The sequence below is a fragment of the Saccopteryx leptura genome, chromosome 1, assembly GCF_036850995.1.
Source record: "Saccopteryx leptura isolate mSacLep1 chromosome 1, mSacLep1_pri_phased_curated, whole genome shotgun sequence".
Classification (NCBI taxonomy): Eukaryota; Metazoa; Chordata; class Mammalia; order Chiroptera; family Emballonuridae; genus Saccopteryx; species Saccopteryx leptura.
Genome location: NC_089503.1, coordinates 351,204,363 through 351,348,541, shown reverse-complemented (window position 1 = coordinate 351,348,541; position 144,179 = coordinate 351,204,363). Strand labels below are relative to the sequence as shown.

Genomic DNA, 144,179 nt, shown 5'->3' with positions numbered 1-144,179 from the left:
GCTTCAGAGATAGATGGACCTGGGTGCAAGTCTAATCCATTACTTTCTAGCTGTGGCAAGTTATTTGCTTTCCCTGCTTTCTTGTCTATGTTTTATTTATTTATTTATAAATGGTATTTATTGTTTTTTTTTAAGAGAGAGGACAGGAGAATGAAACATTAATTTGTTGCTCCACTTATTTATGCATTCACTGGCTGATTCCTGTATGTGCCCTGAGTGGAGCTCAAACCCACAACCTTCATGGATCAGGATGATGCTCTAACAACTGAGCTACCCAGCCAGGGTTATTTGGCCTCTTTCAGCTTCAGTTCCCTCATCCATAAAAAGAAGATGACAATACCTACCTCATAAGGCTACTATAAAATTAGATAAGAAAACAATCTCAAGTGCTGAGCATTTTTTTTTTTTTGCATCAAGTTAAAACACTAATTAGCAGGGAGTTCTTTGCTTTTTATTTGTTTCCTATTATATATGTAGTGTAGGGCTTTCAGAGTGAGGCGGTTTAGCAGTCAGAAAGCCTTCACTCAAATCCCTTTTGATTCTACCACAGCTAACAATGGGACGCTTGGCAAGTGATTTAACCTCTCTATGCCCCAGTTTTCATATCTATAATGTGCAGATAATAATAAATAATGTCTACCCCAGAGGGTTGTGGTGAGGATGAGACAATCAATGTAAAGTACTTAATGTGGTGCCTGGCACCTGGCAATCATTCAATAAATCTTAATTGTTGCTTGTTATTTTGGTTTTTGTTATTTGAGAACCCTCATGAACTGGAATCTTGTCATAGAATGAAGTTTCTTTACTAAGAAAATGCTACGGTGACCTTGCTTTGATCTCTGGATTTAACATTCCTGCATTTTAGTTTTGCTTATTAATTTCCCTATTAATTTTCAGAATCTTAAAGATGTCATGTTTTAAGTATTGTGATGTTAGAAATGTTCAAAACCATATTTTTAAACTAGGATTTAAAATAATCAAAGGTAGCTCAGTTGGTTAGAGCAAAGTCCCAATATGCCAAGGTTGCCGGTTCAATCCCCAGTCAGGGCACATACAAGAATCAACCAATGAATGCATAAATAAGTGGGATAACATATCGATCTCTCTCAAATCAAGCAATAAATAAAAAAAATTTAAGAAAGGATAGATAGTCGCTCCTAAGTCTAAAGTCCTGTCACATCCTGTACTTTCTAAGGTTGAATGTCCATCCTTAAAAAACTATTTTAGTTTTGTATCTTTTGAATTGTTGCTCTGTCATCACCCCTGTTTTTCTAGTGCCATCTGCTTCTGGTATACCTACTGGCAAGCTGTTTTTGCTGTGTAAAGAACTTTGCAGTTCTTATTTTTTAAAAACACCCAGCTATTTTATATGATTGATATGGAAAGAGCATGTCACACAGCCATTAATGAAAAGGGAAAACCAAGTCTCAATAAGTGGGGAACTCTACAGTAAGCTATTAGACCAACTTTCTTAATTTTAGAACACATTCACTCAAAATAAAAAAAGAACCTGAAAACCATCATGTACATAAAAACTATTGACAGTCTCCCTGTGAATTTGTATATCTGCCACCCGTGGAGCTACTGCAGAATAACTACGACTGTCTTTTTTAAGGTAGTACTATATTGTTTTCATATTTGATTTTATTAATTCCAGTTAACCTTTATCAGCCTTTGCTATTGAAGTCCGTGCTGATAAACTCCTCAAGCTGGAAGAGACTTTAGTTTTCATCTAGTGAATCCCACTAATTTTACAAATAAGGAAAACTATCAGAATGACTGAGTGATTTGCCTTGTGCTCACGTGGTTAAAGATAAAGGCTGCCCATTGTCTGGCCTCCATTTTTTGCCCATGGTGAGTAAAGCGGTAGGAACTAAAAGTGCGCATTCTAGAGCTAGACTAGCTAAGTTCAAAGCCCATCTCTGATACTTACTGGCTATGTGACTTTAGACATATTAGTTAACCTCTTTAAGACCTAGTTTCCTCATCTGTAAAATAAGGATATTACTAATTTATAGAGTTATTATGAGGATTAAATAAATTAATATATATTTTAACGTTCCTTACATTCCCTAAGAATTAACTATTATTATTTTTCTGTTTTGTTCATTATTCTATCCTCAGCATCTAAAAGAGTACTTGCACAGTAAATATTTGTTAAATAAATAAGTGAACAGATGAAGGATGAGTTATTTGTGTCTCTATCTGTCATTGACTCATTGACTCAAGCAAGGTTTTCTACATTTTTGTGGAAAGATGGTCCTCACTGTCAGACATCAACAAATTAGTTTCAGTTGCAGAAGGTAAGTGAAAACTGTAGATAGAATTACTTAAAATAATTTTTTTTGTCTACATTAGTTTATATATTATGGAGAAATAGTGGCTGAACATTCCCCAAATTGGTGGACAGAGACAATCCACTCAGTGAAACCCAAGCAAGATAATAATAATAAGACCTTTCTTAGGTACGTCATAGTCAAAATTGCTAAAAAAGAAAGATTGAGAAAAAACCCTGAAATTTCTTAGAGAAAAATAGAGGAGTATATATAGAGGAGCAGTGATTGAAATGGCTGTGGACATCTCATCCGAAACATGGAGGCAAAGGGATAGAGGAACATCTTGAAATGCTGAAAGAAAAAAATAATCAAATCTGACAACTCAGAATCCTTTATCTAGTGAAAATATCTTTTATAAATTAAGGAGATAAAATCACAATGAGTTATCACCACACACGCACTAAAATGGCTAGAATGAAAAAGTACCAACTTTTAGCAAGCAATTGGAACTCACATGGCTAGTAACAATGTAAAATACTACAGTCTCTTAGGAAAACCGTTTAGCAATTTCTTAAAAAGTTAAATATACCTCTACCATATTACCACTTCTACAAATTTACTCAAAATAAATTAAAGCATACATCCAAACAAAGACTTGGGGCCAAATGATCATAGCAGCTTTATTTGTCATTACTAAAAACGGAGGACAACCCAAATGTCCATCAGCAGGTAGCTGAATAAACAGGTGATGTTCCATCCATACAGTAGAAAAATGCTTAGCAATAAAGAGGAATGACCTATTGATACATGTAACAACATGAATGACATTCAAAATGATTGTGTTGATTGAGGAAGCCATACAAAGAAGAGTACATGCTATAATTCTTCATTGATATAAAATTCTATAAAATGTAAGTTAATCTGTAATGATAGCACATTGATGGTTGCTGGGGGCTGGGGAGGAGAGAGAAGAGGGGATCACAAAGAAGTGTGAAGAAGCTTTTGTGAGTGATGAACATATTCATTACTTTGATTGTGGTGTGATTATTTCATGGGTGTATATATATGTATATGTGAAAACATATCAAATTGTATACTTTATACAGTTGATTTATTATAGAATTATGTACCTGAAACCCATATAATTTTATTAACCAATGTCACCCCAATAAATTCAATTAAAAATTTTAAATTGTATACTTCATTTTCTAAAGAGATGTTATTTATTGATTTTGCAGAAAGAGGAAGGGGGGAAGCAAGAAGTATCAACTCATAGTGGCTTCACTTCAGTTGTGCACTGCTTGCTTGTTGCTTGTCATATGTGCCTTGACCAGGGAAGCCCAGGGTTTCTAACTGGTAACCTTGGCATTCCAGGTCGTTGCTTATCCACTGTGCCACTACAGGTCAGGCATTGTATAGCTCATTTTTAAAAATTTTTTTTGAAGGCCCTGGTCAGTTTGCTCAGTAGTAGAGTGTCGGCCCAGTGTGTGGATGTCCCAGGTTCAATTGCTGGTCAGGGCACACAGGAGAAGCACGTATCTGCTTCTCTACCCCTTCCACTCTTATTTCTCTTGTTCTCTCCCTCTCTCTCTCTCTCTCTCTTCCCCTCCTGCAGCCATGATTCAATTGGAGTGAGTTAATCCTGGGTGTTGAGGATGGTTCTGTGGCCTATGCCTCAGGTGCTAAGAATAGCTCAGTTGCTGAGCAATGGAGCAATGCCCCAGATGGGCAGAGCATTGCCCTGTAGTGGGATTGCTGGGTGGATCCTGGTCAGGGCACTAGTGGGAGTCTTTCTCTGCCTCCCCTCCTCTCAATTAATAAAAAATAAATTAATTACTTTAAAATTTTGTATTGAATTTACTGGGGTGACATTGTTTAATAAAATTATATAGTTTCAGCTGTATAATTCTATAATACATCAGCTGTATATTGTATTGTGTGTTCACTACCCCAAGTTAAGTCTCCCTCCATCACCATTTATCCCCTCTTTACCCTCTTCTGCCTCCACTATTCCTATTCCCTCTGGAAATCACAATACTGTTGTCTGTGTGTTGTTTTTATTTTTTGTGTATGTGAGTTGTTTTTAAATTGTATACTTTAAATGTATGCTGTTTATCATATAACAATAACACCTAATAAAATTAGGAAAATAGAGGAAAACAAAACGAGAAGACAAAAGCAAAATAGATACTTTTTTAGATAAAAGGAAATGAGAATTTGTTGCAGCAGGCTTGCACTATAAGAAATGCTATAGGATATTCTTCAGACTGAAGAGAAATACTATCAAATTGAATCTTAACTCTTCAGTAGGAAACAAAATGAAAATCATAAATATCTTTTTATATTTTATTTAATTTTATTTTTGTGACAGAGAGAGGGACAGATACGGACTGACAGACAGACAGGAAGAGAGGAGAAGCATCAATTCTTCATTGCAGCTCTAGTTGTTCATTGATTGCTTTCTCATATGTGCTCTGACCAGGGGGCTACAGCAGACCAAGTAACCCCTTGCTTAAACCAGCAACCTTGGGGTTTCGAACCTGGGTCCTCTGCATTCCAGTCTGACACTCTAGCACTGCGCCACTGCCTGGTCAGGCAATATATCTTTTTTTAAAAAAGATTTTATTGATTTACCTGACCAGGCGGTGGCGCAGTGGATAGAGCATTGGACTGGGATGCTGAGGACCCAGGTTCGAGACCCCAAAGTCGCCAGCTTGAGCGCAGGCTCATCTGGTTTGAGCGAAGCTCACCAGTTTGGACCCAAGGTCACTGGCTCGAGCAAGGGATTACTTGGTCTGCTGTAGCCCCATGGTCAAGGCACATATGAGAAAGCAATCAATGAACAACTAAGGTGTCGCAACAAAAAACTAATGACTGATGCGTCTCATTCCTCTCTGTTCCTATCTGTCCCTATCTATCCCTCTCTTTGACTCTGTCTCTGTAAAAAAATAAAAAATTAAAAAAAAAAAGATTTTATTGATTTTACAAAGGGGGTGGGGAATGAGAAGTAGTTGTTTCACTCTATCTGTTCATTGTTTGCTTGTCGTATGTGCTTTGACTGGGCAAGCCCAGGGTTTCAAATCAGCAATCACAGCATTCCAGGTCAGAGCTCTATCTACTATGCCACCATAGGCCAGGCACAAATATCTATATAAATATAAAATACTATTTTTTCTCCTAATTTTCTTAAAATACATAAGATTATTTGAAGCAAAAATTATAACATTGTCTTATAGGGTTCATAACATATGTGGATTGAATGCATATAACAGTTATACCTTAAAGGATATGTGTGGCCCAATAGAGTTGCAAGGCTTCTACATTGTACAAAAGGTTAATGTTAAGCCTGAGTAGATTGTGAGAAGTTAAAATTGTATATTGTAACCCCAAGAGCAAACAATAAAAATATAATGCAAAGAGATATAGCTAAAAAGCCAGTAGATAGAATGGAATTTAAAAAGAAAGTATAAATAATCCCCCAAAAAGAAGAGAAACAAAAAGCAGAAGGACGAAGAAATCAAATAGTAAAATGGTTGACCCAAACCCAGCTGTTTCAATAATTACAATAAATGTTAATGGACTAAACAGTTTAATTACAAAGCAGAGTTTGTCAGAATGGATTTTTTTTTAAAAGCAGGCTCTTACTATGTTGTCTATAAGAGACACATTTTAAATATAAAGACACTGATATGTTATTATATGAGATAAATTTGGCTACAATGAAAATGACAAGATAAACTTTTTTTTTAATTTTTACTTTATTTATTCATTTTTTAGAGAGGAGAGAGACAGAGGAGAGAGAGACAGAGAGAGAGAAGGGGGAGGAGCTGGAAGCATCAACTCCCATATGTGCCTTGACCAGGCAAGCCCAGGGTTTCGAACCGGCGACCTCAGCATTTCCAGGTCGACGCTTTATCCACTGCGCCACCACAGGTCAGGTGATAAACTTTTTTTTTAAACTTTGCCTTTCTTGGGCTCTACCTCTCAGGAATATACCTGTGCTCTTCCCTACCCCCTCCAGCCCCCCCCCCCCCCCCCAGTGCGTTACCTTTGCCGTTTTCTCTCTTAAGCTCCAAGGTACCTTCTGTTGCTTCTGTAACTTGTTTCCTGGGTCCACTCAGCCCAGCTGGCTCACTGCTACTACCTCTGTAACTTTCTACATAAACTTTCTCTTATAATTTGAAAAAAGTAATATAAATTGTACCTGCCTTGCTCACTATACTGATAAGACAGAAATAACTCTATTCTGTACAAGGTTGTAACAGTTAAAAGTAATTAAATAATTTTAATGAACCTTGCAAACACTGTGGGGTGATTTTTTTTTCTTCTTAATTTTTTTTCTTTTTTTAAAGATGAAATATAACTTTTTTTAAAGGACTTTATCAATTTTTCAGAGGAGAGAGAGAGAGAGAGAGGGAAAGAGGAATAGAGAGCGAGAGAGAGAAGGGGGAGGAGCAGGAAGCATCAACTCCCATATGTGCCTTGACCAGGCAAGCCCAGGGTTTCGAACCGGTGACCTCAGTGTTCCAGGTCGATGCTTTATCCACTGCGCCACCACAGGTCAGGCCTGATTTTTTTTTTCTTATAATAATTACTTTATATATTTATTTTACTCCAGTCATTCCATTGTTCTTTCTGAACAGGCTCATCAATATTTAATGTAAGCATTATCATTTAATAATATCCTATTTAATAATATATTTTTACTATATAGAATAATTGAAATCAGGGTTTTGGAGTCAAACATCCCTGAATTACTCTTGGCTCTGACATTTACTATGTATCCTTAGGCAAGTTTCTTTCTTTCTTTTTTTTTTTTAAATTTTATTTATTTATTTATTTATTTTTTACAGAGACAGAGAGTGAGTCAGAGAGAGGGACAGACAGGGACAGACAGACAGGAACGGAGAGAGATGAGAAGCATCAATCATTAGTTTTTCATTGCGCGTTGCAACACCTTATTTGTTCATTGATTGCTTTCTCATATGTGCCTTGACCTCGGGCCTCCAGCAGACCGAGCAACCCCTTGCTGGAGCCAGTGACATTGGGTTCAAGCTGGTGGGCTCTTGCTCAAACCAGATGAGCCCGCGCTCAAGCTGGCGACCTCAGGGTCTCGAACCTGTGTCCTCTGCATCCCAGTCCGACGCTTTATCCACTGCGCCACTGCCTGGTCAGGCCTTAGGCAAGTTTCTTAAGTTTATTTATTGAGCTTCAGTTCCTTCAATTGTAACAGAATTGTAATACTTCATGGATTAAATAAAAGAATGTAACATGAAATGCTTAGCATAGAGCCTGGCACACAGTAAAAACGCAATAAATGTTAGTTTTGATAATCACTATTATTAATGATGATAAGTGAATTCACATATCTTCTTAAAACCATATAACAATTTATGAGAAAAGGCTTGAAGTTTTATATTTCTGTTGTACTTTCAACAAATTCATAATTAACACTGTATATTATTGAAATAAGACACAGTGAAAAAAATCCACAACAACCCAAAGGAAGCAAAAAATACCCCACCATATAACAATCCTCTAAATAAGTTTCTACAAAATTAAGTTGATGTCTATCAAAGTCTTCTTGTGTTTGAAAACATTTTATTCTGACATAAAACTTTAATACTCAAATGAAGCCAATGAAAGCCAGACAGCAGAAGGAGTCTATTATTAGATTCCTAACCTGAAGCAAGAATTGTCTACAGAAACCGTCTTTAGATGTGGGCGTGTCCATCATGCAACAGAAGTGTGGGAGAACATAAAAAAGAATTGCAGCTCTGGATTGGAAACCAGGAGCCTTCAGTGTCAAAATGCCTAAGTGGAAGACAGGATCTTGTGAAAACTGGGAAAAATGCATTTTGTCTTGATTAACTGTCATAAAAGGAAGAAATCAGTGCAGGAATATTTTACTCACATAACTTTTTACAGCACCAATGGCCAGAAGGAGTTGGTAAGACAAAGGACAGGACTCCAGCGTGGCTGGCTCCGTCTCCTCCCTCAGGTGTCATCCCGTCTGCTGCCCCTCGGAGGACTCTGTCTCCCAAGCTTCCCTGTTACTCCCTCAGGTGTCATCCCGTCTGCTGCCCCTCGGAGGACTCTGTCTCCCAAGCTTCCCTGTTACTCCCTCAGGTGTCATCCCGTCTGCTGCCCCTCGGAGGACTCTGTCTCCCAAGCTTCCCTGTTACTCCCTCAGGTGTCATCCCGTCTGCTGCCCCTCGGAGGACTCTGTCTCCCAAGCTTCCCTGTTACTCCCTCAGGTGTCATCCCGTCTGCTGCCCCTCGGAGGACTCTGTCTCCCAAGCTTCCCTGTTACTCCCTCAGGAGTCATCCCATCTGCTGCCCCTTGGAGGACTCTGTCTCCCAAGCTTCCCTGTAACTTTCCACTAGAGCCCCCTCTTTCTTTCCTTCTTACCACTTACCCAACATGTAATTACTTTATTCACTTGGTTACTATTTCAGCTTTGTCTCATCTACCAAATGTAAACCACGACAGCGGAGGCTTTGTCAGACTTTGTATTTTGGTGTTTTTTTTTAACCCTGAAATCTGGTGCCTGGCACATAGTCGATGATCAATAAACATTTGTTGAATGAATGCTTGAATGAATGGAGAGGGAATCTGAGAACGCAGACCTCTTCACCTCAAGTAAATTTCCTCCACTACACATCTCCAGTGTCTTCGGTTTGAGAAGCAACTGCAAAAGCCTTCCTTTGGTATTACAAATCATTCTAAAATTTCTGTGTTTTCCAGTAGCTTTCCTAATGTGCCCTGGTCTCTCTCTCTTTTTTTAGTTTGGACTTGCACTGTATTTTCTGGTTTGGTTTTTTTGTTGTTGTTTGTTTTTCTTAGGTTTGACTGAGAGTGAGAGTTTTACTTCAGCTATGGTGGGGTAGGGAACATCCTAAGTATTGCCCTAATGTCTGCTTAACAAACAGAAAATGATATTTTCATGTGGCCTGAAAACAGAGCTGATCACACTCATAGCTGGAATTGGCTTTGAAACAAGTAGGGGGTGGTGAAGGCTGAGGGAGCTCACTGAGAACAAAGACATGTTTTATCTCCTCATCCATTCAGCCAGCCACCCATCAGTCATCCTCTCATTCAGTAATTACAGCATTTACTGCGTTCAGACCCATGCCAGCACTGTTCTAGATGGTTTGTGCATATTAATTAATTTAATCCTTACAGTTACCCTAAGAGTTGGTACTGTTATTATGCCCAGTTTATAAATGAGAAAACTGATAATCACTTTTTAAGCATTGTTGCTCAGTGTCTTTGAGAAAGAGCTGACAATCTTTCTCTGATAACTTTCCACATCACTTTTGACCCATGAAACCATAACGGAAGACTAAGCAAAACTACATATATTGTCCTAGAATTATGGGAAGTGTGGCCAAATAATACATGTTAGGATCAAGTTAGTGCTAAACGGGAGGAATGAGCAAAGTGCTGCGGAAAGGAAGAGTGGAAAGAACGTGGCACTGGAGACTCAGAGTTGAATCAGGTCTCCGTTCCTCGCGAGCTCTATGATCTTGGGCAATGTGCATAAGGATCAGCTTCTACATCTGGGAAGTAGAGTGACAGTTCCCGAATTCCCCAGATAGGGCTAAGGGCCCTCCTCTGTGCTTCTCCATCCCCTTTTGCAATGTCTTGCATGCACATGGAAAGTACGCTCCATATGACCCTCGATATGACCGTCTATCCCTTAGGTTCTAATTCTGTAGGAGCAACAATGTCCGGGAAGCTTCCTCACCACCGCTGTCGAGGGCCAGCCTGACTCCTCAGTTGGCACCTCGGTCACCTTCTCAGGGAAGCATGCCTTGACGCTCTCCTCGCATGTTTATTCTTACTGCTCCTTGACCCCCCCAAAGCTACAACAATTCCCTTTGCATACATTTTTATAACACCAAGTTTCTATATTGTTTTCTTTTATGGTACTTGTTTTTGTGTGTATGTGTACATGGGTTATAGCGAATATTTAATAATGCCTCCCCACCACAGCCACATGGGCCTGGAGAAAGCAGGGAGGGACTGGGTACACGTGGCTCACCCCCGGATTCCCTGTGCTCGGGCAAGCCTCACGGAGAATAGGGATCTTGGAAGGTGTAAGGATTTGTACTGTCACTCAAGGCTGAGAAAACACTAATTCAAGACATACAAGTTCATGGTTTGTTTAAGAAAATTAAGTAATCTTCTGTGTTTCTAGAATGGTGGTTCTCAACCTGAGGTAGTTTCATCCACCTCTCCCAGGGGCCAATTGCCAATGTCTGGAGACATTTTTTATTGACATGACTATAGGCATTGAATAGGTAGAGGCTAGGAATGCCGTGAAATACCTTTTAGTGCTCAGGATAGCCCGTACAACAAGGAATTCTGTATAATTCTAGCTCAATATGTCAATAGTGCTGAAGTTGAGAAACCCTGTTCTAGAATAAACAAAGCTGGATACACTGTTTGAAGCTTTATCATGGAAAGCCTCAAGTCCGTCTTTACAATCTCCAACACTGATTAGGACACACTTGTACTAACAGATACTTGTGGAGTGAACTTAAGACTTGAAAAACCAGTTAAATGCTAAATTCAGGTCAAATGTTTAAGAACATTTCGTTAGATACAAAATGGAGGACGAAGTACTTTTCCTCTTCACTCAGGCAGATGTAGGTTCAGTTCTCTCTGGACATACGTTATTTTTCTAAGGGCCTTCTGCTAAAAATAACCACTTTCCATTTCACAGAGGAATAGAAATGTTAAAACTTAGTTGAGTAGTTTAAGTAATGGCTTAATTCTTTGAGTTACACAGTTTAATCCTATTTGATGACTGACTGTGCAATCTCATTAAATTTCAGGAATAGATAATAGAAACAAAAGAAATTCGTGAAGAGTTGAAAACTTATGTCCACACAAATACCTGCACCCAGATATTGGTAGCAAGATGTCTGAAGAACACCTTGGTTGCTTACAAGTTTTGGTTAACCATGCTTTTTGGAGTTTAAAAAATAAGTACCAGTAATTCATCCTCTGTCAGAGGTGGATTAAGGTCGGTTGAGGCCCCGGGCACAGAAGAAAATATTGGGCCCCTTAAAAAAAAAGAGAGACAGGGAAAATAAAAATACATATTAACCATATATTTTTATTTAGTTAATTTATTGTGTTTACATAGATTCTAGTGTTAACCATATTTTTAAATAAATAAAAAATATTATGTATTATTATGTTAAAATTGCACATATGAAATCAAACTTGTTGTCATTAGAAAAAGTGTAAAGTTGGGGTTTTGCGGGGCCCTTCAGAAGTTGGGGCCCAGGGTGTGTGCCCAGTGTGCCCGCTGTTAAATCTCTGCCTGGTATGACGGTTCAGTTACTTAGAGCATCATCTGGATACACAGAGGTTGCTGGTTCGATCCTGGGCAGGGCGCGTACAGAAACAGATCAATGTTTGTCTCTCTCTCTCAAATCAATAAATATGTTAAAAAAATTAAAAATAAGTAATTCAAGTAAGAAATAGTAGAGATTATTTTTAAAATATGGTATTTTGAGCTTCTAAGGTTAAAAAAAAGTTAATACAAATAGATTTTAAAAGATATTCTGCCAAAATTCAGGAAAATTTGAGATTCTTTCAAAACAGATATTTATATCTAGAAACACCCAGTGGTGGGACTCAGCCAGTTTGCACCCATTCAGCAGAACCGATACCTAATGTTTTGTTTAATTTGGCGAACTGGTTGTTAAAGTGGCACTTGTAATCAGGGCTCTCCCTAAGATGGACGCCTGGGCAGCCGCCCAATGTGGAAATCACAAATTTATATTCCTTACTTTATTTTAATGTTCATCTGTGCAACAGAGTATTCTAAGCACCTATAGTAATGTTCATTCCGTCCATAGGTGAAAAAAATTTGCAAGTGAGGACGCCAATCAAGAAGCAATATGGAAATATTTTAAATAATGGTTTATTGTTTTTTGTCAGGTATTACCTAATATTTTTCATTAATATTTTAACACTCTTATAATCTAGTTTTGTGTACTCCTTTTATTGTTCTTATTTAAGTATTAAATGCATGAAATAATAAACTACCTTTTGGGATATTGTTTTTTTATACTTAAAATGAGCATTAGGGCAGAGAACTGGTTGTTAAATTATTTGAATCCCACCACTGGAAACACCACTTGCTTAAGCAACAGGTACCCCAAATTTCAGTAATTCTACACTAGTTTATGTGCACTTAAGTATAAAGGTTAGTATTAAGTTACATTTCCAGACTTTTAATAATGCTTAATAAATAAAAGCGAACTATAATGGTAAAATTTTACTTGCCTCTAAATTTGTAGACTACAAAAAAAAAATACAAATGGGCAAGGAGCATTATTAAAGAGTGAGAATATCCAGTAAGGGAGAGAATGCGGGGAAGTAGAAACTTATATACTTTTGGTGGGGCTGGGAATCAATGTAGTCTTCTTTTTTTTTTTAATTTATTTTAGAGAGGGAGGAAGAAAGGGAAAGAGAGAGAAAGATACAGAGACAGAGATGCAGAGAGCCAGAGAAACTTAAATCGTTGTTCCATTTATTTATGCATTTATCAGCTGAGTCTTGTATGTACTTCAACTGGGGATTGAACCCACAACCTTGTCATATAGGGACAATGCTCTAACCAAATGAGCTAATCTGACCAGGGCCAATGTAGTCTTTTTTTTTTATAGGCAATTGGACAGTCTTGCAAATTTTTAAGTAGCATATACTTTGACAAATCTTCTAGAAATTTATTTTATAGAACATACGCAAGGGCTTCATGGGGAGATAGATGCTGGTCGTATATTAAATGACAAAAACAAGGGGCAAATAAGCCAGGGCCAGGTCTCTTCATGGACAGAGTATTGTTGTCCCGTGTGAGGAGTTCACCCACGGACAGGACACATATGTAAAGAACCAATGAATGTACAAGTAAGCGGAACGACAAGTTGATATTTATTTCTCTCTCCCTTTTTTTCTCTCTCTCTCCCCCTTTGTGTGTCTCTCTCTCTCAAATCAATGGAAAGATAAAATAAAATACGTTTTAAAAAAGCAAGGTGCAGATAATAGCAATGATCTCATTTATACAATAGCTTGAATCTGAATTAAAATATCTGAAAGGGGATATCCCCAAATAACCCTAAAGTGTGTGAAGTGGTTACCTCTTCAGGACTGGAGTTTTATCAGTTTTCTACTGCTTTGTAACAAATTACCCCTAACTCAGCAACTTGAAACTAACACTATTATGTCGCAGCTTGTGCAGGTTAGAAGTCTGGCACAGTGTGCCAGGGTTCTATGCTCCGGGAATCACAGGCTGAAATCAAGTTGTTAACCAGGCTGCATTCTCATTAGAGGGCTATTGAGAAGGATCCGTTTCCAAGCTCATTCAGGTTGCTGTGATACTGTGATTTATAATAAGCAATATATATTTGATATTCCTTCCAGTTTCTAAGACTCTTGGAATTTCCTAAGTGATGAGATCAATAAAGCTGTCTTCTGTGATCTTAATAAAATAAATTTTTGAGATTACTTTCGGACCTTCACCTAAGTGGGGGAAGGGGATGGTTGCTAGTAGAACCAACCACGGAGAAGGGGAAGGGTGGGGGCTAAAGGTTACAGTAAGTTGCTAATGGTCAATGATTAATCAATCATGCCTATATAATGAAGCCCCATAATCCCCCCCCCCCCAAGTGACGGGATTCCATGAGCTACCAGGTGGGTGACCATTCTTTGGGGAAAGTGGTATGCCTGAGAAGGTGTGGAAACTTCCTTGAACTTTCCCATACTCGCCCTAGGAACCTCTTCCACCTGGCTGTTCCTGAATTATATATAACCTTTTACCATAAACTGTTTAGTAAGTAAAACATTTCCCTGAATTCTGTGAAATGCTCTAGTAAATTAAACAAACCCAAGGGTCCTTGTGGCCTTCAATCTATAGCTAGAGGGTCAGAAGCAGAGTTGACAACCTAGACTTGGCGATTGGAGTCTAAAGTGAGGGGGAGGGGAGGGGCAGTTTTGTAGGACTGCACCCTTACATAAACTGTGGAACCTGACACTATCTCTGGGTAAATAGTGTCAGAATTGAGTTGAATTGTAGGACACACAGCTACTGTCGGAGAATTGCTTGGGGCTGGGAGTCCCCCTCCACCCCTCACCCACATCAGAATCGGCAACCAGAATTGTTACTGGCAAAATCCCATTCCCTGTATAGTAGTAGTTAAGAAACCGAAGTCCCCTTGCCTTGCTGCCTGTCAGTCAGAGGCTGCTTGCTCTTAGCTACCAGGGGCTGTCCCGACTCTGCCATGTGGTCCCTTCCATCTTCAAGTGCGCCTAAACCTCTCACCCTTCAAATCTCTCACTTCCTCTTCTGTCACTATCCAGAACAAGCTCTGATTTTAGATGACTCAGGTGGTTAGGTCAAGCTTACTCAGGTAATCTCCTATGTTAAGGTTGATTGTACCATATAACATCATCCAATCATTCAATTCCATCCTAGTCACAGTCTCAGGGATTATGTAAGCATATATGCCAAGACTGCAGGTTTGATCCCAGGTCAGGGCATATACAGTAATTAACCAAAGATGCATAAATAAGTGGAGAAACAGACTTTCTCTCTCTCTCTCTCAAATTAATAAATAAAATTTTTAAAAAAATTATGCTGGTTATAGACTACAGCAGTTAACAGAGTTTTATGTTGATGCCAAGTTGGCTAACAACAGTTTTTTCTGAAGTGGTTTTAAATAGACATTGTGATAATGCAGCACGATCAGGATGTGAAACTCTGAGCAGATTTGAGGAGAGTCTAGATCAGGGGTCCCCAAACTACGGCCCGTGGGCTGCATGCGGCCCCCTGAGGCCATTTATCCGGCCCCACTGCACTTCCGGAAAGGGCACCTCTTTCATTGGTGGTCAATGAAAGGAGCACATTGACCATCTCATTAGCCAAAAGCAGGCCCATAGTTCCCATTGAAATACTGGTCAGTTTCTTGATTTAAATTTACTTGTTTTTTATTTTAAATATTGTATTTGTTCCTGTTTTGTTTTTTTACTTTAAAATAAGATATGTGCAGTGTGCATAGGGATTTATTCATAGTTTTTTTATAGTCCGGCCCTCCAACGGTCTGAGGGACAGTGAACTGGCCCCCTGTGTAAAAAGTTTGGGGACCCCTGGTCTAGATAAATGGCTGGAAGACGGACACAGTTTATCAGGAGCACTGCAGAGAGCGTGGGGAAGAACCTTGTCTGAGGGTGAAGGCTCTGGGGCCCGGTGACTGGCTGGGGGCTTGCAGAGAGCATGGGGGAAGAACCTTGTCTGAGGGTGAAGGCTCTGGGGCCCGGTGACCGGCTGGGGGCCTGCAGAGAGCGTGGGGAAGAACCTTGTCTGAGGGTGAAGGCTCTGGGACCCGGTGACTGGCTGGGGGCCTGCAGAGAGCGTGGGGAAGAACCTTGTCTGAGGGTGAAGGCTCTGGGGCCCGGTGACCGGCTGGGGGCCTGCAGAGAGCATGGGGGAGAACCTTGTCTGAAGGTGAAGGCTCTGGGGCCCGGTGACTGGCTGGGGGCCTGCAGAGAGCATGGGGGGGGGACCTTGTCTGAGGGTGAAGGCTCTGGGGCCCGGTGACCGGCTGGGGGCCTGCAGAGAGCATGGGGGGGGACCTTGTCTGAGGGTGAAGGCTCTGGGGCCCGGTGACCGGCTAGGGGCAGGGGCAGGTCTCACAGTGTTTCTGCATTCCTGTCTTCTCATCTGTAAAATAAGGGCGATGAACCCTAAGATTCATGTTTTCTCCTCAGTTTTTTTGAGGTTATTACCATGGTTTCTGACAAGTCTTCCAGTGTTGCCATCCTAAATAAACACCAGGCTGGAAGGATTATTAGCCTGATGATGTGAGGTGGATTTTATGTTGCCTTGAATTATCAGTGTATTCCCTGAACGGAAAGGTTGAGAATTTGTATTTCTAACAGGTTTCTAGGTGATGCTGATGCTGTGAGAACCACAGGTAGAGTATGTTATATAGAATGTTCAGAGAAGGCTTCTCTGATAATATGACCTATAAACAGACATCTAAGCGAACAAGCCATGTGAGGAAGAGCAAGACCATTTCAGTCAGAAAAAAGAAAGTGGGAGCCCAGAGGTAGGCACGTACTTGGAGTGTTGGAGAAATCCCAAAGGGACCAGAGTGGTGAGGAAAAGATCATATAGATTTTCATGGCTAATATAGAGTGCTTTTTACCCCAAATGAGGCAGAGAGCCAGAAAAGAATTTTGAGCAGAGGAGTGATGTGGTCTGTGTTAACAGTATTAGACAATACTGGCCAGCTGCTCAGTCAGTTGGAACGTGTCCGGAAACACCAAGGTTGTGGATTCAATCCCTGGTCAGGTCACATACAGGAAACGGCCAATGAATGCACAACTAAGGAGAACAACAAATAAATGCTTCCCTCTCTCTCTCTAAAATCAATCAATCAATTAAAAAAATTATTTTAAAAAATTACTAGGCAAATGTAAAGTGTGACTGTATTAATAATGAAGAATTTCAACACGTAATAATATTGTTTTTAAACAAATTTTAATTGATTTTAGAGAGAAAGAGAAAGAGACGGACAGTCAGAAAAGGAGAGAGATGAGAAGCATTAGCTCCTAGTTGCAGCACCTTATTTGTTCATTGATTACTTTTTCATATGTGCCTTGACCAGGGGGCACCAGCTGAGCCAGTGACCCTTTGCTCAAGCCAGTGACAAGGGGCTCAAGCCAGCGATCCTGCGGTCATGTCTATGATCCCACACTCAAGCCGGAATAGCCTGTGCTCAAGATGGTGACCTCAGGTATTCAAACCTGGGTCCTCAACATCCCAGGTCAATGCTCTATCCACTGCGCCACCACCTGGTCAGGCCTTGGTTTTCTCTCGTATGTGCCCTGACCTAGGATCGAACCCATAGTCTTGGCATAACCAACTGAGCCACCTGGCCAGGGCTTGTAATAAGATTTATACTTATTTCATCTTCTAGATAGATAAATGGATAGAAAGGAAAGCCATAAATTGGGGGACAACTACTACAGACTGAATGTGTCCCCCTAAAATTTATATAATGGAACCTAATCCCTAGTATGATGGTATGTGGAAGTGGGGCCTTTGGGAGGTGATTAGGTCATGAGGGTAGAGGGTGTGACAGGGTAGCGGCCTAACTTCTGTAAGGGCCGGTTAACAAACTCAAATGGTTTTCACATGCCCCCAACCCCCTTTCCCATGTTTTTGTAAATTTTCACTTTCCTGACTCTACTGAACACTCACTTTTTATTCCCTCATTCTCCCCTTAAAATGCCCAGTCACCTCTGTATAATTCGAAGTTGAATTCAGTTCATACTGGACTCTTCCATATTACAGTGATAAATTACTAATTAAAATCTGTCCTTAGCACTTTAAAAAGCCTCTGGCTTTGTTTATCTTTGACAAAATGTGCACAAAACATACACTAGCCATACATGTGTACTTAACTTAATTTAACCCAACTGGATATCCAGTCATGTTTTTTTTTTGTTTTGTTTTGTTTTTTTGTATTTTTCTGAAGCTGGAAACGGGGAGAGACAGTCAGACTCCCGCATGCGCCCGACTGGGATCCACCTGGCACGCCCACCAGGGGCTACGCTCTGCCCACCAGGGGGCGATGCTCTGCCCCTCGGGGGGGGGGGGGCGTCGCTCTGCCGTGACCAGAGCCACTCTAGCGCCTGGGGCAGAGGCCAAGGAGCCATCCCCAGCGCCCGGGCCATCTTTGCTCCAATGGAGCCTTGGCTGCGGGAGGGAAAGAGAGAGACAGAGAGGAAGGAGGGGGGGTGTGGAGAAGCAAATGGGTGCTTCTCCTATGTGCCCTGGCTGGGAATCGAACCCGGGTCCCCCTCACACCAGGCCGACACTCTACCGCTGAGCCAACCGGCCAGGGCTATCCAGTCATGTTTTAATGAGATTTTAAATAATGACTGTGTTGCTAGAAATCACATTATCAGCCTGACCAGGCAGTGGCGCAGTGGATAGACTGTTGACCCGGGACACTAAGGACCCAGGTTTGAAATCCTGAGGTAGCTGGCTTGAGCACAGACTCATCAGGCTTGAGTGTGGGATCATAGACATGACCCCTTGGCTGCTGGCTTGAGCCCAAAGATTGCTGGCTTAAAGCCCAACGTCACTAGCTTGAGCCAATGTTGCTGGCTTGAGCAAAGGGTTGCTGGCTCAGGTGGAGACCCCCAGTCAAGGCACGTATGCGAAAGGAATCAATGAACAACTAAAGTGACACAACCAGGAGCTGATGCTTCTCGTCTCTTTCCCTTCCTGTCTGTCCCTCTCTGTCCCTCTCTCTGTCTCTCTGTCTCTCTGTCGCGTTAGAAGAAAAAAGAAGAAGGAAAAAAATCACATTATCAGCTTTCAGGCCCCAAAGCTGAAATAAACTCTTTCTGATAAACAGTGGTGGAAAAGGAGTTCTCAGAATCCATCAGGAAGAAGGAGATACCATTCACCTTCCTCTCACCACCACTTCACTACTCCAACTTCTTACTTTATTTATTGTATGAGTTAGTATGTTTGTTTGTTTGTCTTAGTACTGATTTGTTTTGTAGTTTGTGGTTGTGAAGTTTGAGTTTGAGAGTTAAAGAGTAATTAATCACTACCTCAAGATAGAATAAAATAACCATGAAAAATGAGCTTGAAGAGGTCAAATATCTTTTCTCCTTTCTGTGCACAGGGTCAGGTACTTTCCTTGCAGAAAATAATCAAGCTTTGGCATAACTCAAAAAGAGCTTTTTAGGGGGAGTATGTGTATGTAGGGTTTATTGTGGTAAAAAATACAAAGCATAATTTTTTATTTTATTTTAACTATCCATTAGTGTACAGGGCAGTGGCATTAAATACATCCACAATGTTGGGTAGCCATCACTGCTATCTAGATTTAAAATTTTTTCATTATCCTCAACAGAAACCCCTGTATCCATTAAATAATTCCCCCTTATTCCCCTCTCACTAGGCCCTGGTTACTTTACTTTTTCTACAAGAAAGAGCATTTTTAATATCAGATTCTTAAAGTTATGTTTTCTAGCTGTTCAGGAAGGCATTTTCATTTACTTTATCATTAGAGATTAATCTGATCATATTCTTCCTTTTTAAAAATATTTATTGATTTTTGTGAAATATCAATTTATTATTCCACTTATTTCTGCATTCATTGGTTGATTTCTGTCTGTGCCCTGACCAAGGATGGGGCCCACAATCCTGGTGTTTCTGGACAACGCTCTAACCGACTGAGCCACCCTGCGAGGGCCCTGCTCATATTCTGGTCTAAGTGCTGATGATATGACTATGCATAAGATACATACTGCATTGTAGTCTGCATGCAAGTCAGTCATATACACATGTAAGCAGTCAAGTGTGCTACCAAGTGTGAAATAGTCAAAAAGGCCTGACCTGTGGTGGAGCAGTGGAGCAGGCATCAACTTGGAACGCTGAGGTCGCTGGTTCAAAACCTTGGGCTTGCCCGGTCAAGGCACATATGGGAGTTGATGCTTCTTGCTCCTCCCCTCTTCCCTTCTCTCTCTCTCTCTCTCTCTCTCTCTCTCTCTCTCTCTCTCTCTCTCCCTCTCCCTCTCCCTCTCCCTCTCCCTCTCTGTCTTTCTTCTCTAAAATAAATAAATAATTTTTTTAAAAAAAAGAAAAAGTAAGAGCTTGACTTAAAAAAAAGAAGAAATAGTCAGAAACCTGTATGTTGGTTTCTGTTCCTGTTTTCTGGCACAGAGTTCCTAAAACCCTTGTCATTTTCTATGTGATAAAAGCACTAGGGGCATTTCTGTTCTAATATCTGGCCTTTGATCCTGGTTCCTGACACAACTCCTAAATGCTTTGGAATCTCCTGGGTGATAGGAGTGTCTTATGTTCTAATGAGGTTACTGTTGGTGGGCTCCTGGGTAGCTGCAGGGCGGGAGCTGGCCACCAGAATGACTTAGCCATGATTAGAAGCTTGGAACTTTCTTTTTTAAAAAATTATTTTTATCTATTTATTTTAGAGAAGAGAGAGAGAGAGAGAGAGAGAGAGAGAGAGAGAGAGAAGGGGAGGGAGGAGCAGGAAGCATCAACTCCCATATGTGCCTTGACCAGGCAAGCCCAGGGTTTTGAACCAGCGACCTCAGTGTTCCAGGTCAGTGCTTGATCCACTGCACCACCACAGGTCAGGCAGAAGCTTGGAACTTTCAACCCCACCCTCCATCCTCTGGGAAGGACAGAGGGGCTGCAGATTGAGTTAATGATCCATCACCAATCATCATGATGAAGCCTTCATAAAAATCCAAAAGGCATGGGGCTTGAGGAGCTTCTGGGTTGCTGAACAATTGGAAAAGCTGGGAGAACGGCATTTCTGGAGAGGCCACGCAAGCTCCTCATGCCCTGCTCTTTGGCTGTCTCATCTGGCTGTTCATCTGTATCCTTTATTATATCCTTTGTAATAACCCAATAAGCATAAGTGTTTTTGCTAAGTTCTGTGAGCCGTTCTAACAAATGATCAAACCCAAGGAGAGAGTAATGGGAATCCTTCTGACTGGTTGGTCAGAAGTGACAGTCTGACTTGGTGGTAGGCACCTGCAGTCACAGGCACTCTGTAGGGTCTGATGCTAACTAACTCCAGGCAGATAGTGTCAGAACTGAATTCAGTTATAGGACACTTAGCTAGGAAAACCTGGTAAACTACACATCTGGTGTCAGATACTGTGAGAATGAAGGAAAATGGGAGCTGTCCTCAGACATCAAATAATATGGAAACAATGTGTTATAAAATATACTTTTGTTTTCCACATAATTTATTGTGAGGAATCAATGTCAAAAATATTAAGTTTTAGCCTGACCAGGCGGTGGCGCAGTGGATAGAGCATCGGACTGGGATGCAAAAGACCTGAGTTCGAGACCCTGAGGTCGCCAGCTTGAGTGCAGGCTCATCTGATTTGAGGAAAAGCCCACCAGCTTGAACCCAAGGTCGCTGGCTCCAGCAAGGGGTTACTCAGTCTGCTGAAGGCCCGCGGTCAAGGCACATATGAGAAAGCAATCAATGAACAACTAAGGTGTTACAACGCGCAATGAAAAACTAATGATTGATGCTTCTCATCTCTCTCCGTTCCTGTCTGTCTGTCCCTGTCTATCCCTCTCTCTGACTCACTCTCTGTCTCTGTAAAAAATAAATAAATAAATAAAAAATTTTAAAAAATGTTTAAAAAATATTAAGTTTTATAATTTGCTTCTATTCATATTTTTTTGACTAATCCTTCATTTTTTCTTCAAAGATGTTGCATGATATATAAAGATTTGATAATATAATGAAGACTTTTTAAACACCACAGTTAAGGACTTCAACATTCATCCACAGCTACCCATACACTCATTATAAAAATGTACCCCTGGCTGGTTGGCTCAGTGGTAGAGCATTGGCCTGGCATGTGGATGTCCCGGGTTCAATTCCCAGTCAGGGCACACAGGAGAAGCAACCATCTGCTTCTCCCCCCTCCTCCTTCCCTTCCCTCTCTATCTCACTTCCGCTCCCACAACCATGGCTCAACTGGTTGGAGCCCATCATCCCTGGGCACTGAGATGGCTCCTTGGAGCCTCCACCCCAAAAGCTAAAAATAGCTTGGTGTGAGTATGGCCCCAAATGGGCAGAGGATTGGCCTCAGACAGGGGTTGCTGGGTTGGTCCCAGTTGGGATGCATGTGGGAGCCTTTCTCTGTATCTCCCTTCCTCTCACTTACAAAAAGAAGAAAAATAAAAGAGAGAATATAGTAACCTGACCAGGTGGTGGCTCAGGGGAGAGAGCGCCGACCTGGGATGCTGAGGACCCAGGTCCTAAACTCCAAGGTCACTGGCTTGAGCAAGGGGTCACTGGCTCAGCTTAGAGCCCCCAGGTCAAGGCATATATGAAATAAGTAATCAATGAACAACTAAAGTGCCGCAACTATGGGTTGATGCTTCTCATCTCTCCCCCTTCCTGTCTCTCTGTCTTCCTCTTTCTTGCAAAAAATGAAAAAAAAAAAAAAAAGAATGTTATACTTTGGCCCTGGCTGGATAGCTCAGATGTTAAGAGTACATTTCCCATATGCCAAGGTTGCAGGTTTGATCCCCAGTCAAGGCACATACAGGAACAGATCGATGTTTCTGTTTGTCTGTCTCACTCTCTCCCTTCCTCTCTCTTTAAAATTAATCAATAATTTTTATAAAAATGGTTGCGCTTCTAATGATCTTTTTATAACCATCCTCTATAACAAGTTTTTGGAAAACATTTGTCACAATAAAATTCATCTATCTTCAAAATTTATAGGCCTTATTGTACCTCAAATTGCCCAGTGATGGGCTGCAGGCGCTTCCCTTCCTTGACAGCCATATAGAAAAAAAGCTGAGTCTTTTTTGATTCAATAAAATTCAATAGAAAATATCAAAGATGTAATAACAATAATATCTTATATTTAAGGTCATTTATGGAGCTCGGTTGAAGCTTCTCCTGTAACCTATACCAGAATTTGGCAAAACCTTTTTAAAAAGGATCAGAGAGTGAATATTTTTGGCTTCGCTGGCCATGTGGTGTCTGTTGCAAACACATACTCAACTCTGCCATTGTTGTTCCCTGGCAACTGTAGACAATATGGAAATGAATGGGTGTGGCTGTGTCTCAGTATGAGTTTATTTAAGAATACCGAAACTAGAATGTTGTATAATTTTCATGTTGTAAAATTTTATTTTTTATTTGTTTTCAATTATTTAAAAATTTCTTAGCTCTCTGGCCCAACAAATACAGCCAGATTTGGCCTGTGGGCCATTGCAGTTTCATTACCTCTGCTCTTCACAAAGTTTTTAGTTGCACTGAGGTCTTTATAGCTCATTTAGGCCCATTGAGTTTCACAATTTGTGAAACATCTCAAAATTTCTTTAGAATGTCAAGTCTCAATCATGTCTGATTAGTGAAAAGACAAATCGAAAAATAAAATCTTACTCAAGCTAACAAGTTATTATTCTTTAAGATAGGACTGCACATGGCACATTAATTAACAGCCTTCCTAATGATTCTTTTCCAACAACTCTTTTAGAAGGCACACTTCTGGTCACATATTAGGCATGATCTCATCATTTTCATCTCCAAATTCATTTGCAGTTTGCTTCAATTAATCACTTTTGAACTTTATCTTCATTAGTATTAAACTATTCCAGTACGTGAAGAGTAGTTTTGTAACAACCTCATTAAATAACTAGGGTTGCCACACCTGTGGTGGCACAGTGGATAGAGTGTCTACCTGGAATGCTGAGGTCGCCGGTTTGAAATCCTGGACTTGCCCAGTTAAGGCACATACAAGAAGCAACTACTGGCCCTGGTTGGTTGACTCAGTGGTAGAGCGTCGGCCTGGAGTACAGGAGTCCAGGGTTCGATTCCCAGCCAGGGCACACAGGAGAAGCGCCTATCTGCTTCTCCGCCCCTCCCCCTCTCCTTCCTCTCTGTCTCTCTCTTCCCCTCCCTCAGCCGAGGCTCCACTGGAGCAAAGTTGGCCCAGGTGCTGAGGGATGCTCTGTGGCCTCTGCCTCAGGCACTAGAATGGCTCTGATTGCAGCAGAGCGACGCCCCAAGATGGGCAGAGCATCACCCCAGTTGGCATGCCGGGTGGATCCTGTCAGGCTCATGCGGGAGTCTGTCTGACTGCCTCCCCGTTTCCAACTTCGGAAAAATACAAAAAAAAAAGAAGCAACTACTATGAGTTGATGCTTCCCACCCCCTCTTCTCCTTCTCTTTTTCTATCCTCTCTCTAAAAAAAAAAAGTAGCCTGACCAGGCGGTGGCACAGTGGATAGAGCATTGGACTGAGATGCAGAGAACCCAGGTTTGAGACCCCGAGGTTGCCAGCTTGAGCGCAGGCTCATCTGGTTTGAGCAAAGATCACTAGTTTGGACCCAAGGTCGCTGGCTTGAGCAAGGGGTTACTCGTTCTGCTGAAATCCTATGGTCAAGGCACATGTGAGAAAGCAATTAATGAACAACTAAGGTGGTGCAACAAAAAACTGATGATTGATGCGTCTCATCTCTCTCTGTTCCTGTTTGTCTATCTCTATCCCTCTCTCTGACTCTCTCTCTGTCTCTGTAAAATAAAATAAAAAAGTAATAATAACTAGAGTTTTTATTGTTTTCTTTCTTTCTTTTTTTTTTTTGATTGAGAGGAGGGGAGGCAGAGACAGACGCCTGCATGTGGCCCTGACTGAGATCTACTGGGCAAGCCCCCGATGGGGTGATGCTCTGCCTATCTGGGGCATTGCTCTGTTGCTCAGCAACCAAGATATTCTTAGCACCTAAGGCAGAGGCCATGAAGCCATCCTGAGTACCCAGGGACAACTAGCTCCAATTGAACTATGCCTGCAGGAGAGGAAGAGAGAGAGAGAAGCAAGGGGGGGGGGGATAAAAGGGGGAGAGGTGGAGAAGCACATGATTGCTTCTCCTGTGTGCTCTGCCCAGGAATTGAACCTGGGATATTCACACACCAGGCTCATGCTCTACCACCGAGACAACCAACTGGCCAAGGCCTGTTGTTTTTAAGATAAAACTTTACTCAATTTGTGTGGCTTATGTTGCAACTGTGAGAGTTTGGTGAGTCAGTATCACCTCGTGAGTAGCTTTCATTAAAATTCAAACTCGTTCGAAACTTAGACAATGGGAGCACAGTTAATATAGTCAATTGGAATTTATCCTGTTCAGTGCTGTGCTAGGTTCTATGAACATGCAAAGAACTACTCTGCCTTTGATGAGCTTACAGTTCAGTGGAAAAGACAAAATGAATATATAAGAAACCATAATGAATTTATTAATTAATTCACTAAGAACTCCCATTTGCTGCAAGTCACTGTTCTAATGTAGAAGAGAGAAAACTTCTTTTTCCTACTACCCACCTAGGTTCTTGGGCTGAAGTCTTGTAAATTATTATTATTATTATTATTTTTACAGAGACAGAGAGTCAGAGAGAGGGATAGATAGGGATAGACAGACAGGAATGGAGAGAGATGAGAAGCATCAATCATCAGTTTTTCTTTGCGACACCTTAGTTGTTCATTGATTGCTTTCTCATATGTGCCTTGACTGTGGGGCTACAGCAGACCAAGTAACCCCTTGCTTGAGCCAGCGACCTTGGGTTCAAGCTGGTGAGCTTTGCTCAAACCAGATGAGCCCGCGCTTAAGCTGGCGACCTTGGGGTCTCGAACCTGGGTCCTCCACATCCCAGTCCAATGCTCTATCCACTGCGCCACCACCTGGTCAGGCTGAAGTCTTGTAAATTAGATTGACAAAGTAAGATTAGCAGAATAAAAGTATACAGATTCATTTAACACAATTTTTATGTGACACAGGAACTTGATAAGGCAATGAAGATCCAAAGAAATGATTGAACCTGAATATTTTCACACTAAGTTTGATGAAGAGGAAAAGTTGTGAAAAAAAGTGATAGGATAAAAGGGTGTGAACCAAGGTTAGTAAAACGAGTGAAATTCGGCAAAGTCTGTTCACTCAGATTCTTCTCAGCATCCCTCTGTCTTTGGAGATAAAGATGTTCTTTTTCTGCAAGTATAGGAAGGTGTACTTCTCACAAGAGTCTTAGGCCCTGGCCAGTTGGCTCAGTGGTGGAGCGTCAGCCTAGCGTGCGGGAGTCCCAGGTTCGATTCCCGGCCAGGGCACACAGGAGAAGCGCCCATCTGCTTCTCCACCTCTCCCTCTCTCCTTTCTCTCTGTCTCTCTCTTCCCCTCCTGCAGCCAAGGCTCCATTGGAGCAAAGTTGGCCTGGGCGCTGAGAATGGCTCTGTGGCCTCTGCCTCAGGCACTAGAATGGCTCTGGTTGCAACAGAGCAACGCCCCAGATGGGCACAGCATCGCTCCCTGGTGGGCATGCCGTGTGGATCCCTGGTGGGCGTATGCAGGAGTCTGTCTGACTGCCTCCCCATTTCCAACTTCAGAAAAATACAAAAAAAAAAAAAAAAAAAAAAGAGGGTCTTATGCCCTACGGCAGGGAAGAAGCAGGAAGTCTAAAATTCCTTCAGTTTAAATTACTTAAAATGCCAAAGTGCCATATTTGAGGGTAAGTGTGTTCTGAGTCTTGTCACTTACAACTACGAAACAAGACAGATATTGTAACCATTTCACAGGTGAGGAAACTGAGGCTATGAGCAATTAACTTGCTCAAAGTGGCAAGTCACAGTGACTGCTTGTCTCCAAAGTAAATTCTTTTCCCCTCCACCACTCAGATTACTGAGTCCAATCTCCTCCATTAAGGAAATAAAGAGTTAACATGGGGAAAAGAACTTATTTACTTCCTAATTCAATGACCTATAATAATGGCGATTGCTAGAATCCGCATAATGAGAATAATATGTATTGACAAAAAGGCCATGCTGATGTAAGTTCATACCAGACAACCAGATATACAAAACTGTGTTTTTATGGGTCTAAATGCTGTAAGGGAAATATATTCAAACTAAAATTTAAAACATACCATCTAAATTTAATTTTAGTTTCAAAATGAAACTATAGAGCTGGAACCTATTAAGGAAGGTAGGCACATATGATTTGATACCTGTCATGTTAGCAGAGATCATTTATGTTAGTTCCCAGAAAACATGGCAGAAGATCTCTAAGGATTTGTTTTTTTGTTTGTTTGTTTGTTTGGGTTTTTTTGGAGAGACAGAGAGTCAGAGAGAGGGACAGATAGGGACAGACAGACAGAAAGGGAGAGAGATGAGAAACATCAATTCTTTGTTGCAGTTCCTTAGTTATTCATTGATTGCTTTCTCATATGTGCCTTGACCGGGGGCGGGGGGGGCGGGGGGAGAGGCTACAGCAGACTGAGTCACTCCTTGCTCGAGCCAGCGACCTTGGATTCAAGCTGGTGAGCTTTGCTCAAACCAGATGAGCCCACACTCAAGCTGGCGACCTCGGGGTCTCGAACCTGGGTCTTCCACATCTCATTCTGACGCTCTATCCACTGTGCCACCACCTGGTTAGGCTTTAAGGGTTTTTTTTTTTTTTAAGATTTTACTTATTCATTTGAGAGAAGAGACAGAGATAGAGAGAGAAGGGAGACACAAAGGGGGAGGAGCAGGAAGCATCAACTCCCATATGTGCCTTTACTAGGTAAGCCCAGAGTTTTGAACAGGAGACCTCAGCTTTCCAGGTCGACACTTTATCCACTGCGCCACCACAGGTCAGGCTCTAAGGGTTCTTTATGGAAGAATGGGAAGAAACCAGAATGTCTCCTATTTAAATGTTAAGTGTTAGCGCCTTTAATTGAGGCTCATGCTAGTCAGCAATGATAGTGTCATCTGGGTCAAGACCAGCTGCCACCAAGGTATTTAATTGGCCTGCCTAGTGTTACATGCCAAAACTCCTAGGGGTTAGAATAAAGGGTCCTGACAGCATTATCATTCCCTGAAGAGGTTTGCCAAGAGATAAAGTTAGGTTAGAAAATGATAACTTTGGTACAGAGAGAACAAGGATAAAGAGAACTCAGCCTAGGGTGGCCTGCAAAACAATGAAGTCATCAAGATTATGTTACTAGAATGTTGTGATTAATGTTCACATATAACAAAGTGCTTAAGTTATTTTTTTAAAATAAATCTTCTATTGAGTGAGAGTATATGAGAACACTTTGTATTCTCTTTGCAAATATTCTATAAATCTAAGATTATTCCAAAATACAAATTATTCCAAAATATTTAAAATAATATTTTAAAGACATCTTTTTAAAAAATTTATTTTAGTGAGGGGGGGGTGGATATTAACCTATTGCTGTATGTGTCCTGACCGGGGATCAAACCAATAACCTCTGCACTTCTGGATGAAGCTCTAACCAACCAAGCTATCTGGCCAGGGACTTTAATGACGTCTTGACTATTTCTCTCTTCCTTTGGTGGGGAGGTGGGAAGCAACTCTTTTCCCCAACAATGTTTTCTGTAAACTCCATGAAACCTACCAGCCTGTTATTCTTAGAAATAAGAATACTAGGAAATTACCCCAAGAAGTTAACCACCCTACGTGTAAACCTCAATAATGAGTATTTGTTTTCACATAGGACTGAATTTTAGTTTCAATTTGTTAGTATAATAAGTCTTTTTCTAGTTCATCTGTAAAATATAGACTTAAAAATTCCATTATTAAAAAAGAATAGAAGAAAATTCCATTATTTATGTTTATAAACTGAGGCATTATAACAATAAGGAAAGGGGAGCCGTTGAGATCTTGCTTCCTGATATGTCACTAGTTTGGCTCAAATAACCCCTTATAAATATTCTCTACAGGTTTGGACATTCTTATGTCAACCCATTCATCAATATAGCAGCCTGAGGAGTCACCAGGAAGGAGACTTGCAAAGGGAGGACACACTGTCTGTGGGACCTGAAAGAACACTCTAGACCAGTGGTAGTCAACCTGGTCCCTACCGCCCACTAGTGGGCGTTCCAGCTTTCACGGTGGGCGGTAGCGGAGCAACCAAAGTATAAATAAAAAGATTTAACTATAGTAAGTTGCTTTATAAAGATTTATTCTGCCAAACTTAGCAAAAATCTGACATAAAGTACTTGGTAAGTAATTATTATTATGTGCTTTAACTTGCTGTAACTCTGCTTTATAAATTTTATAAAGTAAAGTTACTTCCCTACTTTATAAATCACCATTCCTGTGTAACCGGTGGATGGTTAGAAAATTTTACTACTAACAGATACAAAAGTGGGCGGTAGGTATAGAAAGGTTAACTACCCCTGCTCCAGACCCTGTCGCTGTTTGTCATACAGTGGAATGTAGACCGCATTACTGTTATGGGCTTATTTGGTCATTTTAACTACCTCAACTCTGACTTCTTTGAAACTCCTTGAGATGATCCATATATTTATATAAAGCTGTCCGTGGATGGGTGCCAGCTCAGGAACAAACAAGGAGGCTGTCAAGCTGGGCTTGCTGTCCCTGACCACTCAGATTTGCTTGGATCCAACCTGCTCCTGGAGGCCAAAACTGCACAAGAGTTTGATAGTCTTTTGCCAAACAAATCTCTGTATGGTGTAATACATAATTCATTCAAAATAAAAAAAGAAAAATAAGAAAAGGGATCAAGTTATAGAAGAAACTTCTAATGTTTTATATATGTAAAGTTGAAGTATCCCTTCCCGTCTGACTTCTCTTTTGCTATCTGAACCTAAATGAAATTAAAGTTTCATCACTAAAATAAAGTCTTTACAGGGGTAGCCAGCTTTTCCAGTAAATAATTTACAGGCAGACAAACCTTTGATAAGAGGAGATTAACATTGCTTTACTGTATCCTAGGTGCTTTACAAATGTTGTCTCATTTAATCTTCACAAAAGTGCCTGACATTGTGATAGGTGCTGTGATTCCCAGTTTACCTGTGAGGAATCAATGATTCTGAGACATTAACTAACCTTTTACAGCTCTGCAGCCAGTAACAAACTGGAGGCAGGTTTTGATCCCAAATCTGACAGGTTCCAAAGCCTTTTTCCACCATCCCACAAGGTTTAGCAAGAAATGTAAAACCTCTTTCCCATTCGTCTAAAATATATTCTTTCCATAAGCAAATAAAAAAGAATAGATAAATAAATAAAATATATTCTTCCTACAATGTCTGCACTAGGGTTTCCATGTATCAGCATCATGCTGAATTAATTTGATAGGTTAGAGAATGACATATTTATGGGAACAAACTAAAGAAAAAGTTCTGGTCCTGGCCATTTGGCTCAATGGATAGAGCATCAGCCTGGCGTATGGATGTCCCAGGTTCAATTCCTGGTCAGGGCACACAAGAAAAATGACCATTTGCTTCTCTTCCCTCCCTATCCCCTTTCTCTCCCTCTTCCCCTCTGGCAGCCAGTGGCTTGACTGGTTCAAGTGTTGGCCCTGGGTGCTGAGGGTAACCCGGCTGCTTCAAGCATCGGCCCCAGATGGGGTTGCTGGGTGAATCCTGGTCGGGGTGCATGCGGGAGTCTGTCTCAGTATCTCCCCTCCTCTCACTTAAGAAAAAGAGGAAGAAGTTCTTGATTCTTCTACATTTTATTACAAGAGTATCCAAGAAGAAAGTAATTCTGAAATAAACTAGCAATGCTAAGTATGTTCCACAGAACATTAATGCAAAGGTTTTTCTTGGGGGAGAAAAAAGTATTGTTGGTGAAATAAGTGTGAGGGATTCAGCATACTACCTCCACTAAAATAATAATACTGAACGTTAATTTATTTAGTCAAGGCTCTGAAAAGTCCTGTAGTCAAAACTCTGTTGAACTGTTTCCCTTAAAAAAAATTCTTCCTTACACTTAAGTGATTGCTAGGTTGATGCTATGCAATGTTTCTCAAAGTGGTCCATGATGGATATACATTAGCATTGCCCAGGATACAGGCTAACAGTGTGTATTTTGGGTCCCTGCCCAACCTCAGATCAATTGGATACGACCACTGGTAAAGGGCTTGGAAATCTGCCTATTTAATTAGATCCCCAAGTTAAGTCTATATACATTGGAGCATGGAGAAATAGTTGGCATCTTTGAATTCTTTATTAGCGTGCTCTCCTACAGATGCTGCCAAGAGCTCTCAGAATCGATCACTTCACTTTCATGGAGCTTTGCGGTCAGCTTTGAACTTCAGGTTGTTAGGGGAAGCAAGGGTTTCCATATTAGAAATGTGAATGACAACAGTCACACAGTTTAGACATTACAGATCACTTCTATTTATTTATTTATTTATTTATATTTTTATTTATTTATTTAATTTTTTTACAGAGACAGAAAGAGAGTCAGAGAGAGAGAGAGATAGGGACAGACAGACAGGCACGAAGAGAGATGAGAAGCATCAATCATTAGTTTTTCATTGCATATTGCGACACCTTAGTTGTTCACTGATTGCCTTCTCATACGTGCCATGACCGTGGGCCTTTAGCAGACCGAGTAACCCCTTGCTCGAGCCAGCGACCTTGGTTCCAAGCTGGTGAGCTTTGCTCAAACCAGATGAGCCTGCGCTCAAGCTGGCGACCTCGGGGTCTCGAACCTGGGTCCTCCGCATCCCAGTCCAAGGCTCTATCCACTGCGCCACCACCTGGTTAGGCTACAGATCACATTTAAATGCAAATAGACACAATTTCTTTATTTTCACCTTCCATTGTTTTAGTTGGCTCCTCTGAGAACTGGATGTACGTGACCTTCCTACATAGACAGCAGGAAGCTTTCAACACTTAATGATGCTATCGGTGATAGGAATGTTTTCCATCTGTTCCTCCCCGTTCCTTTTCCTTTCTCGTTGTTTCTTTTTGTCCTCTCTACTACGAAAATGCTGGAAAGAGATATACTAGAATGTTATCAGTGGTTGTCTTTAGTTGATGGGGATGTGAATAGGTGATCGTCTCCCCTCCCCCCTTTGTATTTTCAGGTTTGCCAACGTTAGGTCGGTCAGCTCACTTAAACCAAGTGTATGAGAATGGGGAGATCTGGGGGGGACACTGAACCTCTGCTGCCTTAAAAGGAGGGAGGGGAGGGTGAGACACCAGATTGTTTCTTCACTGTTAGGTATACTTCCTGAAAATAGTTTTAAAAAAAACCCCAGCAACTGTTTTTTGAGATTTAAATTTTTTTTCTGTCCTGTTTTTCTTTTTTTTTTCTTCTTGCTGATCCTATCTCATCCCACCAACTGTGAACTCTGTGTTAGGGAAGCAGCAGATGACATTGCCGGAATGAAAGAGCCACTGTCTGGTCTTGCTCTGTAAGTACAAACCACACTGCGTTTATGTATGGCCTCTTTCTCCTGTAGGGTTGAGATTCCTCTTTATAATTCCACTGCTATTTTTAACATCCCTACAGGGTAAGGAGAAAGCCAGGCCTGACTCTTTGAGCTGGATACAAGTTTTCTAAATCTCCATTTCCCCTGGAGCAAATAATGCAGAGCTGAAGAGACCACCTACACTTTAGAAAGTGGTCTTGGATAATCATTTCTTTCATACTCTTCAAGAAGCCGGGCCCCTTAGTTATTAAAAGGCTGTAGGGAAAACAGAAAAACAAGTGCATATTAATTTGTGTTGGGGAAGGATTCCCATAGTCATTTGTACCCTCTGCAGCAACACTGCCCTTTGTCCTCGGAGCATGAATGAAGAAAGCTTCAGACAGAGGACAGCCTGCACATCCGGCAAAGAGAAAAGAAACTGTGGGCCCAGGCACTCCAGGGACTCGGTCCCCGGGCCAGTGGCCTTGATCATTTCCCTCACTACTCTAGAGACTAATTTTTCAGTCTGCTCTTGAAACCCGGCTAAAATTGCCCACTGAGCGCAGAGGGAGAAGCTCAATCAGCCCCTGGAGAAGGCACCGCTGAGCCAGCGGGGTTGCCGCGACGCTTCCTGGGTGCGTCCCGCCGTCCTTGAGCTGCTCTTGAGAGCAGAGAATCACACGCAGGAATCGGAAACCACGGCAGCTACCCTGGCTGCACCCTTCGCACGAACAGGGAAATTAAGTCTACAGCCACGTGCAGTGCTCATTTTTAGTTATATGGGGCTTATTTTAGCTATCTCAAGTCTGGGTTTTAGAAATGGGAAGACTGCATTTAAATATTTTTAACTAGTACTAATAATAGCAGGCGTCCCTTGACTCTTCAGAAAAATAGGAAAATGAATTTAGGCATTTTCACCACAATAAATGGCCATGAAGATGTATTCACATTTACTGTTGTTATCAGTACTGTTTGGGTGCTTACTCTTTATAAAGCTACTAAGCGTAGCCTTCAACCACACGTGCTCTGAGCTTTCTTTTGATTTGGGGTTACTTTTATGTTAGAGACTAACCATAGACTGGTGGCTAAGATTTTCACGAGATGCAGAGAATAAGACGTTTTAATCAGGGTTTTTTAGATTGATAGGAACATTTTAATCTGAAATGCCCAGTATACATATAAACCAAAAGCCTGACCAGGCAGTGGATAGAGCGTTGGACGGGGACACGGAGCACTCGGGTTTGAGACCCTGAGGTCATGCAGGATCATCTGGTTTCAGCAGTGCTCACCAGATTGAGCCCAAGGTCGCTGGCTGGAGCAAGGTGTCACTCAGTCTGCTGTAGCACCCGGGGCAAGGCACATATGAGAAAGCAATCAATGAGCAACTAAGGTGCCGCAACAAAGAATTGATGCTTCTCATCTCTCTCCCTTCCTGTCTGTCTGTCCCTATCTGTCCCTCTCTCTGACTCTCTCTGTCCCTGTCAGAAAAACAAAACAAAACATATAAACCAAAAGAAAATAGATTGGAAACCTAACTATGTGCTACATTTTTTTAAAATAATTTTATTTTTTTAGTGGGGTGACATCAATAAATCAGGATACATATATTCAAAGATAACAAGTCCAGGTTATCTTGTCATTCAATTATGTTGCATACCCATCACCCAAAGTCAGATTGTCCTCTGTCACCTTCTATCTTGTTTTCTTTGTGCCCCTCCCCCTCCCCCTTTCCCTCTCCTATTCCCCCCTTCCCCCGCCCCCCCCCATAACCACCACACTCTTATCAATGTCTCTTAGTTTCACCTTTACGTCCCACCTACGTATGGAATAATGCAGTTCCTGGTTTTTTCTGATTTACTTATTTCGCTTCGTATCATGTTATCAAGATCCCACCATTTTGCTGTAAATGTTCCGATGTCATCATTTCTTATGGCTGAGTAGTATTCCATAGTGTATATGTGCCACATCTTCTTTATCCAGTCATCTATTGACGGGCTTTTTGGTTGTTTCCATGTCCTGGCCACTGTGAACAATGCTGCAATAAACATGGGGCTGCATGTGTCTTTACGTATCAATGTTTCTGAGTTTTTGGGATATATACCCAGTAGAGGGATTGCTGGGTCATAAGGTAGTTCTATTTTCAGTTTTTTGAGGAACCACCATACTTTCTTCCATAATGGTTGTACTACTTTACATTCCCACCAACAGTGTATGAGGGTTCCTTTTTCTCCACAGCCTCTCCAACATTTGCTATTACCTGTCTTGCTAATAATAGCTAATCTAACAGGTGTGAGGTGGTATCTCATTGCAGTTTTGATTTGCATTTCTCTAATAGCTAAAGAAGATGAGCATCTTTTCATATATCTGTTGGCCATTTGTATTTCTTCCTGGGAGAAGTGTCTGTTCATATCCTCTTCCCATTTTTTATTGGATTGTTTGTTTGTTTGTTGTTGAGTTTTATGAGTTCTTTGTATATTTTGGATATTAGGCCCTTATCTGAGCTGTTGTTTGAAAATATCATTTCCCATTTAGTTGGCTTTCTGTTTATTTTGTTATCAGTTTCTCTTGCTGAGCAAAAACTTCTTAGTCTGATGTAGTCCCATTCATTAATTTTTGCCTTCACTTCTCTTGCCATTGGAGTCAAATTCATAAAAAGGTCTTTAAAACCCAGGTCCATGAGTTTAGTACCTATGTCTTCTTCTATGTACTTTATTGTTTCAGGTCTTATGTTTAGATCTTTGATCCATTTTGAGTTAATTTTAGTACAGGGGGACAAACTGTAGTCCAGTTTCATTCTTTTGCATGTGGCTTTCCAGTTTTCCCAGCACCATTTATTGAAGAGGCTTTCTTTTCTCCATTGTGTGTTGTTGGCCCCTTTATCAAAAATTATTTGACTATATATATGTGGTTTTATTTCTGGACTTCTATTCTGTTCCATTGGTCTGATTGTCTATTTTTCTGCCAATACCATGCTGTTTTGATTGTCGTGGCCCTATAATATAGTTTGAAGTCAGGTATTGTAATGCCCCCAGCTTCATTCTTTTTCTTTAGGATTGCTTTGGCTATTTGGGATTTTTTATAGTTCCATATAAATCTAATGATTTTTTGCTCTATTTCTTTAAAAAATGTCATTGGAAGTTTGATGGGAATTGCATTAAATTTGTATATTGCTTTGGGTAATATAGCCATCTTGATTATATTTATTCTTCCTAGCCAAGAACAAGGTATATTCTTCCATCTCATTATATCTTTTTCGATTTCCCTTAACAATGGTTTATAGTTTTCATTATATAAGTCCTTTACATTCTTTGTTATGTTTACTACTAAGTATTTTATTTTTTTTGTTGCAATCGTGAAGGGGATTATTCTTTTGAGTTCGTTCTCAATTGTTTCATTGTTGGCATATAGAAAGGCTATTGACTTCTGTATGTTAATTTTGTATCCTGCGACCTTACTGTATTGGCTTATTGTTTCTAGTAGTCTTTTTGTGGATTCTTTGGGGTTTTCGATGTATAGGATCATATCATCTGCAAAAAGTGATACCTTTACTTCTTCTTTTCCGATATGGATGCCTTTTATTTCTTTGTCTTGTCTGATTGCTCTGGCTAGAACTTCTAGTACCACATTAAATAAGAGTGGAGAGAGTGGACAACCCTGTCTTGTTCCTGATTTAAGGGGGAAAGCCTTCAGTTTAGTGCCATTTAATATGATGTTAGCTGATGGTTTATCATATATGGCCTTTATCATGTTGAGATATTTTCCTTCTATACCCATTTTGTTGAGAGTCTTAAACATAAAATTGTGTTGTATTTTATCAAAAGCCTTTTCTGCGTCTATTGATAAGATCATGTGGTTTTTGTTCTTTGTTTTGTTGATATGGTGTATTACGTTAACCGTTTTACGTATGTTGAACCATCCTTGAGATTCTGGGATGAATCCCACTTGATCATGATGTATTATTTTTTTAATATGTTGTTGTATTCGATTTGCTAGTATTTTGTTTAGTATTTTAGCATCTGTAATCATTAGAGATATTGGTCTGTAGTTTTCTTTTTTTGTGCCATCCTTGCCTGGTTTTGGTATGAGGGTTATGTTGGCCTCATAAAATGTGTTTGGAAGTATTGCTTCTTCTTCAATTTTTTGGAAGACTTTGAGTAGAATAGGAACCAAGTCTTCTTTGAATGTTTGATAAAATTCGCTGGTATAGCCGTCAGGGCCTGGACTTTTATTTTTGGGGAGGTTTTTAATGGTTTTTTTCTATTTCTTCTCTACTAATAGGTCTGTTTAGGATTTCTGCTTCTTCTTGACTCAGTCTAGGAAGGTTGTATTGTTCTAGGAATTTATCCATTTCTTCTAGGTTGTTGAATTTAGTGGCATAAAGTTTTTCATAGTATTCTACAATAATTCTTTGTATATCTACGGTGTCCGTGGTGATTTCTCCTCTTTCATTTTGGATTTTGTTTATATGAGTTCTTTCTCTTTTTTCCTTGGTAAGTCTTGCCAAGGGTTTGTCAATTTTGTTGATCTTTTCAAAGAACCAGCTCCTTGTTCTATTAGTTTTTTCTATAGTTTTTCTGTTCTCTAATTCATTTATTTCTGCTCTGATTTTTATTATCTCCTTTCTTCGGCTGGTTTTGGGTTGTCTTTGTTCTTCTTTTTCTAGTTCCTTAAGGTGGGAAGTTAAGTGGTTCACTTGGGCTCTCTCTTGTTTGTTCATATATGCCTGAAGTGATATGAACTTCCCTCTTATCACTGCTTTTGCTGCATCCCATAGATTCTGATATGTCGTATTGTCATTTTCATTAGTCTGTATATATCTTTTGATCTCTGCACTTATTTCTTCTTTGATCCATTCATTTTTTAAAAGTATGTTGTTTAGTTTCCACATTTTTGTGGGATTTTTTTCCTCTTTTTTGCAGTTGAATTCTAGTTTCAAGGCTTTATGATCAGAAAATATGCTTGGTACAACTTTGATTTTTTTTAATTTGCTGATGTTGTTTTTGTGGCTCAACATATGGTCAATTCTTGAGAATGATCCATGTACACTGGAGAAAAATGTATACTCAGTCACTTTGGGATGAAATGTCCTGTAGATGTCTATCATATCCAGGTGCTCTAGTGTTTTGTTTAAGGCCACTATGTCTTTGTTGATTCTCTGTTTGGATGACCGATTAGAGCTGTCAGCAGTGTATTGAGGTCTCCAAGTATGATTGTATTTTTGTCAGTTTTTGTTTTAAGATCAATAAGTAGCTGTCTTATATATTTTGGTGCTCCTTGGTTTGGTGCATAGATATTAAGAATTATTATGTCTTCTTGATTCAGTGTCCCCTTAGCCATTATGAAATGGCCATTTTTGTCTCTGAGTACTTTTCTTGTCTTGTAGTCAGCATTATCCAATATGAGTATTGCTACACCTGCTTTTTTTTTGGATGTTATTTGCTTGGAGTATTGTTTTCCAGCCTTTCACTTTGAATTTGTTTTTATCCTTGTTACTTAGATGAGTTTCCTGTAGGCAGCATACAGTTGGATTTTCTTTTTTAATCCATTCTGCTACTCTGTGCCTTTTTTTTTTTTTTTTTTTTTTTCCTTTTTTCTTTTTTCTGAAGCTTGGAAACAGGGAGAGACAGTCAGACAGACTCCCGCATGCGCCCGACCGGGATCCACCCAGCACGCCCACCAGGGGCGACGCTCTGCCCACCAGGGGGCGATGCTCTGCCCATCCTGGGCATTGCCATGTTGCGACCAGAGCCACTCTAGCGTCTGAGGCAGAGGCCACAGAGCCATCCCCAGCGCCCGGGCCATCTTTGCTCCAATGGAGCCTTGGCTGCGGGAGGGGAAGAGAGAGACAGAGAGGAAAGCGCGGCGGAGGGGTGGAGAAGCAAATGGGCGCTTCTCCTGTGTGCCCTGGCCCGGAATCGAACCCGGGTCCTCCGCACGCTAGGCCGACGCTCTACCTACTCTGTGCCTTTTTATTGGTGAGTTTAATCCATTTACATTTAGTGTAATTATTGACACTTGTGAGTTTCCTATTGCCATTTTATATCTTGCTTTCTGTTAGTTTTGTGTCTTGTTTGATCCTTCTCTTTCGTTTTTCTATCTGTTATTTTTATTTGGTTGTATTCCATACATCTTTCCTCTGTTGCTATCTTTTTTATCTCATGTGCTTCTGTGGTGGTTTTTTCAATGGTGGTTACCTTTGAGTAATGAAAAGGGTCCCTACCTTGTTCATTGTAGCGAACTATTTTGTGAGTACTTTTGCACTCCATCGTCCTTTGCTACTGTTAATCTCCATCTTCTCCCCCTCTTTCTTTTTGTTGTCACAGTTTAAATTTGGTTTTATTGTGTTCTTCTTGGAGCTTTTACTTGTGGCTCTGTTTTTTTTTTTTGTTCTTTGTATCTGATTGGAGAACCCCCTTTAGTAATTCCTGGAGTGGGGGTTTTCTGATGATAAATTCCCTCATCTTTTCCGTATCTGTGAATGTTTTTATTTCTCCTTCATATTTGAAGGATAGCTTTGATGGGTATAGTATTCGTGGCTGAAAGTTCCTCTCTTTCAGGACTTTAAATATTGGGGTCCACTCTCTTCTAGCTTGTAGAGTTTCTGCTGAGAAATCTGATGATAATCTAATGGGCCTTCCTTTATATGTTATATTCTTCTTTTCCCTGGCTGCCTTGAGAATTTTTTCTTTGCTGTTGGTTTGTGTCAATTTCATTATGATATGCCTTGGAGTAGGTTTGTTGGGGTTAAGAAAACTCGGAGTTCTGTTTGCTTCTTGAACTTGAGGCTTTAGTTCTTTCCACAGGCTTGGGAAGTTCTCATCTATTATTTGTTTGAGTATGTTCTCCATTCCATTTTCTCTCTCTTCTCCCTCTGATATACCTATTATTCTTATGTTATTCTTTTTGATGGAGTCAGATAATTCTTGTAGGGCTATCTCATTTTTTTTTAATTTTTGAGTCTCTTTCTTCTTCTCTCTGTTGTGCCTCAAGTTGCTTGTCTTCTATTTCACTAATCCTCTCTTCTATCTGACCTGTTCTATTAGCTAAGCTTGTTACTTCGTTTTTCAGCTCGTGAATTGAGTTTTTCATCTCTGTTTGATTTGTTTTTATAGTTTCAATTTCCTTGGACATATATTCTTTGTGTTCATTGAGTTGTTTTCTGAGCTCCCTAAATTGCCTTTCTGTGTTTTCTTGTATATCTCGTAGGATTTTTAGGATTTCTATCTTGAATTCTCTGTCATTTAGCTCCAAGGTTTCCAATATATTAAATTTTTTCTCCATAGATTTTTCCTCATCTAGCTGTGTTACCTCTCTTTCTTTTGTATCCATGATATTCGATTTTCTCTTCCTTAATGGCATCTGAGGGTGGTTTTGTTGATAGTATTAATGAGATTTAATAAAGAATAAAAAGTTAAAAAATAAAAAATCGAAAAGAGTTGTTTTTTTTTAAAAAAATTAATAATGAAATAAAGAAAAATAAAATACAATAAAAATTTTTAAAAAAGGAAATTATTCCCCCCCTCCTTTTTTCCTCTCCTCTCCTCTCCCCTCTTTCTTGAGAAAATCTTGTGGTGAACTGTGAATTATAACAAACAATGCCTGTGATGGAGGGCCTGAATTGGGGAAAAGTAATAAAGAGGCAAAAAAAAAAAGAAAAAAGAAAAAGAAAGAAAAAAGAAGGGGGTATGGACCCACAAAAAGCAAATAAGAAAAAAATTTGGGTCAAGAATAAAATTATTTGCTTCTAGGTGTTGGTTGACTAAGAGTTATGATGAGAGGAATAAGAGGAAAACAGAAAAATGGGGGGACAAATTAAAAAATTACTATTGTATTTAGTGGAACAAGAACTAGATAAAATGGAGAGCCAGGGATGGGAGCACTGCTAGTGAGTTAAAAAGGTGAAGTAAAAACCCCCCAAAATGCCACAAACATAAGTTTGAGTCCCAGATAAGATAATTTGTTTGTTATTGAGGTTTGAATGAGAGGAGATGTAAAGGAGAAAGGAAGAAACTAATATAGAGGGAGAAAAGAAGGAGAGAGAAAAAAAGAGGGAACCACTAAAAGAAGAAAAAAGAAAAAAGAGGAGAGAGAGAGAGAGAGAGAGAGAGAGAGAGTTAAGGGTTTTGGAGTGCAACCCTCATAGAGAGAAAGGAAGAGGAGAGAAAAGATAATGGGAGATGTAACACTTATGGGTAGTGTAGTTCAAGGAGAGGAGAGAGTAAGACTGGCAGAGAGTTAATCAGCCAAATTGGAGGAGGAAAAAAAATATCAAGAATGAAGATAAGAGAGACAAACGAACAAATATAATAAAATGGGATAGGTTATAAAGTCTGCAGATTATTCTTGATTTTGAGATGTTATCTTCTTGCTTTTTCTTTTCTCTCTCTCTTCCTGGTCGGTGACTCTGTACCCCGGGTTCTGCCCCTTTGGCACGCTCAGGTAGAGGTTTGCAGTTGATAAGTCTCTATGGTGATGTCATGTATTGTGCTTTAGTCTCGTTGGCAGTCGAGGCTCATTAGCATTTATAGGCTCCGACAGTGAGAGAGTCCGTGTTCCTGGAGCCTTTCTCCTAGTCTTTCCTTCCTCAATTAGTAGCCTGATAATCCAGCTATGGGGTTGCTGCTGCCTCTGCCTGGATACTAAGAGGCTCAAAGAGCTGGCAACTCCCCACTCTATTTCCACTCAGCACAGGGCTCTGGGTAAGGCTCAGTCAGTCAGAGCTGCTAGCATAATCAGGCGGGGTTTCTGCCCACTCAAAGACCTCTGGTTCTGCCACTCTGTCCGGTAACACAGGCGGGCGCCCACTTCCAGGGCGCTTGGAGGAAACTCTCGCTCACTATCTGCGCGTGCAGACCAGGATATCCGGCCAGCAGTCTCACGCTCTGAGTGAAACCCCCAATCGCATGGAAAAGTTGCAGCGTTGGAATTGGCTCTCGCTCCGTCCCCGTGCGCGGCTTTTGCAAGGCGCTGGGGCGGCCCGAGATTCCGCTTTGGCCCACACAAAGGCCCCTGACTCTGCCCCTCTGTGCGATAACACGGGTGCGCACTGCCGAGGCATTCGGAGGAATCTCTCGCTCACTATCTGCGTGCGCAGACCAGGATATGAGGCAGGCCGCGTTTCCCTCTGAGTGAATCCCCTACCAGCACGGAAAAGTTCCACCGTTGGAATTAGTTCTCGCTCCCTCCCGTGCGCGGCTTTCCCAGGGCGCTGGGGCTGCCCAGAAATTCCGCTTTCAGCCCACACAAAGGCCTCTGACTCTGCCTCTCTGTGGGGTAACACGGGCACCCACTTCCGGGGCTTAGGAAGAAATCTCTGGCCCACTAACTGCGCACCAACCAGGAGATTGGGTAAAATGGCTGCCCCGCTTGTCTTTCTTTGTTTGGGTTTGGCGCGAGTGTTAGCTTGTATTGCCCGGGTTGCCACAGGATCAGTTTTTCCTCAGCTTGGATCTCCGTGCCACAGCCTGGTTCGGCCGTGTGTGCCGCGGCCTGGATCTATTAACCCCCTTTGCCTGCCTCAGTTTCTATATTCACGGATCCCAGAGAAAGCCGCCCTGTTTAGGTTAGTGAGGAAGGCGGAGCATTTCTTACTCCCTATTTCCTTCGGGGTTTGGTTATATATTTAGCCAATTTTTCGCTTGACCATACCTTCGGGTGTATTGCGAAACATCTGGAGGCTCCAAGGATAGGTTTTCTGTTTCTGGTTGAAGATCTTGTTGAGTTTTGGGGGAGATTTATCGGTATCACTTCCTACCCCACTATTACTCTGACATCATCTCGTGCTACATTTTCATGTAAGAAAAAGTTTACCTGAGACCAGATTCTCTAATCAACAGGAGCCTGTATGCTGACTTTTTCCAATTAAGAGAACTTAAAAAAAAAAAAAAGGCCTAATGAACACTCTAGTGACTATTCTAATGAATGACTATCCACTCTTGAAATAGGTGGTGTCTGGGCACCTGAGGGCGGAGGGTGTCTGGGGCCAGCACCGTGGCTGTCTGGCTCTGCTCAGGGCTGCTGTAGCTGCAGGGGTGAAAGCCGTAACTCCTGGGCGATGGGTTACCTAATTTTTTGTTGAGTTCCCCGAACCAGCTGTTAAAATGGCACTTGTAATTGTGATTTTCTGTAAGGTGGGCTCCTGGGCAGCTGCCCAATGTGGAAATCACATATTTATAGTCCTTACTCTTTTTTAACATTCATCTATATAACAGTGTATTCTAAGCACTGGTAGTAATGTTCATTCCTTCCATAGGTGAAAAAAATTGCAAGTGAGGACACCAATCAAAAAGCAATATGGAAATATCTTAAATAACAGTTTTACTGGTTTTTGTCAGGTATTATTTAATATTTTTTTCATTAATTTTTTTTTGTTTTTTTTTTGGTATTTTTCTGAAGCTGGAAACGGGGAGAGACAGTCAGACAGACTCCCGCATGCGCCCAACCGGGATCCACCCAGCACGCCCACCAGGGGCGACGCTCTGCCCACCAGGGGGCGATGCTCTGCCCCTCAGGGGCATTGCTCTGTTGCGACCAGAGCCACTCTAGCACCTGGGGCAGAGGCCAAGGAGCCATGCCCAGCGCCCAGGCCATCTTTGCTCCAATGGAGCCTTGGCTGCAGGAGGGGAAGAGAGAGACAGAGAGGAAGGAGGGGGGGTGGAGAAGCAAATGGGCGCTTCTCCTATGTGCCCTGGCCGGGAATCGAACCCGTGTCCCCCGCACGCCAGGCCGACGCTCTACCGCTGAGCCAACCGGCCAGGGCCTCATTAATATTTTAAAACTCTTTGTTATAACAAAATTGAGTTTTGTGTACCTCTTTTATTGTTCTTATTTAAGTATTAAATGCATGAAATAATAAACTACCTTTGGTATGTTGGGTTTTTTTATACTTAAAATGGTCAGGTGTTCAATTATTTGAATCCCACCACTGTGCCTGGTTCTGATTTGGGCCATGCAGCAGGTGTTGACTTGGTTAAAGTGGCTCGAGTCTAGGGCTGCTCTTGTCTTGTTTCTCTCTGATTAGACAACTAAAAGGCAAGTTTTCCAACATCCATACTTGTACACTGACTCTCTTTTTAAGTTCTTTTCAAAATGGATACCAAACCTTTATGGCTTAGTTTTGTTAACAGATGTAATCTGGAGCCCAGTTCTTCCCAGTGTTGACTCCTGGAATTAATTAATGAAATGAACAGAAACATGTATTCCATTGATCCAGGATTGATGGTGTTATCACAGAAACCCAGGAGAAGCTCACTAGACTCTCTGAGGTAACTTTGAGGGGCTTAGGAAAAAACGTGACCTGGTTAGGCCTAAAAAATTCTGTGAGGTAGGTACTGTTGTTCCCCCATTTAAAATACCAGGGGAATAAGGCCCAAGCATTGAGGTGGTTGATTGTCTAGGTTTGCACAACAGAAAGCAGTAGTTCCAAGAGACAATGCAGGGTGTTTTTTTTGTTGTTGTATTTTTTGTCTTGTTTTTTGAGAGAGAGAGAGAGAGACAGAAAAGGAGAGAGATGAGAAGCATCAACTAGTAGTTGTGGCACCTTAGTAGTTCATTGCTTGCTTTCTCATATGTGCCTTCACTGGGGGACTCTAGCAGAGCCAGTGACCCCTTATTCAAGCCAGTGACCCCTTGCTCAAGCCAGCGACCTCGAGCTCAAGCCAGCAACCATGGGATCATGTCAAGGATTTTACGCTCAAGCTGGTGAGCCTGCGTTCAAGCTAGAGGAGCATGTGCTCAAGTCTGTTATCTTGGGGTTTCAAACCTGGGACCTCAGCATCCCAGGTCGACATTCTATCTACTGCACCACCACTGGTCATGCATGCAGGTCTTTGATTATTAGTCCTGGACTGTTTCTACCATCACGTCCAATCACTACCAAGATTTTTAACGAACAGTACATATGACAAAAATCCTTCAATTTTTTCTCCTTTTTGAATTACTTAAACTTTGAATTATTCAATCTCTTGCACTTTTTTTCTTTGTGTTTTCATACCATTCTGTTCTCAAAGAGGGGGAATATTTATCTTCTTTGTAGCCTAAGCACCCAAATGAAGTGCTTAAAGATAGTTATTTTGACTTGAACAAGAAAACTCAGTGGTCATTTTGAGTGAGAGTGTGCTTTGTCAGCAGATAGAAATGGAGAGAATCAGGTGCCCTGAGGTGAAATGAGAGAGTGAACAGTTTCCAAAATTTTTTACCTCTCTCCTTTGTCAAGAATTATTAATCACCACTACTTATTGCTATAACAGAAACCAGAAGTGTTACTTACAAATTCAAAAGCATCTCACTTCTATTCTTCAAAGTCCCCTCCCAAATCCAGTTTCTGGAATAAAAATCATCGAGGAACTCCTGTTCCTATCACCCAATTTCTAATCTTACTTTTGTTATCGAAGTGGGCATAGTTAAATTTTATCTGTGATAATTATAGTTCTGTAATTTCCTGTGCAAAGTTTAAAATATTTTACAGTAAACAGAAAGTCAGCTTTAAATAGTTAGGTGTTGAAAAATCTCAGGAAACCCTCTAATCTCATCACTTCATTACCTCAGTCCTCCTGATATTTATCTTTTGTATTTCAGAGGGAAATGTTCAACAACTAAATGTCCGTACGAATAGCTCAAGTTTTATCACTGAAGTTTATCAGGGAAGCCTCCAACTTTCTAATCATCAAACCCCAGACGTTTGACAAATGACCCTTTGTAATTGGAAAACTATCATTGCTACTTGGAAAATAACAATGTCCACAGTATTATTCATGGCTACTAGAGATTTTTAGAGGGATGATTTGAGTTTTTCTAACGGTGCAGGAACATCTAGTATCACCAGGAATCAAGCTGGGCCTGCGTGGGAACATTTCAGGGTAGCAACCCTACATATCCTACCAGAAAGTGGATAGAGAATGAGCCAGCAAAAAATGGCTCCTGTTCCCCCGCTGTGGCCTAACGATTAGACCCCAGACAAAATGAACAGGGATCTCATTCCCACTAGTATTAACTTTTTCCTTTGAGGGTCTATAAAATGCAAGAAAGGACTTGGATTCCCTCTCCTGGACCTTATAGTTTTAGGAATTTAGTATTTGTTCTCTGAAGTTTACATTATGATTATGTAAATATTAGTAAGTATTTTCTTATGCTATTTGTCTACAGATTATTGAGACAGGCTAGTAAGCCAGGACTAGTGGAATAGGGAAACTGAGACAGATAGTTAAGTGGGCAGGCAGTTTACAGCCATCTAGTCAACCATAAAATCCTATCTTCTCTTACCAAGGATATCTAGGAGTAAACAAATGGCTTACACTTTTCCTCCTAGCCAGAAAGTAAATATCAATAGTTTAAATCAGGGGTCCCCAAACTTTTTACACAGGGGGCCAGTTCACTGTCCCTCAGACCGTTGGAGGGCCGGACTATAAAAAAAACTAGGAACAAATTCCTATGCACACTGCACATATCTTATTTTAAAGTAAAAAAACAAAACAGGAACAAATCCAATATTTAAAATAAAGAACAAGTAAATTTAAATCAACAAACTGACCAATATTTCAATGGGAACTATGCTCCTCTCACTGACCACCAGTGAAAGAGGTGCCCTTCCAGAAGTGCAGTGGGGGCCGGATAAATGGCCTCAGGGGGCCACATGTGGCCCCCGGGCCGTAGTTTGGGGACCCCTGGTCCTGCCCAGATAGCTCTATTGGTTAGTGTCCTCCCAATACATGAAGATTTCCAGTTCAGTCTCTGGTCAGGGCACATGAAAGAATCAACCAATAAAAAAAAAATTGCTTTTTAAGATTAATCTAAAAATAATCATCCTACTCAGGGAGACAGATAACAAAAATCCAACTAGTGTTATTTGCCAACCACACCCAAGGACAAATGTAGTTAAGGGAATAAATCTTGTTTTGGTGCGTAAGCATAAAGATGATGAATATCATATATTGAGAATATAAGATAGAGTATTGAGATCCTTTCCTGAGACTTCCTCTGAACTGCCAGCCTTAAAAACCCCTCAAAACAAAAGACCGAATGTATCTATGCCTTTCCCTCCCCCCCTCTTTTTTCCTCTCAGGCCTGCATCTCCTAAACTCTAAGGGTCCCCTTGAGACTTGCAACCAGGGGAGCCATGCGCAGTGGCAACTCGTCCCAGGCTAACCCTCCGAACCTGTCTCCAAGGTCCACTTTTCTCTGACTTCTCAGGCAATGCAGCCTCGTGTAGGCTCTTTTTTTCCCTATAAAGTTTCTAGTGAGCCAACCAGCCCTGCCTTCAGGCCTCTCCTATTGCTTCTTCTATCTGAGGCACCTCCTTGTTTCAATGTCCCCAGCTTTAATAAATGCGTTCTCCAAATCACCTGGACTCATGCTGTGAAATCTTTCCTGCATAAAGTCAAGAACCCACACTACAGGTCAGCCCCGGCAGACCACTCCTGGCCTGGCCCCTGTCTGGTAAAGGTATGACTACAGAAGTACCAAAAAGCAGACTGAGTAAGTCCGTTTGGGATCTTAAACTTAATTCAGTTAAATCAATACTATTCATCCACCTCCCACATCCTGGCCAATTGATTGTCCAGCTTATTTTGGAATTTCACTGTTAACAAGAAATTCATTCCCTCCTGGAGAAATCCATCCCATCTTTCAAGAACCTTGATTCAGTCTTTTGGAGCCCTTTACAACAAATGTAATTATTCTTCATCATGACTATCATCTTCCTTTCCACCCTGTCAAAATACACCATTGAATTTCAGATACACAACTCGTTTCATTTTTTCTGATTGACAATGCCAGTCATAGAAGAAAATGCGGTATGTTTCATTGAATTCATGGAGGCCAATTGATCATTACTTTTTTTTCGTATATACTGCAACCCCCATCCCTTTTAATCATTATAAATCTTCTCAAGGATTAGAGTGAAATTCACTGGTGTTGATGATTATTTGAGTGTGGTAGTGGAAGGAGGGAGGGTGCTTTTTGAAAGTGAAAAAATGAGATTCTGATTTGTGAGGTGACTAGCTTGAGTAAATAGCTAAAGTAAGACCCAGAGTTGGGTTTCTGCCTCCAAAATGTGTGATAAAGAGAAGGGATGGGCCTGACTTGTGGTGGCGCAGTGGATAAAAGCGTCGACCTGGAATGCTGAGGTCGCCGGTTCGAAACCCTGGGCTTGCCCAGTCAAGGCACATATGGGAGTTGAAGCTTCCTGTTCCTCCCCCTCCTCTCTCTCCCTCCTTCTCTAAAATAAATAAATAAAATCTTAAAAAAAAAAAAAAGAGAGAGAAGGAGTGGACACACTGAGGTGCAACAGTCAAATCTAACCCACTGCCTGTTTTGGTATTGCCCTTGAGGGTTAATGGTTTTTCATTTTTTAAAGGGTAGAGGGGAAAAATCAAAAGAAGAATATAGTTTTCAAATGTGAAAATCCTATGAAATTCACATATCAGGGTCCACAAATAAAGTTTTGTTGGAGCATAGCCACACCTATTCAGTGACATGCTGTCTAGAATGCTACAATGGTAGAATCAAGTGGTTGGACAGAGAACCTAGTCCCACAAAGCCTAACACTTTACTGTCTGTCCCTTTGCAGAAAATCTGCTGACTCCTGCTACAGAGCTTTGTTGCTCAAAGTGTGGTCTGCATAGACGAGGAGCGAGCTGTATCATCTGGGAATCTGTGGGAAAGGCACGATCTCAGGCTCCATCCCAGACCTGCTGAATCCAGATCTTCATTGCAGCAACATCTCAAGTGATTTGTATGCTCATTCAGGTGTAAGAAGCATTGGTACACTCTTGAGCTGTTTTGGCTGAAGGGTTGGAGAAGGGTAAGTGTAGCAACTAGGACATTGAGTGACTTGAAGATTAGGAGAGGGGGGAAGGGACAGGTCCACAGACATCTAAAGAATGTCTGCCACTTCAGCTCACAGGCAGCCACACATTCTTGCACCCTGGCCTCAGCCTCGGGAAATTCCTACATCTAAATCTGCAGACACTAGGGAGCCATATGCAAGTTAACATAGAAAGCTACATTGCTTACTATTAATTTCGCCATGGCATTTTGAATAAAGCTGACCAATAGGAGGGTAATAAAATTAGCCAGTATCCAATTCTTCACCTCCGGCCTACATTTGCGATTTGCAGACGGGATAGGGGCTTCCTGACCAGCAGAGGCGCCCACTCTACTTGGAGTGGCCTGAAACATTGCTGTAGAGAAGCTCGAGGGATAGGAGCTCAAATATTTTGCCAAAGCATTTTTACTCATGTTAGCCTAGCTTAGCTGTGTGTAAGATGAGGTAGCCTGCAGTCCTCCTTCAACACGTACTCTGCAAGCAAATGTGCCATTTGACCACTTTTTGATTTGCTTTTTATTCCTTGGTCAGATTCAAGGACGAGTTTAATGCTCTCTAATTTGAAACCACACTGAAGTTTATAGTGTCATTCTTATTACATGCCATTAAACAGCATATTTCTATTCTCTGAGGCTATGGTCCCAATTTCCTACTAGAAGTTAAACTATGTATTTAATGACAATTTTGCATTTGCTCAATTAGTGGGAATGTGCTAGGCCCCAAAATATATAGATAATAAGACAGAACAAAAAGCTCTGAATTCAACAAGTTAACAGTCTAAAGTAAAGTCAACAACAACAACGAAAACCAAACAAGTTGATGGTCTAAAGCAGTGGTAGTCAACCTGGTCCTTACCGCCCACTAGTGGATGTTTCAGCTTTCATGGTGGGCGGTAGTGGAGCAACCAAAGTATAAATAAAAAGATAGATTTAACCATAGTAAGTTGTTTTATAAAGATTTATTCTGCCAAACTTAGCAAAAATCCAACATAAAGTACTTGGTAATTATTATTATATGCTTTAACTTGCTGTAACTCTGCTTTATAAATTTTATAAAGTAAAGTTGCTTCCCTACTTTATAAATCACCATTACTGTGGAACCGGTGGGCAGTTATAAAAAACATTTTGGACCAGCATAGAAATTATATATACATACATATATCTTTCTCAGCATTTCCAGTAAGAGTCATTTGCTCCATTTTCTGTGCTGGTCCAAAATGATGATGATGATGATGATGATGATGATGATGATAATGATTGCATATAATTTATTTTAAAAATATTGTATTTACTTCTATACATATACTTTTAACTTTTCATTATGGAAAAGTTCAAACATGCAAAAGTAGAAGAAATGGAGGAATAATTTCCCCCCCACCCCCTACTGCCCATGCACGCATCCATTGGATGCAACTGTTAGTAGCGTATGGCCAGTCTTTTTTTTTTTTTTTTTTGCATTTTTCTGTAGCTGGAAACGGGGAGAGACAGTCAGACGGACTCTCGCATGCGTCCAACCGGGATCCACCCAGCACGCCCACCATGGGGCGAAGCTCTGCCCACCAGGGGGCAATGCTCTGCCCATCCTGGGCGTCGCCATGTTGCGACCAGAGCCACTCGAGCGCCTGAGGCAGAGGCCACAGAACCATCCCCAGCGCCCGGGCTATCCTTGCTCCAATGGAGCCTTGGCTGCGGGAGGGGAAGAGAGAGACAGAGAGGAAAGCGCGGCGGAGGGGTGGAGAAGCAAATGGGCGCTTCTCCTATGTGCCCTGGCCGGGAATCGAACCTGGGTCCTCCGCATGCTAGGCCGACGCTCTACCGCTGAGCCAACCGGCTAGGGCTGGCCAGTCTTATTTCACCGTTTCCCCACTTATTTACCTCCTCGCCCACAGAAGGTTTTTATTTGTTTGTTTGTTTGTTTGTTTTACTATGGAAGTATTTTGAAGCACATGGCAGGCATTATAACATTTTGTGTGATGTTTTTGAGTGAGATTTTGAAGGTGGCCTAGGAGCTCATCACACCTAGAAGAGGATAGGAAGCCTTCAAGTGGAGGGACTGGTCTCAACACCCCCTGGAGGGCAGGGAAGTGTAAGTCATGGTCCACATGGGGTCTGGCTCAAGGGGAGAATTTTACAGGTATTTGTGAGAGATAAGGTTGAAAGGAGAGTTAAACTAGAATGTAAGCTCCATGAGGGCAAGACCATGATTGTATTTTTCATCCTTGGGACCCCCAAGTGCAGGGTGGAGAGTAGAACTCAACGGCTGTGGAAAGAATAAGTCAGTGAAGGTGGGGGTGGACCATGTGGTCTTAGAAGATTAGGTTCTTGTATTTTATACTGGAGCTATTGAATCAGTTTAATCTTTCTTTCTTTTCTTTCTTTTCTCTTTCTTTCTTTCTTTCTTTCTTTCTTTCTTTCTTTCTTTCTTTCTTTCTTTCTTTCTTTCTTTCTTTCTTTCTTTCTTTCTTTCTTTCTTTCTTTCTTTCTTTCTTGACAGAGACAGAGAGAGGCAGAGAGAGGGACAGATAGGGACAGACAGGCAGGAAGGGAGAGAGATGAGAAGCATCAGTTTTTCGTTCTGGCACCTTAGTTGTTCATTGATTGCTTTCTCATATGTGCCTTGACTGGGGGGCTACAGCAGACCGAGTGACCCCTTGCTCAAGCCAGCAACCTTGGGCTCAAGCTGGTGAGCCTTGCTCAAACCAGATGAGCCTGTGCTCAAGCTGGTGACCTTGAGATTTCAAACCTGGGTCCTTCGTGTCCCAGTCTGATTCTCTATCCACTGTGCCCCCCCCCCCCCCCGTCAGGACCTTCCTTCCTTCCTTCCTTCCTTCCTTCCTTCCTTCCTTCCTTCCTTCCTTCCTTCCTTCCTTCCTTCCTTCCTTCCTTCCTCCCTCCCTCCCTCCCTCCCTCCCTCCCTTCCTTCCTTTCTTCCTTCCTTCTTCCTTTCTTTTCCTTTCTTTTCTTTTCTCTTATCTTCTCTTCTTTTCTTTACTTCTCTTCTCTTTTCTTTTCTTTTTTAGGTAAGAGGAGGGGAGATAGTGAGACAGAGTCCTGCATGGGCCCTGACCGGGATTTACCTGGCAACCTCTGTCCAGGGCTGATGCTCGGACCAACCAAGCTATCCTTAGCACCTGGGGCTGACACTTGAACCAACTGAGGCACTGGCTGTGAGAGGGGAAGAGAGAGCGAAGGGAGAAAGGAAGGGGAAGAGAAGCAGAGGGTCACTTCTGTGTGCCCTGACTGAGGATTGAACTTGTAAGACCACACGTCAGGCCGACACTCTATCCACTGAGACAACTGCCCGCGGCTTACATCAGTTTACTTTAATGAATGGGGGAGCTAGATTGTTCATGTTTAAATGGTGTTTTTGGAAATGGACCTAAACAGAAACAAATATATTATGTCGTAAGTTCACCAAATTTCATATGGGGATTGGTCCCACAGGGCCTCAGCAACAGCCACCTGACCTAATGTCGCTCCTGCCAGCTGAGCCTGCAGGAGGAATCAGCAACCTCATCAGAACTGTTTTAAACATTTAAAATAATGGTAATTTTTTTATTTAAAAAAACTTATGTTATAGCATCAACCTCAGGATAAAATAGTAAAATAAAACAATACAATAGTTTTAAGTGCTATATAAATGTAGCACACAGCAGTATTTCCACAAGCTATTTTAACATATAAACTTTGTACTTTCTGCTTTGTATAAATTATGCTTTGCATAATTTTATCTCCTGTTACCTTGAGGGAAACAGGATAACACATCCTCCAGGCAGGCCGGCAGGGATTGCGGGACAGGGGTGCTTTCTAAGGTCTGCAGCCCCTTCTCCGTTCGCCCGGTGGAGGCTGAGCTCCCTGTGTGCAGCCTGCTTTGTGGTAATGCGAGGTCCTGTAGGAGAGCAGGGGACAAAGTGCGCGCGCAATGCTTCAGGTTGCATTCATTCGGTCGGTTGCACATTTTATCTGGAAATTGCTTAGAGGCCAGTGGCATGAGGGTGAATTGGAAGATGCGTGAATGAATGAGTGAGGGGAAGCTGAGCACAGTGGGGGAGGGGATGGGGCTAACAGCCTTTAGATTGCCAAGGATTGTGTTCTCGGGTGGAAAGTGGGATCTAGCAGTGGCTGTGAATACAGCAGTTCAGCTGGGGCAGCCCGGTTCCAAATTGCGCGTGCACCAGGATGACCACGATCTGGCTGCAGGTCTTTCTTCTGCAGCCCCTGCAGGCGCCCTCGGGACTCTCACACCTCAGGATGCACACTCAGTGGGGGGATTCAGCCCCTTCGCACTGGTTCGGCAGAACTGATACCTAAGTTTTTGTTGAGTTCTGCGAACCGGTTGTTAACATGGCGCTTGCAACCAGGGTTCTGTCTAAGGTGGGCTCCTAGGCAGGTGGGGAAACCACACAGCCGATGATGCTTGGATAAGAGCGAAGAAAATTGCAAGTAAGGATGCCAATCAAGAAGCAATATGAAAATATCTTAACAGTTTTATTGTTTTTTGTCAGTTACTTAATATTTTTTATTAATATTTATAACTCTAATAACATAATCGAGTTTTGTGTTCCTCTTTTATTGTTTTTATTTAAGTATTAAATGCATGAAATAATAAACTACTTTTCTGTACATTGTTTTTTTATACTTAAAATGGTCATTAGGGCAGAGAACCGGTTGTTAAAATTATTTAAATCCCACCACTGTACATACTCCACACATGCAGGTCAGGTGCAAACACAGATTGCTAGGCCCCAGAATTTCTGATTCTATTGGTTTGAGTGGGGCTCGATCATTTGCACTTTACGAATTTCAAAGTATGCACATTCTACTGGTCCCTGGACCACACTTTGAGAACCATTGCCTGAATATGACAACTGAGTCTTATAGATCAGACTCAGAACCGTAGCGCTTGCTAATAGTCACCCAGCATGCCCTAGGGCCAGTTCTACACACTCTCACTCCTGTCATGCCCTGCTTCCTGCCGACCCTCAAAGTCATTTCAGAAGAGGTTATTTCCCAGTCGTTTTTCTACTGTTACAAGTTTCCCAGTTAGTATCAACATCTTCTGACACATTTTTTTAAATCTCCCAATGCACTTCCCATGCGCATGTCGAGTACAATAGTTGAATAAATATGTTTTTCGATATAATAATGTCTTTATAAACTAAGAATTGCCACTACACAGACTGTAGGATAATTTGAAAGGATTCATGCTTGTAAATGGAAGATCAGGCCGTTCTCCTAGTTGGACTACCATTGGAAAGCTGGGGGTTGAAGTCTGTGGGCTCCAGTAGAATTCTAGCTGTAGTTAATCTGGCTGATGCCTCCTCATTATGGAACCTGCCCTTTTTTTTTCGGGCTTCCTGGGTGTTACTGTTTTCCTCTCCACTCACCCTAACATACACACTGGCTTACAGCTTCTGGAAAACTTGTGGAAACGGAGCAGTTTGAGAAGAGAGCAGCAGGAATCAGACAAGGCATGATGAGCAAGCAGGCTCTCTGCCAAGAAAATCCTTCATCACAGCAAAAATGACTACCTTTGCACTGAGCTTTTTCCAAACTCTGCGGGCACACAGAGCCGGGGACTGAGCAGGGCCAAGAGCCCCAGCGTGGAGGCCCAGCTCTGTTCAGTACACACAGCCCGCCGTCTCCCTGTTTAACTTAATGGGATCCTTGGTTAAGTTCTTTTTTCTTTATGTATCTATGCATTTTACTTAACCATTTCGCTGTAAATTCCCTAGTGCTTTAAGAGCAAATGATTTTACAGACAGCTTTGTTGTGTCAGTTACATTCATTTTGTTCATGCATTCAGTCTCAGCTATTTGTTCACTGAACACTGATTCAGTGTCAGGTGACATACTTGGCATTAGAACTACAAAGATGCAGAGATTGTAGTTTCAGACCAGCAGTTGCTTTCAGGGTACTCATGGAGACAGACATGGGAGCATATAATTCTAGCAAAGAGGTGAATATAACTGACAGAGCAAGGAAGTTCCCCAGAAGAGGTGACAATTGAGAATTGGGGGATGAGTAGAGATATTCTGATCTAAGCCAAAGAGATAATCCACGTAAAGGCAAGGAGATCAGAAGGAGGATGACATATTCAGCGCGGCTGCCTTGCAGGGTGTGGCAAGGGAGAGGCGGCGGTGGGACCAGAAAGGTAAGCTAGGACATCAAATAAAGCAATTGCACCTGTAACCTGATATACCAGCTTTTGTCCTGGATAACACCATTGGAATAGACTAGTTAACTATATCGTAGGGAAATTCCAGGAAGTGGGCAAACTAATTGTGGAATTTTTAGCATATTAATTTTAACCTTAATTACAATTGCCTTTGTTTATAATGAAACTGAAAATAAGTGTTCAGTTAAATATGTATTAGAAGGGATAGTATAGGTGCTCAAAAAGCTCTGTAGAATGGTGGTAGGTGGACTCGAATATCTTATTCAGTCATACTGGTTGAATATTATGACTATAATAAGAAAAAAGACAGGTATCTTATCAAAAGAGGTTTGTTCCCACACACAAAAAAACAATGTGGAGACAGGCCACGAAACTGACGTTTTTGGATTATCAATGTTAAAAGTTGTCACATGTTTCAAATTTGTATTTACAACCTTGAATATCTAGAGAAAATGTGATGTTTTAATCGAATTTGCCTTTTCTTCTGCATTTTTAGTTTGGTGTCTTAATCCATTCAAACTGCTATAATAAAACACCATAGACTGGATGGCTTATAAACAACATATGTCACAGTTCTGGAAGCTGGGAAGTCCAAGATCAAGATTCCAGCAGACTTGGTGTCTGCTGAGAACCCTCTTCCTGATTTATAGACAGCTGTCATGTTGCTGTGTCCTCACATGGCAAAGGAGCTCTCTGAGATATCTCTCTCTCTCTCTCTTTTAAAGAGAGAAAGAGACAGACAGATAAGAGAGAGATGAGAAGCATTAACTCATAGTTGCAGCACCTTAGTTGTTCATTGATTGCTTTCTCATATGTGCCTTGACCCATGGGCTCCAGCTGAGCCAGTGACCCCTTGCTGGAGCCAGAAACCTTGGGCTCAAGCCAGCGACCATGTGGTCATGTCTATGATCCTACGCTCAAGCCAGCGACTTCAGGGTTTCAAACCTGGGTTCTCAGCATCCCAGGTCGACGTTCTATCTACTGTGCCTGGTCAGGCACTGGGGTGTCTTTTATAAAGGGGCATTAATACTATTCATTGGCTATTTTCTCATGACCTGATCACTTCCCAAATAGCATTATACTGGGGACTAGATTTTAACATATGCATTTGGAGGGACACAAACATTCGGTCTTCAGCAACATGTAAATCATTTAAAAATTTTCTTCAAAAAATTAAATTTAACTGGGTGACATTGATTAGTAAGAGTACATAGGTTTCAGGTAAACATTTCTATAGCATTTGAACTGTTGATCATGTTGTGTTCGCATCACCCAAAGTCAAATCATTTTCCATCACTGTATATTTGTCCCTCTTTACTCCCCACCCCTATCCCATGTAAATCATTTTTTTTTATTTTTTAAAATTACTTTTTATTTTTTAAGTGAGAGGAGGAGAGATAGACAGATTCCTGAATGTGCCCTGACTGGGTTCACCCCTCCCCTGGCAACCCTCTGTCTGGAGCTGATGCTCACAACCTAGCTATTTTTAGTGCCTGAGGTAAAGGCTCGTTGGAGTCATCCTCAGCACCCAGGGGGATGTGTTTGAATCAATCAAGCCATGGCTGCAGGAGTGGGAGAGAGAGAGAGAGAAAGAGAGAGAAAAAAGGAAGGGGAGAGGGAGGGGTGAAAAGCCGATGGTCGCCTCTCCCGTGTACCCTGACCGGGAATCGAACCCTGGATTTCCAGACACTGGGTTGATGCTCTAATACTGAGCCAACCAGCCAGGACCTAAAATTGATTTCTAAACATGGTAAATCATTTTTAAAGCACAGTTCTTCTCTGATACATGGCTCAGAGTTTTTCATTCATATTAATTTATTTAGTTAGATTTTATGAAACATTTATTAAGCCTTACAATATGACAGGTGTGAGGCTTGATAAGGAGACAGATAGATGAAGGGCCTGATTCTTTCCCTCAAAGACCTCAAACTCTTGGGTAATGAGAAGTTATAAGGAAGTATGATAAGTAATTTAGCAGAAACCACCTCAGACTGTCACAGAGATACAAATCAATAGCATCTAACTAAATTTTGGAGGAGTGTATGAAGGTTTGGGAGATTAAAAAAAATGTATCCAAGAGATGTTGATACTTGACTTAGGATATTTAAAAAATTATCTTAAAAATTGTTGTTTTATGGAACATTTCAAATATTAAAAAGTACAGAAGGCTCTGGCTCGGTAGTTCAACTGGTTAGAGCGTCATCCCAATATGGCAAGATTGCGGGTTCAATCTCCGATCAGGGTACATACAAGAATCAAATAGTGAATGCATAAATAAGTGGAAAACCAAATAGATTTTTCTCTCTTTCTCCCTTCCTCTTTCTCTCAAGTAAACCAATTAAAAATATATTTTAAAAGTACAGAAAATAATAGGATACCCATATGACTATCATCTAGATTTAACAGATGGTAACATGGGTGCCCTATTTTTTTTCTGTACTTTCCCACGTTTGAACTGTTTCATAAAACAGAAGTTGAATCCCACACCCTGGCAAACTCTTTTGCAATTAGATGCTAAAAATGTTTTAGGGGTAACACCCCTGGTCTATAAACTCTATATCTTAGTAAAGCTTTTGGATCTGTAGTCTCATCTAGCCATCACTCCAGTCCCCTGCAGCGTGCAGGACAGGAATCTGAGGTCTCATGTTGTAATTCAGGAATCAGAGGCACAGAGCAAGTAAGGTGATAGGAGCATATAATTTTATTAAAAACACTATATGTGTCATTTCTTCTTCAGAAGCACCGTAATAAATAGGTAGTAACTTCTTGGCAGAAAAAAAAATCCACCAGAGGTATTTCTTTTCTTATAAAAGAAATCACATCATTGACCGTTTATAGCGCTTATTCCTTACAAAATGCCCCGGCAGATAGCTTGGTTGGAGCATCTCTCCCGAAGCTCAGAGGTAGCTGGTTCAATCCCTAGTCAGAGTACAGACAGGAACAGATCAATGTTGCTTTCTCTCTTTTGCTCTCTCCTTTCCTTTCTCTAAAATCAATAAAACAAACATTAGGGGGGAAAAAGAACACGAACCTCGCAAAGCTGTGAGATTAATATAATAATCCTCATTTTAGGGTCTGAGCCTCAAGGGGATCTTGTTACTTGCCAGCCGTTGTACCAACATCAAGGGGCGGTCCTGAAGCCACATTCAACCCACTATACTACATTATTTGTGGCTCTGCTTTGCCTTCCAGTCTTGGAGCCGTAAGACCTGTGCATTTTAAGTGAATAGCAAGGTCTGTTTGATTCAGAGCAGGATTGGTCACACACGGCTGCAAGAACTGCACAGTGACCTGGGCTGATCACCTATTTTATCTTACTCTTGTGGCAGCATTTTTTTTTTCAGTCCATTTTTCTTATTGTTGCTTCTCTTTAGTTTATGGCTCTATAGTTGTCAGTGCTCTCGTCTACCTTTCTGACCTTTCTTCCAAATTCCTCGCAGCAGCAGTTGGCCTGGGATACCTGATCCCAGCTCCAGCACCCTGCCAGAGGAAGCTGCCATGGCACCGTGGAAAGTGTGGCTTCCTGGGCTGCCTCCTGGCAGGGGACTCTCGCCTGTCCAGCATTGGGCCAGCCCTGGGGCCTATGGGTTCCAGGAGAGGTGATGAGGGTTGTGATGACTGCTTGCCCTGGCAGACCAGTCAGCGCTGGGGCTTGAGAGTGCAGCACCGCGGCTGCCCGAGAGGGGACTTCCGTGCCCCCAGATGATGGCTGTACCTGCACTGACCCACCTGGTGGGTGAGGCCTGTGTAAGCAGCAGCGTCTTTGGGGATCTTAATTTCCAGTTCGCTGGAGTATGGGACTCCTGGGCCACTGAAGGAATGTAAGCGGGCACGGGAGCCAACAGAATTAGCTACCAGTCTCCACGGTCACCCTGGCGGGGAAGCCTGGCCTTGGAGAAGGCGGTGGAGCTGGGCTCCAGGCTGGGCTCTGAGATTGGCCGGTTCTTGGCTACTACAGAAAACTCTGACTCAGTCTGGCTTAAATGTAAGGGAAACTGACTACTTTTCATAACCACAAGTAGGGAGCTCCAGGCCTCGTGTGTCAGTGCTTCGCAGATGTCACTAAGGACACAGGACCTTTCTGTTCCCCATTCCTGTCCTCCTCAATGTTGGTGTCATTTATTTATTTATTTATTTATTTATTTTACTTTTAAAATGGAATTTATTGGGGTGACAGTGGTTAATAAAATTATAAGGTCTCAGGGTGCCCAATTCTATAATACGTCACCTGTGTACCGTATTGTGTGTTCACACCCCAAGCCTAGCCTCCTCCCATCGCCGTTTAGCCCCCTTTACCTCCTCCTACTCCCCCACCCCACTTCCCTCTGGTAACCACCACTCAGTTAAGTGTCTGGGAGTCTTTTGTTTGTTTTTGTTTTGCTTAATCCCTGCTCCTTTCTCACCCAGCCCTGGAGGTGCCATTCTAACACCAGCCCTGTAAGGTCTCCCTCATGGTTCCAAGCCGGTCCTAAGGCTCGCAGGCGATCGGAGCCAGAGGCTTCCCTGGAAACGGTAGGCAGACCGTTTCCCGAGCGGAGACTAACTCCAGTCTGATCAGCCCAGCCCACCATTCCTGGACCTGTACTGGTGGCCACGAGAATGCCATGTCGGAGGGCTCAGCCCTGCTTTGTCCAATACAGAAACCCTCGGGCACTTGAAAAGTGTCCAGTCTGAATGAAGAGCTGTTGTAAGTGTAAACTACTCACCAGACTCCAAAAACCTCTCTCTCTCTTTTTCTCTTCTCTCTCTCTGTCTCCCTTTATACAGACAGGTAAAATATCTCTTTACCTTTTTTTTTTATGTCCATTACATGTTGAAATGATAAGAGTTTGGGGATTTTAGTTAAATAAAATTTATTATTAAAATTAATTCCCCCTTGTTTATTTTTACTTTTTTCATGTGGGTCCTAGAAAATTGAAAATTACACTTCAACTTTCTTTCCACTTCGGTGGAGTAGCACCGGCTCAGACAAATCAGGTTCTACTTCCGGAGCTGGAGGTAGGCAGGAACCTGAGTAAAATCATGGTTCTTTCAGAAGGAGAAATCTTCTCTTTCTAAAATAATCAATATGTAATTTTTCTTTACAGATATTTAACAGAGTGGATGGATGAAGGGCAAACAATGTGGGGCCATACATTCACCGAGAACTATTTATGTGAAAATGTGCTGTGCTCAGTATTGTGGGGGAGAGAAATTGCTGACGGAGTAGGGGAGATGAGATATGTAGGCATGTGAGTGGTGCTGATAATAAAGACTGTAGGATTTCAGACTTGGGAGAGAGAGTTTCTGTCTTGTGTGACAATAGAATGCCAGTTTGATCTGGGCCTTAAAGGCAGATTGGGTTTCAAAAAAAGAAGTCAGTTGGCGAGAGTTGGCCTGCAAGGCATTCTAGGTGGAGGGAAAGAAAAGCACAGGGAAAATGCTGAGGCACGAAAATGTAAACTGGAGTTTTAGTTTTAGTGGAAGCTGAGGGTTAGAGGAAAAGAAGACTGGGTCACACTGCTAAAGGCCTTACGCGGCCACCGGGGTGAATCCTAGTAGCAGCTTTATTTGGAGATGGCTATGGGAACGTTTATTAGAGAGCTATGCGCAGGAGTAAAACACATCGTTAAGTACGTTATCAGATGAGCTTAATTAAGCTAGTTCGCACATCTCCTATTTCCCTTAGGAAGCGTTCACAGTCCGGCCAGCAGAGTTTAGTGCTTGGGTGCGCGGGTCCCGGTTCTAATTCTGGGTTGCAATTCCATCTGTGCAATTTTTAGAGGTAAAATTTTGTGCAATTTTTCTTAGCCTTCCTTTGCTTTAGGCTCCCTATCTGTAAAATGGGAATGATAACACTATACTTACTTTATTAGGGTTGTTAAAGAATCAAATGAGTTAATATATGGAAAGTTCTTAGAACACACAGTATATACACATAGTATGAACTTTGATTTTGTTTAAAAAATTGTTTAAACATAGCAAGGCACCTGGAATTCTATTGCTAAAAAATGTTCTTTCTTTTTTTAAAAAATATTCTTTATTTATTTATTTTAGAGAGGAAGGGAGGAGCAGGAAGCATCAACTCATAGGTAGTTGCTTCTCATATGTGCCTCGATGGGGCAAGCCTGGGGCTTTGAACTGTGACCTCAGCATTCCAGATTGATGCTCTGTCCACTGTGCCACCTCAGGTCAGGCAAAACCTGTTATTTTAAAATCTGTAAATATGTAACTAATAACTAAATATAAAGGATAATGAACAGAGAGAATCTCTCAAGAAGAAACACCGTTGTCCGACAGTCCTGCACAGTGAGGCAAGTTCCACGTCCCATGCAACACTTACAAACTCTACTTTGCTTATGTCCACAGAAATTGTTGCAGCGTTTACAAATAAATCTCCAAGTATTTAACAAAAGCAGTGCAAATATACACTAGCTAGGTCTAAGTGTTCCTAATAAAATAGGATATTTTCAAAATATAGTGCTGAGCTGGGCTTTATCTTCTTTTTAAAATACACCCACCTGCTTTTTTCCCTTCCTCCCTCCCATTCACTGTAAGAATGAGGGGTAAAGAATGTTTTCTGAATTTAGATAATTGCTCAAAGCTCCCAAGTTGACCCAATATACTAGTATCCTGGCTTGTCCCAAACAGGTGTAATTACTAATAGCGTTCCTTTCCCTCTTAAAAGTCTTGGTTTGGATGGTAAGGTGATCTCATCTATGGGACGCCAAGAGGGGCTCGAGTGTATCAGTGTATCAGGGACTGGTGATTAGTGGATGGAGGGGTAGTGTGTTCTTGGAGGCCGGGAGAGAGATTTAGAGGGGCTACTTTTGAGTTTGGATAGCACTCTGGGCGTTTGGGCGGGCAGGAAGCTGTCCTGGGCAGGGAGCCTGGTGGCACAGACTAGAGACTGAGGGGCGCTGGCGAGGTGATGCCCCCTTACCCCCGCAGGGAACGACCTCTCCGACTTCGGTCCACTCCACTGGGCTCACACAGCTGGGCACCACTCGTAGGGCTGCGTGGGTTGCACTCGGATGCGACCCCAGGAAACGCACGGGCAGCTGGGGAAGACCAGCTGGGGTGGCCCTGGGGCCGGGGCCTGCCCTGGGGACACTGGTGGGGCCGCCAGGACATATGCAGAGCTGGCCTGCCCCGGTCAGGACGGCTTTTCATCCACGCACCGGCTACCAACGCGCCAGCCACCAAAACCAGAGTAAGCATTCTATTAATTTTCTGATCTTGGCTGCGGCTGCTGTATTCCTCGAGAGTAACTGAGTCCCGAACAAGAATGCCCAAGCTCGACACTTTCTGTAAGAGACACTGCGTTTTCCAGAAACGATTTTCTAACCACCAGGTAGGCCTCTGGCCAGCCTCTTCCCCAGTCCCGGCTTCTGCCTACAGGGTTCCTGTCCTGTGCGGTCCAAGCGGCCTGCCTCCGCCCACGGCCCGGCAGCAAAGGTTTGCCACGGCGCCTTTCGGGTGCGGCCCCCGCCGGGCTGGAGGAGGCTGCGGGTGCGGGGGAGTGGAGTTGAGGTCGCCTGGCTTCCGCAGTTTGCTTCCGCGGTGACCCTGACCTTTGGGAACGGAGCCTTGGACCTTTCCTTTTGGGTCCCATCTGTGGGTTTTACAAATTTATCATAATTATACTGTAATCTTAAGAGTTAGTTTTGCATTTTAGGTGAAAAAGCAAGAAATGAGGGTAAGAAATAGTCACTTCTGTTTCCAGCGTCCCTGCTGCCCCGAGCTGCGGACAGCGCCCCCACTCCCCTCGCGGGCGGGCGTGGACACTGCAGGGCGGTGTGGACTCCCTCCGCCGCGGGTCCCCGGCCGGCTGTGACTTTCCGGCTGAGTCACTCAATTCTTCTCTTTGTGTTTTCTCTCTGGGCGATCGCGCGGGGATAGTTGCTCTCAGAGTCATTTTCTCTCCTCAGAGAAAAATCTAGTCTTTGATGGTTTTGATTCACAAGTCAGCTAGATGTGAGTCAAACTCGTTTCCTGAGAGATATAAATATCTGCTCCACCCCACCCTGATGGGAGGGGCCCACGGTTCATGTTTCGCCACCAAATGGCTCAAATCTGGAGGATTTCTTTGGTGTCCAGGGTAAAATGATCCGCGCGCTGTGAGTGGTTTTTAGGGCAGTGAAACTGCAGGATATTCCACGCTTCTGAAGGAGGTGTGTGTGTGTGTGTGTGTGTGTGTGTGTGTGTGTGTGTGTGTGCGCGCGCGCGCGCGCGTATGTGTGTACAGGTTTTAATAACAGTTCTTTAAAAAAAATTTTAAACTATAAAATCCTTACAATGAAAATGATAGACATTATACTGGGATAAGGAAGTTGAGGAAAGGAAACTGAATGGCACCCTCCACCGGTGTCTGTTTCTTTGGCAAGTAAATATGGGTCATTTGGCATAGGCTGTGCGCTGACATGAATATCAACAAGGGCCACTTTGTAGGCCACAGAAGCCACTTTATGCCCTGGCTGAGGCGTAAGGTTTGAAGGGTCAGGAAGCTGGAGGGCGGGGCTCTCCTGCCTAGAGCTGGAGGAGGGTTGGGGAGAGGGGAGAGGCCCTGGATTTGGAGCTGACCCTGAGTTTTTGTATTTTTTTAAACAATATGTTTTCCCTGATTAAAAATCCCGCAATTTTATTTTTAAAATTTAATACAAATAAGAAATCACAAATGAGAAAATAATTTTATCACCTATTGTTCCATTATTCAGAAATAATTCCTGTTAACATTTTGGTGTATATGTTTAGTTTTTCCCCTATGCATATTTTATTTAAACAGAAATGTAATTACTATACTCAAGATAACTGAAAACATATGGCCACATAAAAACTCTGTTCATAGCAGCATTATTTATAACTACCACAAAAAAACCCCAATACAAATACATCCAAAAACAAACAAACAAATCCAAATATGTCCATTAACTGCTGAATCGGTAACCAAAAGTGGTACATCAATTCAGTGAAATACTGCTTGGCAATAAACAGAAACAAAATATGATATGTTACCATATGGATGTATTTTGAAAATGTTTTGCTAAGAGGAAGAAGCCAGACACACAGATCATATGCTATATGATTTCATTTGTATAAAATGTCCGGAATAGGAAAATCAACAGAAACAGAAAACAGATCAGTGGTGGCAGGATCTGATGGTGGCGGTCGGGAGGAGGGGGGGTGACTGCTAATGTATAGGGGTTTCTTTTTAGAGTGATGAAATGATCTGGAATTAGATATATGATAGCTGCACAATTGTGAATGTACTAAAAACTACTGAATTGTACACTTTAAAGAAGGTGGGTTTATTTTTAGTATGTGGATTATATTTAAATAAAGTTCTTAGTAAAAAACCAGAAAATGTAATCCCACTGTGCCTAGTAATATATTATGAACATTTCCCTAATATCCCCAATCACAACTCTTCTGCAACATTTTTATTTTTAATTATCTAAGTAATGCACATTCATTGTAAAAAAAATAAATAATGCAGAAGAGTAAAAATTAGGAAGTGAAATATTTCTTTCTCTGCCCAACTTCAACACCTGCGGAGTACCCACTTATAAGTTATTTTTATCCCCTATCCTTCTATTCGTAGAACCTTATGTTTAGTCTAAGTCCATGGTCTTGTTTTATTTTTAATTTTCCCCTTCCCTGCATCTCTCTTCTCATTCTTTCCCCCTGCATTGCCATTCTCTAATAAGTTTGTTATATGTTCTAATTTATGCAAGTATTTGGAAAACACCACATTTTTTTTGGTATTGGTTTTTAATTTTCAGAAGTAGTATTGTGTTCTAAGTTTTCTTTTTACTCAATACTTTTTGAGGTCTCTGCATATTCCTGAGTTACACTATAGTAAACACCACATTTAACTTATATATTTCCCCAAGGAAGGACCCTGGGCGGTGACCTGCTCTGTCACAATAAACAGTGTGGCATGTATGCTCCCTTAAGGGCTTAACAATTACTCTGTGACATACATCCAGGTGTGAGGCATTATACAGGATCAAACGGTGCATTCTTATTTAATTTAAATACAAATATCTTGCTTTCTGGAACAGATATACCAGTTTATAGTCTCTCTTCTCCCCTGTGGACAAGAAATTTCAACTCCCCACATCCTTTGCCAACTTTCTACTTTTTGCCAGCCTGATGGGTCTAAAGTAATATCTCATTATAGTTTTAGTTTGTATTTCTTTTTGTTTCTATAATTGCTAGGAGTTCGATCATCTCTTGATGTAATTGGCATCTGGCCTTTTGTTAAGTGAATTGTCTTTTCATTGTTTGCTCTTTTTTCCTTTGGATTTTCTGTCTTTTTCTTGATCTGCAAGAGCTCTGAATATTAGATATTAACCTCTTATACTGACAGAATGTTGCAATCTCCTTTAGCCTGTCATCCGTCAACTCTGGTATATTTTGCCTAACAGAAGTACTTAATTTAATATAGTGAAATCTATATATTCCCCTCCCCTACTCCTAACCTGTAAAGATATTCTCCAACATTTGTTTCCTATTCACTTTCTACTATTAGCAGAGCTTTACTATGTACACATCAATATATACATAATTTGCTTATTTGTTTTTAAAGGATAAAACAATTTGTATATTGTTAGGTAACTTTGTAATCCTCCAACAAAATATATGGATATTCTCCTCCATCTCTATCTCTCTGCTCTTTTTCTCTTTTCAAAATTTTTTCATTGATTTCAGAGAGAGAGAGAAGGAGAGAGAAAGGAAAAGGGGGGGGGGAGAGAGAAAAAGAAGCATCAAGTTGTTCTGCTTGGTTATTCCACTTAGTACTTAGTACAATAGCACTCATTGGTTGCTATTTTTTTTAGAGAGAGAAAGAGAGACAGAGATAGAGGCAGAAATAGGAAAGGAGAGAGATGAGAAGCATTAATACATCAACCCATAGTTGCATCATTTAGTTGTTCATTGATTGCTTTCTCATACATGTTTTGATTGGGGGGCTAAAGCCAAGTCAGTGACCCCTTACTCAAGCCAATGACCTTGAGCTTCAAGCCGGCGACCTTGGGCCTTAAGCCAGCGGCCTTTGTGATCATTTCAATGATCCCAAGCTGAAGCCAGTGACCCCATGATCAAGCTGGTGAGCCTGTGATCAAGCTGGATGGATCTGCACTCAAACTGGGGACCTTGGGAGTTTCCTTTTTTTAAATCTTTTATTTTATTTTATTATTAGTTTTTTAGTTTAGAGAGAGGTTAGGAAGAGAGAAAGGCAGGGGGAGGAGGAGAAAGCATCAACTCATAGTAGTTGCTTCTCATATGTGCTTTGACCTGAAAAGCACAGGGTTTCCAACTGGTGACCTCAACATCCCAGGTTGACGCTTTATCCACTGTGCCACCGTAGGCTGACCTTGAGGTTTGGAACCCGGGATCTCAGCATCCGTCAACTCTATCCGCCGATTCTCTATCCACTGTACCACCACTGGTCAGGCTCATTGGTTGCTTTTTGCGTGTGCCCTGAGCTGGATCGAACTCCTGACTTCGGCACACTGGGATGAAAAAGAGAGCCTCTCTGCTCTTTTTTTTTTTTTTTTTTTTCTGCTCTTTTTTCAACAAATTATTATTTTATTTATTTTTAGATTTTATTTATTCATTTTTATAAGAGAGAGGAGAGAGCGAGAGGAAAGACATAGAACAGGGGGAGGAGCAGGAAGCATCAACTCCCATATGTGCCTCGACCAGGCAAGCCCGGGGTTTCGAACTGGCGATGTCAGCTTTCCAGGCCAATGCCTTATCCACTGCGCCACCACAGGTCAGGCTCTGCTCTTTTTTTAATGGCTACATAGTATTCTCAACTATGAATGTACCAGAACTTGTTTATCTATTTTCTTATGGATGGAAAATTGACAATACTCCAGAAAATGTTTAGTGCTTATTCAAGTATTTTTAGGTTAGATTACCATAGGTAGAACTGCTGGTTCAATGAATATATTCATTTAATTTTGATATACTACCAAGTTCTCTCCAAAAATGTTGTAATTTTTGTGCTTATTAATAGTGTTCAAACTTGACTTTTTTTCCTACTATAATGAGGCTTATTTCTTTAATTCTTTAAAAATTAAATTTATCAGGGTAACATTGGTTAAAAGCATTATATAATTTTCAGGGTATAAGATTATAATTTGACATGTATTTATTCTTCTGTGTGCTTCCCATCTGGTCTATTAGTTGATATTTGACCCCATTTATCCTCTTTGCCCTTTCCTCAAACATGAGTTGTTTTTTTTTAATTTTTTTTTTTTGTATCCTTCTGAAGCTGGAAACCGGGAGGCAGTCAGACAGACTCCCGCATGCGCCTTACTGGGATCCACCCGGCACACCCACCAGGGGCGATGCTCTGCCCACCAGGGGGTGATGCTCTGCCCATCTAGGGCATCGCTCTGTTACAACCAGAGCCACTCTAGCGCCTGAGGCAGAGGCCACAGAGCCATCCTCAGCACCCGGGCCAACTTTGCTCCAATGGAGCCTTGGCTGCGGGAGGGGAAGAGAGAGACAGAGAGGAAGGAGAGGGGGAGGGGTGGAGAAGCAGATGGGCACTTCTCCTGTGTGCCCTGGCTGGGAATCAAACCCAGGACTCCCACACGCCAGGCCGATGCTCTACCACTGAGCCAACCGGCCAGGGCCTCAAACATGAGTTTTAATGGAGACAGCATAGCATTGGACTAAAGCAATTCTGCTCTAACATCAGAGAGACCTGGTCTGAATCTTGTCTCTGCTACTTAGTTGTGTGACTTTCTCAGTTTCCGCATCTATAAATGGTGATGCTCATACCTACATGGTAGGGTTTATGGGAAAATGAAATAAATGTTAAATGTAGAGCCTTCATACAGTACCTGGCACCAATTCTCTACTCTGGTAAATTTATAAATATTACTACTTGGCCCTGGCTGGTTGGCTTAGTGGTAGAGTGTCAGCCTGGCATGCGGATGTCCCGGGTTCAATTCCCAGTCCCATCTGCTTTTCCACCCCTCCTCCTCTCACTTCTCTCTCTCTCTTTCCCTCCTCTCCTGCAGCCATGGCTCGATTGGAGTGAGTTGGCCCCAGGGCTGAGAATGGCTCCACGGCTTCTGGCTCAGGCGCTAAAAAATGGCTCCAGTTGCAATGGAGTAAGGGCCTTAGATGGGCAGAGCATCGCTCCCTAGTGGGTTTTCCAGGAGGATTCTGGTCGGGGCACGTGCAGGAGTTTGTCTGCCTCCCCTCCTCTCACTAAATTAATATATATATATTATTACTTATATTATTATTATACTAGATGCTAATATATACATTGATTTGAAACATGTCTTTACTGTCCCCTGACCTACTTTAGTTTTTATTCAGTTGACAGTCTCATATAGTTCTGGTATAGTCCATTCCATCTTCTTCCTCTTCTTGTCAACTTTCTCAGACTTACAGAGGAAGAACAGGGCTTCGGAAGATGTAATTAAGCACACCCGTGCCTGTCTGCACCTCTGCCCAGTCTAAACCTGGAGAGACACTCACCCTTGTTCCTCACTCGCCTTCTCGGGTTCCATTTTGCTGTGTGGGTCAAAAGTAAGAGCAGAAAGGACTGAGAAGACCTCTCAGAAAGAACAGAGAAGCCAGGAGCACCTGCAATGACTCCTCAGCTAGCATTCCTGCTAACAGGGAAGATTGATTGAAAAGGGGTGATGGTGATCGGAGCCTGTCCCAGAGGCAGGCAGGAAGTGAGGAAATATGGGAGGACAGGTATAGAAAACACGGCAGGGCGAGGTTTCTAGACTTATTTTTCTCCTGTATTTTGAACTTTCACTTCCCAACAGGAGTTGAAGTTCTCCCTCCCAAATCCTTACTACCTACTCCATAATTTGAAAGGGCAGTGTTTATGGAACCACTTAGGGAATGCCAGTGGGTGTCCCTGAGGGGGTTTATTTATCAGTAACAGCATAGAGTGGGCGGGTTGGTCTCTGGCACCCCATCAAAGTGTCCTAATTGTTAAAGTTTTAAAACTGGTATGTTAGTAGAAATAATGAGTTCATTATTTTTCCCACAGAAGACACTAAGGGTGAATTTTACAATTTATGTTGGCAGAAGGTAAAAGTCTTTAGGGTGCCCTTATGCACAAGGCTTCTTGTAGGATTTGCTTTCTAAATTAGGAATTAGAATTAAGGAATGACTTTGTCCTTTAAATAACTTGATTCTGTGCTAGGGACAGATATTGTTAAGTAAGTTTTCTGTGGTGCCATGCAATAGTTTGAGCCAGTGGGCTTGTTTGGTTGGAGTTAACAGTGGGAGCCCAAGTTACTGGGTGAGTCCCTGTAATGGCAAAGACCCTCCATGAACAGTCGGAGGGCGGCTCTGTAGCGAGACTCCTCCCTGCCTGCTCAGGGGAAGTGCAGTATCAGGTGAGGTAACAATGTGACAGCGCTGCACAAAGGCTGTTATTGGTCATATTGATCATCCGCTTTTCTGTAGCTGGTGATGGTCAAAGGACATTGCTGTGACTGTCTGGGTTGCACTTCCTGCCACCGACGATGGAACAGCTTAAAGCACTCCACACCTCCGAGGTGCTTCTTTCTCTGGTGTTAAAAAAAATAAGGGTGCCCTGGCTGGTTGGCTCAGTGGTAGAGTGTCAGCCCTGTATGTGGATGTCCGGGATTCGATTCCCGGTTAGGTCACACAGGACAAGTGCCGATCTGCTTCTCCACCCTCCCCCTCGCTTCTTTCTCTCTTCTCCTCCTGTCCTGCAGCCATGGCTCAATTAGAGCGAGTTGGCCCTGGGCGCTGAGAATGGCTCCATGGCCTCTGCCTCAGGGGCTAAAAACAATGGCTCCAGTTGCAACAGAGCAATGCCCCAGATGGGCAGAGCATCGCCCCCTAGTGGGCTTGCTGGTTTGATCCCCGTCAGGGTGCATGTAGGAATCTATATCTGCCTCCCCTCCTTTCACTAAAAAAAAAAAAAAGGAGAAGACAGTATAATAGATAATGTGTAGGTAGTTCACACAATATACACACTTGAAATTTCTCTAATGGCTTTCTAATATTTCACACAAAACAGTTCTTTAACATTAAAGAGACCAGACTGTACTATCCTAATTGCTTTCAATCTCAATCAAACTATGTGGGAAGCTCAAGTTTCAGTCCGTGGAGTGAGTGTAAAATGCTTAAAATGGACTGTCTGGGGTGCTTTAAGGGAAAACTGTACAGTATGCACACTTGATCCTGACGGGCAATGACTTGGAAGTGCTGGCATATTTCAGTTGTTTCTGTCAAAAAGAGCACTTCAGGAAAAGAGTTAATACAGTATTTAGGATGGTAGGCTTCCTCTGGCCCCAAATGCAGCTTATCCTGGCAGGAAGCTGTGTCCACGTGGGGAAAGAGGCCTTTCAGCGTAGTTGTGCAATAATGGCTTCTCACTTACAAGCACAGGGCTGCCAGTGATGTGGAACTTCTAAGTTTCCTCCTGCCCAACATCAAGATAAAGTGAAAGTAAACAGGAGCTTGGAAAATTACTAGTGTTCTTCCTAGTCAAGGCACATGAAAAGGGTGGCAGAAAAGTTGTCACATCTGCTTTGTTTTCACTACTGCCTGTAGTAGCTGAGCTCCTTAGAAAGTATTTTCTATAGGATCCTCTTAGAACACAAACTTGTATTCAAAATTTCTGCTTATGGTTGCTCTCAAAGGCGTAGGCATCTGAAAAGGCCTTGTAATTCATCTTAATTCACATTTCCACTAGAAGGAGACAGTGGTGGATTCAAATAATTTAACCACCGGTTCTCTGCCCTAATGACTGTTTTAAGCATAAAAAAAACAATATCCCCAAAGGTAGTTTATTATTTCATGCATTTAATACTTAAATAAGAACAATATAATTGAATGACAAGATAACCTGGACATGTTTTCTTTGAACATATGTACCCTGATTTATTGATGTCACCCCATTAAAATTAATAAAAATTTATAAAAAAAAATAAGAATAAAAGAGGCCTGACTTGTGGTGGTGCAGTGGATAAAGCGTTGAACTGGAACGCTGAGGTTGACAGTTCAAAACCCTGCACTTGCCTGGTCAGGGTACATACAGGTGTTGATGCTTCCTGCTCTTCCCCCCTTTCTCTCTCTCTTTCTCTCTTTCTATCTCTCCTCTCTAAAATGAATAAATAAAATAAAAATTTTTTTAAAGTTAAAAAAAATAAAAAGAGGTACACAAAACTAGATTATGTTATAAGAAAGTTCTAAAATATTAATGAAAATATTAAATAATACCTGACAAAAAACAATAAAACTGGTATTTAAGGTATTTCCATATTGCTTTTCGATTGGCATCTTCACTTGCATTTTTTTTAACCTATGGATGGAATGAACATTACTGTGGACGCTTAGAATACACTGTTGCGCAGATGAACGTTAGAAAAGAGTGAAGAGTGTGATTTTGTGACTTCCACATTGGCAGCTGCCCAGGCGCCCACCTTAGAGAGAATGCTGATTACAAGTGCCATTTTTACAACTGGTTCGCAGAACTCAACAAAAAATTAGATATTGGTTCTGCTGAACAGGTGCAACAAACCAGCTAAATCCCACCATTGAAAAGAGAATTTATTCTTGAATTAAAATTAGACATTTTTTTTTACCCCACGTTTATTCATCTGAGGCAGTTACGTGCTTTTCTCGAGAGAAACTGGGCCATTTCCTACGGTGCTCTTCCTGCCTTCAGATTCAATTACTTTTATCAATATTTTTCCATTGGGGAGATTTTGTTTTGAACAGCAGTGATAAGCTGCCTTTAGGGAGGAAATTTGATTTTTATTTTTTGCTTTATAAGAGGGTTTATATGCAAACATCTCTATTTCTGGTTCTTGAAAATGAAACAAAGGCTGAAGAAAGACATGACAATGGTTAATACAAACTGCTGACTTCACCGTTTGTCTCCATTTCTTTCATAATTCTGGTTCCCCAGGTCACTTGGCGTGCTCATTCCTGTTGGATTTGACTGCTGGGGGAAAAATGACGTTTTACAGGGAAGGTTTCAAAGGCGGTAACCTCTGAAGAAAAAGGTTTGATAAATTAGAACGTAAGCTCTGTGAGGAAAGAGATTGACCCTTTTTCTCTGCTCTATCCAAGGTGCAATGAAGAAAGCCTGGCTCCTAATGAATGCACAATAAACATTTGTTGCATAACTGGGAAGAGGAGTATTTTGCCTATATAGAACTAAGCTATTCTCAGATACTTCAAAACCATTTACCAATAACTGCCACTTATAATATTTTGAGGTTAGCATTTCTTCATGCAAAAGTGTTCACAATTATTTTTTGAGAAGAAAACAATACACACACACACACACACACATACACATATATATAACATTCAATTTTTTGTCCATTTAACCAAAGGATTATTTTCTAAATATTTATCAAGCAACTGAAATATAAGACAAAGTATATATAGTTATGAGGAAGACCATGCTGAGGTAAATCAAATGGACCCTGCCTTCATGATGTTCATGATGAACCTGACAGGGAGATAGACAAGCATGTGTTCATTTTATTATTTTTATTTTTAATTTATTTTTTATTCAGTGAAAGGAGAGGAGGCAGAGAGATAGACTCCTGCATGCACCCCCACCAAGATCTGCCTAGCAAGTCCCTTATGGGGTGATGCTTTGCTCATCTGGGGCATTCTGTTGCTTGGCAATCAAGCTATTTTTAGCACCTGAGGCAGGCCATGGCACCATCCTCAGCCCTAGGGCCAACATGCTAGAACCAATCAAGCCATGGCTGTGGGAGGGAGCTAGAGGAGTGTGGAGGAGGGGTGGAGAAGCAGGTGGTTGCTTCTCCTGTGTGCCCTGACCAGGAATTGAACTTGGGACATCCACATGCCATGCTGATGCTCTACCATTGAGCCACTGGCCAGGAATAAGCATGTGTTCATTTTAAAGAGAAAACCATGGAAGAGAAAGGGTATTAGTAGCCTGACTGAGTTCCAGGGAGGCCTCTAAGGAGGGAAAGGAGTGTGTCAATTGCATCTCTGTAACCTTGTTGCCTGGCAAAGAGTAGGATACTCATATTTGTGGAATGAATGAATGAATAAGAAATGATCTCTTCCTCATAATTGAGCCTGAGTCCTTGAGTTTAAAACAGAGAAGAAAAAACCCTCAAAATAAATAAGTAATATGGTATTTCAGTGGATCAAAGAAAGAGACCACATGTAAATCAGGAAGAGTGAAAGAACTCAGGGTTATGAAGGGGGTGGGGATGGAGTGCACCCTTCCCAGACCAAGGAGTAAAATTAGTAGGAGGTCGCCGGTTCGAAACCCTGGGCTTGCCTGGTCAAGGCACATATGGGAGTTGATGCTTCCAGCTCCTCCCCCCTGTTTCTCTCTCTGTCTCTCTCTCTCCCCCTCTCTCTCCTCTATAAAATGAATAAAACAAACAAACAAACAAAACAAAAAAAATTAGTAGGAGTATGGAGGGGAAAGGAAATGGAAGGCCGGTGGGGAAGTAGCCAGATGCAGCTGCAACAGGTACGGTGGGAGATGAGGATGGAGAAGCTTGGGCCTGGCAGTGAGGCAGGCTGCTCAGGTTAGTGGGTAGGCAAAGGGGAGCCGGGGAGGTGGCCCTGGGGGTGCATCCTGATCAGGGACATGAGTATGGGGACCGGTGGAAAGGTGAGAGAGGAGGATCTGACTAAAAAGCAGGGAGACCACTTAACTTTTCTATTTGTTCCAGGTGGAAACAAACGCCACAAGAATCTTGTTTAGGATATGGCAGAGGGATTTAAAAGAATTCCAGAGATGTGAAAAACTGGAATGGAAAAGACAGGTGGTTAATTAGACACAAGTTTGGGAGAGGGAAACTAGGGAGGAGGAAGAATAAAAATGACTTCAGATCCAAGCCTAAATGACTGAGAAAACAAAACTTTCAGCTGGAAAAAGGAAAGTGGCAGGAAGAACTACTTTTACTTATTTAGTCTTTAAATTGAATTTATTGGGGTGACACTGGTTAATAAAATTATATAGGTTTCATGTGTAGAACTCTACATTTTCTGTACCCCGTACTGTGTGCTCCCCTCACCCCCCAAGTCGACTCCATCTATCACAGGAACAGTTACTTATATTGGGGATGGGGATGAGGGGGTGAAGTTAGATCTAAACAAACCGCAGGTACAAAGAAGACAGCCAGTTGGGGATGTCCGGCGGGCAGCTGAAAACCTGGTAGTGACTGTCTAGTACCTTGAGCAATAGGTTTTCCTTTTTTAAAAATGATTTATTTGAATAGAGGTTATATTGGCACATATAGAGATTATATTTGGTCAAGTGAAAATTAATTCTCCTTCCTACTGCTGGTTGACTATTTTCTTCCCGCAGAGGTAAACACTGGTTCCAGTTTCTTATGATTCTCAAGACATTTTGTAAGTATGTGTGCATATGTACACACACACACGGTTTTATGTTCCCAGAGAGTTTTGTATTTTTGTGTTTGTGTTTTAAAGGCCCTAGCCAGGTAGCTCAGTTGGTAGAGCATCATCCTGATACATGGTACAGCAAGGTTGCAGGGATTGATCCCCAGTCAGGGCACATACAAGAATCAACCAATGAATGCATGGACAGGTGGAAAAACAACTTGATCTTTCTCTTTCTCTCTCTTTCCTCTCTAAAGTCAATAAATAAAAATTTTTAAAAAGAGAGAAGACTTGTGTGTCTTTGAGACAGAAGGAGAACAAAGAGAGGGAGAGGTTAGAAAAGCACTTAAGAAGGAATTACTGGAGCAGGTATTAGAGCAGGTAAGAGGACAGAGTCAGTGGTGCGCCAGGCAGGGCGGGTCGATGGCAGTGGAGGTTTCTGAGGCTGTATCACTTAGATGGCCTGTGTCCTCTGCCTGGCATGGCAGAGATGCAGGTAGAGGCAGCTTGATGGCTTCAGGAGGCAGAAAAGATGTAAAATAACCACTGTGGACACTAGAAAATATCATAGAGCCATCAGATCTAAAAATCAATCCGTAAGGTTTATTTTGATGATTTATAAAAAAAATATCAGCATTACAACTTAAAGCTATCTACAAATTTAAAAATGTACAGAAATTATTCACATATTACATTCAATAGTTTTATTAAAGTGTCACAGGTAGTGTTGAACAATCACAACACAGCATAAACCAAGTTCTAAGTCACATAAATACCCTCAAAGCATGTTCAAATCCATTGGAAGATGGTCTGGAAGAACTAGAAAAATATGATTTTTGGAATCAGCAGAAAGATATCTGATTTTCACCTTTATGTTACAACTGCTCAGAGATATGCCCTTTACAATTCACTTAAACCTTACTTTGCAACCAGAATTTTACATTTGGACAAACAGGAGAAACTGAGAGGGTTTTTTGTTTTGTTTTTTTTAAACTTTTAGTGTAGCTCATAAAACATAGGACTTGGGATTTATATTCTGATCTAGTCGAAGGTAATTCTAATCAAGGATGATGTTATTTTTGGTTAACTGGGCCTCACACTTTACTTTCATAAAGTGCACACCAGTCAAGACTCCTGGGAGCGAAAGCGTGAGGATTATCAGAACCACAGCTGTGGATCTCAACGCTCCTGCCTCCTCAGGGCTTTATCTGCACACTCGCAGCCCGCAGGAGAAGGGCACCTTCCGAGGCTTGGTGCTGCCCCTGGTTTTGGCTGCTGCCTCTGAGAAATGCTGGGCACTGGCCCTGAAGCCAGGAAGGGAGCGGCTGTCTGGGCACGCTTCCCTCCGCCAGGTGCCGGGCCAGCAGCTCCGTGGAGACGGCCGAGTTTGAGACCTAAGGGCCAGGGATTGCTGATGACAAGAAATTTTTATGAGGAAAGTTGATAAAAACAGGTATTTACTAAGACCTGAGATTTATTAGCTAGCTTAATTAGGCAAAGGTATAGAGGAGTCCACTTCAGCTCATTCCTAAATATGGCCCTTAAAAATAAGTAGACTTCATACTGCCTGACTCAGAGCCAGGCATGTGACCCTAAAGTGTACGTTCCAGCAAACATGTTCTTAATCATTAAAAATAGCTAGTTTTACTAATCTGGCCATTAGTGACATTTCATGATTACAAGCCTTAAAAATTTAATACACATATAATTTTTTCTTGTATATAGTATGCTTACACATTAAAATATCAAAGGCACTTTTAGGTTACGTGATAAACAAAAATACATTAATAGAGAGAGGACTGTTTATTGGTTCCTTCAGCTTCTGTGTCCATGGTGATCATCAAGGGCCCAGTCTTGCACTTCACCTTTACAGAAGAGTGTGAAGAAAATGGCACCAAACACATTAATAGCTGCAGTGATCCAGAAAACAGTTTGCCATTCTCTAATAGTGTTCTGTAGAGAAAGAAACAAAATGCACATGAAAATTTCTTGTTTGTAGTCCACTTTATAAAAAAGGTTGAGCCACAGGACTGTTACAACAGTAACATTATTCATAAAAGAAACAACCCCAATGTCCATCAGCAGTGAGACTGTGATATTTTTGTTCAGCTGGAAACTATACAGCAGGGGTCGGGAACCTATGGCTCGCGAACCAGATGTGGCTCTTTTGATGGCTGCCTCTGGTTCGCAGACAAATCTTTAATAAAAAAATAATAAAGTTAAAAATATAAGACATTCTCATGTATTACAATCCATTCATTTCCTACCACTCATGTTCATGGTTGCGGGTGGCTGGAGCCAATCACAGTTGTCCTCCGGGACAACACCAAATTTTTATTGGATAATGTGTAAAGTACATGGGTTATTGTATGGCTCTCACGGAATTACATTTTAAAATATGTGGCATTCATGGCTCTCTCAGCCAAAAAGGTTCCCGACCCCTGTCTACAGCAATGAGAATGAATGAGCTACAACAAAATAGATACAGCTCACAAATAAAATGTTAAGTGAAAGAAGCCAGACACAAAAAAGTACACGCAGAGCATTTATATAAGGCTCAAAATCAGACAAAACAAATCTATGAGGTTAAAGTCAGGAGAGTGGATGCTCTTGGTGAGAAGGATACCTGGGAGCTTTGCAAGGCAGATCATGTTCTGTTTGGGATGCACTAGCTTTGTGAAAATTCATTCAGCACTCTACTTAGGATTTATATATTTTAAAAATACATGTTCTACTTAAATAAAAAGTTTACTGAAAAGAACATGTGTGGCATTTCATTGAGTCATGCGTTACTAGGCAAGTATTCTGCCTGCACATTATCTCTTAGGTGGGCAGGTCAGGGACAGATCAAGTAAGGATGAAGTAAGACGGACTTCAAGTTTGAGGCCTGGCCTAAAAGAGTCCACATGGCTCTCGAATGACACCTAAAATAAGATATGCATTGGATTTGTCAATAAAAGATCAACAAAATACAATTGTTCAATGTACAATCTACTGGTATAAAAATGTCAGGCAGTCATCTAAATTTCTGGGCCCTGTGACTAACAATCATTTTTTTGAGTTTTCAGTTTCAATCTAGCTAGAGGGCTACGTTTGCAGCATTAAACAAACAAACAAACAAACAACAACAAAAAAAACACCTCAGTAGAATTAGAATGAGAAAGAAAAAGAAAAGGCAGCAGGAAGCTGCTGTCATTTACTTAGGGGAAAAATACCATACAGAAAGGAGCACTGTGTGGTTAAATATACTTATCTGAGGTGAATGTATTTTGGTGAGAAAAAAATCTTAAATTTTACTGACTTTTTTTTTTTAAGTTACTTAATGATTTTAGAGAGAGACAGAAACATCGATCTGTTCCTGTGTGTGCCCTGACCAGGGACCAAACCTGCAACATTCACGCATGGGGACGACACTCTAACCAACCTAGCCATCTGGCCAGGGCTTACTGACTATTTACATGTGCTAATAATGTGTCACCATCCTAGAGAAGGAGTCAATCAATAATTACATCATATACCAGAAAGAAATGCATAAGACAGTGTCTTAGGACCCCTAAGCGTCTCTGTGTGACTTATATGGTAATACCTCAGTGTTATTTGGAGGCAATGAGTGACTATACCAGAGATCTCACATAGTTCTGAGTTTGCTTTTTGTTTTTGAGAGAGAGAGAGAGAAGTATCAACTTGTTTCACTTAGTTGTTCCATTCATTTGTGCACTCATTGGTTGCTTCTTGTATGTGCCCTGACTGGGGATTGAATTTGTAACCTCGGCACGTGGAAATGTGCTTTATCCACCAAAACACCCAGCCAGGGACCTAGTTAGCTTTTTAAGAAAACTTTCACTAGTTTTTAGAGAATGCTGTTTTGTTGATAATAAAACTGAACCTCAGACATTTTGAGATATAATTACTTATTTATACTCTGACTCATTCCACAAAATTTTTGAGGCAGTGTAGTAAATTTTAATTGTAAGCAATTACAATTTTAAGGCAAATGTTTTTCCTTTTTAAATATAACATCCTTTTAATCGCACTAAACAAATGCTTTAGTAACATACCCCAAATCCAGTTGAGTTCCCACTTTACAAACATTCCCGACTTTAGCTCAGGAGTCCATGTGTCCCCAGCGTAAGCAGCAGGAGCACCAGTAAGTGCGTGAATACCCGGGAGTGTGCGGACTCTCTTTTGTCGCCACAATGCTCCATGAGATAAGGGTGAGCATTTCTGATGCGTCCATATGGAGACACAGAAACTTAGAAAAAACATTTTCCCAACAAACCTTTCTATGAAGTGAGAAAACCGATTCTTGTGACTAAGGAATTAGGAATGGAGGGAACAGAGAAGAAATAGAACACTGTCCGTGGTGAGCACATATATGTCTGAAATTCGTGTATCTGGCAATAAGAAAGTTGGTAAGCATTTCCTAAAATTCTAAGAATTAGTGTTAATTTGATCACAGAGACAAAATAAGGAGAAAACTAAGTCTCTTTTAGAGGTTTAAGTCAGCTTCTTGAAGAATATATTTCACCAGTCCTTTAGATATGTTTTTTAAACAGGAGAAACTGGAGTTGGAAAGGGCCTTTGAGGTCATTTACTTTGATTTCTCACACAATGTAGGAAACATTTTCTATGCAGTCCCCCTCCCCCCCCCCCCCCCCCCCCCCCCACCGCTCTGGCCCCGCGGCCGGCAGCCACAACTCCGGTCCACCCAGTTCTCAGGGCCCAGGGCCAGTCCGCCCACAGCCTGCTCAGTGCTCCACCCACACAGACTGGTTCTTCTCTCCTGTTCCCAGAGCGGCCGCACACATCTTTTCGCAGCATTTGTCACAGAACCTTATCTGATCTTATATAATTTCTAAATGATGACTTTCTCAAGTGCAGAAACGTCATTTTTGTCTTTGAACCCTCAGTATCTGGCATATTAATAAGCACCCAAGAAATGCCTTTTGAAAACATGTTTGACTGTTCAGGCCTCACTAATTCATAAGGCAGCCCGTCCCATACTGTATCCTCATAACTTCTTACCATCTGTCTTTGTGAGGACAAGTAAGTGAGGAAACCGACCGTGGCTCCCAAGCTTCTGCTCCTCTAACCATTCTCAGTTATTGCAAATGCTCCTTACTCACTCTCACTTGATTTCCCAACATCTTAGCTTCGGGATCCAATTCTTGAATAATTACACATTACCAATTTTTATTCATTCAAATAAAAACCACAACTCATTTATCTGGTATAATATCACAACTTTTAAGTACTTGTGTAGTACTTAAAGTGACAAGATCTTTTTTTTAGCTAAAGAGAGAGAGAGACAGAGACAGGAAGAGAGAGAGATGAGAAGCATCAACTCTTAGTTGTGGCACCTTTGTTGTTCACTGATTGCTTTTCATATGTGCCTTGGCGGGGGAGGGGCCTCTATCTGGGCCAGTGACCTCTTACTTAAGCCAGCGACCTTGGGCTTCAAGCCAGCGACCATGTGGTCATGTCTATGATCCCATACTGAAGCTGGTGACCTTGGGGTTTCAAACCTGGGTCCTCAGCACCCAGGTTGATGCTCTATCCACTGTGCCACCTCCTGGTCAGGCAAAAAGATCTTTGTTTAACTTAGTTCTGTTGTTCTGTCTAAAATCCAAAGTTTGTTCTTTGAAAATACACATTCCTACCCATTAAGACAATTTACCTCTTGTTGCTATAAAGATTTGCATAAAAGAAACGTTCAGAATTTTATGCTTAATTAAAATAAACTCAACTTTGACACAGAAGTGTAGCTTCCTGTGAACTGTTTAAATCTTTTCCTTGATCTACTCACCTCAGGGGTCAGACTTTTAGCGATGACAGGCCCAATCATTCCTGGAATAGTGGCAAATGTATTTGTTATGCCCAGGAGGATACCAGCATACCTGCAGAAACATTTTCATAGAGAGTTACATTGCTACACATTTAAGTAGCTTTCTTCAATAGCTAGCTACATTGCTGCCAGGCTGTATTCTTAGGAAATTTTGCATTTAAACAAACTGCCTTACTGGAACACGAAATTACTGAAATGTTTGGTGAAAAATTTGCATTTCAATAGTCAATTAGAATTTTAATATTATATATAGACATGGTCTTTGAAACAATCCCTTTTATAGTGATATAGAAAAGTGCTGAAATACAATTTTCATACATGAGTATATCTACATAGGAAGCTTGTTATGTCTTAATTTTTTAAGTTAAAAAGAGTTCATTTCTTGATTATAAAATTTATTTCATTGTTGAAAACTTAAGAAAAAGAAAAACATTAAGAAAATAGTTATCTATAATCCTTCCATATATAAATAATCGGCATTAACATTTTGGTAAACATAATTATTTTTCCTATGTATATATTTCTAATACATTATAGAAATGAGATCATATTGAACATCTATTTTACAACTTACTTGCTCCACTTAATATATATATATCTGCTTGTAGTTAAATCATTGCACACTGCAAAAAAAAAAAAAAAAAGGCCCTGGCTGGTTGGCTCAGCGGTAGAGCGTCGGCCTAGCGTGCGGAGGACCCGGGTTCGATTCCCGGCCAGGGCACACAGGAGAAGCACCCATTTGCTTCTCCACCCCTCCGCCGCGCTTTCCTCTCTGTCTCTCTCTTCCCCTCCCGCAGCCAAGGCTCCATTGGAGCAAAGATGGCCCGGGCGCTGGGGATGGCTCCTTGGCCTCTGCCCCAGGCGCTGGAGTGGCTCTGGTCGCAATATGGCGACGCCCAGGATGGGCAGAGCATCGCCCCCTGGTGGGCAGAGCGTCGCCCCTGGTGGGCGTGCCGGGTGGATCCCGGTGGGGCGCATGCGGGAGTCTGTCTGACTGTCTCTCCCTGTTTCCAGCTTCAGAAAAATGAAAAAAAAAAAAAAAAAGCCTGACCAGGGAGTGGCGCAGTGTACAGGGTGTCAGACTGGGATACAGAGGACCCAGGTTTGAGACCCCGAGGTCGCCAGCTTGAGCGCGGGCTCATCTGGTTTGAGCAAAGCTCACCAGCTTGAGCCCAAGGTCGCTGGCTCGAGCAAGGGGTCACTTGGTCTATTGTAGCCCCCCCCCCCCCCCCCCCCCCCGGGTCAAGGCACATATGAGAAAACAATCAATGAACAACTAAGGTGCTGCAACGAAGAACTGATGCTTCTCATCTCTCTCCCTTCCTGTCTGTCTGTCCCCAACTGTCCCTCTTTCTGACTCTATCTCTGTCACACACACAAAAAAAGTTATTGCACATTGTCCCAGAAGTACACAAGTTGGGTCTACAGTTTGTGTGAATGTGAGTGTGAGTGTGTATGAGAAAAAGAGAAAGAAATGTATATATATATTTTTTAGTAAGAGACAGACAGAGAGAGAGATGAGAAGCACTAACTCATAGTTGCAGCACCTTAGTTGTTCACTGATTGCTTTCTCATATGTGCCTTGACTGGGGGGGGGGGGGGCTCCAGCTGAGCAAGTGATCCACTGCTCAAACCAGTGACCTTAGGCTCAAGCCAGCCGCCTTGGGCTTCAAGCCAGAGACCCTTGGGCTCAAGTCAGCGACCATGGCGTCATGTAAATGATCTCACACTCAAGCCAGTGACCCTGTGCTCCACCCAGTGTCCCTGTGCTCAAGCTGTATAAACCCATGCTCAAGCTGGTGACCTCAGAGTTTTGAATCTGGGTCCTCAGTATCTCAGGCCAAGGCTCTATCCATTGTGGCACTGCCTGGACAGGCAAAATGCATTTTTAATAAGCTCAGAAAAAGTTCTGATTTATTTTAAGGGTAAATCTTAGGGGCGTGGGATATTACCTATATTTACATACAAATCTTTAAAGAAAGAATTCCTGCCTGTATTTGGGAAATAATAATAATCTGTTGACTTCTTCAGTACCCAAGGAATGTATACTGACTATACAAGGCTACCTTAGTCAAGATTTTAGGTACCATCCCAAAAAGAATAAAATGCTTATACTTTTCAATAAAGAAGTCATATTAGACTGGTAATCAGAAGACATAAAGATTCCTACCTAATTCCGCCATTAGTCCCACCATGTGTGTGACCTTGGTTAGTGATAGATTATTTCCCTTATCACTGATGGGTTCATAGATGTATATACATGTATATCTGGTGGTCCCAGCTGAGCTCCCCCACATCCCACCAAACACATGAAAAGAAAAATATTAAGTGCAACATACATATGGAAATGTGTAAAAACCACAGGTGTAGAGCTTGATGAATTTTCACATAGGGAACAATCATGTTACTAGCACCTGCTCAAGAAACAGAACCTACTGGTATAACCATTTTAAAGAACATTTTAATATGGTTGAACTGCTCAGACTGTATAAATTTTAATTTGAATGATCATAATTTTGTTGGGTCACCCCTCTCCTACCCGAAAACCTGTAAGGATGGTTTAATGCTTACTGTAATCTTCTGCCTGATTAGCAATGGTCTGGCCCTGGTTCATCTGCCCAGCCTTGGTTCCTGGTACCATACAGTATACAGCTTTGGATCTAGACAGCTCTCATTCCAGCTGCTCACTCCTGGACTTATCTTTATTCCCACTATATTCACAAATCCACACTCCGTCCATCCAAACCAGCTGCTGTTCCATGAAGCTTTCTCTGACTAGTTCAGCTCATATTGAACTCTGTCTTCTCAGAATCTTTTCGTCCTTAAAGCTAGTATACTGTGTTTTAAGAGTAACCATTCTCTAATTCACGTTTGCTAACCGACTGTATAGTCTCACTGCAAACTCCTGTTTCATTTCCCTTTATTATTTCCAACAGCCAGTACAACATATACGCTCATTCGATACATGCTGACCAGAGAAGGTGCGCAGGACCCACAGCTCTGAGGCCCATGCATGGATTCATGGGGCCTTGCTGCACTGACTGCTGGGCTGTGTGCCACACAGAATGGCACCCCTCTTGGGCACTGGCTCTTAAGGGTGCCGATTCCTGATGGGTGCTTTCACACGAGTGGAATCATACAGTGTACAACCTTTTGAATTACATACTAGTTAGTTGCTGAGCATCATTACAAGTTGCTGTGTGGCTCAGTAGGTATTCCTTTACGGTTCTCTCTCTAACTGAAGACACTGGGATTGCATCCTGTAGATAGTCCTACGTTCTGGATTTTTTAGATTGTTTCTGTGAGGCACCATTTGTTATGTCCCTGTATTTCCTTCCTGTACACTGGTAGTATCTAGACTCGAGATCCTAGAGGGCTCATTAGATTTAGGTTGGACAGTTTCAGCAAGAGAAATTTAAGATAGTGGTATAGTTAAAAATTAGTTAACCAAGTAAGCGGCATTTTATTTTTTCATAAAAATCACCTACACATAGGAAATGTCCAATTAAAGCTTTTAATTTTTACAAGATAATCAGGGTTATTATAAAATTCCAGTCAAAATTGATGAAGCTTGATGTTTCTTAGTCTGAATAATCTTAATGTGGAGTAATACTATTTCTATTAGGATTTAGGATCCTCAATACCTTGGCTGCAGACTACTGATCTGAAATTCCATGGAAAAGTGCCTGCTATGGGCTGAACTGTGTCTTCCCCAAATTAATGCGGTGAAGTCCTAATCTGACTGTATTTAGAGACAGGGCTGTAGGTGGTAATTAAGGTTAAATGAGATAGAGTGGGATTCAAACACAATAGGATTGGTGGCCTTATAGGAGGAAGAGAGAGAGAGATCTTCTCTTGATGTCTGTGAGGAAGTATCGAGGGAAGGCCATGGTAAGACACAGGGAGAAAGAAGGTGACTGTCTGCAAGCCAGAAAGAGTCCTCACCAGGACCTGACCAGGGGGCGCCGCAATCTTCCCTTCCAGCGTCCAGAACTGTGAGGAAACACATTTCTGGTTTTTAAAGCCACCCAGTCTATGACATTTTGCATGGCAGCCTGAGTTGACTAATAACAGTGCGTGAACAAAAAATCCTGTTAAACCTAATTCAGTTATCTATAAACATCACAAAAAATTATCTTTATTGATTTTTAGAGAGAGGAAGGAAGAGAGAGAAAAATTGGTTTGTTGTTCCACTTATTTATGCCTTCACTGGTTGATTCTTGTATGTGTCCTGACAGGATTGAACCCGCAACCTTGGCATACTGGGATAACACTCTAACCAACTGAGCTACCTGGTCAAGGATGAACATCACAAATTTTTATGCTCAAAACTCATGCATACAAGATACAATAAGGAAACCATGTGGCACAGATCTTTCTGGCTTATGCCCTTTAGGGAGTGTATCTTAAATTACCCAAGCTTGGCAGAACCTGCCCTTTTTTTTTTTCAACCATTAACACCTTGGCAGTAGGAGGAGCCGACAGCAATGTTGCTAGGCTTTTTCAGTGACAGATATTAAGTGCAGATGAATGTTGTGAAATTCTAAATGTCAGCACCGAGAAGCTCATTCAAGTATTTATATTACCCTAGGCCAGGAAGGGCCATGAAAGATTGATGACTGCTTGGAAAAAACATGTTGTACGGACTCAGTCTGGATTCTTTGCTATTGGAGCATTAGAATTCTGTGGGATTAACAGTTAAAAATCAACCCAATTTACTTGAATCTGGGCAACAAAATTATCCATAGAAAATCCCTATTTCAGTCTATAAAAGAAAAGGCTTAGAAAATATACAGTATACCATGTGCATATTTATATGTCAATAGGACATGGTTCTAAATATTTTATAAATATATATTTTTTATTTTTATTGATTTTTAGAAAGGGAGATAATTTAGAGAGAGAGAGAGAGAGAGAGAGAGAGAGAGAGAAACATGGATTTGTCGTTCCACTCATTTGTAGATTCACTGGTTGATCCTTGTATGTGCCCTGGTGGGATTGAACCTGCACCCTTAGCATATTGGGAAGACTCTAACCAACTGAGCTATCCAGCCAGGCTGCTAGTAAGCCAACTGTGGCTCCTTAGTGATCAACATTCTCTAAGAGCTCACAAATCATCCCTTTAATATTTTACTTGGATTGATTTGTGGTCATGGCACCTGACTCAAAGTTTGCCAGAAAGTAATAGTTGTTTATTGTGTTATGTGCAAATGCATTTATTACATTATGAGCTAAGTGTTATGTATGAGTGTATTTTCTATTTAATCCTCACAACAATCTTAGAAGGTAGGTACTATGCACATTTGTTTTTCTTAAGATCTACTTTCATCTTTTTTTAATGATAGCTCCAATTTCTATTTGATAGTCCAATTTCCTTTTCTGCCTGTGTAAGAGAGCAGAGCTGGACCCTTGACAGATTCCATAGCTTCTGACAGATTTCAGATGCCTGATGAATCCTGAACTACATTCTTCATGAAATGGGGTGAGTGGCTTCCTACATTTCTTCTGGCTGGTGTTTGCTGAGGCAATTTTTATGTTCCTTATCATTTTTTTCTCATATTTATTTAGTTTTCTTTTTTTCTTTTTTTTTCTTCTCTTTTTTTTGAAGCTGGAAACAGGGAGTGACAGTCAGACAGACTCCCGCATGCGCCCGACCGGGATCCACCCGGCACGCCCACCAGGGGCGGTGCTCTGCCCCCCAGGGGGCGATGCTCTGCCCATCCTGGGCGTCGCCATATTGCGACCAGAGCCACTCTAGCGCCTGAGGCAGAGGCCACAGAGCCATGCCCAGCGCCCGGGCCATCTTTGCTCCAATGGAGCCTTGGCTGCGGGAGGGGAAGAGAGAGACAGAGAGGAAAGCGCGGCGGAGGGGTGGAGAAGCAAATGGGCGCTTCTCCTATGTGCCCTGGCCGGGAATCGAACCCGGGTCCTCCGCACGCTAGGCCGACTTATTTAGTTTTCTTTTTCTCTTTTTTTTGAAGTTGGAAACGGGGAGGCAGTCAGACAGACTCCCGCATGCGCCCGACCGGGATCCACTGGGCATGCCCACCAGGAGGCGATGCTCTGCCCATCTGGGGCATTGCTCCGTTGCAACCAGAGCTATTCTAGCGCCTGAGGCAGAGGCCATGGAGCCATCTTCAGCACCCGGGCCAACTTTGCTCCAATGGAGCTTTGGCTGCGGGAGGGGAAGAGAGAGACAGAGAGGAAGGAGAGGGGGAGGGGTGGAGAAGCAGATGGGCGCCTCTCCTGTGTGCTCTGGCCGGGAATCGAACCCGGGACTCCTGTACGCCAGGCCGATGCTCTACCACTGAGCCAAACAGCCAGGGCCTATTTACTTAGTTTTCTAATAAACTTACATTAACTGTGTCAACCAGAGTGTCTGTTCTTGGCAATGAGTTATTTCTGAGTTCTCAAATTAACTTCTATTTCTTCTACAATAACCATTTTTAGAGATCTTCCAAATAAGTAACTGAAAGGCAACTTAATGTAGCAGAAAGATCCCTGGACCATAAAGGTGGAAGACCTGATTCAAGTCTTAGGTCTGCCATTAACAAGCTGTGACTTTAGAAGTTAATGACTCCTCTGTGCCGAAGTTTCTTCATCTTCAGAAGAGAGACCTTTGTGTTCATATCTTTGTGTGTTGTGGTATGTTACTAATGACCTCCTCTCAGCATCCAATTCGATGAGGTTTGAGGGCATTGACTCCTTCACCGCTAACTTTAGGGGTGGGTGCTGACTGTCCTTAAGTCAAACGGTATCCCCTGGACCACAGGGGGTTGGTTTAGCATTGGATATGTGACTCAGTTTGGTTCAATCAAAATGAAGCCCTCTCCTAACCCCTTATTTCAGTGGTTGGGAGAGGAACAGATTATCTTTCTTGTTTGATGTGAATGTAATTCTAGTTGTTACTAGTAATCATTTCATTGTGTGATTTTACATGTAGACCCAGTCTTAGGATAAAACTAGTACCAAGTACCATAAAAGGCAGAGCAGAGAGTGGAAAAGAAATGTGTTAGGAAGTATTTAGTAGACAGCTGGCTATCAACTCTTGCCTGAAGTCTTTGGATTTTACACTGAAGTGAATCAATAGATCATGTTGTCTAGCCAGCTTGATTTAGGATTTCTATTACTTTATATAAAAGCATCTAAGAGATAACAGAGCCCAGTCTCTTTTGTGGCCAAACTCCTCAATCCCCACATCCTTTGACTGTTCATCAACTCAAAGCTTGTTAAAATCTCAAGCCTAGATCAATCCAGCAGCACATTTTCAAGCCCAATACACTTGGGCTGCTGAATGTTACAGAAAGAAATAACAATTTAGTACAATAATGAGAATGCAAAATTAATCTCCAGTTCAACAGATCCTCATCAATGCCAAAATCTCTTCTATGAATTCTTAGTGACTATTTTTCTCAGTGGCTATTTCGAACCTTTATCCTTCTCAAGTCTTTATTCTGCCTCCTTCTTTCTTAGTGACTCCTGACACAGAGAAATCAAAGACTAACAGTTAAGAGTTCTCAACCTACTGCTGCATCTGACACTGTGGATCAAGCTCGCCCTTTGGGGATCCCAATCTCTATTTATTTTTCCTTATCCTTCTGTTGCTTCTTATCAATTACCTTTGCATCAGGCTCTTGTTTCTCTTAATGGATTCCCAAGGTTCTCACCGCAATTGGATTAGTAATTTTATCCAATCCCATTGCTTCATCTACTACTCATATGTTGATGACTTTCTCTGTCCTCCAGATCTCACTCTTGAAGACTGGACAGTCTTGGTTTCCTTGACATCACATTCTTGATTTTCCTTCTATATCTCCGGTTACTCCTTTTTTAGTTTTCAGAAAGCATTTCCCCACTTTCTAATCTTTAAATGTTCGTCAAGATTTAGTCCTAGGATGGCTTGTCACTCCACCCTCTCTCCCCAGGCAATCCATGTCTTTAAACACTCTGATGTGTGGATTTAATACCTAATTTTCATTTCCAGCCAGACTGCTTTTTTGAGTTCCACTAGCACAACTACTATTTTCTAGATGTTTTCACAAAAATATAAAATTTAACATGTCTGAATTTCTTTTGTCCCAAGACTCTTCCTCCTTTAGGCACGCTGCTTCTGTAAGTGGCACACTGATCTACCCAGCTGCCCATAGAAATACCTGGAAACAATCATTCTTGGTATCTTCTTCACTCTTCAGGTCTAACAGACGTCAGGTCCCATCTGTTGTACTTACAAAATCCCTCCACTCTATCTCCACCTTCAGATTCCTATTACACCCCAGCACCTCTTATTTGGGTTATTGCCACAGTTTCCTAACTGGTTTCTTCTACTTGTACTCTTGTCCACATAAGGGTGATCTTAAAATACAGAAAATATCATTTCTTATTTGCTCTGAATACAATATAAATTGCTTACTTTTCCTGCTTACTTCCCAGTGGCTTTCTTCTCCGCATCAGCCACAAAAAGCATTTTCTTGGTTAACTGAAATATACTGCTATGGACTGAATATTTGTTTGATAGGGTCTCTAGGATGTGATAAAGGTTAAATAAGGTCATAAGGTTGAGTGCCCTAATCCAGTAGAGCTGCTGCCCTTATAAGAAGAGTAAGAGACATCAGAGTCTCTCTCTGCACACATGTTTGCATGTACACACCTACGAAAACCATGTGAGCACAAAGCAATAACGCAGACCTGCAAACCAGGAAGAGAGCTCTCACCAGAAACCAACCACGCTGGCTGGCGCCTTGATCTTGGACTTCTAGCTTCTAGAACTGTGAGAAAATAAATTTCTGTTGTTTAGGCCATGTACTCTGTGGTATTTTGTTATGGCAGTGAGCCAGGCTAAGACATGCACAATTTCTTCTTCCTCTTGTATAAATTCTTCTGTTAAGAATAACACTCCCGTTTTGCTTGGCTTACTTATTCTTTAGGCTTTAGCTTAAATATCACTTCCTCAGAGACCTGTCCTTATTCCTTAAACTGTATTATATCCCCTTATTATATTCTCTTACTATTTTTCTCTCTCAAAAGGTTGGTTTTTATTTGTGTAATTCTTTTATGTTTATCACTCTAGATTCAAAGCTCCACAGGCCAGGATAGTATCTGTTATGACCGACACTTGCCAGGCATTTGATAAATACTTGTCCAGGAATTAATTATCATAATATATTAGAATTGTTTGTTTTTTATTGTTTCTTTTCTCAGCTAGACTAATCTCCTTGCAAGGAGGAGCTAGGTTTTATCTTTTGAAGAGCCATGTAGAGTGCTAAATGTATAGCAGGTATTCTATTATGTTATAAAAACTAAATGTTTGTTGTATAAATGAGAGGACTGGACTAGACCAGGGCCTCACATTTGAATATACACAAAAGTCACCTGAGGATCTTTTAAATTTTTATTTAATGATTAATTGTTAGAGAGAGGGGAGGAGAGGGGAGAGGGAGGGAGGAGAGGGAGAGGGAGAGGGAGAGGGAGAGGGAGAGGGAGAGGGAGAGGGAGAGGGAGAGGGAGAGGGAGAAGGAGAGAGAGAGAGAGAGAGAGAGAGCGAGAGAGGGAAACATTGACTTGCTGTTCTACTTATTTACGCATTCATTAGTTGATTCTTGTATGTGCCCTAATTGGAGATCATACCCACAACCCTGATGCATGACCTGAAGATCTTAAAATGCAGATTTTAGTTCAGGAAGTCTGGGATGATGCCTGAGATTCTGCATGTCTCATGTAATACTGGTACCACTGGTTCATAGACCATACTTACTACTCATGTTTAGTAGTAAGAGACAAGATTACCTTAAATCCTTTCTAAAAACTTTATATAATTCTGTAAATCATACAACTGAACAATGTCATTTGTTAAACTTATTTCAAGTGAAATCCTTTCTAGATTCCTTTCTAGTCAGTAGCATAAAATATATATATATATATTGCAGCCTGACCGGGCAGTGGCACAGTGGATAGAGTGTCAACCTGGGATGCTGAGGACCTAGGTTTGAAACCCCAAGGTCACCAGCTTGAGCGTGGGCTCACCAGCTTGAGCAGGGAGTTGCCAGCTTGAGTGTGGGATCACAGACACAACCCCAGAGTCACTGGCTTGAGCCCAAGGTCACTGGCTTGAGCAAGAGGTCACTGGCTTGGCTAGAACACCCAGTCAAGGCACATATGAGAAAGCAATCAATGAACAACTAAGGTGCTGCAACAAAGAACTGATGCTTCTCATCTCTCCCTTCTTGTCTGTCTGTCCTCTCTCTCTCTCTTTTTTTTAAAAAAGAAAGAAAGAAAGAAATATATTTCAGTTATCTGATTATTTGCTATCTCCCTAAATCCTTTTTTGGGTAACCAGGTTTAAGCTCTAACTCATAAATCTCATATACATGTCTCAAAGTCGCTGTGCAGCAGTTTGTTCAGGGAAGTAGGCTCCTTCCTGTCCTCTCTCCACAGAAATGGCTAAGTTCTATGCCTTTACCCTTCCACTTCAAGGGGTTATTTATTATTTCAAGTTATGTTTGTATCAGATCTTTCAAATCACCACTAAACTTATAAAAGTATGTTTTTAAGTTAATTTGCTTTTCAAGTCTTCTTCTTTTCTTTCATCATTATGTTACACTCTTTCAGTTCTTAACTCACCAATATGTATACTAAATAAATATTTCCTAGCTTGTAAGGTTTACAAAATTCTTCCCTCTATTTAAATTTCCTTCTTTTTGACAAAAGTCTGTGGTGTATGGTAAATATTTTCAACATTAGACATTTAATTCTGTAGTTAAAACCAGAGAGTCCTTCATTCAACAAAGATGTACTAAGCACACCTGACAGGCACAGTAAAATAAAACGTCCATGCCTGAGCAACCCTGGGGTGTGACGGGATGATCACTTCGTTAGACTGGGTAAGAGGTCTCTTCAGAGCTTTTTGATCACAACAGACTTCACACATACAGTGTAATATATTTATTATTATCCTGATTATCAGATCCTTATGCATTTAAAAGTGTAATTCAGCCACTATACTCATATTAAAACACAAAATGTTTTCTATTTAACTGGGTCAATGTAAATTTCTAGTTTAAAAATAAAAATAATATAAACCTGTACAACAGATAAATTTGAAATTCAAAATTTAAACACTGCAAGGATTGTAACTAATGGGTTTAATAATTAAATCACACTTTCTATTCCAATTTCAGTTGTATTCTTAGTATAAATTTACATAGTATCCTGTAGAATTCATTATTATTCAGTTACTTTTTGTAGCTATTTAAATATATATACATGTAGCTGATATACAAACTCATTTAACCTATCAATTTCTCCGATTAAAAGGTATGGTTATTATTAATAATAACTAAACAATTTTCATATTTCATTTACTAGAATTAGAAAAGGATAAGATTTATTTAAAAGTAATATACATTTAAAGCTATCTTCTTTTGCTAATTTTGTGGAGAAAGGTGTCACTACAATTTACTCTAAAATGATTTATAAGTCTACACTAATAACTTTATAATTTTCTCAAGCACTGGAGGATTTTTCAAAATCCCAAGACAAGAAAGTGAAAATACCTCATAGGTGATTCCACATACAAAAGATGGAAAAGAAATTACTTGATAAGACTGCAGACTTTTGTTTCTTTCTTTTAAAAAAAAAATCTTATTAATTTAAGTGAGAGAGGAAGGGAGAGAGGCAGAGACAGGAATATCAATCTGTTCCTGTGTGTGCCCTGACCGGGGATTGAATCAGCAAACTCTGTGCTTAGAACGATGCTCCAACCAACTGAGCTATCTGGTCAGGGCGACTTTTGTGTCTATTTATAAATCTTTGACAATAGTCAATGCTTTATGTGACTTCTAAGTAGTAATTAAGATATTCTTTATTATTATTATTTTTTTTTTTGTATTTTTCTGAAGCTAGAAACCGGGAGGCAGTCAGACAGACTCCCGCATGCGCCCGACTGGGATCCACCCAGCACGCCCAACAGGGGGCGATGCTCTGCCCCTCCGGGGCGTCGCTCTGTCGCGACCAGAGCCACTCTAGCACCTGGGGCAGTGGCCAAGGAGCCATCCCCAGCGCCCAGGCCATCTTTTGCTCCAATGGAGCCTCGGCTGCGGGAGGGGAAGAGAGAGCCAGAGAGGAAGGAGAGGGGGAGGGGTGGAGAAGCAGATGGGCGCCTCTCCTGTGTGCCCTGGCCGGGAATCGAACCTGGGACTTCCGCACGCCAGGCCGATGCTCTACCACTGAGCCAACCAGCCAGGGCCAAGATATTCTTAAAAGAGGCAATATACTTAGTAATACAAGCATATCATCATTGCTGGAGTCTTGGTTTCTAAATACCATTTCTCATTAAAAGGAACCAGGTTCCTTGGAGAAATGGCTGATTCCAAGGCAGAGAAGGTACAAGATGAATCCAAAACATCTGGTTGTTCCAGCAATAAGAAAGTGCTCAAGGAAAGAAAAGGAAAAAAAAGATGGCGGATGATAACAGGTCACAGAAGCCAGCTGAAAAGTGCTCCCATTGGCCAAATATGGGATAATGTGAGCATGAAAATAAATAAGGATGCTAATGGATCATAACTCATTAATTAAGTTAGGACTCTCTAAGTCCACATTGATGACTATTGATAAACAAATGGAAAAGCGATGATCTTCCTAACAACAGAATCCCGACTGATAAATGTGGAGGCTCGGGCTGAAGTATTTTCACTCTGAAACCACCACAGTGAAACTGGTTTGGCGTGGATCACCAGCAGGCACTGAGTCGAAGGTGCTGCTGGTGAGGGGAGTTTGACAAGAAGTGGGATGTTTGTATGGTCTCAAGGCATCTCTCCAGAGATACTGTTTTAGTTGAAGGGGAGAAAAGTAACTAGTTAGAGACACCTGACAACACCTTGACTGAGTGATCAAAATTGGTATCACTAGAGTCCTCTGAATGTGATTTCCTGAGAGGGTCACACGCCAGTTATTTTGGCCAAGGATACACCACCTGAATTTAATGGTAAGATGTGAGACAAATCCTAGGCCAGTATTTAATGGTAAGATGTGAGACAAATCCTAGGCGAGTGTGGCATTCCAAGTATACAGGCTACCATGAGCAAAGGGCCAAAGGTCGGAAAGTGCGGGCAGGTGTGTGTGTACTGCGGGAAGTTGTAGAAGATAGAGAGTAGGTTAGTTCCATCAGGGCACAGAATCCCTAGAAGACGGGGTGAGGGAGAAAGGAATAAAATGATAAGGATCGGTTGGGGCCATAATGTGGAGGGTTTTGCATGTTGGCTGGGAATTCTGTATTGAAATTTAATAGAGAATATAAAAATGGATTTTATTATACATGAATAGTAAAGAAAGCTTTAAAAAATATAGTAAGATCAACAGACACACAGTTTTTCAGAAAGAGTTTCAACATGGTACAGAATATGAAAGTCTGTCTTAATTATTCCATTCCTGCAACTGCCTGAGCACTGCCGGCGGCTCGCACAGGGCGGGGGCTGCCACCACAGGGCACACGAGGCAGAGGTGGCCCTGCTCCGTCACAGCTCACAGGCCCAGAGCTTTTGCTTAGGCTACCTTTTATTTCAATTGGTTTCTTGGTCCAATGCCTAACTGTTCCAGGTTTTCTTTCTGTGATTCCCGCTATTAAGGATATAGCACTGATCATACCTTCTCAGTATGAGCAGCGACAGTTATGATGGAAACACTGTATACAGAGATGATGATAGAAATTTAAATTTAAAAACATTCTTCAATTACTGTGTAAACCGAACTTGTGTTTAAGAATTTAAAGTCACTTTTAGGGTTGTCAAACCCTAGTGACAGAAAGTGGAGTGGCGGTCGCCAGGCGCTGTGGGGGAGGGGGCGTGTTCGTGTTTCATGGTGGCGAGTTTCAGTGTGGGAAGATGGAAATGTTCTGGAGATGGACTGTGGCGATGGTTGTACAACAATGTGAATGCACGTAATGCCACAGAACTGTACACTTAAAAATGCTAAATACTATATTATAAATATTTTACCACAATTAAAAAGCAACTTAAAGTTAATCACAGCCAATCCTTATATTAGTACTCACGAAGGAGCAATATCCAGGTGGTTGATACTAAATCCAGAAGAGCAAAAGCCTCCCAGTGTTGTTGATATGGATAGGAATGCAACAGCTAAATAATAATCACAGCCTATAAATCCAGCGGCTACCACGAATACTGCAGGGCCAATCATTCCTGAAGTTAAAAGATAATAAAAAGAGAAAGAAGTCCCAATATTAATATTTGCTTGCTCTACCTTAATACACAGATTTGATATTACTGCCACCTACTGTAGAAACACTGTACTGCCTAGAAGACTCAGTTTAAATTATAATGTTTCATGAAAACACTTGAGGAAAACATATAGTCATAATGCAACTAATATAAAAGTAAAAGGAAATTCTCATTATGCAATGCCATTTATCTACATGTGATAAAGATTCAGCTAAAGTTCTACAATGTTAGAGAAAAGAGCAAGAAGAGAATGACTGAAAAAATGGTCCCAGAAAAAGGTAACAGTTGATATAGTAGTGTGATTTAAAAAAAAAACAACCCTGCAAAGAAAAGCTAAATTATAAACTCTGTTGGATAAAATTAGAAAAACACTCCATCTAGGTTTTAACAACTGAAAACAATATGCACAGTTATTACAGGCAGAGGCAGTCAAGCATAAAATACAAGTGACAAAGGAAAAGACTTAATGATTAGGCTGCCATTTTTTTCTGTGTGTACAGCAGTGCGATTCAATAACTCTCTGTGATGACAGAATTGTTGTATTTGTATATACTGCAACTGCCACTGTGACACTTATATTTAAATATCAAGTGAATTTAAATAGTGAGATATGGCAGGTCTACAGAAAGTCAAAAAAGAGAAAGGCCTTTTTTAAAAAATAAAATCTAAAGGGATTTATTTCACTTGAAGATGTGGAATAACTTCTTCAGAGTTGAAGTAAGCAACAGTGGAACAGAATAGCAACTCTCAGTGACAGCTGCCCAGACGTGTTTACAGAATTATTCCGAACAGGATAAGTCTACACAAATACCCTACATGAATTAAACATAGTTTTAATATGTAAACAAAATAATCATTTTTACTTTGCCTTACACTGTAAATACAGTAAATAAATGTAAGCCAAAACAAAACTTGATTCACTTTACTTACCTATAAGGCTAAATATCCTTCGAACAAATATAGTTGAAATTTTCCATTTTGCCCTTAAATGGTCAGCGGCTTGACCAGCCGAGATCATAAATAACCAACAGCCAAAATAAGGCACTGCTGATAAAATCCCATTCTGGGAGAAATAAGAAGATACAGGATTCATTATGGTGGGAGGAACAACCAAAATACATACACACATATCCACCACCAGTCGAAAAGAAAGGAAATCCTCAGCAGTACACTGTAATTTTTATATAGTTATAGTAAGTCAGCCTGGTTTATGGGAGGATTTTGGGATTCAGTTCAGTGCAGCCCCTCGGATCCTGTCGCAGAGGGAACCAGAGCTCACCCTGGTCCAATCTGCTCCCGGAGAGCTGGAATGTTATTCTGGGACTTGGGCTTTGGCGTCAGTGAGAGATGGTAAGTCTTCCTATTCGGGTATGGATTTGCCCCACTGAACAGTTCCTGTCTTCAATTTTCACTTATTTTAAAAATATTTCTATTATAAAATAAAACATACAGAAGACACATAAGTCCAATGTGTATGTTAGTGAATTATAGGCAAACACCACCTAGGTCAGGTGCCTGTGCACCAGCACAGGCTTTGAGCAGAGGACAAAGGCAGGGAAGTGTTTGAGACACTTGTCTTTTCCCTCTTCTTTTCTTTCTTTTTTCCCTCTTCTTTTCCTTTATGTGACCATCTAAACAAAATGAAAACACTAATAGATATGAAATAGAATTCATCATGAAATGTGTTCTTTTCTTTGTAGGAAATGACTTGACAACTTTTTAGGAAATCACAAATTCTGTAAAATGAAGAACATACTCAGAAAAAAAAAAGAGAAAATTTTCTTCTTTTCATTCTTCTTCAGCACAAACGTGGTGTCAAGACTAATGACCTAATTCTGACAGAGACAAATGTTTTCATAGCCTTAGAGAGGTGGGTACACTTGTTAGTATTTACGAACACAAAAAAGGCAGAAAGATATTTTATCAGCGATATTTAAATCTTGCAATAGTTCCACTTAAGCATCATTCATGGTGCAGACCAGAAAAATTTACTTTAAATTTAAGTATGCTTAAGAAATATTTCTTTTATCATAGTTTGTAGTTCTCTGATCTCAGATGTTATATGCTTCTAGTTCTTCTGTAACTGAAAATTTTTGTTTCTTTCTGGTATTATACTGTGGAATGTCCTCTTCAAACTTTATTCTATTTAGACTTGTGCATAGTAGGATCACATCTATCATTACTTGTCAAAGAACCCTACATATGAATAAACTGTAGCAAACAGAGAAGTGAATTTTCAGATCTTGGTCTTGTTCTCTAGTGGGATAAGGTTGATAGCAACTAGAGTTGCTGAATTTTTCGACTGAAAGCTCCAATGTTAAAAACTTCCCCAACAACCTAAAACTACTAAAATTTTCAACATTTATTCATGCCATCTTCTACCGTTATTAAGCTTTTTTTTGTGCAAAGATATGATTCCTTGTATTCATTTATTGAAAAAATTCCAAAATATTAATATCTAAAATAGGGAAATAGATATCACCCCAACTCTCACTGAGTTGTAAGAAATAAGGATGCTAGAATTGGAAAAAACTAAGAAAAAAGAAAAGAGAGGACAGCTAATGAAATTAAACTTATATGAAAAAGCAAGCTTATAACAAAAAATGAAGAACTTTCAAATTTTAATTGATGTTGAGCATCTTTACATGGGCTTATTGGCCATCTGTGTATCTTTGGAGAAATGTCTATTCAAGTCATTTACTCATTTAAAAAATGGGGTTGTCTTTTCATTATTGAGTTGTAGGAATTCTTTACATATTGTGGGTACTAGACCCTTATCAGATATATGATTTGCAAATATTTTCTCTCATTCAATGGGTTTTCATTCTTGACAGTATCCTTTGATGCACAAACATTTTTAATTTTGATAAGTACAACTTGTCTATTTTTTACGTTGGTTACCTGTGTTTTGGTGTTCTATGTGAGAAACTGTTGCCCAGTCCGAGGTCACAGGGATGTATACTTTCTAAGAGTTTTATCGTTTGAACTCTTACAGTTAGGTCTTTGATCTAACCTTCATTTTGAAAGCAAAGATACCACCAATTTTCCTTTTAAACTGTGTCTTTCTCTTTTTAGGCTTTTCCTTACTCTCTTTAAAGACAGAATCCATCAATGTAAGTAGAGATAATAGGAACTACATCAATTTGAGGAGTTCAAAGGAGCTGGCAATTCCAGGAAGGTCCTCCTTACAGCTTTACAACTGCAGCTCTCCCAGTGCCTGGATGACGCTGTAGAACACCCTCTGCACAAGAACCTAGTGCCCCCAACTCCTCTGTCAGCTGCCATCAGAGTCCAACTACCATCCTTTTTTTTCTTTTTTAGTGAAGGTGAGAGAAAGAGAGAGGGATGGACAGACAGGAAGGGAGAGAGATGAGAAGCATCAGCTCTTAGTTGCAGCACTTCAGTAGTTCATTGATTGCTTTTTCATGTGTGCCTTGACTCATATGGGCTCTAGCCGAGCCAGTGACCCCTTGCTCAAGCCAGCAACCATGGGGTCATATCTATGATCCCACGCTCAAGCTGGTGACCCTGTGCTCCAGTTGGTGAGCTTGCACTCAAGCTGGCAACCTTGGGGTTTTGAACCTGGGTCCTCAGCATCCCAGGTCAATGCTCTATGCACTGTGCCACCACCTGGTCAGGCCACTACCATCCCTCATAGAAGTGAATATTTGTGCCACTTGAAGTTGTCATCCACTATCCTGGCATGTTCCTAAGGATTAGTAGGGTTCTGTGGTTAAAGGGGTAGCAGCCAAAAGATACTTTGAATCAAGATGAACATACACTGAGAAAAGAAAGAACAACTATGAAGCAGAAAGAGAATTCTCTAAAATTTAGTATATTAGAGTACAATGGAAGATACAAAATAATTTAATTTCGCACCGATAAAAGCAAATTCTGTAACTTAAAATCTGTACTTTATATAAGAAGCATATGATTACATTCTTACCTCTTGAACATTGAATCTTAGGATCTCCTTCATATAAGTAGGCAATAATGTCAACAAAGTATAAAAACCCCAGTTATAAGAAAAGTGTGCAACGACAATAGCCCAGAGCGGCAGGGACTTTAGGATGGATATCCATGGTACCGACTTCTGCGAAGAGAGCTGAAAACACAGGCACATTCCGGGTGAGCTACAGCTGTGTACTGCTGTGTGTAGATCTGTACCTTATCAGCTAAAATTCCATCTAGAACATTATCAACCTTGATTAGTAAACTCCAGATTTTAAAACCAACTCTTTAAAAATATTAAACAATAATAAAGAGTCCATTTTCAGATTAGAAGAAAAAGAGAAATGTAATTAGAGCGATAATGTCAACCTCAAACACTCCTTATGAATGTCAGAAGTCACCTGCAGTATTAATTTCTCCATCAGTAAATTAGAGAAGTTTCATAATCAAATTCAGAGGGTGCCATAAGGGCAAATGAAAGAGACTGCAAGTCTCATTAGAATTCATATTTTACTATACAGTCTTTATTTAATTATAATGATATATATATATATATATATATATATATATATATATATATATATATATATATATAAGAATTGTGCAATAGGACTTTTTTTATGGCGCTATTTGGAGTAATAGTCTTCAAAGTAGGGTGTGAGCACCCCAGGGGTGTGCAAGATGATCCACTGGGGTGTGGAGGCATATTAGAACTTTTATTTATACTCACCTTTATTCTAAAAAAAGAAAGTAAACTCTATTAATATTTAATAAATAGGGTGGGCTTGCAGTGTGTCAGATGTAAAAGAACAATAACAAAATGGAGTTGCTATTGTCAGGAGAACAATCTAAAATGGAGCTGGGAGGCCTCAGGAAGCTGAGCTAATGCACCCCCTCCACGTGAAACAGCGGCTAACCCAAGCGGCTACATCCTGATGAAGCTCCTGGAAATGGCTCACATAACTGAACTCTCCTGTAGGAAGTGAAATCTGCACCCAGCAATAGATAGAAGACACAGTGTGCGTCGGCTGGCCAGCACCCGCCACGGCTCTTCCACAGCAACGCCACGGCCTCTTTGGGAGGCCCTCTTGTTCTGTCTTTATAAATATGGCCCCTTTCCCTCCCCTTGGAACACACTGGGTTTCTATTCAAATCTATGTCTCCAGAATTTGCAATTCCTAAAACAAAAACAAAAATCAACAAAAAACTGGCAAACAGAACAAACAAAGCTTTTATTGTCTTGCAGCGCTTGGTTAAAATTGATCGACACGGGCAATCCCACTGGTCTGTTTGCCCTCAGTGAATTGCAGCGTATTACAGTTCACACCTGTCTTTTAAAGTGGGTTTATGGATTTTCTTAACAAGTTTTAATTAAAACAAATCTCACAAAATCAACAGTGTTTTCAACGGATTCTTACAGTGTCAATAAAAGGGAATTCTAATAATGAGCACAAGTGAACAGTAAGGAAACAGCTGACACTTCCTCACGAGGTCTCTGTCAGCTGCCTCACCGAGCAAAACAGGGGCAGGCTCATCAAATACAACATATTTACACACATTGCTGCCATTAAATAAGTAACATTATTGCTAATCTTTAAGTGATAAAAAGGCATTTCCCATTAAAAATTTTATTTATGTATATACTGTTTATTTCATCTTACTCACCCTCTAAAATACCCACTTTATACTGCGCAGCAGCCACCGCACACTGTGGCCAGGGCGCATGGCCCGGGCCCACGCCCTCCTAGAGGGTTGGGGTCCCTGTCCCAGAATTGAGGTGGGAGCCCTGCAGCTCTAACATCACCCTCACCCCAAGTCCTTTAACCTGGGTGTCAGCCTCTTTTAAAAAATTCACTTACCGATTTCAGTGAGAGAGGAAGGGGAGGGAGGGGGGGGAGGAGAGAGGGAGGGAGGGAGGGAGAAAAGAGGGGAGGGAGAGAGGGAGGGAGGGAGAGAGGGAAAGAGGGAGAGAGGGAGAGAGGGAGAGAGGGAGAGAGGGAGAGAGGGAGAGAGGGAGAGAGGGAGAGAGGGAGACAGACAGAAACACTGAGCTTCTCCTATGTGCCCTGACCGGGGATCTAACTGACCACCTTTGTGCTTCCAGATGATGCTCTAACCAACTGAACTACCCAGCCAGGGTGGCTGTCAGCACTTTAAAGAGATCCCTTGAGTTCTGGCCACTAACTGCCCCCTCCCCAGCTGGGACCTTTTGTCAAGACTGTAACTACTGATATTTGTACACCCAAAGACTATTTTGTGATTTAAGGAGAATAAAATTAACTACTTTTAAAAAGTCTATTTTTACATGTTTTCTAATACATAAATACAGTAGTCCATGTAGATAACAATGAAAAAATATATAAACCCAGATTGTTAGACCCACCACCATTTTACTGATGCATGATCAAGAAAGGATCAACCCCCCCCCCCAAAAAAAAAAAAAAAAAAAAAAAAGAAAAAGAAAAGCCTGGAGACCACGGGCTGGGCCAGCAGATCATCACATTTCCTACACATGAGGCTCTGCAGTTTCTTTCCCAAAAGCTAGACAATGTTTCTGCCTTCAGGATTCACTGTTATTTCAAAAAGACAAAGAATCAGCATTAACCCTCTTGTGGAACAAGTACCTTTTCCCGGGTACTTGTTATTTGACTTGGTAGCGAGGCTTTGTGTTCTCCACTATGCATCAAAATGGAGACTTGGGAAGGGAAGGAGAGGGATCACTTATTCTATACAGCAGTGGTTCTTAATTCCAGCTGTGCTGGAATCACCTTTGGCACTCTGAAATTAGAGATGGCAGTACTCTAGGCCAGGTCTTTTGAATAAAAAACAATAACAAAACCTCTGAGTGTAGGACAATGGTATAAGACCAATTAAACCAGGTTGGAAGTGGCTATTAAGGTAGTGGCAATGTTTTTTTTTTAAAGATACTCAGGGGATTTCAATGGGTAGCAAAATTTGAGGCCTCTTGTTATAGAGATTAAATATCTGCAACCTCCCCATCCACCCTCACTGCTGAAAAAGCTCAGAGATGAGAGGAAGAATAAGACCGGTCTAGAGATTTTAGAATTCAAAGGAATTTGGAGCATAGCTCTTTTTATATGGTTTTGAAGCCCACAAAGGAAATGAATCACACTTCTGTGTTGGAAGGTGCAAGAAGCTGAAATGTATCGGATCTCAGAAAACTAAATATATTCTTAATAATGTATCCCTCTCCCGAAAGTGTGCGCTCATTCCTACAGACTCTGATGTATGTACTTGCAGGTATTGAGTCTGCTGTTTTAGAAGACTATGTGGCTCTGATAATAGCTTTTGTAGTGTTCTACCAGTATTTAGGCATAATCTTGTTTGTACAAATGAAGCAAAAATCAATCAAATTTAGCCATACCGGTATATTTTTACCACCCATAAATATCAACTGAATTTTTAATAATTTGGTAAGTTTGGAGAATCGCCCAACCAAGACCAGCTATAAGCGGTGTCGGGAGCCGATCAACAACTGCTGGCTGACAAGGTCACAGCAGGAGAAGACCCACAACTGCTGGCTGACAAGGTCACAGCAGGAGAAGACCCACAACTGCTGGCTGACAAGGTCACAGCAGAAGAAGATCAAAAACTGCTGATTGACAAAGTCACAGCAGAGAAGACCAATGGCTGCGGGTTGACGAAGTCACCCAAAGGAGAGACACAACGATAATTCCCCCTTTGACTTTTTGAATTAATCTGGCCTTATATCCCCCCTTTTCTGGGTGTGTGCTATTATTTATGGCACAGGGATAATAGTACCGTGCTTTCCCTGTAGATTCGTAGTAATTTCTTTGAAAATGAGACAGAGGATGTGAGTTCCACAGAAAAGCCTGTAAGCCCCTTGAACTGGGCTCATAGACATAAGAGGCTGGCTATGATATCCCTCGTAAAGGGTTAAGTCTGTAAGAGTAATTCCTTCTTAATCATGTTAGAAAGAATAGATTGTGACTTGTGAATGGATAGGAGGCAGTGGCTGTGCACAGAGCGCCTTTTGGCCTTCACTTAATTCAACATTTTTCCTCCCTAGCCTTTTCATGTGATAGAGTAAAGAAACATTCCTTTCTTCTTGCTTATTTGATCTGCAGATAGTGGTACACTCTGAGAAGAATAGAGTCAGAACTTAACTAGTGTTTAAATATAATAAATAATATTTGACTAGACAATAGTATCTTAGGTAAGGTATAGTAGAATGGTCCATTGAGTGGCCTAGGATGAGAGCGCAGTCGGCAAGAAAAGAATGTTTTACTAAGAGAATTGTCTTTTGACTAAAGGCAATTGCTAGGCTTTCTCAATGAGATGTTCTCATGAGATTTATATACTTTCCAAAATTCTTTGATAATGAGAGGAATGTAGGGGAATCCATAGAAATAATAACAGTTAATGTCTTCTGAAATTATGTTGCTACTAGGCTATCTTGCAAGTGCACTCTGTATATCTTTGGGTGAAAGCTACTCTTAATGTTATGTCAATTTCTTTATAGGCAAACCTTTTAGAATCTTGTGAGAAAAAGTAGGACACTGCATAAACTCAAAGCCATTTACCTAAGCAAACGGTGGTCCATTGTTAGTCCTTAATGATTTCGTCTGCTAATCTCTCTCTGCCCCTTGACTCACAACAGCAGTAAAGTTAGTTAACTATTAGTACTAATACTTTAAAAGCTTTTACCGATGTTGTTATCGCTATTCAAGTTATTCTGTACTTTGAATGACTTGCTACCTGGTTTGTAATTTATGGATATAAATTAACTGTTATCCGGAAACATGTAAACATAGTGAAACAAAAGCAATGATTAATACCATGTAATTGTAACTCAGTGTGTGTGTATAAAAAGGGAGCTATACTAGCATTTGAAAGAGATGCCTGGCAGTAAATGCTAACCAGAGAATAAAGAGAAAGAAAAGAATTCGGCTCTCTCACTCGATTTCGCCGATGCCGTCTCCTCCTGTGGGACCCCTGGATCCCCCCGGGGCTGGACCCCGGCAAAGTGGAGAGTGACATCAGCAGGACAGTCAAGTACATCCTAAACTCACGTGGCTCCATCCACAGACAAAAGTGCCTTCGTGCGAGCTGTGGGATGCAGCACCATGTGCTAAGGGACCTGGGAGGGGTCATACACCTGTGCATCGGGTCAAAGCACAGCAGACCTTGGTCCCAGATGTGAACTCTGAGGGGGGTTGTGAACCAGCTCTCGCCCCTCCTGGCCAAGGTCGGGGAGCCCTTGGAGAATAATGATTTAGTCAGCCACAGACAAATCCCGCCATATATGACATGAATGGACCTTGAGGGCATTATGCTAAGTGAAACAAATCAGACAAAAGATAAATATTGTATGATATATGTGGAATTTAAAAAAAGGAACTCATAGAAACAGAGTAGAATAGTAGTTACTAGGGGCTGAGGGGTCAAAGGGTATAAATTTCCAGTTATAAGATAAATAAGACCTGGAAACAATATACAGCATGGTGACTATAGTTAATAACACTGTATTATGTACCATACTTGAAAGTTGCTAACAGTATTCTCTCCACAAAAAGGCAATAGTAATTATGTGAAGTTTGGAAAAAATATGATATGCACATGTTACAACTTATTGTTCATTTGCAAACGACCCAGTTTACAAAAACAACAGTTTTCTCCCAATAAGAATTGTAAGATGAATTCATAGTATATATTTCCACATTATAAGTGTATATATTTCCACATTATAAGTTATGTTTCAGGGAAGAAAAATTCTTTATTTATAAAAACATTCAAGTTAAACGTGACTTTTTAAATGTTACTAGGAGAAACTATCCAAGAATCTAGCAGACACTAACAAATCCTGCAAGGTTTTAAGGTGGTGCTGTGTAATACTACTTTTACAGAGACTGAAGCGTCCTTTGTCAGCATTTCTCAGTGTGGTAACCAGCAGCCACGTGTGGCTGGCTAGGAAGACCTTGCAATTTGGCGAGAGAAGCATAGAAACATAGGAACTGAATTTTTAATTAATTTAGTTTGTTAAAATTTAATAGGTGGGCTAGTGACTATCATAACAGATGACACAGATTTAAGGTGAAACCTTAATAATATCAAAACAGCCTTTTGTGCTGTTCTAAATCTAGAAATTATTCTCTTGCAATTGTTTGAAAATATTACTTATAGCAGACTTGTCAATCAAGCACTGTCCACACACATACTCTCTATGGCTTCATCAACCCAAATGGCAAAGACATAGAGCTCCACATTACTCTAAGATGCCGCTGGTGAGGACTGAAAATACACTGGAAAGGAAATTTTTAAATTCCTAAGATCATCTTCCTGACCAACATTTTCAAAGCAAATTTTCTTTAGAGATTTTTGAAGGAACAATCAACAAGGTCTTAAATCTTGTACAGAGAATGTATTATTAAATTTGTAGCTAAATGAGTTCTCTTCCATACGAGCTGAAATGAAAAAGGTCCAACTACAAAAAATTATTTGTTGTCAAACGTGTTAATTTTCTAGAATATAGGAAGGGTAAATACTTGAGTATATTCTACATGCAAGGTCACAAAAAAATGTTTTTCCTGTCAAATGCAAGTGATAACAATTTAGTTTACAAAAAGTTGCATGCAATAGGTGTTCTTAATTTACAGCAACTAAATATACAAATCAAGGTCCCCATTTACTTCACAACATTGCCAAAATGGATACTCTTTCTTTAAGGTATAAAGGAGAATCAAAACAGTTATAAAACATTGTGTTATCAGGAATTAAGAAAAGAAAAAAACCAACACTGGATCTCTAGGAAAGAAAACCTCTCTGGGTGAACTGGTAATGTCTTTGCACAATGTATCAAAAAGACATCTTTAAAAGAGAGTAGAAGTTGATGGTCTTAAGCTAGCTTTCTGAGTTTAACTGCAGAATGCCCTGAAGATTTTATTGCTCTGTTTGTAACAATATCTAACTCAGAATTAGAACTACATGTGCTACCATGAATGTAAGATCTACTGTACTTATTGTAAGAATGAAATCACGTTTCTTCCTGTAAGTACTGACTTTTTCTTAGCTTGGTATGTGAGAAAGCATTCTAACAGGAACCCCTGCCTACCTGGCTCAGGTCTCTCCACACGGTGGTCAGTATAAGCTCTAAAATGCAACCCTCATGCTGTCACCAAGCCTATAAACAATTCATGGCATCCCAGTGCCTACAGGATAAAGTTTCCCAGGATGACCTGTGAAAGTCAAGTCAGTGAGACCCAGGAGACCCTCCATGATCTGTCTTCTGCCTACCCCCTGTATCTCCCGCTGCTCATTGCTATTTACATTCAGCTATACCTGCCTGCTGCACTTCCTGGCTGATAGCCCCTCTGCCACCTGTGCCTTTGGTCACACCATTTCCTCGGCCAGCGATGCCTGCACATCTCCCACTCCCCCAATTTGTCTGGCTAACTCCATATTTCCTTTCAAGATGGAACAGATACAGCTTTTATTAGTGAGAAAGAAAAAGGTAGCCTCAGGCTGTTGTCATCTGAGCTGGCCTGCTTCTAACAAACTAGGTCATGGCGTTTGACCACTGAACTTGAACAAAGCCACTCTATAAACATGATGGAATGAGACAAAAATAAGACCATTCTATAATTCTATCTGAGCACAGACAAAAACAAGAATGCTATAAACCACAAAAGAAGCAAATACCTCTTCTGGCTAACAACTTTAGCCCCACCTTCTAGATACAAATTAAGATAATTTTAAAAAAAGAGAAGTTGCTACTGCTCTCTGACAGCACCCAAACAGTAGTTCTTTAAATCCTCCAATCAAAGAAGTCCAAACTGTAACAAGTTCTTCTCAACTCTCTTACTGAGATGCTTTATGATGGTGCTTTCTCCCTCACTGAAACAAACCAAGAAACACAACTTTGTTGGACTCTAGGTATGTTCTCGATGGTCTCTGGACAGAGGGCACTGCACCAGAGGGCTTTCCTGTATCTCCCGGGCTGCCTGAGGCTCCCTGCCTGCTGTGTTCCCAAGGTTACTATGTGTCTGCCTTACAGCACTGCATCATGCAGTCTAGACGAGATTGAAATTCTGTTCATGCATGTCTGTCTCCCTCTGGAGATCAAACCCCCCACAAGAACGATGTTTTGTTTCTTTCTGTTACTAATTTTTAAGTCCTCAGTACCTCTCAAAGAACGTAGGGCATAATAAATTTTCATAAAATGTTTAAAGAATGAATAAAATACAACAGATGCTGTATATCTTTGGATCCAATAAAGTTGGAACTTCATGAAACATCACTGTTTTATAACATTTTCAACTACCACATCATCTGGTTTAAGAATGCAGTTTGGGGTTCTATGAAACAATCCTCCTAACTCCTCTTGCTTCTGAATATTCTACTTCCTGAAGCATATGAAAGAACAAATTAATCTTAGGTTTGGATAATGGATAGATTTAGACACACATCAAGTAGAGAAAGCTTTTAAAAAAATCTGAAACCGGCACTGGCCGTTTGGCTCAGTGGTAGAGCGCTTGCCCAGGTGTATGGAAGTCCTGGGTTCAATTTCTAGCCAGCGCACACAGGAGAAGCACCTATCTGCTTTTCCACCCTTCACCCTCTCCTTTCTCTCTCTTCCCCTCCTGTAGCCAAGGCTCCATTGGAGCAAAGTTGGCCAGGGTACTGAGGATGGCTCCATGGCCTCCGCCTCAGGCGCTAGAATGGCTCTGGTTGCAATGGAGCAATGCCCCAGATGGGCAGAGCATCGCCCCCTGGTGGGCATGCTGGGTGGATCCCCGTCAGGCGCATGCGGGAGTCTGTCTCTCACTTCAGAAAAAACCCCAAAAAAACCCTGAAACTAAAGTTTCTAAGTCCAAAAAATAAAGTACTAGAAGAAGCTAGCTGTTGGCCATCAATGCTGAGAAAATGTGTAAAACATATCAAATTTTATGTGGCAAGACCTGTTTACAAGGCATTAAATTCTATTCCTTAAGGGGAAAAAGTGGGTAATTAATTTGATTAACATTATGGAGGACACAAAGATCTCCAAGTAACTTCCCTTATTACATTGCTGATTTCTTCTAAGCTTTTGCTGACCTTTGGCAAAAACCAAGAGATGACATATTTCCTAAGTTCAGCAGTTTACAGAGACATTTGTAGCAAAATTTAAAAACTTAAAAGAAATGTAAATGAGTAGTAGTTTAAGTACTGCCTGGCTATACTATATATATATATTTGTTTTTCCCCTTTTTATTTTAAAAATTAAATTTAATGGAGTGACATTGATCAATAAGAGTACAAAGGTTTCAGGTAAACATCTCTATAGCATTTGAACTGGTGATTGTTTTGTATGCCCATCACCCAAAGTCAAATCATTTTCTGTCACTGTATTTGTCTCTCTTTACTTCCCTCCCCTGACCTCTAAATACTATATATAAAAATGGAAAACATCAAAAAAAAAATTGAAAACATCAATAATAAGAACTTAATGGGCAAGAGAAGTTTCAAATGAAATATTTTATGTTCTTAAACTAATAAAGTGATATGACATCATTAAGAATACTAAGAAAGGCCCTGGCCAGTTGGCTCAGCGGTAGAGCGTTGGCCTGGCGTGCGGAAGTCCCGGGTTCGATTCCCGGCCAGGGCACACAGGAGAAGCGCCCATCTGCTTCTCCACCCCTCCCCCTCTCCTTCTTCTCTGTCTCTCTCTTCCCCTCCCGCAGCCAAGGCTCCATTGGAGCAAAGATGGCCTGGGCGCTGGGGATGGCTCCTTGGCCTCTGCCCCAGGTGCTAGAGTGGCTCTGGTCGCAACAGAGCATCGCCCCCTGGTGGGCAGAGCATCGCCCCCTGGTGGGCATGCCGGGTGGATGCCGGTCGGGCGCATGTGGGAGTCTGTCTGACTGTCTCTCCCCGTTTCCAGCTTCAGAAAAAGAAAAAAAAAATTAAAAAAAAAAAAAGAATACTAAGAAAAGAATATATATATTTTAATTTTTCCTAATGTTTTCATATTACTTTTTTATTTCCCCCCAAAGGCAAATATGTTGTTTCCATGCCTTGAGTATTTACTATATTAAATTATGACACACTTTTATTTCTGACTTGCTATTTATTGTGTTTGATTAAGTGATAAAAATTTAGCTTTAATAAGATAAAAACTTTTTTTCTAAGATCTACTCCAGAGGGACAATTAGGAATATATTATATTATTAGATATAATAAATTGCTGTCCTCATTAAATCACACTTATTTAAAACACAGATAAAAATTACTAGTTTTCTAACATGTAACATTTAGAATGTAGCTATAAGATTCCTTTCATAAATAACACATTTTATTTTCTACTAATTAAGAAGAAAAAAATTTAAGATTCACTTCATAATCATTACTCTAGAAAAAAGATTTTCAACCAGTATGCTGTGGCACACGAGTGTGCTGCAATAATTAAAATTTTTTCCCCACTGATTTAAGCGAGGGAGAGTGGGGGGAAGGGAGAAAGAAAGAGAAGCATCAACTCATTGTTCCACTTAGTTCCATTTAGTTGTGCACTCATTGATTTCTTCTATTAAGTGCCCTGACTGTGATTTAAACCCGTGACCTTGGTGTGCTGGGTTGATGCTTTAGTCACTGAGCCACCTGGCCAGGGCCTGAAAGAATTTTTAAAACACAAAATATCTGACTATTTAGTCAGGGGCACTGACCTCTTTTCCCTTAGATTGTCAAATAAAAAAATGACAACAGTCAACATGACAATAGCTGTCTGGTGTGAATGAATCAAAATGATAACAGGCTGCGGTTCAGTGACTCAGTTGGTTAGAATGTCGACCAGATACACCAAGGTGTGGGCTGGGTCCCGGGTCAGGGCATATATAAGAATCAATGAATGAATGAATAAATAAGTGGAACAATAAATCAATGTTTCACTCTCTCAAGTTAATTTTAAAAAAAGATATGATACCCATTTTTTTGTCATATCAGTAAAAAATGTATTTTTTGGTCTGCTGAAGAATTTTAATAATTAGTTTATGTGTGTCATGAGATGAAAAAGGTTGAAAATTGCTGCTCTTAAGTAATTTTTTCATAGATTTAATCTAGAGGCAATTGGAATTTTTCAGACTAAACAAATCAATACTTTGTACATTTATTTCATTTGCCTGCTCCACTTTACTTACAGCATGCACAATAAAAAATACCTATTAAAAATTGGTATCTTGGACTTCTGGTCAAGATGGCAATACAGTAAAAAAAAAAAATTGGGCCCTGGCCGGTTGGCTCAGTAGTAGAGCGTCGGCCTGGCGTGCAGGAGTCCCAGGTTCGATTCCCGGCCAGGGCACACAGGAGAGGCACCCATCTGCTTCTCCACGCCTCCCCCTCTCCTTCCTCTCTGTCTCTCTCTTCCCCTCCTGCAGCCGAGGCTCCACTGGAGCAAAGTTTGCCCAGGCGCTGAGGATGGCTCTGTGGCCTCTGCCTCAGGCGCTAGAATGGCTCTGATTGTGGCAGAGCGACGCCCCAGATGGGCAGAGCATCGCCCCCTGGTGGGCATGCCGGGTGGATCCCAGTTGGGTGCATGTGGGAGTCTGTCTGACTGCCTCCCCGTTTCCAGCTTCGGAAAAAAAAAAAAATTGGTATCTTAATGCTGAAGAAAACAAAGTTTATAAAAATATACCATAGTCCATACCTGATTTTTTAATGATGAAAGAATGTATTCCCTTTCCTGGTGGGAGATTGTCTTGTGAGTTTCCGGTGTATCACTAACTAACCAGATCCATAAAACAAACCAAATGATTCCAACTATACCTTGAAATAGAAAAACAGTATTTAAATAAAATTAGAATGCGTCAACAGCAATTTTTACATATCTTGAAAAAATTATGTAATTATAAACTCTATGTAAATTTGGTTTCCATTTAGTTTTCATTTCTAGTTCCTCTCAAAATTCTTTAATGGGATAATTACTTTCTGTATTATTTCCTATAAATTTTGAAGAGAATAATTTTTGACCATATAACTCTGCCTATCAGAGTATACCAGACAAATCTTTTATTTTTTTATTTTATTTATTTTATTTATTTATTTTTTTATTCTGAAGCTGGAAACGGGGAGAGACAGTCAGACAGACTCCCGCATGTGCCTGACCGGGATCCACCCGGCACGCCCACCAGGGGCGATGCTCTGCCCACCAGGGGGCGATGCTCTGCCCCTCTGGGGGGTCGCTCTGCCGCGACCAGAGCCACTCTAGCGCCTGGGGCAGAGGCCAAGGAGCCATCCCCAGCGCCCGGGCCATCTTTGCTCCAATGGAGCCTTGGCTGCGGAGGGGAAGAGAGAGACAGAGAGGAAGGAGGGGGGGATGGGGGGTGGAGAAGCAAATGGGCGCTTCTCCTATGTGCCCTGGCCGGGAATCGAACCCGGGTCCCCCGCACACCAGGCCGATGCTCTACCGCTGAGCCAACCGGCCAGGGCCAAATCTTTTATTTTTATGTACTTATTTAGTTTTTTGCAAAAGTTTATTTGGAAAGTCAGAGGTGTAAGAAGTGATCCAGTTGGGCTTTGTGGGCTCAGGAAACAAGTTACAGAGGGAAAATAAGGGTCCTCGGGGCTTAGGAAAAGGAAGGGCAGACAGGACACACCCGGGGGAGGAGGAGGGGAAGACACTGGGGCTCCAGAGAGCCGCCCTGGGAGAGAAAAGGGTGGGGACAGGTGCAGGCACGCTCGAGGCGCAGAACACACCAACAGATCTTTTAAAATATAAATTTCCACAATCTATTATTTCCACAGTTATATTACTATTGATTTTTTTTGTTTGGATTGCAGACAGATTTCCTGCATAAAATGCCTTTGTGGCAATCTAATTTATTTAAAATGTATAAGATTATGCTAATGAGATTAAGAAATAAAAGGTCCTGGGACAAGATTAAAACTACCAAGTGAAAGTATCTATGTACTTTGCTTGAGAAGGAATTTGTCAAAATATACATTTCTATAATATCCAGCATAGCAATTTTTGATAGTAAGTATAAGTATTTAAGTGCTGGATTTAACAGCAGTTTCTACTGAGAAGCAGTCCAAAAGTAGTATTAGGTCAAAACTCATGTAGATCATTTTAACCATATTAACTTCTTATCAGTGTTTTAGAGCTTTGTGGTTTAGGAGATGATTACTTTGGTGAGTTAATATATATTTTTAACCAATTATGAGACTACTATTACATTTTGGATTTGTTATATTATAATTTAGGTTAAACTTTTGAATCAACTTACCAAAAAAATAGAAGACATAAGTCCAATTCATGTAGAAGCAAATTATTCCAGAAAGAGGAAGAGAAATTACTGTCCCAAGTTGTGCTCCTAGAACAACAAAGACTTTGTAAACTTTGGAGAAAGATAACCAAGAGGGGACATGTCTACTGCTTAAAGAAGATGGGTAACTTGATAATGGAGAAGAGATAGAATGATTCAGATTCTACAAGAGCTGAATTAGTCACATGTAAATACAACAATCCATTTTCTTAAGGAATCATTTACTAGAAAACCCATAATGTGTAAACTATATATGTTACTATGTAGTTCCACTAGTTAAAACTATGTAGTAGTTATTGATGAGTTAAAAGGCTCCAATCAATATAAGACCTATTATAATATGAGCTAGTAGATGCCACATTAGAAATCCAGGTATCTGGGGTTCAAAGATGGACAAACGTGACCCAGATAACACACCTGACGAAATAAGAATGAAGCTTTTAATATTTGCCCAAAATATACTAGAAATTGGTTCAGATAAATAATAAAATTCATTTTAACCACCAAACACAAGACATCATAGTGTGGTGGAAGCTAAAATAATCAGCTATTATTTCTTGGCTCAAGTTTTGGTCTTTATTATTACATGCTAGAAAGTGGTAAGTGTCACAGAGCAGTATGAAAATTCAAATATGGGACAGATTAGCTCTTTCAGAGGTCAGGGAAAGATGTAAGCAGCAGCAATGGACTTTGAAAAGGTATGTAAGATCTGGTCCTATAGAAACAAGGTAAGAAAGAAGATACAGAGGGAGCTGTAACAGGAGGAGTAAAGGAATGGAAGGAGGAAAGCAGAGAGTGGGTTTGGGAACTTCATCTGGGTGAAGGAACAGAATAGGATATTAGGGCTGGAAAAACAAGTCGAATAGTTACTGAATATCTACTCCATGCCAGGCTCTATGTGCCAGAGTACAGGCTAGTTGAAATGAAGTGGTGGAAAATGTAAAGAATGTTGACCACTAGTTCTAGTTTAGACTGTATTCAGTAGGTAAAGGGGAACCACAGATAGTACCTGTTCTTGAACTTATCAGATATCTCATGTCAATCTCTGTACAGCTGCAAGAATCATTTTCTTAAATGGGATCATATCGCTCTCTTGATTAAAAACCTCTGATGTCTTCCCATTGTACTTTGGGAAAAAAAGAATCCTCATTCTTTCCTGTAGTCTGTAAGGCCTGATATTATCTGGCTTATATCTATTTCTCTTAAGTTCTTACACCATATCCCTTTTATTCATTATGTTCTAGCCACCAATAGTGGTTTTTCATTTCTTTGAACTCTCATGCGTTTTCTGCCTGAGAACCCTTGTACATGCTGTTCTGACTGGCTGGAATGCTCTTCTTTCTACTCTTTGCATGACTAGTTCGTTCTTATCCTTTAGGGTTTAGCAAATAAGTCACCACAGAGAAGACTTTCTCAACCATGGGATTTAAAAACAGTCAGGTCAAGATAATGGAAGAAAGGCTAGAGTTAATGGAAGAAAGGTTAGAGTTCTTGTGTAATCTGGTAAAATTATAATTCACATATAAAGCTCATGCCATCTCACTTTAGAACAAAGTGACAAATACACGCATAGAAAAAAAATATATGAAGATAATATGAAGAGACGGGTTGAGAGTCATGTATGTGCATTAGACAATAAAATTAGAAATCACAATGTAAGGATAAGTGTTCAATTTTTCAGCCATTGGACTTTTTACAAAAACAGAGCATTCTCTATACCAACGTCTGAAAAGTCAACATTTTTTTGAAATAAATGATGGCAGGTGAAGAAAATGACATTAATTAATTAAGACATAACTCTATATACAGTTGAGCTAAAAGAGAAATTAACAATAAAATTATACCCTCAAAACTTAACTTTCCCCCTAGAAGGCCTCTGACATTACATGATTCTGGTGTGCAGGCACTTTTTCTGCAAGGTTCATATGACATAACAAGTTATAGCAAAAATTTTTATAAGAATAGTTATCTCACCTGCATATGAAATGGTAAGGAGCTTGCTTCTTTCAAGAGGGGGAGCCCAAGATGACCACATGGCATGCATGGCTGGAAATGTAACACCCTGCGGAGGGAAAAGGATATTTCTGATGACATATAAAGTAGTTTTGTTAATGATTTTAATTCAGATAATTTTGATGTAAGAGAAATTTCTGGATAAGAATCAAACCAGAATCAGGTTCAGTGAGACGTCTTTATAGTGTTAAGTGAATCTACCTTTTAATGAAGTACTTTCAAAATCTGAACAAAGATTTGTGGATTCTGTCAACTAGTTTGAGGACTAAGGTAAGGGTTACAATAAATCTAAAAGAACGTACTGAATGACGACATAAGGGATCCCTCTCTCAAGGTTAATTTTACTCATTCGCTTTTGTCTTTGTTTTTTGAGAGGAAGGTGTGTGTGTATATACACACTTATGGGGGGGGAGAGAGAAACATCAATTTATCTATTCACTTATTTATGCATTCACTGGTTGATTCTTGCATGTACCCTGACCAGGGATTGAACTGCAACCTTGCTGTAGTGGGATAATGCTTTAACCAACTGAGCTACCCAGCCAGGCAGGGCATCATTCACTTTATTAATGGCTGAATTAAATGGAAATGTTACCAATATATAACTTTTAAAAATACTGACCTAATACTTTGAAATATTGGAAGAAATTCAAATTGATCTTAATTGATAGGAAAAATGGTCTGGAAAAAAATGAATTCAATTAGAGTGTTCATAGTTTTTTTTCTAATTTTCTTTTCTTTCTGGGGATAACTAGCCTCGTAAGCGCCAGTGATGGTGCAGAGAGGCAATGGAGGCTCCCAGACTGCGGAGAGGAGGGATGCTACAGAGGAAGGGAGAGAACAGGTTCTGGCAGATTGAAGCAATGGAGGCTCCCAGACTGCGGAGAGGAGGGATGCTACGGAGGAAGGGAGAGAACAGGTTCTGGCAGATTGAAGCAATGGAGGCTCCCAGACTGCGGAGAGGAGCGATGCTACGGAGGAAGGGAGAGAACAGGTTCTGGCAGATTGAAGCAATGGAGGCTCCCAGACTGCGGAGAGGAGGGATGCTACGGAGGAAGGGAGAGAACAGGTTCTGGCAGATTGAAGCAATGGAGGCTCCCAGACTGCGGAGAGGAGGGATGCTACGGAGGAAGGGGAGAGAACAGGTTCTGGCAGATTGAGGCAATGGAGGCTCCCAGACTGCGGAGAGGAGGGATGCTACAGAGGAAGGGAGAGAACAGGTTCTGGCAGATTGAGGCAATGGAGGCTCCCAGACTGCGGAGAGGAGGGATGCTACAGAGGAAGGGAGAGAACAGGTTCTGGCAGATTGAGGCAATGGAGGCTCCCAGACTGCGGAGAGGAGGGATGCTACGGAGGAAGGGGAGAGAACAGGTTCTGGCAGATTGAGGCAATGGAGGCTCCCAGACTGCGGAGAGGAGGGATGCTACAGAGGAAGGGAGAGAACAGGTTCTGGCAGATTCAAAGCAGTGGATTCCCAGCTCTCCTGGGCCACTCGCTAACTGTGTAGCCTCAGTTAATCTCCTCGAAATCCAGTTCTCTGAATGTAAAGCAGAGATAAAACTCCCTACCCTGCATGACTGCTGAAAAAAGAAGTGATAGCTGGTGCTATTAATGGAGAGAAGACTACATGCTTTAATACACTGTGCTTTCTTCTGATTCTTTCAAAAAGAAAATAAAAAATACCAGTAAAAGCAAAAATGATTTAGGCAGCATTCCAAATCGGGAAGACTTTGCATCATGAAGCAACAGGAGGAGTCATTACAGAAAAAACCTTAAGGCACTGAAAAGTGTCCACAAAGATTATACTGTAGAAAAGTTTATTATAAAACCCTAGGGACAATGTAGTACATTTATGGTGAATCAGACACTAGGGATGAAAAATGCTGACTTAAGTTTATGAATGAGGCAATGTACATATAATACATACTAGAGAAATAAAGACAAAAGAACCTAAGAATAAACACAACTTAAATTATACTCAGAAACAGTTTTGTGAGACAGCAGCCAATCAATATACCATAATGCTAAATTAGTGGCATAAATAGGCAGTATGCTAAATATGGGAACACATTCAGCAAGGAGATTCACTATCTGAACAGAGCAAACATACTACAATTAAGTAAACTTACTGGTAAGAAAAGAGGAACCTGGTAATACGGTGGTAATTTTGATTTTGTAGTTAAGAGGGGTTTCTTTAGTACACCTCTATTTGATAAGGACAAAATAAGAGTGTTCGGATGAGTGATCAAAGCTTAAATTTAAATAGTATTTGGCATTTGCCAAAGTATTTTAGCACTATCCAATTTGAGCTGTGACTGAAATATGAGGCAGGTATTTTAGTCCCAATTTTAAAAAATGATGGAACTGAGGCCCAGAGATTAGGACTTACCTAACGTTTTTGCAGTAAAACTATTATTCAAATCCTGCTTTCCTAGCTCAAATTAGTGGCTTTCCAACATAGTATAATACAGTATTACCTAAAATAACCTTTGTGCTTTACAACAAGCCCAGAGGCTACTATTTTGCTTGGGTTAAAGAAGTGTTGAGAGAGAGTAAACTAAATCTATGCTTTGGTTTCATGGGTAGAAGTTCAGAGTTAGAAATAAAAGGAGATCATTATCTAAAGATGGAGGTACATGTGATGAAATGCAGAGGAGAAGTGGAGAGGAAAAAGATAAGAAATTAAAAAACTGCCTGACGAGGCAGTGGCGCAGTGGATAGAGTGTCGGACTGGGATGCGGAAGACCCAGGTTTGAGACCCCGAGGTCACCAGCTTGAGCGTCGGCTCATCTGGTTTGAGCAAAAATTCACCAGCTTGGACCCAAGGTCGCTTGCTCAAGCAAGGAGTTGCTCGGTCTGCTGAAGGCCCACGGTCAAGGCACATATGAGAAAGCAATCAGTGAACTAAGGTGTCACAATGCGCAATGAAAAACTAATGATTGATGCTTCTCATCTCTCCGTTCCTGTCTGTCAGTCCCTGTCTATCCCTCTCTCTGACTCTCTCTCTGTCTCTGTAAATAAATAAATAAATAAATAAATAAAAATTTTAAAAAAAAGAAATTAAAAAACTTTTTAAAATGATAAGTCTTAGGAGGAGAGGAAAGAAGCCATAAAAATAAATAACAATTCTAAAAGCAACAAAAAGATCAGAAGAATCTTAGAGCCAAAGAAAATTATATAAAATGATAAATAATTTGTTTCTATGTTAGGAGACCAGAAAAACAAACAAACAAATGATAAAGAGGAAGTTCTCTGAATAGCAACAAATCTAAAAGTATAAAAGGTAAGTCAATCACCTATTGTGTAAAATGTGTTTTAGATCTGTGCAATCAATGACACAGCAGAGATGAACTGCAGGGAAAGTTCGAGGCCCATCTTAACTGTTTTAATAGCGTTTAATTTCTCATCTCCTACAGTAAGAGAGTAAGGTGAGCTGTGAAAGGTCTCTTGGAAAATGTTTTCTCTACTCTTTGAGTAAAGCATTCAATTTCAGAAAGCTCCCACTAGAGACTTGATTGACCACAAAGGAAATCTACTCAGGTTATTAGAAAGTTAATACTTTTTAGTTAAAAGATAAAAGTCCTATTATCTCCTAATATCAATTTTTGGTTCTATTCATACCAAAGGATGATATCTTCAAGAAGACAAGAAAGTGATATAGGGGAAGAGGAAAAAAAGAGAGAAAAGAATTACCTCTCCTAGTCCTTCCAGTGCTCTGAGTGCAATGAGCGCGCCGACTCCGAAATCTGCAGCCACGGGAGTAAACAGGGTGAAGACAGCAGTGCTAAGGATCCCGAATCCGAGCAGCAGTTTCCCCCCCACTTTGCTGGCAACGTATCCTCCAGGAATCTGTGTGATGATGTAGCCATAAAAAAAAGAACCGAGAATCCATCCTTGAGTTTCTGCATCCCACTGGTACCTTTTACCCTACAAAGATCAGAAGGAAGACAAAAACCAACCTTTTAAGATCTTGATTAAACAGCTCCTTTATCTTACTGGCATGTAAGTACATAAAAATGTAATTGTGAATCACTGTTTTAGACTAAAGAACATGCAAAGTTTCTATAAGGTAGGTGAGTCAACACGTAAGATGTATTTCCTGGAGGGAATGAAAAATCATTGAAAGTAAAAAACTTCAAGAAGGCTTGCTATTTTATGAAACTAGAATACAGGATGAGTTGCAGAGGCTTTGTAATGACCATGATTAAGAAGGCCCAAAGAAGAGGCACAGGCTTACTCCAGAAAGCTACTAACTAGGTACTGTAATGGCTGAGCCAGGCTTTGAAGCCAGGCCTGGGTTTCAGGCTAACACTGTTACTTCCTGCATTTATATTCTGGGAGGATTTAATGAAAATGGCACATAAAATAAGGCCTTACACATACTGTGTTCACTTAATTTTGGCTATTAGTATATAGCCAAAATATAGATCACTAGTATCTTCCCATTTCAGACCAAGCACTTGAACAAGCATATAGAACAATACAAAGGAGCAAGAAGTTAAATCAAGCCACAAACTTCATATGAATAGGAAATGTCTTTTAATTAGTAGCAGCACACAGTAAGGTAATGAAGATTTAATAACTGATCTGAGTATGAGACATCTTTATTACATGTAGCTGTTGAACCGAGCCAATGTGTCAAGAACCATTTCAGGATTTCTTTTTAGTAAGGCAGAATGAAGAGAAGTAGCTAGATCAACAAAACCATTTGCCAAAGGGAAAGACACAAAGCAAATCCTTAATTATTCTGTTTATGGTACCAATTTTATAGCTTATCTATAATAAGCTATAAAATTCTAGATGTCAATTGACAATTCTAGATGTCAATTATAGTTATACATCATAGATTGGAGGGGAGAAAGTGGGTGATATGTTCCCAAATATGTAAATGTGCAACATTATTCAAGTCAAATGTAAAGGTTTTTGATGTCATTATTTTGTACATGTGCTTGTTTGGGCAGAAAAACCTCTTCCTAGCTTGAATGCTTGTCTGTAAATGGCAGAGGAGACTCACCCAAGTGTGATCTGGCTCCTTTGTGAGCACTGAAAATGGATGAAAATATATTCATAAAAAAGGACACCAGGCTTTTCTCCCTATACTGTCTCCCTGTGTGCTAAGAAAATAAAATACAGTCACGTGCCACATAATGACATTTCAGTCAATAATGGACTGCAGAGAGGGTAGTTGTCCCATAAGATTATAATAGAGCTGAAAAATTCCCATTGTCCAGTGACCTATCAGTGCAACACATTACACAAATACTTAACAGTGTGTTACAACTGCCTAAGTATAAATATTTAGTATAGTGACATGCTATATAGGTGTACAGCCTAGGAGATGCAGGAGAACAGAACATGTCACTCCCAAATCTATTTGGCATAAGGATTCTTTTAGGCTGGTTAATTTAATTTTAAAGAGCAGACATGGGAGAAGCTCTGAAAACCAAGTAGAAGTTACCTTTTAAAGACATTTAGATTTGGCCCTGGCCAGGTAGTGGTCAGCTGGTTAGTGTTGTCCCAGTATGCCAAGGACATGGTTCGATCCCTGGTCAGGGCACAGAGAGGATTCAGCCAATGAATTCATAAATAAATGAAACAACAAACTGATGTTTCTTTCTGTCTCTCCCTCTCTCTAAAATCAATAGGTAAAAGAATTAAAAGAAAAAGACATTTAGATTTGTAAGGGAAATCATTTGTAAGGGTGTTTCCTCTCTATACCTATCTGCAAGATGGAGATGACCGCTTCTCTAAGACCTCTAATCAATGAAGAAAAAAAACGACTTAAATCTCCGTAACAGAATTACCCTTGTTTACTGGGCTTTTTCTTTTAGACCGATAAACAAACTTTCTACAAGGTAGGTAAGCCACCATGATATAGATATGAAGTTTCTAGAAGTGAGTGGAAAATAACTGACTCCCCAGAGTGCCAGCATCTTCTTTTGTCTTCACTTGAAGATGGTGTTTAAGATCATAGCTTCAGCCTGACCAGGCAGTGGCACAGTGGATAGGGCGTCTGACTGCGATGCCAAGGACCCAGGTTTGAGACCCTGAGGTCACCAGCTTGAGCGTGGGCTCATCTGGTTTGAGCAAAGTTCACCAGCTTGGACCCAAGGTCACTGGCTCAAGCAAGGGGTTACTCGGTCTGCTGAAGGCCCATGGTCAAGGCACATATGAGAAAGCAATCAATGAACAACTAAGGTGTCGCAACAAAAAACTAATGATTGATGCTTCTAATCTCTCCGTTCCTGTCTGTCTGTCCCTGTCTATCCCTCTCTCTCTCTGTCTCTGTAAAAAAAAAAAAAAAATCATGGCTTCAGCCATTGTGGCAAGTTATTCATTCTCCTAGGACTCTCTCATGTATAAAGAAAGTATACATGCTATTAAACTTTTGCTTGTTTTTCTCCTGTTAATCTGTATTTTATTACAGGGATGTCTAGCGAATAACCTATAAGGGTAGAGGAAAAGTGACTTTTCCTCCCCTATACTGCAATAGGCTATCCATATAGACTCAGTGTGCTGCAGGCCAGTGGTCCCCAACCCCTGGGCCGCGGACCCGTACTGGGCCATGGGCCATTTGGTACTGGTCTGCAGAGAAAGAATAAATAACTTACATTATTTCCGTTCTATTTATATTTAAGTCTGAACGATGTTTTGTTTTTAAAAAATGACCAGATTTCCTCTGTTACATCCGTCTAAGAATCACTCTTGACGCTTGTCTCGGTCACGTGATACATTTATCCGTCCCACCCTAAAGGCTTGTCTGTGAAAATATTTTCTGACATTAAACTGGTCCATGGCCCAAAAAAGGTTGGGGACCACTGTTGTAGGCTATACCATCTAGAATGCAAGTACACTCTATAATGTTCACATACTCGCCTAACTATGCATTTTTCGAAAGAATGCTCATTGTTAAGTGGCACATGACTGTATTTAAAGTGTTTAAAACTAAATGCTGGACAAATGATGAACACATACTTATCTATTCCACTATAACATAAAGCAAACAAAATGATCTAAATAACTTAAGTTAGGCATGTTAAAAATTTGGAAAAGAATGTTCTAAGAATTGATCTGATCTTATTTTTCATCTTGCAGTTGAGATTATCTAAGCTCTCCTACAACAATAGCCCAACAAGTAAAACAGATATTAAGTAACAGTCCCATAAAACTATTCAGCAATATCTTAAACAATCAAATTTTCTGGTGTGGGGGAAGAAGAAATTTTATTCTACCTTCCTAGGTTCTTTGGGCTGGTCTAATAATTAGATCTATGTGAGATAGATTAACCAGAGAAAATAACCAAATTTAATGATGTATGTGTGGGAATCCACATATGTGAGGCAAAGACCCCACATACAGGAGAGACTCAGAAACAGAAAGGGAAAATGAGGCCTATCTGACCTTCTGGGCTGAGGATGAGGTAAGGCCCCTAGAGGCTTCAGAGGGGAGGAAGGCCCCTGCAGAGCAGTAAGAAGAGCAGATGTTCAGCACTTAGAAGTTTGCCCCAGTTATTTCTGGTAATAACTCTAACTATGGGCCTCTAATTAAGACCCCTAATTTAAATTCTTTGAGGGAGAGGTAAAAGTTTCTCACAGGCTACAGCTCAAAATAATTCACATGCCAAAGTGGCACATCTTGGGGTGGCCTGTTCTGAACCCCTTCAGTCCTGCCTTTGAAACTTCCTGAGAAGTTACACATTCTAGAAGCTGGGCTGACTGTTCAATATCGCATTAAACCAGTCTCAGTGTTGACAACAGGTCACTTTAATTGAACAGTTTTACCTAACTTCAGGAGCCAGTGATGCTGGTGGGTTCCAAAGTTAGGCCTATGGTGCAAGCAATCAGGTATTTAGGAGGCATTCTTATGGAAACAAAAGGAAAATGACAGTTAGTGATGGAGCAGACTATAATCCCAGTTTCTGAGTTCTGAAGGCAGGCAGGCAAGATTTCTAGATGTCTGGATCGAATCATTTTCCAACAGTGAAGGCAGGCAGTGACAATTTGATGGATTTTCCTGGTTTGAAGTTTGAATGCTTCTGGGGATCTTTCTGCAAGAGGCCCAAATTGTGGTGAGCGCTCTGAAGTTTACATCAAGTTGTCCCAACTTTAGCTCTCATGGCTTTGAGAAAAGAGCAGTTCTAGTTCTCAGTGGTCCCAAGTTGCAGGATTTGAACAACTTCCACAGTTCCATTTCTGGTTTCACAGATTTGTAAGATAAGGACAGTCTCAGTTGTCCAAAGAAGTATGTGTAATTTCAATGACAACTACAGCTTCCTAATTTGCTTCTTTCCCTCTGGATATATACAGTTTTACCCCATATATAAGATGCATTTTTTTTGAAAAAATTTGGGGTCTAAAAACTGGGTGCATCTTATACAGTGGTTGTAGATTTTTTTACTTGCATTTCCCGCTTTTTCGCGCTTGTTTTTGCGCTCATTGTTGAAGACAGTGATTTGTCATCAGACACAGATGAGGACAAGCTAATGGATGGGAGTTTTGACAGTGATGAGGAGTTGTATGGATTTTATGATGAATAAAACTTGAGTTCAGCCTGACTGGGCGGTGGCGCAGCGGATAGAGTGTTGGACTGGGATGCCGAGGACCCAGGTTCAAGACCCCGAGGTCGCTAGCTTTAGCACGAGCTCATCTGGTTTGAGCAAAAGCTCACCAGCTTGGACCCAAGGTCGCTGGCTCTAGCAAGGGGTTACTCGGTCTGCTGAAGGCCCGTGTGAGAAAGCAATCAATGAACAACTAAGGTGTTGCAATGTGCAACGAAAAACTAATGATTGATACTTCTCATCTCTCTGTTCCTGTCTGTCTGTCCCTGTCTATCCCTCTCTCTGACTCTGTCTCTGTAAAAAAAACAAACAAAAAAAACAAAACTTGAGTTCATTAACTTTATGCAGTATTTTTTTTTTTTCAAATTTTGGGCCCCAAGATTAAGGTGTGTCTTATACATAGGATCATCTTATCCATGGGGAAATATGGTATTTGACTTTAGCTTAAGGGAGGAGGCTTTTTTTTAAAGTTCCTATCAGGTTTTTGTTTTTTGTTTTTAAAAAATTGATTTTAATTTATTGGGTTTACAAAGATTCAAGTGTCCCACCGAATACATCCCCCTACTCTCAGGTTTTGAATCTGAACTTCCAGTTTTGCCAAATTTCTGATGAAAAAGTTATTAAATCTTTTCAAGTTTCAGCTGGAACAAACAGTAAATATTTCTGGCAGTATTAAACGATACCATGGACTTGTAGAGGTTAAGAATAGGCCTCCCCAAAATGTGCCACTTTGGCATGTCAATTATTTTGAGCTGAAGACAATTAAGACACTGCAGGCTCATGAGAAATTTTTACCTTTCCCTTAAAGAATATAGATTAGGGACCTTATCCATAATAAGAGTTACAACCAGAAATAACTTTTTATGGCCTATCTATAGGGCACAGCAAATTTCTAGTTTCTGGATATCCACTCTTCTTACTGTCCTGCAATGACCTTTAGAAGCCCCCTGGCTCCTCACCTCCATCCTTGGCTCAGGAGGCCATCTATTGCTCATTTTTTCTGAAGTTGGAAACAGGGAGGCAGTCAGACAGACTCCCACATGCGCCCGACCGGGATCCACCAGCACGCCCACCAAGGGGCGATGCTCTGCCCATCTGGGGCATTGCTCTGTTGCAACCAGAGCCATTCTAGTGCCTGAGGCAGAGGCCATACAGCCATCCTCATTGCCCGGGCCAACTTTACTCCAATGGAGCCTTGGCTGCGGGAGGGGAAGAGAGAGACAGAGAGGAAAGAGAGGGGGAGGGGTGGAGAAGCAGATGGGCGCTTCTCCTGTGTGCCCTGGCCGAGAATCGAACCCGGGACTCCTGCACGCCAGGCCGATGCTCTACCACTGAGCCAACTGGCCAGGGCCTCATTTTAACTTTCTACCTGAACCTGTCATATATGTAGGTCTCTTACCATCTCAAGTATCTGGGGTTCCCACATATATGCATGTTTTAAATTTAGTTATTTTTTCTTGTTAATCTGTCTCATGTCTATTTGATTATTAGACAAGCCGAAAGAACAGTGAAGGTAGAAGAGAGTTCTTCCTTCCCCCATAAACTAAAGAGAATGCAAAAGTCGTTATCTTCTAGAGTCCTTCCCTCTGATAGCCAAGAGAAGGAAAGAAGTGATAGCCTGCATTTCCCAGGCAGGCAAACAGCCACTCCAAGCCCTAGGACACAGCTCTCCCTGGGAGAAAAATGATCAATAACCAATTGGTTTGGATTTGGGAAGGAAGTAACAATGGGAAATTTTATTTCCCTCTCTCACTGGGCTCATGAGGCAATCCATTCTCAAAAACTTTTGAGCATCCCGAGTTTAAGAATTCTAATTATGGCCCTTAGATTTGGCCTTAGACCAAGGAGTGAGAGAGATGTGAGGAGTCCCCTGTAAGGGATAATGCCAGTCTTGTGGTCTTTTATTTTATTTTAGAGACCTTTTATCTCTTTAATTTTTCATTAGCTCTTTCTATTGATAACAATCATTCAATAAAAAAATTTCTTCTTTAGCATGTCTAATTAATATTGCCAGAGGCATGAATTTATATGCCTTGTTTTTCAATGTTAGGCAGAAGAAATGTTTCCCAGTGAGACACAACATCCACCTCTAATTCAATCAGGTAGAAGAAATGATCATTTCACATAAAACCTGTTTAACCATTCCTATTTTTACAATCTTCCCAATCCTCATATTTCTGTATTCTTTTACTCGAACTGTCACCTGAATTGGTTTCACCAGTGGGTTCTGGTACCATAGTTTATGGAACTCTCCAATCAAGGAGTCCTGGAAATTTCTCTTCTCTATTCCCTGACCATTTTACCTACTCTTGTGTAAAAACTTGCCCAGAGAAGGGTCCAATCAAAGGACGCTGGCCCTCTTTTCAACCTTTAACTTGATTAACTGACCTGACTGTTGCCCCATATGACTGCTGGTCAGGTTTCTCATTGTAACCTCTGCCTTCTGAATTTAAAAAATTTTCCAAACTGGGGTAAATAGAGCAGTCTTGTTTGGGGCCCTTTAATGTTGGGGGATGACCAGCGGTTCACTCTGGCCCATCCAACTTTTGGTAGTGCTATAGTAAAAGCTTTGTTTTAATCCCATCAATGTTTGTTTTATTTACCCCACCCCCTTTTTAATAACTGTCTAAAGATTTTCATCCTGCTGGGAGGAGTTCTAGGATTCTACCTTGTTTTCTCTTTGTTTCACAGCTCCCAATATTAAAAATAGGCATCTCATTCTGCTTATTTGACTTGGAAGCCCTTGCTTTTAAGTGTACTTTCAAATGATTTAATCTAATTGGACCGTTCTTTACAACTGCCATTGTAGTTTTAGGTTATAATTTCCTCGAAGGCTGGCAGCAGTTTCATAGGACCCTAGTTGTAAACAGAATTTAGCCCATATATATCTATTATATATATATTTTTTTTGTATTTTTACGAAGTTAGAAGGGAGGAGGCAGTCAGACAGACTCCCACATGCACCTGACCGTGATCCACTGGGCATGCCCACCAGGTGGCGATGCCCTGCCCATCTGGGGCATTGCTCCATTGCACCTGAGGCGGAGGCCATGGAGCCATCCTCAATGCCGGGGCCAACTTTGCTCCAATGGAGCCTTGGCTGCAGGAGGGGAAGAGAGAGATAGAGAGGAAGGAGAGAGGGAAGGGTGGAGAAGCAGATGGGCGCTTCTCCTGTGTGCCCTGACCAGGAATCGAACCTGGACTTCCACATGCCGGGCCGAGGCTCCACCGCTGAGCCAACCAGCCAGGGCCAATTTCGCCCATATTTGTTTGGCCGTATTTTAGAGCTTTCAACCTGATAATTACCAAGCTGAATTCTTAGGGCACAAAAATGTAAGGTTGTCTTTTAGTAAGATTTTTCACTTTTTTCCTTTCCTTTTTCTCAAGTGCAGGACAACTGTACTTCCGGTATTTTGTCTTTTTTTCTTTTAAAACAATATCTGCAAATATCTAAAGGCATTTATGAATGGGTCTTAGTGGACTTGGATTTTTGTTCTAATTTCTATCCTTCCATCTTATTAAGGGAACCTTAATAACTAGCAACTATAATAATATGAGAAGACTCTACATTTTTTTTTCTCAATTTAGAGATTTTTCCAATTCAAAGGATCTTCCATCCGGACTTCACAAGTAGGATCTCAGTAGCAACTCAAAGCAATAAGAACTATGGATGCAAGAGACATCCCCAAAGGAGAGGGCAAAAAGATGCAACCGTCACAAGAAAAGTGAGTCCCAGAGTCAGAAACAGCCATTCCCAAACACAGGGAATCATGTGTCCTCCGCCCCTTGTACTGGCATGTTTAGATGTCCTCTGCTGGGATTCGCAGCCTGCGCAGCTACCTGCCAGATGTGTATGCATCCTCTGACTATGTGAAAACAAGAACGAGGGACCCTGTGTTTTACCATCTCTGGGAGAAAATGTGTAGACACGGAAAACTCCCTTGAGAGCACAACATGGTCACAAAGGCTGAGCTCAGGACATGTAGCAAGATAAAGGAGAAATACCAGAGACAGAAAAACCGAACTGACAGAACTCGTGCGTATTCACACCAAATAACCAAGTCACTAAGCCCGATAAACAAGTTTACAAAATATGTTCTCCTGCTAATCTAAATTTAGGAACGGAAAGAACTCTCACCACTCTACTTCCACTGACCTCTGCAGGCAGATACCTAGGAGTCTGACTCGGCAAGACTTCTTACCTTTCTTGTGCTGGCTCATGTGAGAGGTTCCAACAACCTTCTACTGTAGTAGCTTCGGTACTAAATAAATAGCCAATGAGATATCCTGCTCCTGGTGCTAACTGTGTGAGAGGAAGACATTTCCTCTATCCTCAAGGTTCTTTTGGAGGGTCTAATTAAATCTCCATGAGACAGATCAGCAAGGGAAAATAGCCAAATTTAATTACATAGGCACACATGAAAACCCCACAGACAGGAGAGGTTCAGAGATAAGTTAAAATGAGGTACACTGGCCTTCTGAGCTAAGGAGGAGGTAAGGCCCCATGAGCTTCGGAGGGAGGAAGGGCCCTGCAGAACAGAGAGGAGGTGTTCAGTTATTAGCAGTGTGACCTCCCCTACAGAGAGGTCATAATAGTTACCTCTGGTGGTAACTCTTGTTATGAACAAGGCCCCTAATTTAAAATTTTTAAGGAAGAAGTAAGTTTCCTGTGAGCTCACAGGGTCACGACTGCCTTCAGCTCAAAATAATTCACATGCCAAAGTGGCACATCTTGGGGAGGCTTGTTCTGGTATGCCAAACAGGTTTTTCCAAATTTTCTTCAAGGATAATATGTTTATAGAGAAAACTGACCACCTTTCAAACAGATCAAGGCGTATTACACACGCTACACGTCTTACAGCACAGCAGCAATGGATACAATTAGAAGTTACTGTCTAACCAGTTTCTGGGAAAACACGAAAGTAATTTAGAATTTACATGAATACAGGTTTTTGTAGGATGACAAATTTTTCAATATTTTTACTTGGAGATATATATATAAATAAAATATTTACTGATTGATTAGAGAGAGAGAGAAGAAGGGAGGCATAGAGAGAGAGAAACACTGATTTGCTGTTCTACTTATTTATGCATTCACTGGTTGGTTCTTGTCTTGTGCCCTGACTGGAGATTGAACCTGCAATCTTAGCAAATTGGGACTATGCTCTAGTCAACTAAGCAACCGGGCCAGAGTGGATATATTTTAGGATTAAGAATGTTTGCTTAAAAAACACTACTCACCGTTTGATTATGATGAACTTTACTGGAAGTAGAATGCTCTGCACACTCCTTAGAAGTTCTATTATCTGCTAAAGTTGTATTTGAATCTACCATATCCACTAATGCGACACTCAAATTCACACGCAATGAATAGAGAACGAAGAAACCAAAGCAGGCCAAAAATGCTAAATTGTAACGAGCAGAGCAGCACACTGGAGCTGAAATAAAGATTGGGGGAAAACTTCCATTAAGAGAATAACTTAGATGATACTGTATAAATTACTAAAAAGTTTACTTTTTTGAAATGCACAAATTAATAAATCATGGATATTTTTCTGAAAATATTTTCAGATTAAGCACATCTCAAAACATTTATTCCTGGTATCTGTAGTTTTGATAAAATTTAACCTAAGAACCTGCGCTGTAAGAGTTTCTTAAAAGAGAAGCAATAGCTTTATTAACTTTATAAACTTTGCTCAGAAAAATTTTCATTCCAGAGTCAATAGTGGCTCTAATTCCTGTCAGCTGGCAAAAATATGAGAAAAATAGGTAAGGGGGTTTAATGGCATCACTATTTCTAAAAAACGAAAACATAGCCAGTAAGTACTTGAGTGCTCAATACAGCACAGCATGTGTACTACTGACTACAGGTCAGCAGCCATCTCATTGTAAGTGCAGCACAGCACAACGAATTCACTACCAAGGCTAGGACGTGAAACCCCTCTTGATACATTTCTTACCTCGAAAAGCATCCTCAGAGGCTGGGTTTGAATCAAAAGCCATGATTAATGCTTAAGTCTCTCCTAACCTAAATGTATTTAACAATCCAGAAGCAAACTTGCAGAATCTACGACAGTTGCTCAGTTGATCATGCTTAAAGGGCCCAGAGCAAAAGGGAAATAAGTGAATATACCACAATGATTAACAAAAATGGAAGGCAGAGTAGGTTGGAGAAGCCAATGCAAACAGGATCATGTGAGAGGATTCTGACCTATTTTTAACTCTAACTGTAAGCCTACGCATATCTTCTCTCTTTCCTTCTTTTACTGAGCTGCAGAATGGGTGAAGAAATGGGAATTCAGGAAGAGGGATTGGCTCCTTACTGACAAAGAGAAACTGGCTAATCCAGGGTCTTACAACTTTAAGTTTGGTAAACACTGATTGTTTAATAAATATCTGCTTAAAGATATGAATATTTCGTCTGGTAGTGACAAGTTTATATATATATATATATATATATATATATATATATATATATATATATATATATATCCCCACACTCAGGAATCCTGGTGTTTTCACTGACCTAACCTCTAGTAAGAATACATTTTTCAGAGTACCAAGGTTTTGGTACTGATTCAGACTGACTAATTTATGCTGAAGCATTAATGAATAGGGCACAAATAAACTGAGGTATATATTAATATACCATAATCCAACTTACTTTTGCATGAGCCCTCACACACTCAACTGCTATCCTTTTTTCTCTGGTCAAGATTTACCATATTTACCTTTTAAACAAAGAACTTTTCACTTGGTATTATTATTATTATTATTATTAAGTGAGAGGAGGGGAAATAGTGAGACAAGACTCCCATATGCACCCCGACCAGGATCCACCTGGTAACCCCGTCTGGGGCTAATGCTCACATCAACCATGATATCCTCAGTGCCTAAGGCCAACACTCAGACCAACTGAACTATCCTCAGTGCCTGGGGCCATGCTTGAACCAATGGAGCCACTGGCTGCAGGAGGGAAACACGGAGAGAAGGGGGAGAGAAGGGGGAGAGAGAATGGGAGAAGCAGATGGTCGTTTCTCTTGTGTGCACTGATGGGGGATCAAACCTGGGATGTCCATACACCCGGCCAACGCTCTATCCACTAAGCCAGTTGGCCAGGGCCTGGCATTATTATTTTTTCCTGGTATTATTTTTTTAATTGATTTTAGAGAGAAAGGAACAGGGAGAGAGACAGAAAGAGATAAGAACATCGATCTGTTCCTGTATGTGCCCTGACTGGGGATTGGACTAGCAACCTCTGTGCTTTGAGACAATGCTCTAACCAACCGAGCTATCCAGCCAGGGCTCATTTGGAATTCTTGACTCCTTTTCAGGAGTACAGCTATCAGAATTATGGCACTGCTGCCATAGTTAAATCCAGACCCGTGAGAACTGCATTTCCAAGGCTCCATTCATATCATCTCTGTTATTAGAATCTAGACACATTTGCTCTCTGCTCTAACCAAATGGGTAGTGGTCTAATTAAGGACTGTTTTAATACTGCAAGGCATGTTTAGAAGGTAAAAGGCGAAAGATTTATGCGATCTGAAGAGAAACCAGAGTATTTTTTTTTTTTTTGAGAGCAAGAAACATTGGTTTCTTTATTTTATTTTATTTATTGATTTTTAGAGAGAGGGAAGAGAGAGAGAGAGAGAAGGGGGAGGAGCAGGAAGCATCAACTCCCATATGTGCCTTGACCAGGCAAGCCCAGGGTTTTGAACCGGCGACCTCAGCATTCCAGGTCGATGCTTTATCCACTGCGCCACCACAGGTCAGGCATGTTTAGTAGGAGAACACTATTTTGTGCCAAACAAAAATACACAGAAGTGTGGATGAGGACTCATGATCTTCACAAATTTGGGCTATTAGAATGTGTTGTTACTTTGAGTATTTGGAGAAAGAAAAATCTAGATTTATATACAGTCTGCTTTACAAATGTACTGTTTACAAAGTTCATTATATAATCTGCTTCCGCTGAGGAGTGACACGATGTGATTTCTGGTTCAAAGAGCTGCCCTGGTTGCTGTGAAAAGCTTACAAAGGGCAGGCGTGTGAGTGGTGCAGGGGACGCAGAGCCGGAGAGCTGCTTCAGGGACTATTGTAGTTTTCCAGGTAAGAGACGCGTGGCTTAGACTAGAGCAAAGCAGAGGAGGTAAGTGGACAGATCTGAGATAAATTTAAAGGCAGAATTGACAGGCATTGCTGACGTATTAGAGGTGGGAGCAAGTAAGAGGGTGGAAAGAAGTTATTAGTTATTCTCTTACTCTAAATAACTATTTTATGCTACCCTGTTTTGTAATGTTATTACCCCATTCTATACTTATTTACAGTTACCTTATTTTATTGTGTGGTATTAGTTTCTCCCCACATGCTGGTTGACTTGGATTCTTGACTACCTCATCATGTGAATAAGATGTGAGGCTATGAGCTTGAAAAGTGAGGAAAGGTAAGTAAAACGATTACAAATTATTAGTGATATTAATTGAAAATCAGATCTAGAAGTTATGAGTCAGGCAACTTTAACTTTTTGGGGCACAGTCAATAGTTAGAAAATAAAAAGCCAATACAGATGAGGCAAAATATATGACTGTAAGTTTCAAGAAATATTAAAAATAGATGGTTACTGTCTTTATAAAAACAGTCACTGATTACAACTCAGTCAGAAAAATTTTATTTCAAAAAGATATGGTAATAAAACAAAATGTGCCCGTGAATTTGGATCATGTTTGAAACTGGCCCAATGAAAGCATGCTTGCATGACAAAAGTAACATCCATCGAGCATCTGCCACATTGAAATCAAGTTCAAAGCAAAATCATGCTGGCGTAATGAACAGCACACCCATTAAAGCAAATACCAGCTTCTTAAATATGGTTTCAAGTGTGGAGTACGTGCAGCTGAAAGAACGCAGGTTAATTTAGAGGGAAGCAGCCAGGCTGTGTGTGGGTTAAACGAGCTACCGTAGAGCAGCATAGCAGGCACCCAGTAAAAGTGAGTTCCTTTCCTGTTGACTCCAGAGAAAGTTATACTAAAGAAGCAAAGTGCTACAGGTGCTCTCCCTGCCGGGAGCACACCTGGCCTTTCTTCCCTCTCAGGCCTGCATCTCCTACATTCTAAGGGTCCCCAGGAGGCTTGCAACCTGGGGAGTAGTGGGCAGCTCCTCCCAGGCTAACCCCCTGAACCGGTCACCAGCGCCCCCTTTTTTTCTGACTTTTCAGGGAGCCAACAGCGCCCCACCTTGGCTCATTTCCGTCACTGTGACTTTTATTTCTCAGTGAGCCAAAGCAGCCCAGCCTAGGCTTTCACACTGCTTCTTCTAATCTAAGCCCTTCCTTGTTTCACTGCCCCAGCCTTAACAAACGTACTCTCAAAATCACACACACAAAGGTAAACTGCCTCAATATATGTGCGTAACAAGGGACAAAAGAGGACTTTAATCTGTGTGTGTGCATGTGTGTGTATGGGAGTCAGAGAAGTCCCCTTGAAGAAAGTGCATTTGCACGGAGTCTTCACCAATAAGCAGAAAGTCACCAGACAGGTCAGAGGGGATAAGAATGATGCAAAGACAGCAGTATGTACAGAAGTATGGAAATGAGAAAGGCGAGCACGGGGAGAGCAGGAACCTTCTAATGATTTGATGTGGCTGGATTATAGTAACCATGAGTGGGATAGTGGGTAATAGCTAATATTTATTGAGTACTTATTAGGTGTCTGGCACTAGTCTAAGTGTGTTTGCCAATATAAAGGTTATTATAAAGAGTAACTGAGTTGGTGCATGGAAAATACCTACAGCAGTGCTTAGCACATAATAAACCTTCAACAACTCTGAACTGTTATTAATTATTGCTTTTTCTGGATAGAGGGAATTGAAGTCATTTGCTGGGAACTGTATTTCTCATTTCTGAGAAATTACGTATTGGGGGGAAAAAAGTAAGAAGTTGTTCAAAGGAACAGGTGCGTGACCCACCCAGTGAAACATATAGGATTGCCAAGTGAGTAGATATCCATACAAAACTGGTGGGGGCAATCCGCCCTAGTGTGTGACCTTGAAGAACTGCACACCTGTGCTCAGCGGTGGCACTGGGAAAGAAGACAGGCACTGAGATGGAGGTGGGGCCAAAGCACAGGGCAAGGGAACTTAAAAGAGTACATACTGGCAAAAAACAGTGCTGGACTGTGATTGTGACCCAAGAAGGAAGTAAAATGGAGAGGGCTGATGGTCTGGGGAAATGTACACTAGGACACAGAAGTTCTGTGAGGACAGGAGAGAAAGCAGTCTTTAGACATACAGGAGTCCAGAGAACTGAGGGGACATGGTGTTGGATGAGATGTCATTCAAGATAATGGCAAGAAATGGAGTGTAGAGATGGAGGGTGTCAGATGGCAAAGCCGTTGAAGAGTGAAGCAAAGTGCCGGGAAGTGGGTAGAAGATACAACAATGCAGGGAAAGTGATCTAGCCCAAAGGCACTGAGGGTGCAAGGCACTTGTCTGGAGGCATCAACGTGGAATAAGTTGATGTCATCAATTAACACAAGGCAAGAGAAAATGATCACTTCTTGAGAGAGCAGTGGAGAGTGAGAGTGGTATGTCCAGAAGGCCAGGTTTCTGTTGAAGAAAGGAAGTTCAGGTGGTGAAAACCTGAGGATGTCAAAAACTTATTCATTGTGGAAGGCTTCGCCAATGGGTGGTGTAATAAATACTGAACAGCAAGCGGCTGAGACCGAGGTGGAAAACCCAGTCGAGGGCACGGACCTATGCAAAGATGATGACTTTCTCTAGATGAGGGTGGACACTGGACCTAGTGAGTCTCCTTGGCCAGGAAATTGTATCAGAGAAGATTTCCTGTCTAAATGAATAAAATGTTTCACTTTTAAAAAGAGTAATGTTCAACTGGTCTTACACCACCTTATGTGTGATTAATTTCTGATACATTCTTATGTATTCCTAGCTCCCAAGTTAATTCCCATTTATATGAAAACATTAATTTCCTTTAAAATAAACTCAGTTACTTTAATACTAACACTGATTATTACAACATGACCCAAAGCCGTTTCCCTTCATCCTGCAATAGGTTGCTGTACCAGCACACCAGACCTTATATTTAAGACTACATGCACACACGAAGCATATTGGTGAAACTCAGTGCTTGAGTAACTGAATCTTATAGGAAAACCACCCTCAAGAGAATGGTAGAGGCAACCCCCCTGGAACCTCAAAACAAAATCAATGAAAACAAAGCATATCATGTAAGCTAGAAAATCACAAGTTCCTATAGAGCATGGCAGTGAAGAACAGCGCCTTTACTTTGTGGAATCCAGGTTCTCTGAGGAATATAAGATCCGAACGCTCTTCATTTATGATGATGATTATGATAATGATAGTAACTAACACTGTGCCAAACTCTATTCTATTTTTTTTTTATTCATTTTATAGAGGAGAGAGAAAGAGACAGAGAGAGACAGAGAGGAGAGAGAGACAGGGGGGAGGAGCTGGAAGCATCAACTCCCATATGTGCCTTGACCAGGCAAGCCCAGGGTTTCGAACCAGCAACCTCAGCATTTCCAGGTCGACGCTTTATCCACTGCACCACCACAGGTCAGGCAACCAAACTCTATTCTAAGCACTTTCTGTTAGCTTATTGAATTCTCGCAATAACCCTGTGAACCAGGTATATTATTGTCCCTGATTTGTAGATAAGGAAAGCATGAGAGGTTAAGTAATGGCTAAACTCACACAGCTAGTCAGTAGAGCTGGGATTGGCATTAGGTGCTGTGGCTCCAGACTGATGCTCTACCTTTAAACACAAAGACATGTCTGAGAAGCCCTAAAGCTTTTTTCCAAAACGAACGAGCTCATTTTTGGTGCAACACTATTTTGAAAACCCACTTAATTGAATATAAGATACATTCATACAACAATAAACCTTCAATTGATGGAAAATGTGAGGAATAAAAATATTTTTAAAATAATTTTTATGTGTGGGAGGGGAAGCTTTCCTCTTCCTTGTCTAATTCCCTCCTTTCTTTGTACCTAAATTAGGAGGAAAAATCTATAGACTTCCTATGGTTTATTAGCCCTGAGCCACCCTTCCCACATCCTTTCGGTGTGCGTCTCTGAAACCACCGACTAAGGGTTCTAAAAGCAAATGCATACTGAGGCAGACCGCAGTAGGGTGACTGGGAATTTTGGCACATTGTGTCAACCTGAGAAGTACTAATTCTTAACACTAAAGAATAGTACATATCCTAATTTTAGCTCCCTCAATAAAGAAACACTATGCATAATTTAACCATGTCCTCTTATTTGTGGTGAAGTGGGAACTTGCAAATTTGTGAAGGATCAAGTAAAAATGATTAAGCATTTTCCAAATAGGAATTTCTCAAATATAATACAAATGTGTCAAAAAAAGGAGGATAGGACTAAAATCCAGGCAAACTCTGTCTGACATTAGTCCTTAAATAGGGCTACATGCAGTTTTGGGAAACTTCCTTGGCTTCAAGTGTTTATGTATAAAAGGATGTGCCACCAGATGGTAGTAGTTTCTAGGGTCTTTAAGTGCTGTAAATTTTTATGACTGACATTTTATCAGCCTTTCTCTTGTGAAAAAAAAAGACTAGCACTTAGGCATAGATAAGGTAGAGCTAATTTCTTATCAGTTTGTTCCAGAAACAAATGTAAAAGATAAATAAAATATATGTAAACATAAGGAAAGAAAAAAATTTTAGGACTGCTAAAGATTTACTCCTTGAGCACCACACCTTACAAAAACCAAACCAAAACCCCAATTCTGAATTGTAGAGGAGAGACTGTTCCATGATGTGATTAATGCTGGCCCCTCCACCTGGACCCTGGCCAGAATGGGGACTGCTCATTGAAAACCCCTCTGAGAGACTCTGATCAGTCAATACTCATTCTGACATAACCCAGCACAGCCGCCCCGCCTCTTGCTGCATCCTGGCTGCTGGAATAGGCCACTGTCCTCTCCCAGTCAAGCATAAAGCATTTGCTCCCGGGACTGGGCATTTACCAGTATCTGTGAGTACCCGGTGCTGTTCTGTATAATTCTCTGGCACATGCCACATAGCACAGGGATCCATTTAGTCTTGCAGCCACCCAAAATGTGCCTCATATGTACTAAGTTTTCCTTAATAAACTATTAATTACTAGACTGGTGGGCAGTTTCATTTTCTGGCCTTACTCTGCCCTATGCTTATAGAGGTAGATTTTCAATTCTGGGACCTTTCCCTGGGTCTGTATGTACCAATGTGAATGGCAAGTGATTTTTTTTAAAAAAAAACACCCATAATTTCTTGAATGCGGCAAGTAAATACATAGGGCATAATTAAAAAATATAAAAGTCTGTTGTGTTCTTATATATTAACAATAAAATCTAAGAAAAAGAAGTGGAACAAAAAACAATTTGCAATTGCAATAAAAAGAATAAAATACTTAAGAATAAACTTATATGAAGGACCTTATACACTGAAAATGACATTATTAAAAGAAATTGAAGACACAAAAAGGAAAGATATTCCCTCTTCATGGATTGGAAAAATCCACATAGTTAAGATGGCTGTATTACCCAAAGCAATATACAGATTTAATTCAATTCCCATCAAAATCCTAAATGTTTTTAAGAAAGAGAGAGCCTGATGCAGTGAATAGAGTGTTGACCTAGGATGCTGAGGACCAAGGTCCCTGAGGTCACCAAATTGAGCACAGGCTCACTGGCCCGAGAGCAGGGTCGCCGACTTGAGTGTGGGATCCCTTGGTGGCTGGCTTGAGTCAAAGATCACTGGCATGAAGCCCCAGGGACCACTGGCTCAGGTGGAGCCCCCTGGTCGAGGCACGTATGAAAAGCAATCAATAAACAACTTAAAAAAAAAGTGATGCGGCCCTGGCTGGTTGGCTCAGCAGTAGAGCGTCGGCCTGGCGTGCGGGGGAACTGGGTTCGATTCCCGCCCAGGGCACATAGGAGAAGCGCCCATTTGCTTCTCCACCCCCCCTCCTTCCTCTCTGTCTCTCTCTTCCCCTCCCACAGCCAAGGCTCCATTGGAGCAAAGATGGCCCGGGCGCTGGGGATGGCTCCTTGGCCTCTGCCCCAGGCGCTAGAGTGGCTCTGGTCGCGGCAGAGCGACGCCCCGGAGGGGCAGAGCATCGCCCCCTGGTGGGCAGAGTGTCGCCCCTGGTGGGCATGCCGGGTGGATCCCGGTCGGGCGCATGTGGGAATCTGTCTGACTGTCTCTCCCCGTTTCCAGCTTCAGAAAAAAAAAAATAAATAAAATTTAAAAAAAAAAGTGATGCAACTATGAGTTGATGCTTCTCATCTCCCTCTCATCCTTTCTCTTTCTCGTCTGTGTCTCGCTAGGAGACAGACAGACAGGAAGGGAGAGATAATAAGCATCGAACTTGTAGCTGCATCACTTTAGCTGTTCAGTGATTGCTTTTCATACATGCCTTGGCCAGCGGGCTCCACCTGAGCCAGTGATGCCCCCCCCCCCCACTCAAGCAGTGACCTTGGGCTTCAAGCCAGTGACCTTTGGGCTCAAGCCAGTGACCTTGTTTCTCCTATTAGGCTGTACATGGTAGATATTACTAAAGCCAGGCTGGGGTACCACCAAGAGTGAGAGTGACAGGAGGCCCCTCTTATAAAGTTGTTCTACTCATCTTTACCTTTTCCATCCCTCTTTCCATTAGTGCTCCTTTCCTGTCCTCCTGCTCACAGCATCCCAGACACAGAGCTTCATTTAAAATATTGTTGACTAACCCAATGCCCTATAACTGTGGGTTCCTCTTCTCTAAACCTTTAACGTATTTTAAATAGCAAAAAAAAAAAAAAAGGGTTGCTGCTATTTTTATTTCACTTTTTCTCTCCAGTGGGTATGTGAGAGTAAAAATAAGAAGGAAACTTATAATGAAAATAGTCACCTCAAGTCAGGAGGAACAGAGCTCAGATCTATAAACTCAACCCACAAGTCAAGTCGGGGTTGTTTTTAAAAGCAATCCAATGAGTTGTTTGTTTGTTTTTCTTTTTCCACCAACTTTATTGAGGTATGTATATACAATAAAATGCACTCATTTCAAGCACACAGTTTGGTGAATTTTGATAAACATATATATCTGTGTACCCCAATCCAGATGTAGAACTTTTTTATCACCCAGGAAGTGTCCTAGTGCCTCTCTGCAGTCAACTCCTTCCTGTCTGTTGGCTCTAGGCAACCACTGATTTGCTTTCTGTCACTACAGATTAGTTTTGCTTGTTCTAGTACTTCATGCTGATGGAAACATATACTAATATGGTGGCTTCTTTTGCACAGTGTTTTAGAGATTTGTCCAAATTGTTATGTGTGACAAGAGAAAAATTCTGGGATGTCTTAAATCACAATAGGCTCTAGGACAGTGGTTCTCAACCTGTGGGTCGCGACCCCAGCGGGGTTGCCTAAAGCCATCGGAAAATACATAATGCATATCAGGTATTTACATTCTGAATCATAACTGTAGCAAAATTACAGTTATGTTGTAGCCACCAAAATTATTTTTTGGTTTGGGGTCACAGCAACATGAGGAACTGTATTGCGGGGTCACGGCATTAGAAAGGTTGAGAACCACTGCTCTAGGAGACAACGGAAGTTAATCTGTTAACAGAATTAAGGTTAAAAAACCGACAAAAGACTGCTCATATTCCTAATGAATGTTGAAACTATGAATCAACTTCAGGTGACTATTCATCTCTTATCTAAAGATAGTCCACCACCAGATAACACAGCATCCTGCTTATGCATCAACTTTCTGGACTGCTGTCCACAACCAATCCAAAAGCAGTCAACACTTCTTCATGGACTATATACCTATCCCCACACTAGCTCTGTTTCATACCTCCCACCCCTTTATCTATAGCCAGTGTAAAATCTTTCAAAATAACTTACATCTTTCTTTCATGTAGTAGAATAACCCATTGCATAGCCTTGGATGGGAACACAGCCAACAAGAAAAGAATGTTTTTCCAAGAGATTTGTTTTGTGACTTGAAGGCGGGTCACTGAAACAGGTCTATGTGACTGAGGGCAGTTGCTGGGCTCTTTCTCAGTAAAACATTCTCATAAGATTTCTGTTCCTTTCAAGGTTATCCCTTGAGATAAAGAAAGAAATGTTGTGGGAACCATAGAAGCAATAGCAATTAATGCCTTTTGATATTATATTGTTATTAAGCTATCATGCAGGTGTACTCCATGTATCTTTAAGTAAAAGTTATGCTTGATGTTATGCCAATTTCTCAGTAAACAAGCTTTTTGAAGTCTTGTGAATAAAAATAGGACACAGCACAAACTCGAGGCCATTTGCCTGAGTGAGCAGTGGTCCTTTGCTAGTCCTTGATGATTTCGTCTGCTGATCTCTCTCTCTGCGCCCCCAACTCATAACAACACTTTCCCAAATCCATTGTATAAAAAGCCCTGTCAATGCCAGGATGGTGGACGTAGCTGTCCTCCCCATTTAGCCCTGTTGCTGACGCTTTAGACCAGTGGTAGCCAACCTGGTCCCTACCGCCCACTAGTGGGCGTTCTAGCTTTCATGGTGGGTGGTAGCAGAGCAACCAAAGTGTAAATAAAAAGATATATTTAACTATAGTAAGTTGTTTTAAAAAGACTTATTCTGCCAAACAGCAAAAATCCAACATAAGGTACTTGGTAAGTTATTATTATATGCTTTAACTTGCTGTAACTCTGCATTATAAATTTTATAAAGTTACTTCTCTACTTTATAAATCACCATTCCTGTGGAACTGGTGAGTGGTTAGAAAATTTTACTACTAACAGAGATACAAGAGTGAGCGGTAAGTATAAAAAGGTTGACTACCCCTGCTTTTAGACTGTATGTCCCAGGACCTGGTCCTTTTCCTGGGTAGCATATGGCTCAATAAACCCTTTCTTTAAGAAAATCTTTCAGCCTGGAATGTTAGTAACATGTGTATCAGTAGTTTTATTGCTGAGCAGTATTCCATTGTATGGATATACCACATTTGTTTATCCATTCAACTGTTAATGAGTATCTAGGTTGTTGCCAGACTTTTACTATTATAAAGTTGCTATATTATGGTAATTTAAGTTTAATTTTTTTTTTGTTTTTTTACAGGGACAGAGAGAGAGGAATAATAGAGACAGACAGGAACGGAGAGATGAGAAGCATCAATCAGTTTCTTGTTGCGACACCTTAGTTGTTCATCAATTGCTTTCTCATATGTGCCTTGACCGTGGGCCTTCAGCAGACCGAGTAACCCCTTGCTCGAGCCAGCGACCTTGGGTCCAAGCTGGTGAGCTTTTTTTTTTTTTTTTTGTATTTTTCTGAAGTTGGAAATGGGGATGCAGTCAGACAGACTTCTGCATGTGCCTGACCGGGATCCACCCGGCATGCCCACCAGGGGGCAATGCTCTGCCCATCTGGGTGTTGCTCTGTCGCAACCAGAGCCATTCTAGCGCCTGAGGCAGAGGCCATGGAGCCATCCTCAGCGCCCGGGCCAACTTTGCTCCAATGGAGCCTTGGCTGCAGGAGGGGAAGAGAGAGACAGAAAGGAAGGAGAGGGGGAGGGGTGGAAAAGCAGATGGGTGCTTCTCCTGTGTGCCCTGGCCGGGAATCGAACCCGGGACTCCTGCACGCCAGGCCAATGCTCTACCACTGAGCCAACCAGCCAGGGCTGGTGAGCTTTTTTTGCTCAAGCCAGATGAGCTCGGGGTTTTGAACCTGGGTCTTCCATATCCCAGTCCGATGCTCTATCCACTGTGCCACCGCCTGGTCAGGTCTTAAGTTTAATTTTAAAATAAATTTCCAAACAGTTTCTAATGTAGTTGTATATTTTACACTCATACCAGCAAAATGAAAGTTCCAGTTATTCTATATCCTGTCAACATTTGGTATCTTCAGTCTTTTAAATTATAGCCATTCTGGTGGTGTGTAACAACTTATTGTAGTTTTAATCTGCATTTTCTTGACAACTAATATTTAATATTTGAGCTAAAATCATATACACACTTAGATTTACATATGTATCTCCCTCCAAATTACAACAGACTTTAGTAGTCTCTAGGAATATCTTGTATGACATTTGTTTCTGTATTTCCATATTAGATTATTTTACAGAAGAAAACTACAGAAATCTAACACTATATGCCACAGAAAATGATCAGTTTATGGAATTAAGTCCAACTCCCAGGTAAAACATCACTGTGGTACAGTATTTACATGAGTGTCCACCAAAACAAGCTGCCAGATGGAGCTATAATGTTGCTACCTCTACTGCTGCCATCTGGTAATGTTAAATAAAAAAAGATACCACAGGACTAGGCTGTTCTTGGTCAGGTAAAATCAAATTTCTAATTCAACTGTTTCTTATGTTCACGTATTTGCAACTACAGAATGCGTGACACAAACTGTTTTGTTCTTTTGTTTTTGATACTTTTGAAGAATTTTCATTACAAAAATTTCACATAGCAAAATATTTTAACTTCCCCAATTCAGGAAGGATGCATTGTGAAGTATTTCCTTTTCTATTTGTTGCGAGACCTTTGGCAAGTCACCTTAGCACTTTATAGATACATTTTGAGAATAACCAAAGTATTTCCTAACTTAAATCGCACAATGTAAAAAAAAAAAAAAAAATTGTGCTGCACATTTTAGTCCTTTACTGCACAATTTCAAGATATTCGCTGGGTTATGAAATAATTTCCGTCCACATACTCAGCGCTTTTCCGTCTCCCGTCCTCGCCCGAGGAACCACCAGATCACACGCTGGCGATGAAGCGGCGGAAACCTGCGGGGACAGGGAGGAGGAGCCGGCGGCTCCGTCCAGCCCGTCCACGGGCAGGTTTCTCCCCCAGCTGCTCTTACGCGGGCTACTCGGTCGGGCCCTCTGCCCACCGTTCATTGATCTGTAGATTCTCCCCCAGGTCATTCATTCTCCCATGGGGTCCCTCTCTGGAGACTACCGAAGACTGCCAGGAGCCCGGGACCGGCGGCGCCCAGCAGCTCCCTGCCCGGGTCCGCAGAGCTGCACTTGCCGAGGTCCCACCCGAGCCGCCGGCTGAGCCCGGTCTCGCGGTCCTCGCCCGCCGCCGGGGTCCCGGAGCAGCTTCGGGGCAACAGAGAGCGAGGCTAAGTGGGGCTCTTCCGAGCCCCGGCTCCGCCCCGCCCCGCCCGCCCCTCGGACCCGCGGCTCTGCCCCGTCGGACCGCCGCCCGCCGGAACCCCCGGGCTGCTCCGCTGCTCACCGGCTTCCGCGGGCGGGGCGCCCTGCAGGAGGGGTGTATTGTCTGAGACCTTTTCGCCATCGCTTGGGGACTGGCCCTGAACCGGAGACCTCATGATGCCTCCGGGGAGCAGACGGCCGATCTACCTGCTCAGAGGAGCGCCCGGGCCGGACAGCACAAGCGCCGGGGCAGCCCCGGGCCTGGCAGCGCCCCTCAGCCACGTCTGGTCACCGCGGGCCCGCCCAGAGGCGGCCACGCTGACTCCGCCCCCGCCGCCATCTTAGCTGTGGGCGACTCCGGAATGGGGAAAGCGGAATTCTGGGAGCTCTGGCTGGCGGGGGCGTGGCCCGCGTGCTTGCTTGCGGCCCTGCTGGTTCTAAGGTTGCGGGTCGGCGGTGTTTTGACGAACAATGCTCCGGCTTCCTGCGCTCCCCAGGGAAGTGCCGGGGCCGCCCCTCCGGGACAGCGGGTGACTGGGGGACCCCGGAGGCAAAGCAAGGGGACTTGAGGTGCGCACAATTAAGGACAGAGTTTGGATCGAACTTAGGAAGAGGATGGTGTGTATTTGACATTCAATTGTTAGTAAATTACCAAGAATATTAGCAACCCTGGCTTTATATACCAGTGACCGAAGATTATCCCTAAAACAGAGAAGGAAAAACCGTAAATAGAAACTGTTAGGGTTAAATTGGCTCCTTTAAAAATTCCCCTCACCCAACTCCTATTCGGGCAACTTCTTAAGTAAACATTTCCCTCGCCCAGCCTCCCCCTCCCCTTAAGCAACTTCCCCCACCCTGGGAAGGTTCTGGAAACTGTCCTTGAGACAGGCCGTCGTGGGGGGCCTGAGGGTTGGGAAAAGGAGACAGTCTGTAACCAAGGCAATCAATCCCGATAGGCTAATCTAAATATGTAGAGGTGCCTGCAGTAACCCCTGTAGCTACTCGTTATTACTGCAGCTTTTTGGGCTGATACCCTTTTTGTGGTCTCAAACTGCTTGTCCCCAAACAATTTTAAAATAAACTCTCCTTTTGAAACAAACCAACCTCCTGTTTTCGATTTGTCTCCCATGGTTTCTGCCCTTTCAGAAACATACTGTTGAGTCAAAGTAACCCACCATTGGCAATTTCATACCATGCAACCTATACAATCCTCTGATATATGTGAGTTATGCCCTGGGTCTAAAGTTCTAAAGGCTTCTCCTGGTGTTTGCTGACTCTGAGAAAGAGCGACTAGGAAGAGACCAGCCTGCAGTGGGGGGCCCGTGGGGGATGAGACAGATCTGGGGCCTCTGTCCTGACCAATCAGTTCATCAGTCACTGTGGGCAATAAAGGTATGGAAGGAGAAAACAAGGGGTGTATGTCCTTGGGGAGTTCACTGTAGCCAGAGAACAAGCCAATAATTCAATAAACGAGGTCAGAGGCTTGGTGAGGTCCATGTGGAGATAAATGGGAGGGTCACCCTTACACCGAAAGGAGGGCAGGGATTTCTGAAGGTATCCCTAACCTTCCCATTAGTAAATGCTATGAAAGTTACCAGGTTACAATTTTTTAAAATTAATTAATTTTTTTACACAGACGGAGTGAGAGAGAGAGAGAGGGATAGAGACAGGAACGGAGAGAGATGAGAAGCATCAATCATCAGTTTTTTCTTGTGACACCTTAGTTGTTCATTGATTGCTTTCTCATATGTGCCTTGACCGTGGGCCTTCAGCTGACCGAGTAACCCCTTGTTCGAGCCAGCGACCTTGGGTCCAAGCTGGTGAGCTTTGCTCAAACCAGATGAGCCTGCACTCAAGCTGGCGACCTCGGGGTCTCGAACGTGGGTCTTTCGCATCCCAGTCCGACGCTCTATCCCAGGGGTCGGGAACCTTTTCGGCTGAGAGAGCCATGAACGCCACGTATTTTAAAATGTAATTCCATGAGAGCCATACAATGACCCATGTACATTACGCATTATCCAATAAAAATTTGGTGTTGTCCCAGAGGACAGCTGTGAATGGCTCCAGCCACCTGCAACCATGAACATGAGCGGTAGGAAATGAATGGGTTGTAATACATGAGAATGTTTTATATTAACATTTTTTTTATTAAAGATTTGTCTGCGAGCCAGATGCAGCCATCAAAAGAGCCACATCTGGCTCACAAGTCATAGGTTCCCGACCCCTGCTCTATCCACTGCGCCACTGCCCGGTCAGGCGAAAGTTACCAGGTTAAAACAACAAATCAAGCCTTGTTTCTGAGTTACAGAAATTACCATCTAGAGTTTAAACTTTCTGAGGGAAGGGACAACAGCTTTTTAGGAGCCTTGTAGAGCAATGCCACTCAGCTTGAATATGCGTGATCTTTTTAAAATGCAGATTCAAATTTATCAGGTCTGCTGTGACAGTTAATTTTATGTGTCAACCTGGAGGATGTTTTTGGATTCAAATCGGTGAGTTCTGGGTAAAGCAGATTCCTTTCCTTAATTTGGGTAAACTTGAGTCAATCAAAGTGGCCTGAAGAGAACAGAAAGGCCAACTCCTGAGCACGGGGACATTCTCAAGTAAACTGCTTTCAGACCTCATTTGCACTGGGGCTCTCTGGGGTTCCAGAGTGCTGGCTCCCATTGTAGATTTGGATTTGCCAGCCTTCGTACTGGCGTGAGCCAGTTCCTTATAATAATTAGTTTTACCTACCCACATCCTATTTCTTCTGTTTCTCTGGAGATTCTGGTACATCTGGGATGGGCCTCAGATTCTGTATTGCTAAGAAGCTCACAGGTGACCACACTTTGAATAGCTAGGTTATTGAGGACTTGGACCAGGGAATAAAGATTGTAAGAGATTTAAAAGATTTTAAACCAGAGGAGATCCTTTTCTTAAAAATGTACTTTTTATTTTAGAAATTTTATGTTTACAGAAAAATTAGATAGTACAGAGAGTTCTCCATACCCTTTGCCTAGTCTGACCTGTTAAGATCTTATATTAGCATGATACATTGGTGGCAACTAATAAGCATATATTGATAGATTATTATTAACTGAAGTTCAGACTTTATTCAGATTTCTTTAGTTTTTGTTTTTTTGGGTTTTTTTCCCAGAGACAGAGAGTCAGAGAGGGGGACAGATAGGGACAGACCGACAGGAACGGAGAGAGATGAGACGCATCAATCATCAGTTTTTCATTGCGATACCTTAATTTTTCATTGATTGCTTTCTCATATGTGCCTTGACTGCAGGCCTTCAGCAGACTGAGTAACCCCTTGCTCGAGCCAGCGACCTTGGGTCCAAGCTGGTGAGCTTTGCTCAAACCAGATAAACCCGCGCTCAAGCTGGCGACCTTGGGGTCTCGAACCTGGGTCCTCCACATCCCAGTCCAATGCCCTATCCACTGTGCTACCGCCTGGTCAGGCTAGTTTTTTTTTTTTGTTTTGTTTTGTTTTTTTTGTATTTTTCTGAAGCTGGAAACGGGGAGAGACAGTCAGACAGACTCCCGCATTTGCCCGACCGGGATCCACCCAGCACGCCCACCAGGGGCGATGCTCTGCCCACCAGGGGGCGATGCTCTGCCCTTCTGGGGCATCGCTCTGCTGCAACCAGAGCCACTCTAGCGCCTGGGGCAGAGGCCAAGGAGCCATCCCCAGCACCCGGGCCATCTTTGCTCCAATGGAGCCTTTGCTGCGGGAGGGGAAGA

General features: G+C 41.3%; 1 protein-coding gene across 7 annotated transcripts; it reads right to left on the bottom strand.

Moving 5' to 3' along the window:
• Positions 1 to 73,986: 73,986 nt before the first annotated feature.
• Positions 73,987 to 141,431, bottom strand: SLC17A5 (solute carrier family 17 member 5). 7 transcript variants are annotated; one of them, XM_066359029.1, is made up of 13 exons: positions 140,530 to 140,856; positions 137,198 to 137,399; positions 132,024 to 132,113; positions 126,513 to 126,709; positions 116,408 to 116,641; positions 112,676 to 112,763; positions 110,663 to 110,749; positions 109,084 to 109,202; positions 97,426 to 97,584; positions 94,410 to 94,542; positions 93,293 to 93,440; positions 79,210 to 79,300; positions 73,987 to 75,356 (listed from the first exon to the last, which is right to left on the bottom strand). In XM_066359029.1, the coding sequence occupies exons 4-13, from the start codon at positions 126,603 to 126,605 to the stop codon at positions 75,219 to 75,221; spliced, it is 1,290 nt and encodes a 429-aa protein (XP_066215126.1). In that variant the 5' UTR covers positions 126,606 to 126,709; positions 132,024 to 132,113; positions 137,198 to 137,399; positions 140,530 to 140,856; the 3' UTR covers positions 73,987 to 75,218. The 7 variants fall into 7 exon arrangements, with proteins under 7 accessions (XP_066215126.1, XP_066215124.1, XP_066215125.1 ...); XM_066359027.1 differs by lacking the exon at positions 132,024 to 132,113 and having other exon boundaries at positions 140,530 to 141,428; XM_066359028.1 differs by lacking the exon at positions 132,024 to 132,113 and having other exon boundaries at positions 140,655 to 141,428.
• Positions 141,432 to 144,179: the final 2,748 nt, after the last annotated feature.

Excerpts from the sequence above, each read along its gene's own strand:
- SLC17A5 (XM_066359025.1), bottom strand. The coding sequence starts at position 140,623 with ATGAGGTCTCCGGTTCAGGGCCAGTCCCCAAGCGATGGCGAAAAGGTC. Across the intron at positions 94,543-97,425 it reads TAAGATTCAATGTTCAAGAG|AATGGGATTTTATCAGCAGT; the intron begins GTAAGAATGTAA and ends TATTTCTCCCAG. Across the intron at positions 93,441-94,409 it reads AAGGATATTTAGCCTTATAG|GAATGATTGGCCCTGCAGTA; the intron begins GTAAGTAAAGTG and ends TTTTAACTTCAG.